Source organism: Ranitomeya imitator, chromosome 6, assembly GCF_032444005.1.
Source record: "Ranitomeya imitator isolate aRanImi1 chromosome 6, aRanImi1.pri, whole genome shotgun sequence".
NCBI lineage: Eukaryota > Metazoa > Chordata > Amphibia > Anura > Dendrobatidae > Ranitomeya > Ranitomeya imitator.
Window position 1 is genome coordinate 499,095,633 of NC_091287.1, and position 144,179 is coordinate 499,239,811.

Below are 144,179 nucleotides of genomic sequence, written 5' to 3' on the forward strand. Positions count from 1 at the left end.
CCCGGAAGAAGGTGCCTACAGCTGGGGGACTGAACCGGGAGATGCAGGAGGGTCCAGGGATACTGGAGGTACCAGGAGTGCTTGAGGACCCAATTTCTGATGTGCTAGATCATATCAGAGGAGAGCGAAATTAAATGGGAAATCGGGAAATCAGACTTCTTTTTTTTTGCGTTCGCCGTTATTCCGTGAATAATGGAGATCGCAACACTGGAGTCGGTAAAAACCAACCCGAATCATGTTCTCCGGGGTTTTGTCTGCCCACGGTAGCCGAGACCCCAGATAATTTCCAACACTGGGGGAAACTATATCCTTATTTCTCAGCGCCGTTAAAAAGCGGCTCTGAGGAATAAGTACCCTTAACTGCCGCCGTTAAAAGGCGTGTCAGCGGTCGTTAAGGGATTAAAGGGAATCTCTCCATAGGTCCAGCCCTCCTAAGCCGTCTATATGGGGAACCAGGTCATTGGAAGCTGAATAAAATGTTACCTCAATATCTGGGGAGCAAAAAACAAAAACTCGAAAACGGAGAAAACCCAAGGTGGTGAAGGGGTTAAAATAATCTCTGGGGGCAGATTCTCGGGGAGATCTATGTCCGGACCATAGATCTTCACAGCTCATTTACATATTAAGAAAAATGTGGATTTCTCTGGAATAACACATTGGATTGCAGAAATCAAGGTATCGTTTTTATCGACTTCCTATGACCTACATGCCCATATAGACGCTTTAGAACGATGGATCCTGCTGATAATTTCCCTTTAATGCATAATAAAGCAACCCAAATATATTCAGATGCCATAAATGCTGGCAGGAAAGAACCTGAGCATATCGGATCCTTTTCCTCAGTTAATCCCAGAATATGGCGCTCCTCTACCACACAAGAGGTTTATAAATGCTATATGGTAGGTGGCCCAGGGCATGGAACACATTTTGCATTAGGGCTGAAGAGCTTCAATTTTTTGTGCCGGGCCCCTTAGTAGCTGATGGACTGTGCACCAGGGGAAGTTACATAATGCAGGGAATCTCAGATTTGCAGCATCTGAGAGAGTCACTGTGCCCAGATCTGGAGTAGTTCACCCATGACAAACATGCCTCCGAGCCAAAACAGATAATTGTCCAGTAGCTGGATGTCTGCACGCTCTGAGTAGCACGTGGACTCTAACCTTACATGATATAAATAGCTTGTTTTGCTTTGCTTAGTGTTGAATCCTGGAAAACACCGAGAACGGTAATTTCTTTTTTTCAAGGGCAGTTTGTGTTTGTTTTGCTGTTTCCCTGTAAGAGATTGCAGGCAATATATAAAGCCTCATTCACAAATTTAGGCAGTGATGCAGCAAGGAACAGCAGCATTGCCGCAGAACGAGCTGCAGGAGTCCACATACTAACTTATGTGACATTGACATGAATATTTGTGATATCTGCTATATAAAAAGGCAACATAAAGCAACCTGCAGTATTATTATTATTAATTATTTATATAGCACCATTGATTCCAATATTCACAATATTTTCTTTGTAGATGCCACAAGAACACCAATGTGAGGTTCTTAAAGATTTCGTCTTCTTGTTGTTTAGTTTTTGGTATTCTGAACATACAAGATGACCAAATATTCAGGTGCTTCTCACATTTTTAGAATATCATCAAAAAGTGAATTTATTTCAGTCCTTCAATACAAAAAATACAAAAAATGAAACTCATATGTTATAGTCATTACAAACAGTGATCTATTTCACGTGTTTATTTCTGTTAATGTTAATTATGCAAATTGTCTCTTCAGAGAGGAAGAGAACTAGAACTCTAGTGTCACCTATTGGAAGTTGCGATCCTACAAGTCAATGTCGACCCTTTAACGAGCCTTGTCACATGACTTAGGATAATAGCCAAAGCAGATTCTCAATTTGCAGACACAGTGTTTCGGGGTACTGCCCCTCGTCAGTGCAAAGTGGAGATCTGGTTTGGCTGTGTGATGTCTGTTAATGTTGATGATTATGGCTTACAGGCAATGAAAACCCATAAGGCATTATCTCAGTAAATTAGAATGCTTTATAACACCAGCTTGAAAAATTATTTTAATATCCGAATTGTTGGCCTACTGAAATGTATGTTCAGTAAATGCACTCAATACTTGGTCGGGGCTCCTTTTGCATCAATTACTGCATCAATGCGGCGAGACATGGAAGCAATCAGCCTGTGGCACTGCTGAGGTGTTATGGAAGCCCAGGTTGCTTGATAGACTTATTGTGCCAAGAATTACAATTCAAGGTATGCAAGGTACAATATACCTAGGTATATATAGGTATACAAGGTATAATATAGCTAATCGAAGGCCACTTTGAGCAGCCTCAGGCTGCAGCCTCTAGTACTGAGGACAGGCCGTGCGGACTGTCACGTCCTTGAGCTCATCTGCATTGTTGGGTCTGGAGTCTCTCATCTTTCTCTATACAATACCCCAAAGATTCTCAATGGGGTTAAGGTCAGGTGAGTTTGCTGGCCAATCAAGCACAGTGATACTGTTGTTTTTAAACCAGGTATTGGTACTTTTGGCAGTGTGGACAGGTGGCAAGTCCTGCTGGAGAATAAAATTTCCATCTCCAAAAGGCTTGTCGGCAGAGGGAAGCATGAACTGCTCTAAAATTTCCTGGTAAACGGCTACGCTGACTTCGGTTTTGATAAAACACATTGGACCTACATCAGCAGATGACATGGCTTCCCAAACCATCATTGATTGTGGAAACTTCACACTAGACCTCAAGCAGCTTGGATTGTGGCCTCTCCACTCTTCCTTTTTTTGTTAATCTAATTTACTGATATAATGACTTTTGGGTTTTCATTGTCTGTAAGCCATAATCATCAACACTAACAGAAATAAACACTTGAAATAGATCACTCTGTTTGTAATGCTCTATATAATATATGAGTTTCACTTTTTGCATAGTAGAACTGAAATAAATTAACTTTTTGATGATATTCTAATTTTGTGAGAAGCACCTGTAGATATAATGGGAATCTACCAGTCTGGAAAGGGTTACAAGGCCACTGCTAAGAGCCACAGTAACAGTCATTACCTGCAAGTGGAGGAAACTTGAAATTGTGGTGAGTGACCAACCAAAATTTTGTCAAGAGCGCATCAATGACTTATCCAGGAGGTCCCGAAAAAGCACAGACAAATATCTAAGGACTGGCAGGCTTCACTTGATTAAGTTAAAGTGTTATTCTTAAAATATCAAATTAACCAGTAGCCATAACGAGTCATTCAATGATCCTTACACCGCAGCTCTGGCTCCCGGAGTATAGCACTCCGCTATTTCTGGCAGTCTTATAGACAATGGAGATGAGGTGCAGCATGTACACCTTCACTACCTTCACTACATTCAAGATGGGGCTGCAGAGCTCTGTTCTAAGTTCTTCTGAGCACCAGGCGATCAGGGGTCCCAGCAATTTGGATCTCCAGCCTATCAGGAAGTCATCCCCTATGCTATGGTTCAGGGATAGCGGTGATAAGCTGTTATTTTGGGAATCAGTTTTTTCAAATCAATGTTTATGATTCCAAAATGTGAAAGACACTGGTCAAAAATTGGCATCTAGAGAAGAGGAGAGGTGAAAACCACTGCTGACCAAAAAGAACACAAAGGCTCATCTTGCATTTGCCCCCCAAAAATCTGGATCACCTCTAAGACATGTGGTATATTATTCTGTGGACTGATGAGGGAAAAGTGGAACTTGTTTTCATCTGACATAAAGGTAACATTGTATTCCACCTTAAAAATATCATACCAACAGTCAGACATGGTGGTGGTCGTGTGAAGATGTGGGACTGCTTTGTTTTGACCTGGACGACTTGATATAATTGATGGAACCACCAATTCCTTCCAGGAATCCTGAAGGAGAATGTCCAACCATCAATTTGTGGACTAAAGCTCAAGAGAAGCTGGATTATACAGCAGGACAATGATCCAACGCACTCGAGCAAGCCCACCTTGAATATCTAGAAAGAATCATAATAGAGGTTTTGGCGTGGCCAAAACCATGATATGAATCTTTTGAGATGCTGTGGTGAGACGATAAGTGTATGATAAAAAAACACTCCTTTGTAACCACATTTTTTCATACCCAAGATGGACACAACAATCAACGCTTTTATACACTGTGTGTAGTAATCTAGTCCCCATAAAGTGCAACTTTTTCACATCCAGATGCATTGTACTGGCCTCATAAGAACTCAGGGAACAATCTCTGGATCATCTGGCCGGAAAGATTATCATGGGAGCAGCGCTTGTCACATACATCCCTCTGGAACTACTATAGGTATCGGGAATAAGAAGGTTGATGGTATGCCAGATACCTGGAGCAGGTCTAGAGCATCATATGTAATATACAATATTTACTGCTCCGGATCTTCACCTCTCCTCTTCTCCTGGTGCTATAATTGAGTCGCCCCTTCTGGGCAGTGGGGTACTCGGTACCGGGTAAGGTGTTCACAAGGGGATGTCACGGTGGCTGCGACCCGGTCCGTGGCCCTGGGCGCCCATGTAAAAGGGGAAAGGTCTTTAAAGGGATAAAGTTTATGTTCGTGATGCCACCTGTGGTATTCGGTCAGGGTGACTGACGCTGCTTTAAGGGGTCCGCTGGGGTGATGTTATGGCAGCTAGATGGTATACCTTCCCACAGGTGAAGTATATCCCCAGGTCTTCCCGGTGTATGGATGGTGAATGGTGAGTGGTGCCGAGAAGAACGAGGACACAGGGTTGCAGTCTCTTTACCTTTACTGAAGACTTCAGCATCCACAGTCCTGAGCACCAGACCACAGGGCAGGCAGAGTCTGGCCGGTTTGGAGGCAAGTCCAGAGTCCGCTTGTCTAGGTGGAGAATAAAAGTCTTTCCTCTAGCGCCATGGTGGTGTAGTCCCTTATTGCTAAGCTTCTCATAAAGTCCTCACATATGTTATCTCTCTCTGTTCCCCGGATTGGATAGGACATACCCATATAACTGGTGACTTGAGGCGGTTTATAGGGACTCTAGCATGCCCAAGCCTCTGAGGTTGTCACTATGCCTCCTGGATGCTAGGTCGGACAGGTAACGTGCAATTAGCTGTCCTGCCAGTCTCTGATGTAAGTCATAGAGGTCCTTACAACCTCGGTGTTCCGGCTACCGGTCTCTGTGCCTCAGAAGGAGGCAGCCTGCTCGGGGTTGGTTCCCTTCTGATATCCTCTCCTGTGCTCCTTCTCCTGCACGCTCGCTGCAAACAATTCAGCCTTCAAAATGTCTCTTTCTGGGAGCTGCAGCTCTGTGGGCATGCACAGTTCCGTGGACCCTCTGTCCTCCTCAGACAGCTGTCTGGAACTTTCTAACTTTCTCTACAGACTACCAGTTATATATATATATGGGGAGTCACTTAGTAAATAGGGTCAGAAGCTCCCTCTGGTTGCCTGGAGTGTGAAGTGTTGCATGTTTGTGGTACCTGGATGCAGTTCTCCTTCCTTGCCTCCAAACGTAGCATCACTCTCCCCGGGAGGAAAGCGATACTACTGCGACGACCAGGACCCTGGGGCGCCACACTCCCCTCGTTAAATCCAGTACTCACGGACTGGGAAAAGAAAAACAATAGTTACAGGTTAGCAAAAAGACATACAATTTTTTTCAAAATGCTATAAAACAAATTAATATGAACTGGTGTTTCCCTTTATGGGAGGTGAGGACACTTGAACATTGCAAAACATATTTACATTGTAGGCCTACTTTTAAGAACAATTTAATAAAACAGTGCAACAACTAACTAGCTATGAAGTGCTATGACCCTCATGGGTATACTATCTCTTAAGTGCAAAGTCTTTGTCCAACCCCTGCGGGTTACTTTATTTTCTCCATTTTATCAAAAGTGCATCATCTACTTCTTTCATATAATACTATTTAACTTCAACTCTCAATTTTATTATCTACCATATTAACTTTGTAATATATTAACCTTCTACCTTGCATCATGCAATTCTAACTGGCAAGGTGCAACAAGTAAACATTCCCTTTAAAGGCTCAAACAATATTCAAGTCTTTTTCTTTTAATACTGAGGTAGTGCTGTCAATACGCAAGTCAATCAATACTTTAGAACAGCAGCAACGATGCGAGGGACCCGCCATTAACCCTCAACGGTGGCTTGGCCGGGCTACAAGGTGTGTATCCAGACCTGGAATCCTGCAGCGCCAGACGGGTTTTTCTTCAGGTCTCTGGGAAACAAAGCAGTTCTCACAACAATGCTTGAAGCAGTCTCTTGTCTTTAATAGCTTCTTTCGTAAAACCAGTAGGAAGCACCTTTAAGAAGGTGCAAACTATTTACAGTGGAAAGTTTTTGATCATGCACAGTTCATGATTCACAGTTCTTTAAGGCAACTTGTGCAAAACATAGGATCCCTTTAAATGTGGGACCCCTTTAAGAAGAAACCCTGGTAGGATTTAACAAACTTTTGAATGGTAGCAGAAGATGAACATGCAACTATTTACAGTCATTTTCAGATTCTTCTTTTACTTTCTCTTATGCTGGGAGCGGGCCTACGAGTGACTCGTCGGCCTGCAGTATGGCACAGTCGGTGGCCGCGCTAACATCAGTCACTGGAATGGGGTGAGTAGCTGTGGCACGAGCAGTTGCTGGATTGGGGTCGGTCACCGGGGCAAGGTCGTTCCTCATACCTGCTTCAGATACGGTCCCTCCGGTGGCGGTCTGCTCCGCCTCCGCTGGGGTCTGGAACGCTGGTTGCAGGGCCTTGTGCTGCAGTGTCATCTTTGTTTGCAGCATCTTGCTTTCCAGCAGGGCCTTCCTTTCTGGCTTCGGAGCGCCGGAACTTCTTTCTTGCTCCGGACCAGACGAGGCTGCCGATGGACATCTGGTGAGGCTCCCGATGAAGGTCTTCTTCCACCCGGCCACAGCTTCCAGCTCCTGGCGCACGAGCTGACAGATGCGTTCTTCCCCTTCTTTCCACAGGATGTCCGGATTCATCGTCGGTGAAGGGTGCAGTTCTTGCAGGCCCTGGCTGTGAGAGTCCTCGTGCTCCATCCCACACTCCGGGTCCGCTCACCTCCCTCCGCCATGTTGCTTTTCGGCACCTCCTCCTTCCTCACATCACAGTCTTGGCATGGGGCGGGCATATTTTTCGCGCTGCTCTGCTTGACCCGTCCACGATGGCTGTTATGAACAGGTGATTCAGAACCACAATGGACCTAGTGGTTAAGAGCACACAAGTGACCTGATAGTTACTAACATAGGACGAGCTCTGAGACGTGGGAACTCTGCTGACCGCAATCCCTAATCCTATCATACCACACTAGAGGTAGCCGTGGATTGCGCCTAACGCTCCCTATGCAACTCGGCACAGCCTGAGAAACTAACTAGCCCTGAAGATAGAAAAATAAGCCTACCTTGCCTCAGAGAAATTCCCCAAAGGAAAAGGCAGCCCCCCACATATAATGACTGTGAGTTAAGATGAAAATACAAACACAGAGATGAAATAGACTTTAGCAAAGCGAGGCCCGACTTACTGAATAGACCGAGGATAGGAAAGATAGCTTTGCGGTCAGCACAAAAACCTACAAACAACCACGCAGAGGGGGGCAAAAAGACCCTCCGCACCGACTAACGGTACGGAGGTGCTCCCTCTGCGTCTCAGAGCTTCCAGCAAGCAAGAAAAACCAATATAGCAAGCTGGACAGAAAATATAGCAAACAAAAGTAACACAAGCAAAACTTAGCTTATGCAGGGCAGACAGGCCACAAGAACGATCCAGGAGAAAGCAAGACCAATACTGGAACATTGACTGGAGGCCAGGAACAAAGAACTAGGTGGAGTTAAATAGAGCAGCACCTAACGACTTAACCTCGTCACCTGAGGAAGGAAACTCAGAAGCCGCAGCCCCACTCACATCCACCAGAGGAAGCTCATAGACAGAACCAGCCGAAGTACCACTCATGACCACAGGAGGGAGCTTGACCACAGAATTCACAACAGTACCCCCCCTTGAGGAGGGGTCACCGAACCCTCACCAGAGCCCCCAGGCCGACCAGGATGAGCCAAATGAAAGGCACGAACCAGATCGGCAGCATGAACATCAGAGGCAAAGACCCAGGAATTATCTTCCTGACCACAACCCTTCCACTTAACCAGGTACTGGAGTTTCCGTCTCGAAATACGAGAATCCAAAATCTTCTCCACTATATACTCCAACTCCCCCTCAACCAAAACCGGGGCAGGAGGATCAACGGATGGAACCACAGGTACCACGTATCTCCGCAACAATGACCTATGGAATACGTTATGGATGGAAAAAGAAGCTGGAAGGGTCAAACGAAAAGACACAGGATTAAGAACCTCAGAAATCCTATACGGACCAATAAAACGAGGCTTAAACTTAGGCGAGGAAACTTTCATAGGAATATAACGAGATGACAACCAAACCAAATCCCCAACACGGAGTCGGGGACCCACACAGCGCCTGCGGTTAGCGAAACGTTGAGCCTTCTCCTGAGACAATGTCAAATTGTCCACCACATGAGTCCAAATCTGCTGCAACCTATCCACCACAGTATCCACACCAGGACAGTCAGAAAACTCAACCTGCCCTGAAGAGAAACGAGGATGGAAACCAGAATTGCAGAAAAACGGCAAAACCAAAGTAGCCGAGCTGGCCCGATTATTAAGGGCGAACTCAGCCAAAGGCAAAAAGGACACCCAATCATCCTGATCGGCAGAAACAAAACATCTCAGATATGTTTCCAAGGTCTGATTGGTTCGTTCAGTCTGGCCATTTGTCTGAGGGTGGAAAGCCGAGGAAAAAGACAAATCAATGCCCATCCTAGCACAAAAGGCTCGCCAAAACCTCGAAACAAACTGGGAACTTCTGTCAGAAACGATGTTCTCCGGAATGCCATGTAAACGAACCACATGCTGGAAGAACAATGGCACCAAATCAGAGGAGGAAGGCAATTTAGACAAGGGTACCAAATGGACCATCTTCGAGAAGCGATCACAAACAACCCAAATGACCGACATCTTTTGAGAGACGGGGAGATCCGAAATAAAATCCATAGAGATATGTGTCCAGGGCCTCTTCGGGACTGGCAAGGGCAAAAGCAACCCACTGGCACGAGAACAGCAGGGCTTAGCCCGAGCACAAATCCCACAGGACTGCACAAACGAACGCACATCCCGCGACAGAGACGGCCACCAAAAGGATCTAGCCACCAAATCTCTGGTACCAAAGATTCCAGGATGACCAGCCAACACCGAACAATGAACCTCAGAGATAACTCTACTCGTCCATTTATCAGGGACAAACAGTTTCTCCGCTGGGCAACGGTCAGGTCTATTAGCCTGAAATTTTTGCAGCACCCGCCGCAAATTAGGGGAGATGGCAGACAAAATTACCCCCTCTTTGAGAATACCCGCCGGCTCAGACAAACCCGGAGAGTCGGGCACAAAACTCCTAGACAGGGCATCCGCCTTCACATTTTTAGAGCCCGGAAGGTACGAAACCACAAAGTCAAAACGGGAGAAAAACAGTGACCAACGAGCCTGTCTAGGATTCAACCGTTTGGCAGACTCGAGATAAGTCAAGTTCTTGTGATCAGTCAAGACCACCACGCGATGCTTGGCTCCTTCAAGCCAATGACGCCACTCCTCGAATGCCCACTTCATGGCCAGCAACTCTCGATTGCCAACATCATAATTACGCTCAGCAGGCGAAAACTTCCTGGAAAAGAAGGCGAATGGTTTCATCACCGAGCCATCAGAACTTCTTTGCGACAAAACAGCCCCTGCTCCAATCCCAGAATCATCAACCTCGACCTGGAACGGGAGCGAAACATCTGGTTGGCACAACACAGGGGCAGAAGAAAAACGACGCTTCAACTCTTAAAAAGCTTCCACAGCAGCAGAAGACCAATTGACCACATCAGCACCCTTCTTGGTTAACTCAGTCAATGGTTTAGCAATACTAGAAAAATTATTGATGAAGCGACGATAAAAATTAGCAAAGCCCAGGAACTTTTGCAGACTCTTCAGAGATGTCGGCTGAGTCCAATCATAAATGGCCTGAACTTTAACAGGGTCCATCTCGATAGTAGAAGGGGAAAAAATGTACCCCAAAAATGAAACCTTCTGAACACCAAAGAGACACTTTGACCCCTTCACAAACAAAGAATTCGCACGCAGAACCTGGAACACCATTCTGACCTGCTTCACGTGAGACTCCCAATCATCCGAGAAGACCAAAATATCATCCAAGTATACAATCAGGAATTTATCCAGGTACTCTCGGAAGATGTCATGCATAAAGGACTGAAACACTGATGGAGCATTAGAAAGCCCGAATGGCATAACCAGGTACTCAAAATGGCCCTCGGGCGTATTAAATGCTGTTTTCCATTCATCGCCCTGTTTAATACGCACAAGATTATACGCACCACGAAGATCTTTCTTGGTGAACCAACTAGCCCCCTTAATCCGAGCAAACAAATCAGACAGCAGCGGCAAGGGGTACTGAAATTTGACCGTGATTTTATTTAGAAGGCGGTAATCAATACAAGGTCTCAGCGAACCATCCTTCTTGGCCACAAAAAAGAACCCTGCTCCCAATGGCGACGACGACGGACGAATATGACCCTTCTCCAAGGATTCCTTTACGTAACTCCGCATAGCGGCGTGCTCAGGCACATACAAATTAAACAGTCGACCTTTAGGAAACTTACTACCAGGAATCAAATTGATAGCACAATGACAATCCCTATGCGGATGTAGGGCACTGGACTTGGGCTCATCAAATACATCTCGGTAATCCGACAAGAACCTTGGGACCTCAGAAGGGATGGATGATGAAATAGACAGAAAAGGAACATCACCATGTACCCCCTGACAACCCCAGCTGGACACAGACATTGATTTCCAATCCAATACTGGGTTATGGACTTGTAGCCATGGCAACCCCAACACGACCACATCATGCAGATTATGCAACACCAAAAAGCGAATATCCTCCTGATGCGCAGGAGCCATGCACATGGTCAGCTGGGTCCAGTACTGAGGCTTATTCTTGGCCAAAGGCGTAGCATCAATTCCTCTCAATGGAATAGGATACTGCAAGGGCTCCAAGAAAAACCCACAGCGCCTAGCATACTCCAAGTCCATCAAATTCAGGGCAGCGCCTGAATCCACAAATGCCATGACAGAATACGATGACAAAGAGCAGATCAAAGTAACGGACAAAAGTAATTTCGACTGTACCGTACCAATGGTGGCAGACCTAGCGAACCGCTTAGTGCGTTTAGGACAATCGGAGATAGCATGAGTGGAATCACCACAGTAGAAACACAGCCCATTCTGACGTCTGTGTTCTTGCCGTTCAGCTCTGGTCAAAGTCCTATCGCACTGCATAGGCTCAGGTCCATGCTCAGATAATACCGCCAAATGGTGCACAGTTTTACGCTCACGCAAGCGTCGACCGATCTGAATGGCCAAAGACATAGACTCACTCAGACCAGCAGGCATGGGAAATCCCACCATGACATCCTTAAGGGCTTCAGAGAGACCTTTTCTGAAAATTGCTGCCAGCGCTGTTATGATAAGGTAATTCAGTACCACAATGGACATAGAGGTCAGAGCACATACAGTGACCTGACAATAACCCAAAGACATAGAACGAGCTCTGAGACGTGGGAACTCTGCTGACCGCAATCCCTAATCCTCTCCAACCACACTAGAGGCAGCCGTGGATTGCACCTAACGCTCCCTATGCAACTCGGCACAGCCTGAGAAACTAGCTAGCCTGAAGATAGAAAATAAGCCTACCTTGCCTCAGAGAAATACCCCAAAGGAAAAGGCAGCCCCCACATATAATGACTGTGAGTTAAGATGAAAAGACAAACGTAGAGATGAAATAGATTTAGCAAAGTGAGGCCCGACTTTCTGAACAGAGCGAGGATAGGAAAGGTAACTTTGCGGTCAACACAAAACCCTACAAAAAAACACGCAAAGGGGGCAAAAAGACCCTCCGTACCAAACTAATGGCACGGAGGTACACCCTCTGCGTCCCAGAGCTTCCAGCAAGCAGGAAAAAACAAATAGACAAGCTGGACAGAAAAAACAGCAAACAAAATAGCAAAGCAGAACTTAGCTATGCAGAGCAGCAGGCCACAGGAACGATCCAGGAGGAAACAGGTCCAATACTAGAACATTGACTGGAGGCCAGGATCAAAGCACTAGGTGGAGTTAAATAGAGCAGCACCTAACGATTTCACCACATCACCTGAGGAAGGAAACTCAGAAGCCGCAGTACCACTTTCCTCCACCAACGGAAGCTCACAGAGAGAATCAGCCGAAGTACCACTTGTGACCACAGGAGGAAGCTCTGCCACAGAATTCACAACAGTACCCCCCCCTTGAGGAGGGGTCACTGAACCCTCACCAGAGCCCCCAGGACGACCAGGATGAGCCATATGAAAGGCACGAACAAGATCGGGAGCATGGACATCAGAGGCAAAGACCCAGGAATTATCTTCCTGAGCATAACCCTTCCACTTAACCAGATACTGGAGTTTCCGTCTTGAAACACGAGAATCCAAAATCTTCTCCACAATATACTCCAACTCCCCCTCCACCAAAAGCGGGGCAGGAGGATCAACAGATGGAACCATAGGTGCCACGTATCTCCGCAACAATGACTTATGGAATATGTTATGTATGGAAAAAGAATCTGGAAGGGTCAGACGAAAAGACACAGGATTAAGAACCTCAGAAATCCTATACGGACCAATGAAACGAGGTTTAAACTTAGGAGAGGAAACCTTCATAGGAATATGACGAGAAGATAACCAAACCAAATCCCCAACATGAAGTCGGGGACCCACACAGCGTCTGCGATTAGCGAAACGTTGAGCCTTCTCCTGGGACAAGGTCAAATTGTCCACTGCATGAGTCCAAATCTGCTGCAATCTGTCCACCACAGTATCCACACCAGGACAGTCCGAAGACTCAACCTGCCCTGAAGAGAAACGAGGATGGAACCCAGAGTTGCAGAAAAACGGCGAAACCAAGGTAGCCGAGCTGGCCCGATTATTAAGGGCGAACTCAGCCAAAGGCAAAAAGGACACCCAGTCATCCTGATCAGCAGAAACAAAGCATCTCAGATATGTTTCCAAGGTCTGATTGGTTCGTTCGATCTGGCCATTAGTCTGAGGATGGAAAGCCGAGGAAAAAGACAAGTCAATGCCCATCCTACCACAAAAGGCTCGCCAAAACCTCGAAACAAACTGGGAACCTCTGTCAGAAACGATATTCTCCGGAATGCCATGTAAACGAACCACATGCTGGAAGAACAATGGCACCAAATCAGAGGAGGAAGGTAATTTAGACAAGGGTACCAAATGGACCATCTTAGAGAAGCGATCACAGACCACCCAAATGACTGACATCTTTTGAGAGACGGGAAGATCTGAAATAAAATCCATAGAGATATGTGTCCAAGGCCTCTTCGGGACCGGCAAGGGCAAAAGCAACCCACTGGCACGAGAACAGCAGGGCTTAGCCCGAGCACAAATCCCACAGGACTGCACAAAAGTACGCACATCCCGCGACAGAGATGGCCACCAAAAGGATCTAGCCACTAACTCTCTGGTACCAAAGATTCCAGGATGACCAGCCAACACCGAACAATGAACCTCAGAGATAACTTTATTCGTCCACCTATCAGGGACAAACAGTTTCTCCGCTGGGCAACGATCAGGTTTATTAGCCTGAAATTTTTGCAGCACCCGCCGCAAATCAGGGGAGATGGCAGACACAATTACTCCCTCTTTGAGGATACCCGCCGGCTCAGACAAACCCGGAGAGTCGGGCACAAAACTCCTAGACAGAGCATCCGCCTTCACATTTTTAGAGCCCGGAAGGTACGAAATCACAAAGTCAAAACGGGCAAAAAACAGCGACCAACGAGCCTGTCTAGGATTCAACCGCTTGGCAGACTCGAGATAAGTCAAGTTCTTATGATCAGTCAAGACCACCACGCGATGCTTAGCTACTTCAAGCCAATGACGCCACTCCTCGAATGCCCACTTCATGGCCAGCAACTCTCGATTGCCCACATCATAATTTCGCTCAGCAGGCGAAAACTTCCTGGAAAAGAAGGCGCATGGTTTCATCACCGAGCAATCAGAACTTCTCAGCGACAAAACAGCCCCTGCTCCAATCTCAGAAGCATCAACCTCGACCTGGAACGGAAGCGAAACATCTGGTTGACACAACACAGGGGCAGAAGAAAAACGACGCTTCAACTCTTGAAAAGCTTCCACAGCAGCAGAAGACCAATTGACCACATCAGCACCCTTCTTGGTCAAATCGGTCAATGGTTTAGCAATACTAGAAAAATTGCAGATGAAGCGACGATAAAAATTACCAAAGCCCAAGAACTTTTGCAGACTTTTCAGAGATGTCGGCTGAGTCCAATCATGGATGGCTTGGACCTTAACAAGGTCCATCTCCATAGTAGAAGGGGAAAAGATGAACCCCAAAAATGAAACCTTCTGAACCCCAAAGAGACACTTTGATCCCTTCACAAACAAAGAATTAGCACGCAGGACCTGAAACACCGTTCTGACCTGCTTCACATGAGACTCCCAATCATCCGAAAAGATCAAAATGTCATCCAAGTACACAATCAGGAATTTATCCAGGTACTCTCGGAAGATGTCATGCATAAAGGACTGAAACACTGATGGAGCATTGGCAAGTCCGAATGGCATTACTAGATACTCAAAATGGCCCTCGGGCGTATTAAATGCAGTTTTCCATTCATCGCCTCGCTTAATACGCACAAGATTATACGCACCACGAAGATCTATCTTGGTGAACCAACTAGCCCCCTTAATCCGAGCAAACAAATCAGATAACAACGGCAAGGGGTACTGAAATTTAACCGTGATCTTATTAAGAAGGCGGTAATCTATACAAGGTCTCAGTGAACCATCCTTCTTGGCTACAAAAAAGAACCCTGCTCCTAATGGCGACGATGACGGGCGAATATGCCCCTTCTCCAAGGACTCCTTCACATAACTCCGCATAGCGGCGTGCTCAGGCACAGATAAATTAAACAGTCGACCTTTTGGGAATTTACTACCAGGAATCAAATCGATAGCACAATCACAATCCCTATGCGGAGGTAGGGTATCGGACTTGGGCTCATCAAATACATCCCGGTAATCAGACGAGAACTCTGGAACCTCAGAAGGGGTGGATGACGAAATAGTCAGAAATGGGACATCACCATGTACCCCCTGGCAACCCCAGCTGGACACAGACATGGATTTCCAATCTAATACTGGATTATGGACTTGTAGCCATGGCAACCCCAACACGACCACATCATGCAGATTATGCAACACCAGAAAGTGAATAACCTCCTGATGTGCAGGAGCCATGCACATGGTCAGCTGGGTCCAGTACTGAGGCTTATTCTTGGCCAAAGGCGTAGCATCAATTCCTCTCAATGGAATAGGACACTGCAAGGGCTCCAAGAAAAACCCACAACGCCTAGCATACTCCAAGTCCATCAAATTCAAGGCAGCGCCTGAATCCACAAATGCCATGACAGAATACGATGACAAAGAGCAGATCAAGGTAACGGACAGAAGAAATTTTGACTGTACCGTACCAATGGTGGCAGACCTAGCGAACCGCTTAGTGCGCTTAGGACAATCAGAGATAGCATGAGTGGAATCACCACAGTAGAAACACAGCCCATTCAGACGTCTGTGTTCTTGCCGTTCAACTCTGGTCAAAGTTCTATCGCACTGCATAGGCTCAGGTTTAAGCTCAGGTAATACCGCCAAATGGTGCACAGATTTACGCTCATGCAAGCGTCGACCGATCTGAATGGCCAAAGACATAGACTCATTCAGACCAGCAGGCATAGGAAATCCCACCATGACATCCTTAAGGGCTTCAGAGAGACCTTTTCTGAAAATAGCTGAGAGCGCACCTTCATTCCATTGAGTGAGTACGGACCACTTTCTAAATTTCTGACAATATACCTCTATCTCATCCTGACCCTGATACAGAGCCAGCAAATTTTTCTCTGCCTGATCCACTGAATTAGGTTCATCGTACAGCAATCCGAGCGCCAGGAAAAACGCATCGATATTACTTAATGCAGGATCTCCTGACGCAAGAGAAAATGCCCAGTCCTGAGGGTCGCCACGTAAAAAAGAAATAATGATCCTAACTTGTTGAACTGGGTCACCAGAGGAGCGAGGTTTCAAAGCCAGAAATAGTTTACAATTATTTTTGAAACTCAGAAATTTACTTCTATCTCCAAAAAACAAATCAGGAATAGGAATTCTCGGTTCTAACATAGAATTCTGAACCACAAAGTCTTGAATATTTTGTACTCTTGCCGTGAGCTGATCCACACATGAAGACAGACCTTTAATGTCCATCGCTACACCTGTGTCCTGAACCACCCAAATGTCTAGGGGAAAAAAAAGGCAAAATACAGTGCAGAGAAAAAAAAATGGTCTCAGAACTTCTTTTTTCCCTCTATTGAGAATCATTAGTACTTTGGGCCTCCAGTACTGTTATGATAAGGTAATTCAGTACCACAATGGACATAGAGGTCAGAGCACATACAGTGACCTGACAATAACCCAAAGACATAGAACGAGCTCTGAGACGTGGGAACTCTGCTGACCGCAATCCCTAATCGTCTCCAACCACACTAGAGGCAGCCGTGGATTGCGCCTAACGCTCCCTATGCAACTCGGCACAGCCTGAGAAACTAGCTAGCCTGAAGATAGAAAATAAGCCTACCTTGCCTCAGAGAAATACCCCAAAGGAAAAGGCAGCCCCCACATATAATGACTGTGAGTTAAGATGAAAAGACAAACGTAGAGATGAAATAGATTTAGCAAAGTGAGGCCCGACTTTCTGAACAGAGCGAGGATAGGAAAGGTAACTTTGCGGTCAACACAAAACCCTACAAAAACCACGCAAAGGGGGCAAAAAGACCCTCCGTACCGAACTAACGGCACGGAGGTACACCCTCTGCGTCCCAGAGCTTCCAGCAAGCAGGAAAAAACAAATAGACAAGCTGGACAGAAAAAACAGCAAACAAAATAGCAAAGCAGAACTTAGCTATGCAGAGCAGCAGGCCACAGGAACGATCCAGGAGGAAACAGGTCCAATACTAGAACATTGACTGGAGGCCAGGATCAAAGCACTAGGTGGAGTTAAATAGAGCAGCACCTAACGATTTCACCACATCACCTGAGGAAGGAAACTCAGAAGCCGCAGTACCACTTTCCTCCACCAACGGAAGCTCACAGAGAGAATCAGCTGAAGTACCACTTGTGACCACAGGAGGGAGCTCTGCCACAGAATTCACAACACAGCGCACATTCATTCCACTGAGTGAGCACAGACCACTTCCTAAACCTCTGACAATATATCTCTACCTCATCCTGACCCTGAGACAGAGCCAGCAAATTTTTCTCTGCCTGATCCACTGAATTAGGTTCATCATACAGCAATCCGAGCGCCAGATAAAACGCATCAACATTACATAATGCAGGATCTCCTGGCGCAAGGGAAAATGCCCAGTCTTGAGGGTCGCCACGTAATAAAGAAATAATGATCTTAACTTGTTGAACTGGGTCACCAGGGGAGCGGGGTTTCAAAGCCAGAAACAGTTTACAATTATTCTTAAAACTCAGAAACTTAGCTCTATCTCCAGAAAACAAATCAGGAATAGGAATTCTTGGCTCTAACATAGAATTCTGAACCACAAAGTCTTGAATATTTTGTACTCTTGCAGTGAGATGATCCACACAAGAAGACAGATCTTTAATGTCCATCACTACACCTGTGTCCTGAACCACCCAAATGTCTAGGGGAAAAGAAAGACAAAACACAGTACAGAGAAAAAAAAATGGTCTCAGCACTTCTCTTTTCCCTCTATTGAGAAGCATTAGTACTTTGGGCCTCCAGTACTGTTATGAACAGGTGATTCAGAACCACAATGGACCTAGTGGTTAAGAGCACACAAGTGACCTGATAGTTACTAACATAGGACGAGCTCTGAGACGTGGGAACTCTGCTGACCGCAATCCCTAATCCTATCATACCACACTAGAGGTAGCCGTGGATTGCGCCTATTGCTCCCTATACAACTCGGCACAGCCTGAGAAACTAACTAGCCCTGAAGATAGAAAAATAAGCCTACCTTGCCTCAGAGAAATTCCCCAAAGGAAAAGGCAGCCCCCCACATATAATGACTGTGAGTAAAGATGAAAATACAAACACAGAGATGAAATAGACTTTAGCAAAGCAAGGCCCGACTTACTGAATAGACCGAGGATAGGAAAGATAGCTTTGCGGTCAGCACAAAAACCTACAAACAACCACGCAGAGGGGGGCAAAAAGACCCTCCGCACCGACTAACGGTACAGAGGTGCTCCCTCTGCGTCTCAGAGCTTCCAGCAAGCAAGAAAAACCAATATAGCAAGCTGGACAGAAAATATAGCAAACAAAAGTAACACAAGCAAAACTTAGCTTATGCAGGGCAGACAGGCCACAAGAACGATCCAGGAGAAAGCAAGACCAATACTGGAACATTGACTGGAGGCCAGGAACAAAGAACTAGGTGGAGTTAAATAGAGCAGCACCTAACGACTTAACCTCGTCACCTGAGGAAGGAAACTCAGAAGCCGCAGCCCCACTCACATCCACCAGAGGAAGCTCATAGACAGAACCAGCCGAAGTACCACTCATGACCACAGGAGGGAGCTTGACCACAGAATTCACAACAGATGGCACGTCCTTCTTCAGCGCTCCTCGTGGTGCTGTAATGGCGGCGGTTTTGGAGGCAATTTTTTGGCGGCAATTTTGGCAGTCTTTTGCGATACACAGTCTCTGAGCACAAAACAGTTAGGCACAGTCCTTTAGGCGCACATGACCCGATTTGCTGGGTCTGTCCATCCTGTTCGAGTCGCCCCGTCTGGGCAGTGGGGTACCGAGTCCGGTGTTCACAGGGGAATGTCACGGTGGTTGCGACCCGGTCCGTGGCCCTGGGCGCCCATGTAAAAGGGGAAAGGTCTTTAAAGGGATAATGTTTATGTTCGTGACGCCACCTGTGGTATTCGGTCAGGGTGACCGACGCTGTTTAAGGGGTCTGCTGGGGTGATGTAATGCAGTTAGATGGCATACCTTCCCACAGGTGAAGTGAATGGTGAATGGTGAGTGGTGCCGCGAAGAACGAGGACACAGGGTTGCAGTCTCTTTACCTTTACTGAAGACTTCAGCATCCACAGTCCAGAGCACCAGACCACAGGGCAGGCAGAGTCTGGCCGGTGTGGAGGCAAGTCCAGAGTCCCCTTGTCCAGGTGGAGAATAAAAGCCTTTCCTCTAGTGCCGTGGTGGTGTAGTCCCTTATTGCTAAGCTTCTCATAAGGTCCTCACAGATGTTATCTCTCTCTGTTCCCTGGATTGGATAGGACATACCCATATGACTGGTGACTTGAGGCTTTTTATAGGGACTCTAGCATGCCCCAGCCTCTAAGGTTGTCACTATGCCTCCTGGGTGCTAGGTCGGACAGGTAACGTGCAATTAGCTGTCTTGCCGGTCTCTGATGTAAGTCATAGAGGTCCTTACAACCTCGGTGTTCCGGCTACCGGTCTCTGTGCCTCAGAAGGAGGCAGCCTGCTCGGGGTTGGTTCCCTTCTAATATCCTCTCCTGTGCTCCTTCTCCTGCACGCTCGCTGCGAACAATTCGGCCTTCAAAATGTCTCTTTCTGGGAGCTGCAGCTCTGTGGGCATGCACAGCTCCGTGGACCCTCTGTCCTCCTCAGATGGCTGTCTGGAACTTTCCACCTTTCCCTACAGACTACCAGTTATATATATATGGGGAGTCACCTAGTAAATAGGATCAGAAGCTCCCCCTGGTTGCCTGGAGTGTGAAGTGTTGCATGTTTGTGGTACCTGGATGCAGTTATCCTTCCTTGCCTCCAAATGTAGCATCACTCTCCCTGGGAGGAAAGCGACACTACTGTGATGACCAGAACCCTGGGGTGCCGCATAATGACATAAAGTCCTGGGATGGAGGACTCACCAGATCTCACTGATAATACCCACTTTGGCACTTTTAGCAGGCTTTTGCATTTTTACCCTTGTATGATTCTGGCTTCTTAATGATTGAGCAGTGTCATAGAGGGGAAAAAGAAAATGCTCCCAGAAAAGAATCTCTGTTACTGCCCATTTGGTTGAAGGGGAAATTTGCATATTGAGTGCAGTAAAATTCAGAAAGCCATATTTCCACAAACAAAAAGGAACACATTTTTCTCAGCACTTGGGCCCCTTTATGTTGAGGAAGGCAGCTACAAATAAAATAGTGAAAGTCCTCTCAAAAGAGTAAATAAACCATTTTTCTCAGAAAAATGTTGCTTTCTTCATTTATTTCTCATCCTCCTCTTCTTCTCTTTTTCAAAGGATTATCCAGCCATTTTTAAATATTTTTAAAGTAAGTACATCAATTTTGTAATGCAGTTTGAGTTGTGAAATGTGGTGGCAGATTCCATTTAAAAGGAGCTTACATAAAGATCCTAAGTCATGTCGCAAAGCTCGTTAAAGGGTCCATATTAACTTTTAGGACTGCTACATCTAACAGGTGCCATTAGAGTTTGGAGCGCCCCCAGACACAGGGCCACGAGTTCTCGGTACCGGGCCTCTCTGGTTCGGTTCTGAGGTTGTCACGGTGGCTAGACCCGGTCCGAGACCCTGCTAAGGGGCGTCCAATAAAGGTGGTACAGTCTGTCAGGGATTCGTGACGCCACCTGTGGTGTTCGGTCAGGGTGACCGACGCTGCTGTGGGGTCCGCTGGGGTGATGGAATGGCAGCTGGATGGTATGCCTTCCCACAGGTGAAGTATGTCCCCAGGGCTTCCCAGTAAGGTGGATGATGATGGTGTGAGGTGCAGTTAATAACGAGGACACAAGGTTGCAGTCTCTTTACCTCTTTACTGAAGACTTCAGGATCCTCAATCCAGAGCACGCTTAACAGGGCTATCTGAGACCAGTCGGTCCGATGGGCACATCCAGAGTTCCTTTTGCAGGTGGAAATCGTTGCCTACCACTAGCGCCTGTGTATTGTAGTGCTACCCTGCTGAGCATTCGGAATAGTCCTCACAACTGCTGTTCTCGTTCGTTCGTTCTCTACAGCTCTCTCTCTCTTTAGTTCCAGATGTTACTAGTTCAACGTCCCCCAGGTATGTTATGGCTAGGACGCACCCGTATGACGGGAAGGCCTGGAGTTCTTCCGGGACCCTAGAGACGCCCCTCTCCCACAGTTGCCCCCTATGTCTTCATAGGTGTTTAGGTGAGACAGCCAACCTATAATTAATTGTCCTGCGGAGTTCGAAGTAAGGTCTAGAGTCAGTTACTTCCGCGGTGTTCCGGCCACCGGCTACGCGCCTCAGTAGGATGTTGCCTCGGTCTCATGGCACGACTCCTACTGGCTCTCCTTTGTGCTTGATCTCGTTTCTCACTGTTCCACAATATCCTTCGCTTCGTGTCTCTTTCTTAGGATACCGCCGCGGGGTGTGCAGGCGCGGTTCCGTAACGTTCTGCTCTGTTCGCTAGGCACCTGCCAGGTTCCCACGCCTGACAGGGACCCCCGTGTGTCTTCTCCCTGCAACACCCCCTGCCACGGGATGTTGCCTGAATCCAACCCAGTCAGCTTCTAACTAACTTCCTATCCAACCCCTAGTTTTACTGCAGCGCCCCAGAGATCTGGTCGTTGCAGTATGACACACTGCCGCTAAGGGGAGTGATGGTACGTCTGATGGCACTGAAGGAATGCTCCTGACCAGGTATCACCAGAACACATTACACTTCACGCTCTGGCCACTAGGGGGAGAACAAGGCTTTATTTATTGGGCCACTTCTCACACTGGTAAAACTAGGGGCTGGGGAGGAAGTTGGTCAGAAGCTGACTGGGTTGGATTCAGGCAACATCCCGTGGCAGGGGGTGTTGCGGGGAGAAGACACAGGGGGGTCCCTGTCAGGCGTGGGAACCTGGCAGGTGCCTAGCGAACAGAACAGAACATTACGGAGCCGCATCTGCACCTCCTGCGGCGGCATCCTAAGAAAGAGATAAGAAGGGAAGGATATTGTGGAACAGTGTAAACGAGATCAAGAAAAAAGGAGTACCAGTTGGAGTCGTGCCGTGAGACCGAGGCAACATCCTACTGAGGCGTGTAGCCGGTGGCCGGAACACCACGGGAGTAACTGACTTCAGGCCTTACTTCAAACTCCGCAGGACAGTTAATTATAGGTTGGCTGTCAACCTTAAATTTCCTAAGAAGACATAGGGGGCAACATTGGGAGAGGGGCGTCTCTAGGGTCCCGGAAGACCTCCAAGCCTTCCCGTCATACGGGTGCGTCCTAGCCAAAACATACCTGGGGGACGAGAAACTAGTAACATCTGGAACAAAAGAGAGAGAGAGAGCTGTAGAGAACGGACGAACGAGAACAGCAGTTGTGAGGACTATACCGAATGCTCAGCAGGGTAGGACTACAACACACAGGCGCTAGTGGTGGGCAACGATTTCCATCTGCGAGGGAAACTCTGGAAGTGCCCATCAGACCGGCCTGTCTCTGATAGCCCTGTTAAACGTGCTCTGGATTGAGGATCCTGAAGTATTCAGTAAAGAGGTAAAGAGACTGCAACCTTGTGTCCTCGTTATTTCCTCACACTACGCACCATCACCCTTTATTGGACGCCCCTTAGCAGGGTCACGGACCGGGTCCAGCCACCGTGACAACCCCAGAACTGAGACAGAAAGGACCGGTACCAAGTAACCTGTGGCCCTGTGTCTGGGGGCGATCCAACTTGGCGTCACGAACAGGATTGTACTTAAGCCTGAAGAATTGGGTCATGTGTGCCTTGGAACTGTGATTGAAACGTGTTGGACTGTGATTTATTTCAAGGACTGTGTATTGCTATCTGCTGCAAGATTCCCGCCAAAACTGCCGCCATTGTAGCTCCACGAGGAGCGCAAGAGAAGAAGAAGGGCGTGGAAGTGGGCGTGAGTAAGCTGGAGAGCGCGAAAGATAATGGCCGCCCAGTCTAAGTATTGCTGTATCCTGAGGGCGGGTCCGTCAGCGGCTGAGGTCCGCCTTCTCATCTTTTGTGGCGGGCGGAGACCGAAGAAACGAAACTATGACTCAGACGGAGTGGAGCTGGAAAGCTGGGGAGGCTTGTGGAGAAAGATGGCCCAGTCTAGGTCCCCATCACCGGAGGATTATACCGGCATGCCGCCGCTGGAGAAGATTGAGTCCTGGGAGCTGTCCGCGGAGCCCCCGCTACCTGCACCAGACCAGGTGGCCGCCCCTGAGGAACGGCGTGGAGCTGCCAGAGCCCCCACCTACGAGCGAGCTCGGTACCCTGGCCGATCGGGGATCGGTGTTCCGCCAACGCATGACCCGACTACCAGCGCGGTTGGTGGAGTTCCGGAGTCTGCATCATTCGACCCGAAAACGCGTGAGTGGGACATGGGCTCCTTCCCCTGGGGGGATTATTGGAAGCACCTCATAGCTGAGCATGCCAGGGACGTGGAACGGGAGGCCCGTGGTGAGCTGCTGGATGGGTCACTGCCGAAGTGGGGAGTGGTGATCGTTTACCAGCCCCAGGGAGGAAGAGGCTTTGTCCAGGAAATCGGATAGACAATAAGGGTCCATATCACCCGGGAGGTGGTGGAGGCTGGCCTGCATGGCGACAGTAAGGGTTCTGTCCTGCTGCAGGGGGATGCAGTAAGCTACCGCAGATACCAGAAGGGCCACGGCTGGTGGGCTCGGGATATCCAGTGCTGTACCTCCGTCCTGGTTGCTGCCAAGTCCTTGGAGGAAGAATGGGCTGAAGCAGCGGCAGCCGCTGCTGTTGTTCCTCGGATCGCTCACTGGACTCCCGCACTGCCCGAAATAGGCCGGGATTTGAGGCTTCCCAGACCCTCGAGGTCTGCCTGCCCGGTTAGACCCTGGTAGAGGCCGCCAGAGCAGAAGTAAACCTCGAAAACACGGTTATGTAAATAGTTGACTATGGTCTGTTTCTTGCTGCTGCTTAAAACCCGTCCAGGGTTAACTCCTAGGGATCCCTTTGTTTACCCGGGATCCCTCTTCTGTTTGTTTGTTCATCAGTGTTCCAAAAGACTGCCGGATAATGGACGGTGAATGATTCAAAACTGTTTTTGTATATAGTTTGCACCTTCTTAAAGGGGCTCCCTACTGGTTTTACAAGTGAAAGAAGACTTTGCGAAGATAATGCTTCTGGACATGACGCAGAAGGTCTTGCTTTCAGTGGACTTGCAGACAGAGAGAGAATCTGCACTAGAGACTTGGGTCCCTCTTAAAGGGAATGATTACCTGCTGGCTCTAATAAAAGTTGAAACGTTAATAATGTTGAAGGTTAATAAAGTTTGATAATGTTAATAAAGATTGAGGACAGGAAAGCTTGAAGTGAACCCGTAGGGGTTAGAGAGAGAGTCCTCCCGAGAACTGTAGAAAGATGGTCGGTACAATGACAGTAGGCCCAGCCAAGGAGCTAGGCGGTCCTGCATTGGGGAAGTTGGAACGGAAAGAAAAGTTGAGTTATTTAGTATTTTATGGTAGGCCTTTAGTGGGTTCAGCGTATACGCCCTTAAAAGTTAACTTATTGTTCAGAGTTTGCACTTGGTAGAATACCCGGCTGGGTACTGAGAGTTATTTATAGTCAAAATATTATTTAAAAATATTTAACTTTTATTTTTTTTGTTTGTAACGTTCAAGTGTTCTTACCTCCCATAAAGGGAAGCACCTTTTCTATTTACTTGTTCTAAGCATTTCAAAATTTTGTATGTCTTTTGCTGTATTATATTGTTGTTCTTCTTCCCAGTCCAGGAGTACTGGATTTAACCGGGGGGAGTGCAGCGCTCCAGAGATCTGATCGTTGCAGTATGACACTCTGCGGCTAAGGGGAGTGATGGTGCGTCTGATGGCACTGAAGGAATGCTCCTGACCAGGTATCACCAGAACACATTACACTTCACACTCCGGCCACTAGGGGGAGAAAAAGGCTTTATTTATTGGGCCACTCCTCACACTGGTAAAACTAGGGGCTGGGGAGGAAGTTGGTCAGAAGCTGACTGGGTTGGATTCAGGCAACATCCCGTGGCAGGGGGTGTTGCGGGGAGAAGACACAGGGGGGTCCCTGTCAGGCGTGGGAACCTGGCAGGTGCCTAGCGAACAGAACAGAACGTTACGGAGCCGCGCCTGCACCTCCTGCGGCGGCATCCTAAGAAAGAGATAAGAAGGGAAGGATATTGTGGAACAGTGTAAACGAGATCAAGCAAAAAGGAGTACCAGTAGGAGTCGTGCCGTGAGACCGAGGCAACATCCTACTGAGGCGTGTAGCCGGTGGCCGGAACACCGCAGAAGTAACTGACTTCAGGCCTTACTTCAAACTCCGCAGGACAGTTAATTATAGGTTGGCTGTCTACCTTAAATTTCCTAAGAAGACATAGGGGGCAACATTGGGAGAGGGGCGTCTCTAGGGTCCCGGAAGACCTCCAACCCTTCCCGTCATACGGCTGCGTCCTAGCCAAAACATACCTGGGGGACGAGAAACTAGTAACATCTGGAACAAAAGAGAGAGAGAGAGAGCTGTAGAGAACGGACGAACGAGAACAGCAGTTGTGATGACTATACCGAATGCTCAGCAGGGTAGGACTACAACACACAGGCGCTAGTGGTAGGCAACGATTTCCATCTGCGAGGGAAACTCTGGATGTGCCCATCGGACCGGCCGGTCTCTGATAGCCCTGTTAAACGTGCTCTGGATTGAGGATCCTGAAGTCTTCAGTAAAGAGGTAAAGAGACTGCAACCTTGTGTCCTCGTTATTTCCTCGCACTACGCACCATCACCCTTTATTGGACGCCCCTTAGCAGGGTCACGGACCGGGTCCAGCCACCGTGACAACCCCAGAACTGAGACAGAAAGGACCGGTACCAAGTAACCTGTGGCCCTGTGTCTGGGGGCGATCCATTACCAGTGTGAGGAGTGGCCCAATAAATAAAGCCTTTCTCTCCCCCTAGTGGCCGGAGTGTGAAGTGTAATGTGTGCTGGTGATACCTGGTCAGTAGAATTCCTTCAGTGCCATCAGATGTACCATCACTCCTCTTAGTGGCAGAGTGTCATACTGCAACGACCAGATCTCTGGGGCGCTGCAAGTTCATTCACCAGCTGGACCTAGTACCCACCGGTCACACGGTTCACATATAACCAACAAATGTGGTGAGCTCCTTGTCGTCCTTACCTGGTGTTCCCATCCTCTTCCTCTCTGAAAATCCTATCTATATATATAATTGTCTAAGGGGTACTTCTGTCTTTCTGTCCTCAACTTCCGTAACGGAAATCCCACGTTGCTGATTGGTCTCGGCAGCTGCCTGTCATGGCTGCCGTGACCAATCAGCGATCGGCACAGTCCGATTAGTCCCTCCCCTACAGTCACAGTGCCTGCCGCCCGCTCCATACTCCCCGCTCCCCTCAGTATTTTCTGCGGTGCCAAATGATTTAGTGGGCAATATACTATGTGGCTGGGCAATATACTACGTGGCTGGGCAATATGCTACGTGACTGGGCAATATACTACGTGACTGGGCAATATACTACGTGGCTGGGCAATATGCTACGTGGCTGGGCAATATACTACGTGGCTGGACAATATACTACGTGACTGGGCAATATACTACGTGGCTGGGCAATATACTACGTGGCTGGGCAATATACTACGTGGCTGGGCAATATACTACGTGACTGGGCAATATGCTACGTGGCTGGGCAATATACTAAGTGGCTGGGCAATATACTACGTGACTGGGCAATATACTACGTGGCTGGGCAATATGCTACGTGGCTGGGCAATATACTACGTGGCTGGACAATATACTACGTGACTGGGCAATATACTACGTGGCTGGGCAATATACTATGTCACTGGACAATATACTTTTTCGCTGGGCAATATGCTACGTGGCTGGGCAATATACTACGTGGCTGGGCAATATACTACGTGGCTGGGCAATATGCTACGTGGCTGGGCAATATACTACGTGGCTGGGCAATATACTACGGGGCTGGGCAATATATTACGTGGCTGGGCAATATACTACGTGGCTGGGCAATATACTACGTGGCTGGGCGATATACTATGTGACTGGGCAATATACTACGTCACTGGGCAATATACTACGTGGCTGGGCAATATACTACGTGGACATGCATATTCTAGAATACCCGATGCGTTAGAATCGGGCCACCATCTAGTTTGCATATAAAGATACAAAAAATACACAGAAGCCAAATAACAGAATGGTGAATAATGGTAAAAGGGAGACCTCTTGTGGACAGAATAGTGCAGTGCATAATTCAAAATGCCATTTTGTGTTACGATACAGCACCTTTTACTGGTTAATTTAATACTAGTTATAAGCGGAGCGGTGGAAGTTTGGGCTCTGGTAAACAACCCAAACTTTAGTCCAAAGAACCAGAACATGAACTTTGACCCTATCTCTCTCTCATGTATGTCCCGAGTGTTCGGGACATACATGATCTTCTTCCCTCGTTACTAAAATGAGTGCACTTTTGTGTATTAAAAAATGTATTTCAAGTGCATAGAATATCACGGGCACTAATGTTAACATTAAAAATGTGCTTTGATAAAGTGTAATGTGTTATTGTATTAAGCATAGGGAAAGGATAAGAACTTAGGACATTGGTATAGAGAATGAGCTAGGATAGTGATAGATAGCAATGGGAAGGTGCAGTAGAGGGCACAGCAGAAGCAGGATATGGAGAAGACTAGTATAGGAGATGTGCTCAGCTAAACGGAACCGGTCACCAGGAATAACACTGTTATCATGCAGATATGGGGTTAATCTGCTGGTTAGTAGACGAGGTTATGCTGCCCGGCGCCTGCACACAGCCGAACACAGGACCAGGGGCTACTCTGTATACTCAGAGCGGTGACTGAACCGGAGCATAAAGATCACTTTCTCGCTGCTGCGTACAGGTGCCGGGCGGCATCATAACGCTGTTATCCTGCAGATTAACCTCATATCTACAGGTTAACAATATTAATATTGGTGACCGTTTCCCTTTAAAGTTTTCTGAAACAGCCCAGCATTTCCTGATTTTGGTCAGATAAAGATGGGAGATTAGGCTATTAGACTGAACTCGTGTAGTACCTGGTCCACCCCACGCTTTACCGGAAGATTCATCAGGATCCTGGATTTTATGAAAATAGGATGTTTTTTATTTCGGTAAAAACTTGTGGTTTAACTGTGGGGGCATCATAAAGTATGGTGGCCCCTCACACATTGTAGGAACTACTGTGGGGGCCCCTCATACATTGTGGCGGCAATCATACTGTGGGGCCATTATACAGTGAGGGAGCTAATATGGGAGCCATTATATAGTGTGAGAGCCAATGTGGGGCCATTATAGAGCAAGGGAGCTAATGTTGTGGCCATTATACAGTGTGGGAGAATTATACAGCGTGGGAGCCAATATGGGACTATTATACAGTGTGAAAGATAATATGGGGGCCATTATATAACGTGGGAGCTAATATTAGGGCCAATATACAGCGTGAAGTGTGGAGTCATTATACAGTTTGTGGGCTGATGTGGGGCCATTATACAGTGGGGAAGCTAATACTGGGGCCATTATATAGTGTGAGAGCCAAGGTGGGGCCATTATAAAGCAAGGGAGCTAATGTTGTGGCCGTGGCCATTATACAGTGTGGGAGATAATGTGGGAGAATTATACAGCGTGGGGGCCATTATACAGTGTGAAAGATGATATGGGGACCATTATGCAACGTGAGAGCTTATATTAGGGCCATTATACAGCGTGAAGTGTGGAGTCATTATACAGTTTGTGGGCTACTGTGGGGCCATTATACAGAGTGGGAGCTAATGTTGGAATCATTATACTGCTTGGGAGCCATTAAAAAGTTTGTGGACTACATTTGGGGGTGGCCTCATGCAGTGTGCAGACCATTATACTGTTTTGATGGAGCAGTGGGGACATCATACTGTATATAGGGAGCTGTACATGGGAGGGACTCGGGGACATTGCCCCGCAGGTGAGTATCATAAAAGTTATTTTTCTTCTCTTACAGGTCTGGTAGGGGGCAGATATACAGCATTATAGAATGCTGTATATGAGCCCTGAAAGGTGGTGGCCGTATCTCACATCGACCAAACTTGGGGACAGGTTCCCTTTAAGATGTTAATGGGGCCGAAAACTTGCGCACCCATGGTCAAAACCTCGCCTACTTAGCTAGCCAATTAAAAGTGATGAGTGGAGGTAGTTTGGTTCTGGTGGGCGAAGTTACATCCACCAAACACCGGAATTTTATGCCCAGTGAGAGACATTTAAGGAATTTGGCGGCTCTCACGGAGGTGTTGGCTCTCATCGTTCATAACAGGGAGCTGGCTTTTTGTCCTGGTTCATTCGCGAACGACCCACCACATGCTCCCTGCTCTCTTGAGCTCACTGCAGAGCTGTGTGTGATTATAACTGACACATATGCAGGTTCCTCGCAGCTTCAGCTTTCATCTCACAGGCAGACAGGGCTGCAATATTGTTGCAATACAGTAGAGCTCAAGCGCTGCAAAAATTTGTTTGCAAGAAGACAAATTTCATTTCTCCTGTTCTGTGTTAGTTACTTGTCTCACACTGGTAACTCTCTCTTCCTGTAAAATAAGCTCTGGAGGCAGAGTTATCTTCTGTGCATCGTCCTCCCAAAGCCTGAAAGAGGTCATTTATATAAAGTGGCAAAAGAGGATTTCTCAACAACACATCTGATATGAGGCATACAGGGAAGACTGCAGTATTATTAATGGTTTAGATTGGTGAAATATGGTGAGAGATTCCCTTTAAAGCTATGCTCACATCACATTTTTTCAGCGTTTCATGCTAATTTTCATCTGCGTTTCACTGTACAAGGAAAGTCTATGAGATTTCAGAGATCTCATGCACACACCTTGTTTTGTTTTGTTTTTTTGTCCTATTTTGCGCAAAACTTTGGCATTTGCAGAATGGAGCATGTCACTGCTCTCAGGTCTTTCACCCATTGAAAAGTAATGGGTGGTGCAAAAAATGCTGAAAAAAATACCCCACAGGTATCCGGTTTTGCTGTGTTTTGCTGAAACCTGATGAAGTAGAATCAGGATTTTTATTTCATGCACTAAACTAAAGTTTATCATGCACAAGAGACAAATGGGCCATGGCTAAACAGCAAGGGAAAAAAAGGAAAAAAAATGCAGCAAAAGCTAAGCAAAACCTGCTATTTTGCAGCAAGATTCTTACGGTCAAGAGAGTAGGTTTCACCTGCGGAAAAAAATGCATAAAAAATATAACGTGTAAACGTAGCCTAAATCTCATCTACCGTGTGTTTGCTCATGCAGATCATTCTGTAATATTATACTGTTAAGCTCAGTTTTAATATCCCATATAATTTGCTGTCATCAGCAAAGACTGCCACTTTATTAATGACATTGTGGATGGGATTGACAGAAAAGAGAATAAATGTAATGGTTTCTAATACACATCTTTGTGGTCCTCAATGCTCCCAGTACTGATACTTGCAGTTACATGGTAACATAGTTAGCAAGGCCGAAAAAAGACATTTGTCCATCCAGTTCAGCCTATATTCCATCATAATAAATCCCCAGATCTACGTCCTTCTACAGAACCTAATAATTGTATGATACAATATTGTTCTGCTCCAGGAAGACATCCAGGCCTCTCTTGAACCCCTCGACTGAGTTCGCCATCACCACCTCCTCAGGCAAGCAATTCCAGATTCTCACTGCCCTAACAGCAAAGAATCCTCTTCTATGTTGGTGGAAAAACCTCTCCTCCAGACGCAAAGAATGCCCCCCTCAGCGAGATATTTGTATTGTCCCCTTACATACTTATACGTGGTTATTAGATCGCCCCTCAGTCATCTTTTTTCTAGACTGAATAATCCTAATTTCGCTAATCTCTCTGGGTATTGTAGTTCACCCATCCCCTTTATTAATTTTGTTGCCCTCCTTTGTACAGAGGCAGTATAATGCTCTCATCATGTGTATCCAGACCTCTTTTAATGCACCCCATGATCCTGTTTGCCTTGGCAGCTGCTGCCTGGCACTGGCTGCTCCAGGTAAGTTTATCATTAACTAGGATCCCCAAATCCTTCTCCCTGTCAGATTTACCTAGTGGTTTCCCATTCAGTGTGTAATGCTGATATTGGTTCCTTCTTCTCATGTGTATAACCTTATATTTATCATTATAAAGGCACAGATGATTGGCCTCGGGGAGACCAAAACATCCAACACTGCGGACACACCATCACGTGTTTCTCAACGCAGTGATTCCAGAACACTGCCCCCATGCCTTATGGGAAATATGCAGATGCATGTAAAGAAGCTGCGGAGACACCATCACGTGTTTCTCGACGCAAGCATTGAATAGCCAGGCCTTTCCCCGGGAAGGAACAACCACGGGAAGGGCAGCATCCTATGAAGGAAAGCCACCTATGCCAAGCATGGTATCCATCCACAGACAGCTGTTTCGGGGATTTTGCCCCTCATCAGTGTGGAGTAGGAATCTAGCTATTAGGAGCAGTGCCTAGTAAAAAGGCTATAAAGGCACAGATGATTGGCCTCGGGGAGACCAAAACATCCAACACTGTTTCTCAACGCAGTGATTCCAGAACACTGCCACCATCCCTTATGGGAAATATGCACATGCATGTTTTGGTCTCCCCGAGGCCAATCATCTGTGCCTTTATAGCCTTTTTACTAGGCACTGCTCCTAATAGCCAGATTCCTACTCCACACTGATGAGGGGCAAAAACCCCGAAACAGCTGTCTGTGGATGGATACCATGCTTGGCATAGGTGGCTTTCCTTCATAGGATGCTGCCCTTCCCGTGGTTGTTCCTTCCCGGGGAAAGGCCTGGCTATTCACTGCTTGTGTCGAGAAACACGTGATGGTGTCTACGCAGCTTCTTTACATGCATCTGCATATTTCCCATAAGGGATGGGGGCAGTGTTCTGGAATCACTGCGTTGAGAAACACGTGATGGTGTCTCCGCAGTGTTGGATGTTTTGGTCTCGCCGAGGCCAATCATCTGTGCCTTTATAGCTTTTTTACTAGGCACTGCTCCTAATAGCCAGATTCCTACTCCACACTGATGAGGGGCAAAAACCCCGAAACAGCTGTCTGTGGATGGATACCATGCTTGGCATAGGTGGCTTTCCTTCATAGGATGCTGCCCTTCCCGTGGTTGTTCCTTTCAGGTGGAAAGGCCTGGCTATTCACTGCTTGCGTTGAGAAACACGTGATGGTGTCTCCGCAGCTTCTTTACATGCATCTGCATATTTCCCATAAGGGATGGGGGCAGTGTTCTGGAATCACTGCGTTGAGAAACACGTGATGGTGTCTCCGCAGTGTTGGATGTTTTGGTCTCCCCGAGGCCAATCATCTGTGCCTTTATAGCCTTTTTACTAGGCACTGCTCCTAATAGCCAGATTCCTATTCCACACTGATGAGGGGCAAAAACCCCAAAACAGCTGTCTGTGGATGGATACCATGCTTGGTATAGGTGGCTTTCCTTCATAGGATGCTGCCCTTCCCGTGGTTGTTCCTTCCCGGGAAAAGGCCTGGCTATTCACTGCTTGCGTCGAGAAACACGTGATGGCGTCTCCGCAGCTTCTTTACATGCATCTGCATATTTCCCATAAGGGATGGGGGCAGTGTTCTGGAATCACTGCGTTGAGAAACACGTGATGGTGTCTCCGCAGTGTTGGATGTTTTGGTCTCCCCAAGGCCAATCATCTGTGCCTTTATAGCCTTTTTACTAGGCACTGCTCCTAATAGCCAGATTCCTACTCCACACTGATGAGGGGCAAAAACCCCGAAACAGCTGTCTGTGGATGGATACCATGCTTGGCATAGGTGGCTTTCCTTCATAGGATGCTGCCCTTCCCGTGGTTGTTCCTTCCCGGGGAAAGGCCTGGCTATTCACTGCTTGCGTCGAGAAACACATGATGGTGTCTCCGCAGCTTCTTTACATGCACTTACATTTATCATTGTTAAACCTCATCTGCCACCTCTCGGCCCAAGTTTCCAACTTATTCAGATCCATCTGTAGCAGAATACTATCTTCTCTTGTATTAACTGCTTTACATAGTTTTGTATCATCTGCAAATATCGATATTTTACTGTGTAAGGCTATGTGCACACGTTCAGGAATTCATGCAAAAAATTCCTGTGGAAATCCGGACATTTCTGCCAGATTTCCGCATGAAATCCGCATGCTTTTTTTTGCGCGGTTTTGATGCATTTTTTGCGCGTTTTTCCCGGACATTTCCCAATGCATTAGTGGGAAATCTGCGAAAAAAAAACGCCAAATTAATGAACAGGTTCATTATTTTTCCGCAATGCCTTTTTCATGCGGAAAAACGCACATCATGTGCACAGAAATTGCGGATTCCATTATAAATGATGGGATTATTTGCGGTTTTATAGCGCAAAAACGCTAAAAAAACACAAATAATCCGCAACGTGTGCACATAGCCTAAACCTTCCACCAGATCGTTACTACGTTGAAGAGAATAGGTCCCAACACCGACCCTGCGGTACCCCACTGGTCACAGCGACCCAGTTAGAGAATACACCATTTATAACCACCCTCTGCTTTCTATCACTAAGCCAGTTATTTACTCATTTACACACATTTTCCCTCAGACCAAGCATTCCTACTGCTCCCACTATTAATCCCTGAGGTCTCCACTGCTGAATTTATCCCATTTAGTAAATGCACCATTTACAACTATTTTTTGTTTCCTGTCTCTTTTTTTAAGCACATGTGCATAGAAATGGCACCTAGTCCCTGCTTCTGAAGCTTCAGTTCAAGTCTGTTTGGTGATACAGTATTAAATGCACATTTGCAAAGTCCAGATATATCACATCAGCTGCATGGCCAATATCCCGATTTTGCACTCTTTGGTAGGCAGAGTCAGAGGTCGCAGGACATTGTACATCACTGGCTCTGCCATATATTGTGCCAGGTTATGAAAGGAAGCAGCAAAATGCGCCCCCACGTGTGGCAGTGATACAGTCAGGGCCAGTGTTGGGGAGGAAGGAGCTGGGCAATTGCTCAGGCCCCCATTCTCATAAGGGCCCACAGCAACTACTAGCAGAAACTGCACTGATAATAGCAATCCTGTGTTATTGACACAGCAGGAACTTTGGTAACACAATGGTCATGAAGAAAACAGGCTGGCAAGTGCTCTATAGTGTATGCGTGCGCTATGTAAACACATGTGGACACTGTGGTTTGTATACCGTCCGTGAAGTACACCCGTCTGAACCTGAACTTAAGACACTCAACACCTCAGTTATAATAATAAAAAAAGGTAGTGTGGCTTCACTAGAATGGCACAGAGGTAAAATTATGAAGCTTCCTGTGCCCTAAAATTTGCCAAAATTTCAGACCAAACTCATAACAGAAAGGAAGCCAAGTAATAGGATGTAGTCTAAGCTTACGCATCCCAAGACTGCACCAAAATCAGTAAATCCGAAATGCAAGGAAAAAAAATAAAATATATATACCGTATATACTTGAGTATAAGCCGAGATTTTCAGCCCAAATTTTTGGGCTGAAAGTGCCCATCTCGGCTTATACTCGAGTCACGGTGGGTGGCAGGATCAGCGGGTGAGGGGGAGAGGGCGCTGAGGCATACTTACCTGCTTCCGGCGCTCCTGGCGCTGTCCCTGCAGTCCCACAGTCTCCGGGTGCCGCAGCTCTTCCCCTGTCATCGCTCACGTGGGACCGCTTATTAAAGTAATGAATATGGACTCCACTCCCATAGGGGTGGAGCCGCATATTCATTTCTCTAATGAGCGGTAACGGTGACCGCTGACAGAGGAAGAGGCTGCGGCACCGAAGACCAGCTGTCCGGGAGGAGCCGGACGCCGGGAGCAGGTATTACATATTCACCTGTCCGCATTCCACACGCCGGGCACTGCTCTGTCTTCGCGTCCTCTTGCACTGACTGTTCAGGTCAGAGGGCGCGATGACATATAGTGTGTGCGCCGGGCGGGACCGGACGCTGGGAGCTGCAAGCAAGAGAGGTGAGTATGGCATTTTTTTATTTATTTTTTGCAGCAGCAATGGCACAGCTTTCTATGGTACATCTATGGGGCAATAATGAACGGTGCAGAGCACTATATGGCACAGCTATGGGGCAATAATGAATGGTGCAGAGCACTATATGGCACAGCTATGGGGCAATAATGAACGGTGCAGAGCACTATATGGCACAGCTATGGGGCAATAATGAACGGTGCAGAGCACTATATGGCACAGTTATGGGGCAATAATGAACGGTGCAGAGCACTATATGGCACAGCTATGGGGCAATAATGAACGGTGCAGAGCACTATATGGCACAGCTATGGGGCAATAATGAACGGTGCAGAGCATTATATGTGGCACAGCTTTATATGGAGCATCTTATAGGGCAATAATGAACGGTATGGCGCATCTATTTTTATTTTTGAAATTCACCAGTAGCTGCTGCATTTCCTACCCTAGGCTTATACTCGAGTCAATAAGTTTTCCCCGTTTTTTGTGGCAAAATTAGGGGGTTCAGCTTATACTCGAGTGTATACGGTATTTAGAATTTTTTTTTTAAGCTAATCATTATGTGATGTAGATGTATTTTTGTCATGTTTCCGCAGACATTAAAATTTGATATATAAATCAAAGTAAAGCAAACCCTTCAGTGGAAGCTGCAGAATTTTATAAGAATTTGTGTTTTTTTTTTTTAATCATTTTGCCATCCCAATACTGGAAAGGCCTGTACTTTGTCTATGGATAAGCAGTGGTCACTAGTTCTGCAGAGACTCATCCACTGTGATCACAAGGAGCGCTGAGGACCCAGGAGTATTTGGACAAGCAGAAAAAAAAGCATTTTATTATTATGTGCACATGTAAACAGTTTATTCACAGACAATTATTTTTTCCTATTTGTTTGCAGTTTGTGCAATACAGCATTAATTAAACAGTCATGGAATCGGTACAGAGTATAAACAAACAAAACTACTTTTTATAGCGCTAACTATGATAAACTTATCTAGACATGCAATGACACACAAATGTATATAGTCACATAGAATTGTTCAGCTTTTTTTTTGCCATGAAACCATTGGGTCAATGTTCTCACTGATGGTTTAAACACAAAAGCGGTGTAAATGTGACAAGAACATGCAAGTAGCTTCCAAGTCTACAAGACTATCGGTTCGGACCAGGAGTTGACACCGTTGGGTTCCTTTGGCTTCCCTCCATGCCTGGATGCCAGAAGAGGAAATCTGCTTCATGGTGTATCCATAAATTCCCCAAGTCTTGGTTTATATAGATATGAACAATCTCAGCATCCACTAAATCATCGCTCCATGCAAAGCCGAAGAGCTCAGGTAGTGTCGTGCGTAGGGGAATCTTTATATGAAGAACATCCACACAGTAATGTATATACACATCCGCCTTTCTTATGTTGCTGGACTATGTGGCTTCTCACCATGGATGTACGTGGAGCACAAACCAAGAGGAAAAAAAAAAATAAAAATATTCAGAGGAAGCACAAATGTTTGCTCCATGGATAGGACCGTCAGTACAGAATGATCCAAATATCTCATGGTCGTTAATAGGTGCACAAGGGAGGGTTTCTTTTGACGGAACCCAGAAAAAAAAAAAAAAAACCTTTTTTTTTAATTTTTTATTTAGAGAATTATATTAATAAAAAATGTAAGTGAATAATTAAAGCGCCAATTCATACTTAAGCAACTTTACTATAATATAATGTTCACAAGAGGTTCACAAAATATATACAAAATATTTAATATATAAATGTAACAAATAGTGTTTGACAAAAGCAAAAATAAATGACGGGAGTGCATCATGCGAGGGCATTTGCATTCACAGGAAAGTCTGCTTCATGTTGCCAGCACACAAATTCATAATTTTTTTTGTTTCTTATTTTTCTTAACTTTTTTTTTCCACCTTTATATTTTTTTTTTTTATTATCATAAACTAAAAAGGTTACATAGAATATTTCAAAGCTTTTTTTTTTTTTTTTCCGATATTTTAAATTCTGATCTAGGTGAAAAAAAAAAAAAAAATGTTGCATCATGTACAACACACAATGTATGCAGATATGGAAAAGCCAGTCTTCTCTGAGCAGAGCAAGTGGTCTTATTCTACAGAAAGTGAACCTCTGGTTTCCTAAATTGAACAAATAAAATATACATAAAAAAGATCACCCGCTGTATTAACACTTTTGGTGCAGCAGTGGAAAAAGACTAAACAGAAAGTTCAAAAATAAAGGGTTTTCTATTTTTTTTTAGGTGTAGAAATTCCTCATACTTGGTGGCTAGTGCCGCTTCTTAACATGTCAAAGAGGTCAAAAGAGAAGTTATCCCGCCTTAAAATGGAGCGATGAGGTCATCACTGAACGTCTGATCTCATCTCGGGGTTAAACCATCTTTACACATTGAATGATCTGTCCATCCACCCGGGTCTGCGTTACATACGACGACATCAAATCTCGCAAGTATCGGCTGATTTTTTTCCATAGAGTCATTCTGCCCAAAATTCTTTTCTGGCCGGGTTAAGAACTAGAAAAAAACAAAAACAAAACAAAACAAAAAAAAAAACAAATGGCCAGGTGCTTCCTGCTTAGCAAAGTGACAATGTAGGATTAATCTGGTTGAGGAAAACCTGTAGAAAAAAAAAGAAAAATGAAGATAAAACATGTCAGGACAAAGGAATGTTTATTGAGAACACCAACCTTGCCCCCTATGTGCTGTGACTTTGCTAATTATTAAAATAAGAAAATGAAAGCACATATAAATTAAATGGACTAGGAGAAGTTTGTGGAAAATAGAGCAAAATCTGTCAAATAGAACTTAAAAAAATAAACCCCCCAAAACAGGTTGCTCTCTAAAATGTCCTACTGGCAAACCTAGTTAACCACAAAAACTCTGGTAGACCGTTCTCCTGTGTAGCCTTCGTGGTTTATTATAAAGTCATACATATAAATTGTATTTCTACGATCAAAATCAATATTCCAATCGGGGATAACTTCTCAGCGACTCCTGTGATAACTTGGTGGCAGCCGGTACAATCGTACACTGCATTTATGTATTTTACTACGCAAGTGCTGAATCTTCTTGACAGGACATGAATATCACAGGTTAGGGGGAAGCACAATTTAACATACCACTTCATTATAAGCGCTGAAAAGACCTCTATATACAGACCCATTCTTTTGGGTGGGTGATCAAGGTCCTGGCTTGGTCAGTGACTGGGAGCAGACCTTCATCCGGTGAGTACTAGGGTAAAGCAATAAGTACAAGTGAATATACAGATTTATTGGCCTCACTTATCTTATGTGCTCTATGGGACTGTTACCTAGTCAGTCACATAGCAGGAACGTGCAGACTTTGTGGGCAGGAAAAACAGTTGAAACCAGAAGTTTACATGCGATATATAAAAAAATACACATGCCACGCAGGTTTTTCTCAATATCTGACATGAACTCAGAATAAACCTTTCCTGTTTTACGTCAATTAGGATTACCATAATTATTAATATTTGCCAAATGCCAGAACAATGAGAGAGATAATGTTTAAGGAATTTTTATCACTTACTGCAAAGTCAAAAATTTACATACACTAAGATTATTATGCCTTTAATCAATTCTGGACTGAAGAGGTCATGGGTTTGGAAGCTTCTGATTTTTGGAAAGATCTGAATTAGAGACACTTGCGGATGTATTTTAATGCACACCTGAAACACTGCTTCTTTGTGTAGCATCAAGGGAAAGTCTCGAGAAGTAAGCCAAGATATCAGGAAGAGAATTGTGGACTTGCACAAGTCTGGCTCATCCTTGGGTACAATTTCAAGATGCCTGAAGGTGCCTCGTTCATCTGTACAAACAATTATACGCAAGTACAAAGAAGATGGGAATGTCCAGCCATCATACTGCTCAGGATGGAGACGGGTTCTGTGTCCCAGAGATGAACGTGCTTTGGTCCGACAACATGTGCATATCAACCCAAGGATAAAAGCAAAAGACCTTGTGAAGATGATGGTGAAAGCTGGTGAGATATAGTCATCGTTTCACAGTGGATACTGACACTATCAACATGGGCTGAAAGGTCAATCTGCCATGGAGAAGCCATTACTCCAAGAAGAAACATAAAAAGACAGATTAATGTTTGCAAATGCACACAGGAACAATGACCTTAACTTTTTGGAGACATGTCCTGTGGTCTGATGAAACTCAAATTGAACTTTTTGGGCATAATGACCATCGGTACATTTGGAGGAAACCGGGAGAAGCTTGGAAGCATAAGAACACCATCCCAACTGTGAAACACGAGGGTGGCAGCATGATGTTGTGGGGTTGTTTAGCTGCAGGATGGACTGGTGCACTTCACAAAATAGATGGCATCATGAGAAAAGAAGATTATGTGGCAATGATGAAGCAACATCTTAAAACTTTAGCCAGGAAGTTAAAGCTTGGGCGGAAATGGATCTTCCAAATGGACAATGACCCAAAGCATACTGCCAAAATGGTAAAAAAGTGGCTTAAGGATAACAAAGTCAATGTTTTGGTGTGGCCATCACAATGATCTCAATTTTCAAATTGAAAATTTATGGGCAAATCTGAAAAGGCAGGTGCGAGCAAGGCGACCTACAAACCTGGATCAGTTTCACCAGTTTTGTCAGGAGGAATGGGCCCAAATTCCGACCAACTATTGTGAGAAGCTTGTGGAAGGATATCCCACACATTTGACCCAAGTCATTCGGTTTAACCCCTTGACCAGAGGTATTTTTGTTTTTGCATTTTCTTTTTTGCTCCCATTCTTCTCAGAGCCATAACTTTTATTTTTTGGTCAAAATAGGAGAGTTGACGTATTTATTGGTACCATTTTCGGGAACGTGACATTTTTTGATCGCTTTTTATTCCGATTTTTGTGAGGCAGAATGAACAAAAACCAGCAATTCGTGAATTTCTTTTGGGGGGCGTTTATACCGTTCCACGTTTGGTAAAATTGATAAAGCAGTTTTATTCTTCGGGTCAGTACAATTACAGCCATACCTCATTTATATCATTTTTTTTTATGTTTTGGCGCTTTTATACAATAAAATCTATTTTATAAACTTTTATTTTTCCGCTGACTATGTATGGCGGCTCTTCTTGCGGGACAAGATTACGTTTTTAGCGGTACCATGGTTATTTATATCTGTGTTTGATTGCGTGTTATTCCACTTTTTGTTCAGCGGTATGATAAAGCATTTTTTGCCTTTACGGTGATCACTGAAGGGGTTAACTAGTGGGGCAGTTTCATAGGTCGGGTCATTTCGGACACGGCAATACTAAATGTGTGTACTTTTTTTATATTTGGACAAAGAAATTTATTTATTTTTTTCTTTAATTTAGGATTTTTTTTTTTTATTTTTTATTTTTTTTTTTACACGTGTAAATATATATATTTTTTACTTTGCAACATTGCCCCAGGGGACATCATGTTACAGTGACAGATCGCTGATCTGACACTTTGCAGTGCACTGTGTCAGATCAGTGACCTGACAGGCACTGCAGGGAGGTGGCTTGCTGGCACCTGCTCTGAGCAGGCGCTTGCAAGCCACCTCCCTGTAGGACCCGGAAGGCCCCCCGTGGCCATTTTGGATCCGAAGCCTGCAGGAAAAAGTAGGTGGGAGACCCGCGGAGCAACGCGATCACATCGCGTTGCTCCGAGGGTCTCAGGGAAGCACACAGGGAGCCCCCTCCCTGTGCGATGCTTCCTTGTGCCCCTGGAACGCTCGATCATGTTTGATCGCAGTGTTCCGGGGGTTAATGTGCCAGGAGCGGTCCGTGACGCTCCTGGCACATAGTGCCGGATGTCAGCTGTAATAATCAGCTGACACCTGGCGGAGATCGGCCGTGCTCCCCCCGAGAGCACGGCCGATCGCCTATGACGTACTATTCCATCCATGGGAAGTAGGGCCCACCCCACATGGACGGAATAGTACGTCTAATGACAGAAAGGGGTTTTTTTTTTGTTGTTTTTTTTTAATTTTTGCATATTTCAATAGTCTCCATGGGAGACTAGAAGCTGCAGTACTTAGATTGGCTCTGCTAAATACAGGTAATGATCAGATCGCCTATATGTAGAATATTTACTTGGTATAAGCGCCGACCACTGGGCTGCGCTCATAGCAATCTGGCTATGACAACCATAGAGGTCTGCTGGAGAACTTTGGTTGTCATGCCAACCCATTGGTGACCCGTGATCACGTGATGGGGTCACCGATGGGCGGGATTTCTGGCACGCTTATCGGAAGCACGTATTAAATGCCACTGTCCAATTGACAATGGCATTTAAGTAATTTATAGCCACGGGTCGATCGCGATTCCACACGCAGCTGTTGTGGGCACGTCAGCTGTATATATCAGCTGACATGTGCCCGGAAAGGTGCAGGCTCAGTGCCAGAGCCCGCACCAAACAGGGGAAGTCCAACATCGGCTTACTTTTACGCCCGATGTCGGAAAGAGGTTAAGAGAAATGGTACCAAATACTGCAAAGTCAAACGTTTACATACATTTAATTAGTAAATAATATAATATAAATGTCTTACAAAAAAAAACACATTCTCTCTCATTATTCTGGCACTTAACAAATAATAATTATGGTAATCCTAACTGACCTAAAGTGGGAGAGGTTTATTCGGATTCCATGTCAGATATTGATAAAAACATGCATATGTGTCTTTTTATATAGTGTATGTAAACTTCTGGGTTCAACTGTAGATGGGGCTCTGTAGAGCCAGATTCCACAGCCAAGATCATGAGGTAGGTGGTTCCTTGCAATTGAACCCCCCGAGAGATCAGCAAATTATCTCCTTTCCTATAGATAGTATTTCAGGCATAACCCTTAGTACACAAATACTACTGCAACCTCCTGCTCTGTGGCCTCCCCTCTAAAGGTACCTTCACACATAACGATATTGTTAACAATATCGTTGCTTTTTGTGACGTAGCAACGATATCGTTAAGGAAATCGTTATGTGCGACAGCGACCAACAATCAGGCCCCTGCTGGGAGATCGTTGGTCGCTGAAGAAAGTCCAGAACTTTATTTCGTCACTGGATCTCCCGCGGACATCGCTGGATCGGCGTGTGTGACACCGATCCAGCGATGTCTTCACTGGTAACCAGGGTAAACATCGGGTTACTAAGCGCAGGGCCGCGCTTAGTAACCCGATGTTTACCATCCTAAAAGTAAAAAAAACAAACAGTACATACTTACCTACCGTTGTCTGTCCCCGGCGCTCAGCTGCTCTGCACTCCTCCTGCACTGACTGAGCACAGCGGCCGGAAAGCAAAGCGGTAACATCACCGCTCTGCTATCCGGCTGACCGACGCTCACAGCCAGTACAGGAGGAGTGCAGAGCAGCTGAGCGCTGGGGACAGACAGCGGTAGGTAAGTATGTACTGTTTGTTTTTTTTACTTTTAGGATGGTAACCAGGGTAAACATCGGGTTACTAAGCGCGGCCCTGCGCTTAGTAACCCGATGTTTACCCTGGTTACCGGCATCGTTGGTCGCTGGAGAGCGGTCTGTGTGACAGCTCTCCAGCGACCAAACAGCGACGCTGCAGCGATCCGGATCGTTGTCGGTATCGCTGCAGCGTCGCTTAATGTGAAGGGGCCTTAACACTCTCGCACCCCTCCAATCTATACTCAACTCTGCTGCCCAACTAATCCACCTATTTCGCCCGCTATTCCCCGGCCTCTCCCCTCTCAATCCCTTTACTAGCTCCTCAATACCCTGAGACTCCAGTACAAAACCCTAACCATGTGATACAAAGCCATCCACAACCTGTCTACTGTTTACATCTGTGACCTCGTCTCCCGCTACTTTCCTGCACACAACCTCCGATCCTCACAAGATCTTCTTCTCTACTCCCCTCTTATCTCCTCTTCCCACAATCGTATACAAGATTTCTCTCATAGATCACCCCTACTCTGGAACTCTCTATCACAACAAACTCTCACCTTCAAAAGGAACCTGAAGACCCAGCTCTCTCGACAAGCCTACAACCTGCAGTAACCACCAAACCGCTGCACGACCAGCTCTATCTTCACCTACTGTGTCCCCATCCATTCCTTGTAGATTGAGGGTCCTCTCCTCCTGAACCAGTCGGTGACTTATTGTTTAAGATTAATGTATTCATTATCATGTACACCCCTTGTCACATGTAAAGCACCTTGGAATAAATGGCGCCAATAATAAATAATAGTAAAGAAATAAAACAATCACAGTATAAAGAAAAATCTCTACAACTTTCGGGTCCTCAGCATTTTCAGCTTTGCGTGCTGTCTGGGAATGAAAGCATTACTTAGAAACGTCTGAACGTAAGCAGATTGTAGCAAACCCCCCTAGAGAAAGGTGAGCAGGTGCGGATATATTCCGCTCACAGAGCACTGCCCAGACTGTAGCCAGTCCTCAGCTCAGCGCAGGATGCCCTGTACATGAGGTCTGCAACCTCCGCATGGAAATATGACTGCTCTCATTCACAGACAGCAAAACACATCTTGAAAATAAAAACCTAAAATACAAAATATATTAAAATGTTATAGAACATTAACACAATGATTATACCAGAAGACTCCTTTAAGAAGAAAGGTGTTTATTGAGGTCAGAAAGCCACACTTATGGAATTATCAGCGGCTCTATGCACAGAGAAGGGCCAGAGGCACGGACACTGGAGCCCATGGAAGCTCCTGACCTTGGTTGTACCGATGCACAACAGTTACCACCACTCACACCAATACACGCTACAGTGGAAAACCGCCTAGTGACACACAAGGCCGCTTACCTGATAACCTTGGAAGAAATTCAAGATCTCTTTTACACCAGAGTTGTAGGCCAGTCCTTGCATGCGGACCACCGCACCGCCGTTGTGAGCGGGGATACTGCTGGCACCGGCTGTGGCTGGGAAGAACCCAAGATTGCTTGGAGAACCTGGGGGGCTGAAGAATGGAGAACACAACATGCGTGAGGAAAAAAAAAAGCCTTATTGGACATTTCATTCATATAAGTATCTGGCTGTGGTCGCTCCATGACCAGGGAATCCTAATGTTGACACATGTGGCTCATGAAGGGGTCAGCTTCAAGGAAAATCCCAATCCCTATTTCTAGAAGGCTGGCCTTTAACACCCTTGGTCATTCTGGAGATCTCAGTGGGACTTTATGCTCTTCATATGGCACTTTATGACTTGACACTGCAGGAAACTGCCGATGTGCCGCCGTCCTCTACCAGGTGCAACACTTATTATGGCCACCAGGGGGAGCACAGTTTACGGATTTACTATTACACTTAGGAGGAGCTTACTGCATAGGGGAGTATTCAGCCAGCTGGTGGAGGCATCTAAATTACTTTTATTTTGCAATTTTCAGGCTTCCACACATGTACATATTATAATGTATATGTATACAATTTCCAGCTGTGATTATGTTCGCCAGACAAGCATAAAAAATTTTTAAAAAAATTTGAATCAATGATATCAGTAATTAAAAAAAAGTCTGAGTGGTCTAGTGGTCATTTATTTACCCCAACATACTTGGAAACCCCATTTTAAAGACTTCTTTTGATGCCCCAATGGCTCCACATTACATATGGTGTCTACTTTTACAATTGCTTTTCTATCATGGCTACACAAAATTAAATTCTGGGGCAAGACGCAAAGTACCTACATAGGCTAAAAGCAAAGGGCGGGCTTCGTTAGGAAGACACATTCCAGAACACCAAAAAATTAAATACAAAAGTAAAAAAAAACCCTTAGGGACAATCCAACTTCAAAACCACAAATATTCATAAACCCGTCCACACCTTGCAGAGCGAAAAGTGTGAGAATGTTATTTTGCCTCTAGTCAAATGATCCACATTCATGAAAAAAAAAAAAAAAAGAAAGCGCAAAAGGAAACAAATCTAATTTGGTCAGTTAGTAAGGGTAACAACCCCTTATACAAATTAGAAAAAAAAAAAAAAAAGTTGTCAGGATCATCTGACCACCTGGTGTATGGGAGGGTGTATGGCGGGAAGAGGTACACTCCCAAAAATCTTTCAGGAAAGATGAGGATGGGCGGTTGCAGTAGATCTCAAGATACAGAATTTCTCATGTGTGGGGTATTGGCAGAGATCGCCATCGGCCCAACAATCGGACGGCAGATTTTCCCCAGCTCAGCATTTCATGGTGGAGATGGGAATAACTGCTGATCCCGTAATCCCACCTCCGGTGATAAGCGCAGAGATGGAAAAAGCCCTCTACTAAATTTTTAGTTCATCAGCATCTGCGTATTAATCAAAAAATACATTTAAATAAGGGGTATTACCGTTTCAGATAATAAATGTTGTGCATGGAATGTAAAAAAAAAAAAAAAAAAAAAAATTTCTATATACCGGTAGTTTTCCAGTATTTAAATTTTTTTTCTGCAAGTCCGACGCTTGCCGTGACCATGAATCTTCATATTCCATCTTTGTGACCAGTCAGAGATGCATCTTGTAAGGAGCCCCAGAAAGAAAAGTATATGACCCCCCCAAAACAAAAGATTGTTGCGTAAATGGAGAATTATCCATTTTTTGCTGACACTAATCTCTCTACAGAGCGCACCACCAAGTGAGAAGGTCTACTGCGTCCTAAGGTCTACCGCGCCCCAGGAGCTTTGGAAAGTCTCCTACATAGGTAACATTCTTCGCTCTGTACAGAAGCTGCAGACCTAAGACAAAGCCTGACCTTGCACACAACTATTTTAACTCCAGGGCAACAATTTGGCAGGTTGAAAGATTTCTACTCCTTACAGAAGCCTTTACTGCTGGAGATTTATTGCCGCTCGATCACCCATTAACCACCACTGCCGCCTTATGCCCTTGAATTTCAATCTCCAGGGTATGTCCCACTGCACACAGACCCGGGGTCCTTGGCTACTGTATGTGCACAGTTGTGGATTTATGCACTACAAGTCCCAGAATAGTGATCGCTTGAGGATATCCACATTGCATAGCTGTTCCTGGCCATTCGTACCTTGGGTAGTAAGCAGTGTAGTTCATGAAGAGCTGAGCGCCAGCTGGGTAATACGCTGCCGATGGCTGCAGGGCACGTGGATTGAGGAGTAAGGAAGGCTGGTAAAGGGCAGCTGCATCAGTAGGAATGACGGCGGTGGGTGCTGGAAAGGTGTACGATGGCGGAGACAAACCTAGAGGAAGAGTGAAACGCATCTATGAGAGAAGGATCCTGGTACAGGATATCTTTGTTTCTGTAGAGGAGGCCCGTGAAATATAACAGCCCAAGCAGATTAAGGGGAATCTGTCAGCAGGTTTTTGTTTTGTAATCTGATAGCAGCATAATGTAGCGGCTGAGACCCCGATTCCAGTGATATATCACTTGCTAGTCTGCATGCTGTCATTTTGATACAATTCCTTTTTTCCCTACTGCAGATACGTGGTTGGACCAGGAGGCACGACAACTAGTCCTCTAGTGATAATCTCCTGCTGATAAAACACTGACTTCATTGAAATAGTTAGGCTACTTTCACACTAGCGTCGGATTCGGCCCGTCGCATTGCATCAGGCCGAGATTCCGACGCTAGCGTTTGTTGTGCCGCACAACGGAGGTAGCGGATGCATTCCTCCGGTGCATCCGCTGCCCCATTGTAAGGTGCGGGGATGTGGGGGCGGAGTTCCGGCCGCGCATGCGCAGTCGTAAAAAGCGGTCTGTCGGCTGCAAAAAACGTTACATTTAACGTTTTTTGCTCCCGGCGGTCCGCCACAACGTCAATACGTTGGTAATGTAACTCTATGGGGCAAAAACGCATCCTGCAAACAACTTTGCAGGATGCGTTTTTTCCCCTAAACGACGCATTGCGACGTATTTAAAAAAACGCTAGTGTGAAAGTAGCCTAGACAGCCTAGTAAGTGACACATCGCTGGACTCAGGATAGCTCTGCCCCTACCTAGTGCTGCGCCTAGAATACATAGCAAAAGCCTACTGACGGATCACCTTTACATTTTTTTTTTTTTTCAGCCATCCACTCTGAATTGGCTGATGAATTCTCAGTTGCCCATCCCTGGCTGCAGAATTGGTTAATGTATCAAAAGTTTAATGACACAATTGCAAACATAATTTGTGGCCCATTTGCATGCATTTAAATTAAAGAAGGGAAAAAAAAAAAAAAAAAAACACGGGTTGCCCACCTTCGGGGCCCAATTTTTAACTACTACATTCACCCTTGTCCTTTTCACTTTTACATCCATAAAAACGTATAGTTTTCTCCAAATGGTCTTCAACTTTTGCATCTATTTTTTTCTCATCTATGGTTTTTTGTCAAACTGAAAAGCGGAAGGTTTAGGTTTTTTTTGGGCTGCAAACTGATGAGAGAAACAATATCTGTAAATGTATCTCTGGGGGATTGTCAGCTCTCCAGAAATGTCTGTTTTTAAATACTTGTATTCCCCATGAAAATAATAATTTTGGCTCATCTTTTCTTAAAGCCTTGCACCACTCCTCTTATTACTCCTGGAAAGGTATAAATAGTCAACTGGGCGTTACCATCCCCATTGTCACACTAATTCATCGACATGGGAAATTTAGTTGTCAATATAGTCACAAATTTCAGAGAACAAAAACAGAAATGACAAAAATTAAAAAATGTAACTGCAGGATGGATGGATGGATGGATGGGGTGATCTTTATCTGCTGTTGATCTTGCATGTTTAACCCCGATGCGCTCAACAGGTTGGGAGGCGACCGCATAAAAGCAGCGACTTGAGCTAGCTCCAGTAGCTGCTATTTAACCATTAAGTTGCCGATCATGGTGCACTCATGAAGCCCAACCATATTACAAGCTCCGATGGAGATCGGGTTTTTCCAATTCATAGCAAAAAAGTTAAGAACCCTGCAACATATGATCAAAATGATCCTGTTTTTGTGATTTTGTGTGGACCCCACTAGCAGCAAAACAATATCAAGAAAGGTTAACAGCCCCATAGATTATACAGGTACAAGCTCCTTCCATGAAAAACACAGACAGATCTTGTATCTTCAAAGAATGGGGGAGGAAAAAAAAAATGTGCAAAAAAAGTATGCATCCTTAAAAGGGTTTATTTTATGAGCAAAGTTAATTTTAATAAACATTTTAATCACTAGATCCTTGAATAATATTGAATACCACAATTGGATGTGTTTAAAAAAAAAAATATCCCTGTGCCGAGATAATCTTATAAATGTTCTCCTGCTGTGTACTGTGTAATGGCCGTGTCTGACCGTACAGGAACATGGACTGATGATACCACAGCTCCTGGTCAGGAAAGGAAGCAAAAAATAAACAAAAACAAAAGGAGGATACAGACAGGACAGCACATGATCACGACTGATTCTGTTAAGTAAAACAATGCTTAAAAATAGTCAGTGAAATGTTTTACCTCACAAAAAGAATCAGCCGTGCTGTCCTGTCTGTATACTGTTGCTTCCTCACCTGCCCTTGTGATGTGATCAGACCATGTCCCTGTACGGTCAGACACGGCCAATACACAAGACATATCAGGGACACATTTATAAGATTATCTCAGCACAGGAACATTTTTTTTTTTTAAACATCCAATTGTGGATTTTTTTGTTTATTCCAAGATCCATTAATTAAAAAATACTGTGTTAGTGGGAAAACCATTTAAAAAAGGGGCTAATACGAGACACTAATTTTATTTTACTGCTGTGTGGTTAGAATTTTTTTTTTACATTTCCAATTACATCTGCTGGAAGTTGGTTCCAAGCATTTAGTAAATCAGTTTCAAGATTCTTCAGAATTGGTATTTCATGGGGAATACTAGCAAATAAAAACAAAAAAAAACAAAAACACACCAGCTATGTGAGAGGCCATCACTGTGGAAGTGGAAGATGCTACCTCCCCTCCTCCTTTCACCCCTGAAATCTAATGCTATGAAGGTATGAGACCCACAGGGCACAGAGACCAGAACCTAAAACAGGAGTCAACTTGAAAAATAATATACAACTGGAGAGATCAGATATCCAAGACAGTCAGTCTTCCAGGTAACTTCCACCACTCGCTTTAAATTACAGCTCTACCATATAATTGTGGACTCTGCACACCGGAGCATAACTACAGGTGAATACAAGTCGCGGGGCCTGAGGGGGCCTATTGTGGCTGGAGCCCCCTATATCCTCCACGTCCATCAGGATATTGCATAGAACCAAATGCCTCAATTTACTTTTGTACAATACGGTTTTAAACTAGTAAATTAGTGACGTCTTATTTTTCATTGGCAAATCAGCAGGAATCAAGTGAGAATCTTACAAAATAGTTTACTAAAGATTTATTTAAATATTTTCAATTGTGTTGTGCATGAAAAAAATTATCGAGTGTCAGCGCTCCACACATGTTTATTTTAATAAATATGTCTAATCCTGGACACTTTTTCCTATAGCTCTGCATTGTGCCGCTCCGTTCCTCTGGTACTCCTAAAAACTCATGAACAAATGGGCGGAGTTTACATTCCTGTTGTCAAGGGGGTGTGTCTCTGCGCAGCAAATGTCAGCCCTGATTGGACAGTCAAGGTGCACAGGGACACACCCTCAACTGTTAAAACCCAGGTGTATATTCAGTGATAAACATTTCCAAGAGGAACAGAGGAAAGGCACAACACAAATTATTCCAGATATATTTCTTTGGAGCAAAAAAAAACAAACAAAAAAAAAACAGGCATTTACTAAAATAGACATGTCAGGATTAGCAGCAGGTCCTTATCTAATTGCAAAAAAATAATAGATATATACTTATATTGGTGGCGCAGCACTAGTCGCTCCCAAGACCGGAATTGAAGAGAAGTAGAAAAATGAAGTAATTTAAATAAGAAAAATCAAAAGATGCAGTTTTGCCTCTGCTCCGGGTGAAAGCTTCTAGACAACTAAAGACACTTAAAGGGGAACTAAATACATGCAAAAAAAAAAAAAAATAGAAAATTAAAAGATCCTTCTTAAAGGGCATCCCCTGTTTTTATTTAAACAAGGTACAAGGTCATAAAATGCAAGAAAATGAAGTTTACAGCCAGTGACTTACTGCCCATTAATAATCCACAGTCTATGATCCCTAGACAAAAACGAGGGTCAGGGATACACACCGATCGCTACTCCAATCTTAATGGACTTACAGGGAAAGGACAGCACGTGTTTTACCGCGAATCAATTCAATTTATGTTACACATGACAAATTTTACATACGGTATTTATAGATTATATTTTTCAGCGCATCATGGAGTTTAAAAAAAAAAAAAAAAAAAGTGTGTGTAATATGTATACATACATACATACAGTGCACTCCAAAAGTTTGGACACACCTTCTGATTTAAAGATTTCTCTATTTTTATGACTATGAAGATTGTACATTCACACTGAAGGCATCAAAACTATGAATTATCACATGTGGAATTATGTACTTAACAAAAAAGTGAAAAAACTGAAATTATGTCTTATGTTCTAGGTTCTTCAAAGTAGCCACCTTTTGCTTTGATGACTGCTTTGCACACTCTTGGCATTCTCTTGATGAGCTTCAAGAGGTAGTCATCGGGAGTTGTCTTCCAACAATCTTGAAGGAGTTCCCAGAGATGCTTAGCACTTGTTGGCCCTTTTGCCTTCACTCTGCGGTCCAGCTCACCCCAAACCATCTCTCTATTGGGTTCTGGTCTGCTGACTGGAGGCCAGGTCATCTGGCGTAGCACCCCATCACTCTCCTTCTTGGTCAAATAGCCCTTACACAGCCTGGAGGTGTGTTTGATGTCATTGTCCTGTTGAAAAATAAATGATGGTCCAACTAAACACAAACCAGATGGAATAGCATGCCGCTGCAAGATGCTGTGGTAGCCAGGCTTGTTCAGTAGGCCTTCAATTTTGAATAAATCCCCAACAGTGTCACCAGCAAAGCACCCCCACACCATCACACCTCCTCCTCCATGCTTCACGGTGGGAACCAGGCATGGTGAGTCCATTAGTTCACATTTTCTGTGTCGCACAAAGACACGGTGCTTGAAACCAAAAATCTCACATTTGGACTCATCAGACCAAAGCACAGATTTCCACTTTTCTAATGTCCATTCCTTGTGTTCTCTAACCCAAACAAGTCTCTTCTGCTTGTTGCCTGTGCTTAGCAATGGTTTCCTAGCGGACATTTTACCATGAAGGCCTGCTGCACAAAGTCTCCTCTTAAGGCCGGAATCACACTACAGCGAGATACAGCCGAGTCTCGCAGGTTAAAACCAAGCTCTGGCACCGGCACTCCGGAGCGGAGCGTGCAGCTTTATGTATTGCTGTGCAGCTGCACGCTCCGCTCTGGAGTGCCGGTGCCAGAGCTTGTTTTAAACCTGCGAGACTTGGCCGTATCTCGCTGTGTGTGATCCCGGCCTAACAGTTGTTGTAGAGATGTGTCTGCTGCTAGAACTCTGTATGGCATTGACCTGGTCTCTTATCTGAGCTCCTGCTAACCTGCGATTTCTGAGGCTGGTGACTCGGATAAACTTTTCCTCAGAAGCAGAGGTGACTCTTGGTCTTCCTTTCCTGGGGCGGTCTTCATGTGAGCCAGTTTCTTTGTAGCGCTTGGTTTTTGCAACTGCACTTGGGGACACTTTCAAAGTTTTCCCAATTTTTCGGACTGACTGACCTTCATTTCCTAAAGTAATGATGGCCACTCGTTTTTCTTTACTTAGAATTTGTATTATGGCAAGAAAAAAGCAGCCAACCGTCTACTCAGTAGGACTATCAGCTGTGTATCCACCAGACTTCTGCACAACACAACTGATGGTCCCAACCCCATTTATAAGGCAAGAAACCCCACTTATTAATCCTGACAGGGCACACCTGTGAAGTGAAAACCATTCCCGGTGACTACCTCTTGAAGCTCATCAAGAGAATGCCAAGAGTGTGCAAAGCAGTCATCAAAGCAAAAGGTGGCTACTTTGAAGAACCTAGAATATAATACTTAATTTCAGTTGTTTCACACTTTTTTGTTAAGTATATAATTCAACATGTGTTAATTCATAGTTTTTATGCCCTTAGTGTGAATGTACAATTTTCATAGTCCTGAAAATCCAGAAAAATCTTTAAATGAGAAGGTGTGTTCAAACTTTTGGTCTGTAATGTATGTATGTATGTATGTATGTATGTATGTATGTATGTATGTATGTATGTATGTATGTATGTATGTATGTATATATATATATATATATATATATATATATATATATATATATATATATATATATATATACATATACATACACACACATTTATTTATTTTTTTAAACACCATGATGCACTGAAAAATGGGGGAGGAAAATTTCCAAGGGGAGTGGTACTGGAGGGGGAGAATTTAAGAAAATCCAGATGTTCAGCCATTGTGTATTTTAATTTTAAAAACATTCATTTTGCTGAAAAATGGCAATTTTGTTTTTTAAGAGTCTGTATGATTGTGGTGGTAAATTATTATTATTTTTTTACTACAAAAAAAAAAAATAATATTGTCTTTAGTCTCATTTTGAGAACAATAACTTTAGTGTGTTTAGGTTGATAGAGCTGCATGGGGCTTTTTTTTGTGGAGTCTGCAGATTTTATCATTGCCACTTGTTAGTACATATAATACTGACCTTTTTATTAAATTTTTTGGGATAGGAGGTGTGAAAAACTAAATTCTGACAAATTAGTGGCACATTTCCGCCATACACCTATGCCGCACATTGCCAAGGACTTAAGGGGAGGGAATTATGGTTATGGCAAACAAAAGTTCATTGTTTAATGAAAAATAACACGATTATATCCAGTTTTCAAAATCTCCGCTTCAAGTCATTAAACAGGAACCCTCAGTTAACTTCACCGGAAAAACAAGCCTGTTACTGTCCAGCCATCAGAGGGTTAATCAGCAGTGTACCAGAATCTATAGATTTTTACAGCAGAAAAACAGTGAAGGTTCCAATTGAATGACAGCAAGTGGAGATCTTACACAAGCATCAAAGCTCCAGTTTTAGGATATGCGCTCGTTATCACACTGGCTGGTAATGAATGAGTGGAGACCCAACACTTGGTCTTCAAACTTCTCCCCGCAAAAAAATAATATAAATAATGTCTGTAGTACTTCTCTATCGAAGTGTTCATGGAGACTTCATTATTTGGTCAGTTTTGCTTTAGTTCCCCTTTAAGAAAAATACAAAAAGGATAAAAGGCTGCATAAACATTCCACTGATGCCCCAAAATCTCATTCACCACCAAAGGAATTGCAGATGTTGATTTGTTATCCCCCAACTTCATAAATAAGTACAACCGGCCAAATCCCCACAAAGAAGGAAGCAGTTCCAGCACCTACCAGCTCAAAGCGCAGAGAAGCGGCAAGACCCTCAGCCCAAACTTACATGGTAACTTACATGGCGGTGGGGACAAGCCATTGCGATTTAAAGTTCCCCCCATTAAGACAAAGTTCATCTCCTCTGCAGAACACTGAAACACCTCCACATATCTGTCCTTCATGGTCTTCTTGTGGCACTTCTGTGAGGCGAGATAAGCCCTCTCTGCCGACTTCATCTGAATGAATGAGTCTCCCGATGGCCGCCCCTGGAGAAAAGAAAAGAAATTACAAATGGCATCAACTTATCGGATGATCACCTTTTGCTAAGGGGAATCAAAAATATAAGGTGGAAAGAAGCACGGTAGCTCAGTGTTTAGCTGTTGCTTTGAAGCCCTGGAGTCATGGGTTTAAGACCCACCAAGGAGAACATCTACAAGGAGTTTATATGTTCTTCCAGTGTTTGCATGGGTTTCATCCAGGCTCTCCGATTTCCTCCCACACTCCAATGACATACTGATAAGGAATTTAGATTGCTGTCCCCATTGGGGCACAGAATGTGGAATACGGCTGCTCTACACAGGGGCATACATAGAAATCATGGAGCCCCATAGTAGAAGTTCTATTTGACACTCTCCATAGTCCTCCATACAGCACTCCCCATAGTCTTCCAGATTGTATAATACACTCCCCATAGTCCTTCATATAGCTCCCAGTGGCATGTAAGTATGTAGATCCGCTAGTAGAAACCAGATAGCAAAGCGGTATTTGGTCTTCACACAAATCAGGGGGCCTGCCGGTTCCGATGATGCCAAAACCGCCAATTAAAGGGACACGGTCACCTGAATTTGGAGGGAACAATCTTCAGCCATGGAGGCACAGCGCAGGTGTGTACTATGGAGGACAGAGAATGAACTTCAATCCAATATTGCAGCCAGCATGCAGCCAGCATGCAGCCAGCGGGTAAGGAAAGGGTGAAACAAAAACCCCAAAACCCCGCCTCCGTGGCTGAAGATTGTTCCCTCCAAATCCAGGTGACAGTGTCCCTTTAAGGAATTATGATCCATGTTAGGTTTTGGCGTTTTTAGCTGCAGAGGCAAAGGAAGGGGATTTAGGTTTAAAAAAAAAAAAAAAAGGGGCAGGAGGGCAGTGACCTAAAGGGGTAAAGGCTAGTGTAAGGCCATGTAGTCTCTCTCTTTGGTATGGTTGCTGGTCAGGGAACCGTGTCAAGTAACATACTGAGAAGGGGCCAAGGAACAACTGGCAGCCCATGCTCCTTGCAGCCCAGCACACACACACACGGTCGAACAACAACCCAGTAATTAACATTCTGCTTATATCGTTTGTCCTACCACTATTTGTATTTGCATAACTGAGCATTGTATATGTGTAACCATTGAGAATATGGTGTATTGTCTACTGTGCCCTTAAGGCGATTAAATCTATAATTTAACCTTGGGCTGCTCTTATGTTGATCCACACGTCCGTTTCTCGGTTTAACTTTCTATGCTATCGAGGCCTGTTTCTGGCCGCATATATAATGTAGTTAACGGACCAGGCTTATCTAACGAGGAACTGGTGGCAGTCCTACCGGGCTGGCAGAGCTCGGTTTCACTGGTGATAGTGAAAGTGGCCTCTCAGCCTGTCAGGGTAATGAGCGAGTGTGGTGCCAAATCAGTAACTGTTTGGGCCACATCCTCTCACTCCCCGTGCCTCCCTGGGCCCGTGTGGACATGGTGCGTCTGTGTAAACCTGTATCAAGCTGACCTTATTTGTCCTCGGCACTGCGGAACTTCACAATGATGAAACTGGGGAGACCACACTACGTGATCAGTCTGACGTTATAGTGACGTCAGGCAGGGTGGCAAGGTGCGGGTTCCTCACATTTTGGCAGCAGTAGGATTCTGCGTGATCTCTTCAGTGTCATACTTCACAACCCACCTCTCCTCCTCCGGCCTCTGCAGCGCCGCACAATTTCAGCACAGCAGGCGCCACGTAGTGATGTCATTACACCCGCTGCACTGAGAAGCGAGATGCCGGAGGAGAGAAGATGGAAGAAGTGGCAGATCACGGGCGTACACAGAAACTTTTGGGCTGCAAAGGGCCCTTTTCTGTCTAACAATGCAAAATTGAATTTGCTTTGGAAGTAGAAATGTACCCCCTTACCTCTTGGGCTCCTGTGCAGCAGCACAGATTGCACCAATGATATGTCTGCCCAGGCTTCAGCTGACTCTACCTCTTTCAGCTTTACTTTCAACTGTATTGGTGCTGGCACCGGGACTCCCTCGGCTCATGGGCTACATAGCAACTTTGTGGCCTGCCACCATTACAGGCTATATAAGTAAGCATAACAAATTAGAGAAGCTGGCTTCCAGTAAACACACTATAATCCCACCCTCTGCTCCTTGACTCACAGCCCGCGCTGTACACATGCTGCAGACTAGAATGTCCATAAGGTGCAGAGGGAGATTATTTTGTGGCCCTTATTAATACTGTGGTGAGTAAAAGTTTGTGAAACCTGCATAAATTCAACCTAAAACGATAACACATTCTGACAAATCCCACAAGTAGATCGAGATAAACCAAATCAAGTAAATTAGTCAAAATTAGATCTTCATTTTGTTAAATAAGGAAAATGACCCAATGTCACATCTGTGAATGGCAAAAGTATGTGAACCTTTAGGATTAGCATATAATGTGAAGTAGAATTCAGAGTCTGGTGTTTTTAGTCAATGGGGTAACAATCAGTTGTGAGTGGGTGACCTGTTTTTATGTAATGAACAGGGATCGGAGTCTGGTCTTCACAAGGTTCTCCTCCTGCAATCATTAGCACAGCCTTTGTCAAAGACTGCACAACTTTCAAGGTTCTAAAAATGGCTACTGATGGAGGAGCAATAGAAAAACCGCTAAAGAAGGCCAAATTGGCAGCAAACAGTGATCCAGGCTACTTCAGATCAGTGCTTGCAAGCTCTTTTGGAACATGCTTGTAAGCACTGAGCATGTTCAACCAACGCTGCTACAGCACAGCAATGGCCAGTTGTAAGAAAAAAGCAGCAAACATTAAAAAAACTCCCGGGTCCTAAGAACGGAGCGTTTTTTAATTAGTACATGGAAAAGTTGATTGTTAATGAGTAAAAATGCAAAGTGCTTGTAAAAATCAATAACGTTAAAAAAAAAAAAAAAAAGGTGAAAGGACTGTCTTATTGCACACTTATTGATTTTTACATAAAATATACATGTTTCTTTCCTGTAAACTGGGATGAGAGCTTGCAGTCCTGGGTTGCTTGGATTGGTGGGTCACAAGGTGCGGTGCCGCCGTCATGACCGATTACAGAAGCGACCAGCGAGAATGCTAGTTTCATAGCGGTCAGCCAACAGGAGGTGGTTCCAGACAAGTCAGGGAGCAAGTTATTTTTCTAAATCGGAGTACAGCGAGAGGCACTTTTGCTTCTCATGATGGCATTTCTCCTCTTTGCATATTTTTCAGTTAATGAATAGGAGTTTATTACAAAGAATCAAGGCTGCTTTGAATGACTAGCATGCTTTGTAGGTCAAGCCGCTATAAAAACCTCAATAAAACCTATATTTTACACAGGGCACTGTAGACAGTCTGCAGTTACAACTACGCCACCGTTCATATGAGTGAGCGGCGGCCACATTTCCTATAAGAAGCGGTTACAGTCACCCAAGAGGCACTACAGAATACTGTACAGTGTGCAGATCATTCTCTCCAGGATTTCCTATTGTCACCGCTCCTTGGCGTTCAGCCAACAGGAAATCTAATAATGCATCTATGCCACAATCTACACCTTACATAACATCATCAGTTTCTGCAGCGGCTGTCACTTAAGTGAGGGAGTGTGCGGAAGTACGGTAATCATTAAAGCTTTGTCATTAAGTAATTGGGAGGTGCCCGATGCCAAGCATGGTATTTGCTTGGTGACCTTGGATAAGTCATTACACAGTGCAGCGTCTAGACTCCCTGTATATAATGGACGCTGCTGCCATATATTAATAATGGAGGAATGCTCTATACCACACACTGCCCGTGATCAAGTAAAAACACACACAGTATATAACTAAAGTGACAATCAATAGTGATGAGTGAACGTGCTTGGAAAATGTGTTATCTGAGCATGCTCGGGTGCTAACTGAGTGACTTCAGCGTGCTTGAAAATTATGTTCGAGTCCCCACGACTGCATGTCTAAGAAACAGGCAATCCCTGCATGTGTTGCGGCTGTCAAACAGTCGACAGACATGCAGCCGCAAGGACTTGAACATAGTATTCGAGCATGCCGAAAACAGTCGGTTAGCACACAAGCATGGTCCAATAACACCTTATGATCATCACTAGACCGGACCGCTTTAGATTGCGCACACAATTTCTACAATGAAGCAGTCTTGACTCCCACGACAGCTATACCACATCACTGTAACTTGCAGGAGTTGATCTATAGCACGAATAAGTGGCATCATTCATACAATTTGCTCTTTAGAGACGCCGAGCAGTACAATGCAAGAGCAGAATGAAGCCATATAATGTCCATATACGCAAATAATAACAGGAAACAAAAGGAAACTGGTTTACTTGAAATCATTTGACATGATCTGGCGTGTAGAAGTGGTTGTACTGGTTTTACGTCCTCGTTTGAGCAAACACCAAACATATCACAAATCCTGCATTCAGATAAATATTTCCTGGAAATGTTTTATTATAAATTTTTAACTCTGCCAATGAAAATCAAGCCATTGCCTACTTAATGTCACCCTGCAATTATTAAGGAAGTCACAAACATCAGCCAGGACCTGCGCTATGTAGCAGAGGAAAGGTTAGAGTTACTTAAAAAAAACAAACAAACAAAAAAAAAACAGCTTTATAGGCGTCAGTTCTCATCTATTTACTGCATGCGCCTCTAAATTCGGAGTGTGCACGGTCTCACTCGACTACGTCATGCTCTATAAAATCCTGACTGCGTACACAAATGAGAAATCTCACAGGATTAGATAAAAGAGCGATGTGAAGAGCAAATACACATTAAATGGACAAACGATCTAACAGCTCTCTCCCCCATACACTCAACTATTCTGTCAGCTGCGCTCTCCTTAGGATTCTATTTTGACAGTAAGGGTGATCAATGAGTGGAACAGGCTGCCACGAGAGGTGGCGAGTTCTCCTTCAAGTCTTCAAACAGAGGCTGGGCAGACATCTGTCTGAGATGGTTTAGTGAGATAGATAACCGTGCGCCCAACTAAAAGAGGTGCCTGAGTAGGTTCCCAAACAGTCAGTGTGTGTTAAGAAACTCGGCATTCAACTTAAACAAACAAGTGGTGGTTTATTGTTGTCCACTGTAGTAGTAAAACGTTTCGGTCTTGCTTCAGACCTTCAGTTACAGATAATGGTGCATCCGATGATGTAAATGGACCAATAGGTTCAGAATGAGAACGCTTGATCAGTCAAACTATCCGTCAAGCTGAGTATTGGTGAGAATATGCAGCCTGTATTACGATGGAAACAGGTGCGAGGTGCCCCAGTGGCGTCTCTGGACGCAGCGTCAACCGCTCGTCCTCGGACACGCCGCGCCCAGACATGCCACTGGGGCACCTCGCACCTGTTTCCATCGTAATACAGGCTGCATATTCTCACCAATACTCAGCTTGACGGATAATCTGACTGATCAAGCATTCTCACTATTATCTGTAACTGAAGAAGGTCTGAAGCAAGACCGAAACGTTTTACTACTACAGTGGACAACAATAAACCACCACTTGTTTGTTTAAGTTGAGGGCCGAGTTTCTTAACACACCGAGATGGCTTAGTGAGCAAGGGGTTGGACACGATGACCCTGGAGGTCCCGTCCAACATTCTATGATTCCTAGAGAATGATCCGGTTGCAGCTCATCTCCAGGCAAAGCAACGAGGAGCAGCCATTGACATTCCTAGGTTGGAATCCTTCATAAAATCAGAAGATATTTGGGAGCCCCTTTTCCTCCCCCCCCCCCCCCCCCGCACACAGACAGCGACCCCCGTTATTTAACTCTTCACTCACCACTATTTTTGGTCTAAGTGTTAAGATAATGGCCTGAAAACATGACAGAAGAAATCCCTTGACAGTCCCTTATTTTAGTAACTGGGACCCGCCAGATGTTATGTTCTCAACCTGCAACAAGGATATCTGCTAAAACAGTCTTCATAGTAAACAAATTGGAAATGAAAATGGATGTAAACCTGCGCTGCCGAGTATCCAATATACAATAGGTGACCAGTTGCGGTATAGATGTGGCTTTTTGTCAACGTGTTTCGAGGTGATCATACCTCTTCATGAGAGCAAACCACAATGATATGCCATCATTGTTGTTTGTACTGATGAAGAGGTATTATCACTTCGAAATACGTTGACAAAAAGCCACATCCATACCGCAACTGGTCACCTATTGCATATTGGATTCTCGGCAGCGCAGTTTTATAGCCACTTTAATCTCCAAGTTAGCTTACTACCGGTTTAGTGGCTCTGCAGCATCAGTCTTTGCTTACAAGCCAACAAAGTGGTTGTGTCACAACTCCCCCCAGGTGAGAAAATCCCATTTTACGCCTTTGTAATCCAGATAAGATCCTATTGCGCTTATTGTCATTCCAGTTTTTTATCTACACACAAAACAGTCTTCATGGCACAACTCATGATACATACAGGAGAGCTTTCACTTTTTTTTTTTAACCAAACTTCTTGAACATTGCTTTTTGCCAATCTAGCCTTAGAAATGGAGTTTCTTCAGGTTCACAGAATTTACCTGGTGATTGAGTACCATGTGGACTCCATGTGTCCTGATGTCAACTGAGAATTCACCAAGAAATTCCAAGATGTCCTCTATGGTTGCAGCATATGGAAGCCCTCGAAGACGTATGCAGTCTCTGACATTGACTGGAGGAATGAACGGCTGAGGTAGTACAGGGATAATTGGGGGTGTCGGGAGTGGGATTAGAGGTGTAGAGGAGTATCTGTTCAGAACCTGTGGGAATATGAAGCGTATCTAATCAGTTTCAGCCTGCAAATAAAACCTAAGAAAAAAAAACACTTGCTGAAATGTAGGACAACATAAAACTGCTGACAATGGATTGGTTTTAGCATCAAAGAGAAACAAAAAAAATGTCACGTTACTGGACTATTGTTCTATTCCATCTAGTAATATTACTTTTTTTCATACCTCGAAAACAATTGTTGGGTTGGGTTGAAGGGCGTGAAAGGTTTCACAAAGCTATCAGTGACAGGTTTTGTGGTGGATGAAGACGCAACATGTTGCATCCCTAGTCTAATAGATGTACGGCACATGGGTGGAACAATGGTGCGTGCGGAGGTAGAAGTCGCACATGAATGGTGGTGGTTGGAGATGCCCCCATAGCTCCACACCCGTATTACAAAAGGCAATGCTACGTGACTGGGCTGAGAAGCTGCAGATTACACATATGATGACAGACATTGTTTGGTACCTTGTTTATAAGGCGATTGTCATATATAAAATTGCCCATGATCTATTATATGCCCTAAAAAAAACAGAAGTTAAACTGGTGCACAGAATAGGTACCCGGTTCTGCAATTGGCGGACCCTAGATCTTGGTGCACCCACAGCTCACATATCAAATGTATAGTAAATTTCCTCCCATATCAACCCAGTAGAAGCTTCAAATGCAATAAGTCCTAGAAATAAAAGCCAACAAACCTGCTGCACCTCCGCTGCCGTGCTCCTGAACAGCTCAATATATCGCTTGCCCAGCAAGTCCTTGTGCTTCTTTAATGCATTTTGTGCATATTCCTCACAGGCAAATAACACAAATGCGTCTCCTGTCGGCCGGCCGTCAGGGTAAGTAACAAACAAAATCCCTTCTTTGCCTCCAGTTACGGGGCAGTGTTGGCCAAAGAACGTCAGCACTTCCTCGGCAGTGGCAGTGAACGGCAGCCCCCTCATGCGTACAATCACCTGGTTCTCTTTAGACAGAAACTGAGCAACTTCATTGGATGTGCCTAAAGAAAAAAAAGGCAGGAGAGATCATGAAGGAGCACTCGCCGGAGGAATACATCCATGGTTGTAGACGACCAGAAATATTAATGTTCTGCTGGAAGAAAAACCAGTATAATACATTACTAATCCCATACTGATCCCATACTGGCAACAGCTGATCTTGGAGGACCCAAGCCAGAAGCCCGGTCATGGTCCGCTTATGGACTAACAACTGAGGAGCGGAGAGAGACATCTTAAGGGGGGAATCTCCAACAAAAAAGGGTCCATTTCTACAAAGAAACGACTTTCATGGGTCTTGTCAGACACTGCATCTTTATAAAAAAGGGGCCAGTATAAATTTGAGAAAACTTGCTTGAGTTGGAAAATTTCCGCAGGATAGGCAACAAAAAAAAAAAAAAAAAACACTAAAAAAATTACCATAAATGAAGAAAAAAAAAAAAAAGGCATTTATACTTTGATATTTGGTTTCATTAACCTTTACAGAGTTTAAGGCTGCTTTTTTGCCCCTGAATATTGCTGGCTGCAGAAGGAGATTAACTAAAATGTTAGAAAACAGTTAAGATTTACAAACCCAATGAGAATAAGCTCAATGATAGATTCTCAGTTAACTCACTCTGCAACCAGGACAGTGAAGGGAGACAAACAACCTTAAAACCCAAATTATTTAAAGAAACCCAATTTGATTTAATTTTTATTTTTTTAAAGCCCAAAATACATGCATTTGTGTGTATGGAGGGCGCCAGAGTCCAACCCAAAAGATGATGCAGTGTATAAATGAATACAGGATCTGACATAGAAAGGCTGGAGAGCCCCATAGGGCATACAGGCCACATATTACAGTGGATGGGGAGTAAAAAGTTAAATAATTTGAATGGGAAATGTAGGGATACGTGTGGGGGGCTTGTGACTGGAGGAGGGGGTTCGGGGCATAATTAGGAGGAGATAAAAGGAGGTGAATGGGATGGAGGTGAATGGGATGGTTACCTCTTTCTGCCTGGGACACAGCTGCTCAGCCACCCGCCCAACTTAATTAATCAAATAAATATATAAAAATACATATATCTGTCACCGTGGAAGGGGATAGGTCTGATGCAGAAGCTGATTATTGGTAAGGTCAGTTTTGGTGGGAAGTCACTTGTGGGGTATATCGTTGCGACCAGGGATATCCATTGGGGGCTGCTTCTGGACAAGACGGATCTGTTATTATATGTAATGTTTACATGGTTGGTTGTAATGTTCTGAGGTGCCATTGTTGTGGTTGCCTCATAGGGTGCGTAATATTTAATAAAAGGCTGCTGTGGACAATTAGCCAAAGTCGCAAGAAGTCGTGTATTTTATATAAAGGGGTCAATAAGAAAGTGGTTGGTGGGAATGGCAAGACTAAAATCCCCTCTTGGATTGTCAAATTTTTAATGACCCCAACCAACCCTTCCCTCAAAAAAAAAAAAAGAAAGGATCGCAACGCTGTTTTCTGAAGGGTCTTCCTCTTGCCTGAAAAAGATCGTGTGCACATACCCTTACAGTGAATATTTACCTCCAGCTATTTTCAGGAAATCCTCTCCAGTTGCTTTGTACACCTAAGATAATAGAAATTTTAGTTAACGTTTCTACAGAAGTTTAAAAAAAAAAATAAGTCAATCACTACATTCCTGGAAGCGTACCTCAATGTATCTGTTGCCCATGTGATGTTTGTGTCTCTGCAGCGCCAAATCTCTGTGTTCCTCGCTGACAAATCGCACCAAAGCTTCACCGTTTCTTCTTCCCTGGGCATTGAGACACAGGGCAGCTCCACCCCTATACATGCATTACACAGGAATTATACACGGGACACACAAATTACAAAGACCCCTTACTGAACCGTGCAAATATGTCAACCCATATGAGAAGTGGATGAGAATGTGGAACAATGAGCTCAATTTGAAGACCACAGTTCACATCGTCATGAAGGAGAATAGGCACCCCCTAAATCAAAAAGATCCAACCAGCAAAAATAGGTTCACAGCAAACTAAAAAAAAATTATATATATAAAAAAGTTATGACATGCAGAGATCAAATAGATCATAGTACCGTCTACAAAATTACGCCAAAAAGGAACAAGAATAGAATTTAAAACCATACTAAACACTGCGACCAGAAAAAGTGGAGAAGGGGGGGTGGAAAAACGCACACACGCCGCTGAAAAACCAGTAAGGCATCCTGTTTAGCGGAGACCATAACCTGCCTTGTAACCTGCGCTAATCTTACCTTCTGTAATGCAGGGTGTATACAAACCACCCCTTTAAGATATGGGAATTTCCCAACTGGGAAAAACAAACAAAAAAAAGAAACAAAAAACAGAAAAATAACTAAGTCACATACACACAGCATAAAATGCAAAAGGAATTTAGGACAGAAGTAAAAAAATAAATAAATAAATAAAAGGAGGGAATGGAAGGTGCAAAAACTCACTTTGCAATATTTAAGCCCTTGAAAAACCGGGCAATGTCCTGGTCCGATGACTGCCATGGTAAACCTCGTGCTCGGATTATGGTGTTATCGTCAATTATTTCCAGCTTGCTGCTAAAAAATAAAAAATAGGCAGAGTGAAAAGTGTATCAAGAAGGAAGAAACAGAAGCGAGCCTCCATTATCAACACAAACTTAAAAACGATCCTTGTTGGCAATACCAACCAGAGTAGATTCCCCTTAAAACCCTATGGGCTTAAAGGGAATCAGTCACAAGGTTTTTGCTATGTATTCTGGCATGATGTAGGGGTTAAGACCCGGATTCCAGTTATGTGTCACTTACTGGGCTGCATGCTGTAATTCTGATTAAAAAAAACAAAAAAACAAAACAGTTTTCTCTACTGCAGATCTAGCGGTGCTCAGAACGCTGAGCTGTGTATAAACCAGCCCAAACCACTGATTGGTAGCTTTTTGCCTATGCACAGTGTACACTGAAAACTTCCAATCACTGGTGGGGGCAGAGTTACACAGAGCAAATGACTAGGAGCAACAAGACACCTCGTCCTGTAGTGAATACCCTGCTAATAAAACACCGATTTTGTTGAAAACGGCAACATGTATAAAAAAAAAAAAACAAAAAAACAAAAAACAAAAAAAAAACGACATTACTGGAAACAGATCTGTCCCCACATCATGCTGATCTCAGACTTCCTAGCTTTTCCACCTTTATATATATATATATATATATATATATTAAAAAAAAAATGTATATAGTCTTGTTAGTCAAGGGGCTGTGGTCCTCAAGAAGAGATCTACAGAAGAGGAGAATATGCGCTCACTTGCCTAGCTAGATTAATAGACGCAAGAAAAAAAAGGCGCCATATTCAGGAGAATAACAGCATTTACAACATGTTGAAAAAAAATATAAATAACTTCTAGCAAGAGACGGGTTCTATTTAAAAGAGATTTAGTGCCTCACACGTGAGAGGAGAAATGTAAGGTGCTACTGACATTGTGTCAGCTGCCACCTGACCGGCATTGTGCGCCTGTCCTGCTAGAATAGGATGCGTGCACAATACCTGGCAAGTGTCCATGCATTCAATATTAGAAGCATCTCATTTCACCACGCGCTGGTAAGAGGCGCAGGTAAGAGGCGCAGGTAAGAGGCGCAGGTAAGAGGCGCAGGTAAGAGGCGCAGGTAAGAGGCGCAGGTAAGAGGCGCAGGTAAGAGGCGCAGGTAAGAGGCGCAGGTAAGAGGCGCAGGTAAGAGGCGCAGGTATGAGGCGCAGGTATGAGGCGCAGGTAAGAGGCGCAGGTAAGAGGCGCAGGTAAGCCCCTTTGAGGATCCCACCTAAAGCCAAGTTTATGTAAGGCAATTGTGCATTAGGCGAATAGCAAGGTAAGGAATTTGTGTAACCCATTATGTGACTGTGGCGCTATGAGCCAACACATCATCCCATGTGATTTAGACGTAGCAGATGGTTTCCTTCGCTTCTTTAAAATAAAAGTTTAGTAATAATTAACATTATGACTAGCAATTAAAACAGAAAAATAGAATGAGGACTCACCAGGTACCAGACTCAAATTTGTAGTTTACTCGTTCAGGGCCTGAAAATTTGTGACCTTAAAAAAAAAAAAAAAAAAAAAAAAATTTGTAAAAAACCACAACTCTGAATTAGAGAAATCATTAGCTTTATTAAACTACGAACCAAAAGAAAAAAAAAAATAAATAAAAAGATTCCCAAAACACACTTCAGCAAAGGGGTGGAATTACTTTAGTACCATAGGGATCTGCAAATTAAAGGAGACATGTCTGGTTTAGAAAGCTTGTTTTAGATTCCCCTTTTGGGAATCCTCAATAATTGTCCCCCCATTCAGGACCCTCTTATCCATGCACTGAAGTGATGTGAAGACCCAATATTTCACACAAAGCTCAATGATTTTCATAGGATCTCTATAGTCCTTAAAAGGATCAGTCACCAGACTACAAAATTCAAACTGCATGCATTATATTGATCTTAGACCTGATGGGGCTAGTGTACTCACTTTGCAAGATCAGTTCTAGCAGACCTTGAAATGCTCAGGATTAAAACAGCCAGGGGACTCTGACATGGATTTTCAAGTTGCATACACCAGCCTCATCAGGTCAGAGACCTTTTTAAGCATTGCATGCAGTTTGCATTGTGAAATCTTGTGACAGACCCACTTTAATTGTAAAAACAGGCAACTTTGCAATTTTAATCTCATGTAAAAATTCTCTGTTCAAGAATGGACGGATGTTTAAGATGTGATTGTTTAGGTTACCAACCACAGCTGTAGTCTGTCAGGATGGCCCAACAGGCGCAGTTTTCACAGGCTCTTTTCAATAGAGCTCTGTAAGCACTGATCTAAACTTGGCAGGCGCTCATGATCGATCCGGCCAGCTTTAGTGTCCCTGCCTTATTCCAATGCTCCTGCAGCATCAGGATAGCTCAAAGTACAAAGCAGAGGAGCAACTGTGCCGCTGGTCTGCACTGTTAATCTTCAAGAGCGCACCGCCACCAGCAATCAGGAAGCTAGGAGGCAGAGGAGCGGTGCGCTCCCAAAGACTAAACCTGAGCACAAACCTTTAAATAGTAGATGCAGTGCTCCTCAATTTGATTGTAGTTGCTAGCCGGGGCTTCAAACAGCAGGATATCCTGGTCTCCACTTATTGTTAAAGGGAATGTCTGCGCAGAATGACTTAAAACCAAGTACAGGTGCTCGGTCCGCCTTTGACATGATCAAATATTTAAGTGCTCCTTTCCATCCACTTGTTTTCCCTCCAACTCCAATCCCCTCTCTGAGGGCAGAGATCGAGGGAAAACAAGCAGGTCGGAAGGGGCACCGAAATGTTTGGCAACGCCAAGGGTGCACAGAGCGCCTGTGCTTGGTGTGAACAGTCATTATGTGTTGACAGAGTCCCAACTCAAATCACTAAACATTTTTAACTCTTATTACAATATTTTATGTCTTGGTTAACAGTTCTAACGCCACTATCCGAAAATTATCAGATCCTCAAAATTAGGGGAGCCAAGTCTACCGTGAAAAACAACATCATTGACAATTTATTTTATTTGCCTGGCATCTGATTTAGATGGTAATTTCAAACGCAAGGTAAACAAGGCATTTGCAAGATAAAATTTTAAAAAAATGTAAATTAAAAAACAAACAAACAAAAAAAAAAAAAACACAGTCTCCTGTTACAGAAGAACAATTCACTACAAATGTGCCGAAGGGGAAAATAAACTTCTGCCATTTAATCCCCAAAATTATTTTGGTTGCCCATGTAAGCAAGTTCACACGTGACAGATCTGCGGTAAACTTGTACGCAGGGTATGTAAAAAATAAGTGCACATGCTGTAGAAGCACCGTTGCTCATATGTATGGACCAGATCTAGAAATTGACAAATGTGAAGGCAACTTACTGTAAGGCTTGGAAGTCAGCGTTGCAATTATGTCTCCCATAGCATCCACTTCTGAGGCTCCATGGGGCATCAGCATGTCCTGTTCTTCCAGACCTAAGTCTGAAGATATCGGCGGGTTAAGGAGAACCAAGCAGCGATTGTGATGGGAGAAGGTAAGTGACTGCAAGGTGACATCCATATCTGGAGCAAAAGGCGTTAATCTTTGGCTACTTTAAATATCCAAGCACAAATACTAAAGCATAAGTGAACATTTAATAGAAGAGTCTATAGGAGTAACATTTCTCCTTGTGGAGAGTGACATGCCATGCAAGGAGACTTCTAGGCCCTGCAATATTCCTCTGCAAAATTAAATATGCAAATTGCCTCTTGAGAGGAAGACGACGAACTCTAGTGCCACTTACTAGAAATAGAAACCCTAAAAGTTAATATTGACCATTGCCAGAACTTCAGATTAAAGCCAAACCAGAATCTTAAATTTGCAGATCTGTGTTTCGTGGGTATTGACCCTCCTCAGTGCAAAGCATGAGATCTGATCTGGGTGTATGAAGGGCCTCAGAATGTTTGGCTCTTTATGACAAACTTGTATTATGTGCAGAGCTGTAAGAAAGGCCCTATGCACAATTCCTAACATGACCCCCAAATAAAGTAGCATTTATAAAACTCATGTGGCGGAAAGACCTTTGAGCTCCTTAAGACACTGGGGCACTGATGCAACAACACCCCCTGTACAGAGCTCTCCTCCAGAAAAGCGAACATAACAATTCTTCTGAAATGTTATCTCGTGTGGATCTCTAATTCATGGAGGTGGTTCTCAGTCCTTTCTCAAGTCACAGAATAGAGAAGTCATAAATTTGCTTATTGTGTTTGGGGGGAAAAAAAAACGGTAGCAAGGAATTTAAACCACTATCATGCCAAACTAATCTCCTCCAACTTTCTTAAGGCTCTGCTCATGGCATGGTTTATTTTATTAAAGGAGCCATGACAGACTGACAAATCTTGGGATGGAACCCATCCCTAGAAGGGTCCGACGTTCCTCCACCGCTCACATCTATAGTGAGGAGTGTTTATGTGAAGCAGTGCCACTCCATTCACAGCCAAACACAATGCTCGGCAGCTCTGCCAGCCTGGCTTTAAACAGATCTGCAGAAATGCATGCACCATTCAAACTCTATGGAGCAAGATTGTGGGATCTCAGATACACCTTTTTTAACCCTGCTGTTGTCTTCGGTCTGGGGAGACCTATTTTGAACTTTGGTATTTTTTTGGGGTGTTCAAGATGCGGTTCTGAAACTTGTGGTTGATTGACTTAAATGAGGATGGGTCGGTCGGCCACGGGTTTCAGAGCCGCATCTTGAATATTTTAAAGAATATTGAAGTTCAAGGTCGGTCGTTTTTGACCAAAGACAACAGCAGGGTTAAATGAGTGGTGGGAGTTCTGTTGATGGGAAATTGTGTTTTGGGTAGGGTATCCCTTGAACAGTGGTTTTACATAAGACTGCAGGTAAGCCTACTACAGAATCCAAGCAGAGTTCACAACAAATTATTTTCCGCTACATCGAAGAATAAAACTCAGTACTCAGTCATCAGGAATGTTATTTATTAATCTTTCATTATTTTTAGACTTTCTTCATAGGTTTATGACTCGCCTTTAAATTCATCGTTCTGATTGAAAAATATTAAAAAATTTAAAAAAGTACAAGATGTGGTGGGAGTGGAGCGCCCAGGACGAGCTCTACCCAGACATGTTCTCGGCATAACACATTAGCATGTACCGAGACCCAGCCCTTCCCATTATTACCACCAAGTATCTTGTCGCTGCCTGTACAAGTCAAACACATCAATTGGGTTTTCACGATATTTGTTGTGCAATGATGCAGAGAAACAAGTTTTTTTTTCCTTCATCATTATCATCATCTGGCAGCTTAACTAGTAGCTAAAATGTTAATCTTGGCTGTGAGAATAAAAACCAAGTGCACCTTGACATGCAACCAAGTCACCACTAACAATACTCTGAAGACCTTTGTACGTACATATGTATATACACACACGCACCTCACAAAATTAGGATATCATCGAAAAGTTAATTTACTTCTGTTCTTCAAGACAACAAGTGAAACTCATTATATAGAGTCATTACAAACAGAGTGATCTATTTCAAGTGTTTATTTCGGTTAGTGTTTGCGATTATGGCTTACAGCCAATGAAAACCCAAAAGTCATTATCTCAGTAAATTAGATTAATTAACAAAAAACGGTCCCTTAGTCTATTTCGGTAGCTGCACAATAATGGGGAAGACTGCCGACTTGACAGATGTCCAGAAGGCAGTCATTGACACACTCCACAAGGAAAGTAAATTTAGTATATCATTTGGAAATCAAGGTCCCAGAGTCTGGAGGAAGAGTGGAGAGGCCACAATCCAGGCTGCTTGAGGACTAATGTGAAGTTTCCACAATCAATGATGGTTTGGGGAGCCATGTCATCTGCTGGTGTGGGTCCACTGTGTTTTAATCAAGACCAAAGTCAGAGCAGCCGTCAAAAGCAACCTGGGCTTCCATAACACCTCAGCAATGCCACAGGCTGATCGCCTCCATGCCACGCAACATTGATGCAGTAATTGATGCAAAAGGAGCCCCAACCATGTATTGAGTGCATTTACTGAACATACATTTCAGGATTTTAAAGTCATTTTTCAAGCTGGCGTAATAAAGTATTCTAATTTACGGAGATAATAACTTTTGGGTTTTCATTGGCTGTAAGCCATAATCATCAAAATTAACAGAAATAAACACTTCAAATACATCACTCTGTTTGTAATGACTTAATATACGAGTTTCACTTTTTGTATTGAAAAACTGAAATAAATTAACTTTTTGAGGATATCCTAATTTTGAGAAGCACCTGTATATACACACACACACACACACACAGTGCATATACATTTTAGTGCAAACCTTCATTACAGTAATTCACATGTTACAGATGTTTCAGCCAAGTCAGTTCTGTTCTCATGAACATGGTGGTTTTGTGGTTGTTTTGGTGACACACAGATTTATAGTTGTAGAACTTTCTGCCATGTGTGAACACACCTTATGGTGGCTGCTCCTTGGATATGAAAAACTATAGGGACTATTTGCATACATGCATTTTGTGCTAAAAAAATATAAACTATATTTTGTGCATTATTTGGCTTTTAAAAGACTGAACTATTTAAAACGAACTACAAACTCACCCAAAAGAAGGAGCTCAGGTGGCTCATTCGGTAGCCAGTAAATAGATAGGACAATGGAGGAGAAAGCTTAATGAAACGATTGCAAAAATTACGTTAAAAAAATAAATCCTACATATAAAGATGTCCCTCTCCTTTAAATTTCTTAGGTTATTGCATTCTTTAGAGAGTCACCAACAGACCTAGCTGAAGTAGCAGTCAAACCATGGTCCTGAAGTTTGTTGTGGAACAGAGGGCTCCTCTACCACAAAGGACACCACTACTATCTACTATATAATTGTCTAAGGGTCACTTCCGTCTGTCATGGTTATTCATTCGCTGATTGGTCTCGGCAGCTGCCTGTCATGGCTGCCGCGACCAATCAGCGACGGGCACAGTCCGGAACAAAATGGCCGCTCCTTACTCCCCGCAGTCAGTGCCTGTCGCCCGCATACTCCCCTCTGGTCACTGCTAACACAGGGTTAATGCCAGTGGTAATGGACAGCGTTATGCCACGGGTAACGCACTCCGTTACCGCTGCTATTAACCCTGTGTGTCCCCAACTCTTTACTATTGATGCTGCGTATGCATGTTAAAAATAATAAAAAAAACAAAACCTTATTCTCACCTTCCGCCGTCGCCTCTTCTCCTCGGCACTGCAAGCGGCAGGTTCCGCTTCCAAAGATGCTATGGGCGAAGGACCTTCCATGACGTCGGGGTCATGAACCAAATTTAGCCAAATCTGCTGACCATCTAATATGTATGGTGGGGCTCCCGACTCTCCTACTCCACAGCAGGGAGAACAGAATCGGAGAGTTGGATTTCAACATGCCCAATACTTGTGTCCTCAGATACATTAGTGACTTTCTCCCTTCTTTCTGTTGAGAACATATGTAGGTTGGATTGCACTGAGCATGTAGACACGTGGTCAAAATTGTTGGTACCTCTTGTTTAATGACAAAAACCCACAATGTTCACAGAAATAACTTGAATCTGACAAAAGTAATCACAAATTTAAAAAAATTATTACAATGAACAAATGTAATATATTCACAAATTAGGCTCAATAGTATCTATAATGTCCCTCCCACTGGGGGACGAAGTACCATTAGACTAAACTATCTCACACCGGCGTGATCAGTAATTGAATTGACCCCGACCATGGTACACACTAAAAACAATCTTTATTAAATGATGTTAAAAACAACAAGTTTCTACTAATAAGGAAGGTGCTGGAACCAAAAACGAGGGATGGATCTGCCATGGGCTAATCTCTAAACATATGAACTGACCTACTTATAATAATAATAATAAAACATCATACACAGCCTTGTAAACATATAGACGGTATGGTACCTAAGAAGAACTAGTTTGTCATAATGTATACATATCAGAGAGGCTAAAATGCTCGATCTCCTAATAGCATGACAAAACAAAGGGAAATAACCCTACAAAGGCATGTAGATGTTAATGCCAGAAGTGTACCTGATAGTCAGTCCTAAGGGGATAAGCCGCGGCGTCCCTCTGCCCTTCATTTACTGATCACGCCGGTGTGAGATAATGAACAAATGTAAGTCAGACATTGCTTTTCAACCAAGCTTCCACAGAATTTAAAAAAAAAAAAAAAAAAAAAAAAAAAAAAAAACTCATGAAATAGGCCCGGACAGAAATGATGGTACCCCTGAAAAGAATGTCACAAAACGGACATGTTAATTCAAGATGTGTCCATTAATTAGCAGTTATAAGAGCTTCTCCTAGCAGCTTGATGTTCCTGTGACTACAGTTGCACATATTCCGAAATTTACGATCCATGAGACTGTAGCCATCCTCCCTGGAGGTGGCCGCAGGAGGAAAATCGATGACAAATCAAAGACCGATAATACGAATGGTAACAAAAGAGCCCACAAAAACGTCTGAATAGATTAAAGGTGAACTTCAATCATAGTTACAATGTAGTTGTGCGTCCTAGGTGCCGTGGATGAGAAGATGTGGGTCCACCATGCTAGACTATTTCTTCGGGAAGTTCTATTTATGGCTAGGAAAGCGGTAGCGTTGAGGTGGATGGGGGGAAAATCTCCTTAGAATAATCAGTGGAAGAAACTAGTGAATTATATAATTCCTTATGAAAACATTATATAGAAACAGAGGATGTCCCCAGAAGTTCCATAAGATTTGGGAAAGGTGGTGTAACTCACCATTGACGCACTTGGCTCCTAATGCTATAGTCTCTTCAATCTCGTGATACAGTCCCTGATGTATATCTCTTCTAGACCATGAAAGTGATGATTTGTGTAGGCTTAATAATATGTGTCTATTATAATCTGACCGGGTACGAGCTTAAAACTTTTATAAAGAATCTGTTGGTTAGGAGGAGCAATGCCTGTACAGTACATTGCGCTGAATGCTATGTTTTCATTTGTTTTGTTTGTTTACTTTATTATTGAAAGTGTGATGTTATATCTATGTCAATGTGAACGATGATTATACAGATTTTGACTTTATACTACATTGTCATATGTTTGTTATCTTATTCTATGGAATCTTTCAATAAGAGTTTAATAAAAAAAAAAAAAAAAGGTGAACTTTAAGCTCAAGGAACATCAGTGTTAGATCGCACCATCCATCGTTGTCTGAGCCAAAGTGGACTTCATGGGAGATGACCAAGAAGGACACCATTGTTAGAAGAAAAAAAAAAAAAAAATCATAAAAAAAGCCAGACTGGAATTTGCCAAACTACATGTTGACAAGCCACAAAGCCTCTGGGAGAGTCCTATGGACAGATGAGACAAAAATGGAACTTTTTTTTTTTTTTAAAAGGCACATCAGCTCTATGTTCACAGATTGAAAAATAAGGCATATTAAGAAAAAGAAAACAGTCCCTACTGTGAAACATGGAGGAGGCGCTTATGTTCTAGGGCTGCTTTGCTGCATCTGGCACAGGGGGTCTAGAATCTGTGCAGGATACAATGAAATCTCAAGACCATCAAGGATTCTGGAGAGAAATGTGCTGCCCAGTGTCAGAAAGCTTGGTCTCAGTCGCAGGTTATGCAACAGGATAATGACCCAAAACACACAGCTAAAAACACCCAGGAATGGCTAAGAGGAAAACATTGGACTATTCTGAAGTGGCCTTCTATGAGCCCTGACCTAAATCCTACTGAGCATCTTTGGAAAGAGCTGAAACATGCCGTCTGGAAGAGGCAACCTTCAAACATGAGACAACTGGAGCAGTTTGCTCTTGAGGAGTGGGCCAAAATACCTGTCGAGAGGTGCAGAAGTCTCAAGGACAGTTACAGGAATCGTTGTGCAACAAAATTAAGTTATGGGTATCATTTTTTTTTATTTTTTTTTTAATTCTGTAGAAGCATGGTTGAAAAGCAATGCCTGACTTTCATTTGTTCATTTTTATAGATTTTTTTTTTTAATTATTACTTTTGTCAGATTCAAGTTATTTCTGTGAGCACTGTGGGTTTTTCCTGTCATTAAACGAGGGGTACCAACAATTTTGACCATGTCGATATGTGTATGGAGGGGGGAGGGAAAAAAAATAGCCGCCATCAGAAAGCGTCCAGCCCAAGGTCTTCTGAAGCATATTGTCACCTTTAGTCTTGGAACAAAAAGCTTCAAATGTGACACCAAAAGGAGAGAAAAATAATTCTCACATCTGCTGACGCTGTGAATAAATTGGGTGGATCACAGGGATCCAATTACGCACTTAAACAACATTTTTTTTCTTCAGGGAAAGGCGGTTGCAAGCTAGGTGGAGTGACTCACAGGAACAGCCAAGAAAACTGTACTCACCCCGCCACAAGGCAGCTATAAACAAACCAAACTTGCTCAGCAGGCTTGACATATATAGGACCTGTCATGTCGAACGATGCGCTGTCCCTACCTAAATGTCTACGGTAACCCATCAGACATAAGAGTACCTGAAGGATGTGCAAGACATTATTCACCTCCACTTTCACATAGAAAATAATACTGCCAGCGCATTATAGTACCATAAGGAGATGGAGCTTCAAATCCCATCTAGAATAGATGACCAATCAGGGCTCTATTTAAAACCTAAAATGCAACAGATGAATATATACCCCACTCCGTAGCCCGTGCTCTACATACTAGTACCCTGTTCACTGCAGAGCAAATCAACAGAAATGGTTTTCTTCCCTGCTTGTCAGAAGAGGAGCAGAGCCTTTGCTGTAAAAGAGGGAAACTAAGCAACGACTATATTGCCAGCTGCCAGAGGGTGGAGGAGACCTTCTATCCAGAAGCCTCAAAAAAGTGGCAGATTTACAGATTTTACCAAGATCACCACATGACTTATGAAGATTCATTTTTGCTGTCATCTTAAAAACAGCAATAAAATATTTTCAATTTTTAAGATAATTTTACATGTGTCCCTCTTGGTGGTGCTGCTGCTTATCTGCGCTGCTTTGGGAAGTTTCCGGATAGAATCAGTCTCTTTAGCCCTCTGGCAGCTAATATTAGAATGTATAAATATATGATATATTTTTTTTTTTTTGTTCTGTTACTGGAACCAAAAATTATAACCGTAGTGCTGGACACAATACATGAAAATACGGATTATATTCGAAAGACCATTTACCAAAGTTTGTCTTTTTATTTTATTTTTTTTTAAAACATGCTGTGCTATTTTCTGCCAGAATTTGCTCTCAGCGCGTCCTATACAAACGGTTCAATCATTTATGAATCAGGAATGAATGCAAATATCTCCATAATCATTATCCCTGGTTCACGGACACCTCCTTCAAGCCGCAAATGTTCTTTACCAGGCACAACAAATATTAGGATAAATATTCATCTTCCTTACTGTGCACAACGAAGACCTAGTAGTGATTACTTTTTCACACCTGGGGATTAAGATATGTGGGAAGGTAACGTTCCAGGACTTCTCTAGAGTTTTTGCTTTAAAATTTTTTTTTTTTTTTTTTTTTTTTATCTTGTAACAAGCCGAAACTAAAACCCAAGGTGGAAACTCAAACTGGAAAAAAAAACCGTAGAACATTAGGCAGGGATGGCAAACATGAAAAAAAAACGAGATTTACTCGAAGATTAAATCCAAAAAGTCAAGAACCAAAATCAAGACTGCAGCATTTTTTTTCCTTCTTTGCCTCGAGGAAGCCACCCGAAACATTTCTTAGCAAGAACACTCACTGTGCAAACAAAGAACCAAACACATCCGGGATGTGACAACTGAAAGCATTTAAACAAAAAGATACCAATAGAAATTGGCATTAACTCCTAGGATTATAGTCATAAGAACATTGATTCACTAATCTACCCTATAGTGATTAAAAAACAAACAAAAACAAAACAAAAAGGAAAAGGCTCAGCCAATATGAAGTTGAGGACATGCAATTGGTAATGCAGAATTACTTTGCTGGAATTATAACAAATTTTCTATGAAATATCTGTATATGAAAGACAGGCCCGATTGTCTGTACAGAGGCGTGAAACGCCAATTGGCTCCAGAGTAAATAGCTTCTGCAGTAAGCGGCTCTGCCAAGAGATAATGCAATAGAGGTAAAGCAAATATAATCTCAAGGTGTGGATTTTCCTGCACATTGAGAATATCCACCCAAACGTTTTTCCTCCAGAAGCTCAAAGTTCCTTATTGCATGGGAAGACAGATCTTATTAGTCTTTACCATTAAACACCGACTCCCAAGCTCCATTCTGTGTGTGGATAATCATGCTGTGGGCACAGAAGTGCGGCCGGCCAGTCCAAAAATAACACTAAATGACCAATTGACGATCGTTCAACAGCTGCAATTCTTCAATATAGCCCATTTTATGGCTAAAATGATTCTAAAATAAGTTACACCCTTTAAGGATCTAAGCCTTCACCATTTCTCAGGTGAGGAGTATGATCCAAATAATTAGGCATTCCCAGATTTAATCTGCACCCATGAATAAAAGATGAACTTCAGTAATTGGCCGATGCTCAATGAGAATTATTGCTGCAGCGTTACTAGATTTTTTTTTTTTTAAATTTTAATAAAGGGAGAAACCTTTCCTCTAATTATTTTAAGAACACAATGTACACTGCAAACAATCCCATTTTTGTTAATATTAATTGACGCATATACAAAAAAAAATTGAAATGTTCAAGATCCTTAGGCAATACTTAAAAGAAAAAAAAAATTTCAAGTTCTCACAAAATCCTTAAATACCCATTTATAAATTAGATAAAAAGTTGACCGAAATGTCAAATTTCAACCAACACTAGCGGTAGTCAGGTGGTTCGGTGACACGAACAATGTTTCATCTGATGCCCGATCACTGAGTTCATTATTGAAACACTGGTCAGCCATGTTGAACATTTTCCCTAAATACTAAGCCCTGGCCAAACAAAACCCAATACGGTCGAATCAGTACGAGATGATGTGTTTTTGCCGCTGACAAATGCTAATTCATTGACCTATTCTTTTGTCTACGATATAGGGGAGCTTTTACAAAAATAAAAAATAAAAAAATCTAGATATAGGCAGGATTTTATTGATACAGGCAAAACTAGATACTTCGGGTGGCCAGCAACTTTGCCAATATGTAACTACAATCGACCTATATAACACTGCTAGCCCCGATGATTCAAGCCGTGACCAACATTGGAGAAACACGTAGGGGCAGCTAGTTAGCTTGCAATGGAGTTATTTAGCGTGAGCCTTTCTTACAGATGGGCCACAGAGCAGTAACGTCAATTCAACCATGCTAGGTGAATCTATAAGGACACCATAACCAAAGTTTAGTGAGCCAATAACCAGATTTTACTTTTAGCAACTGGGTACTGCCGGGGGATCACACCTCTCCCCATCGGCAAGAACAGCGCGGCTGACCCCAATCTATGCAAGCCTAACCCCACTTCAAAGCAGACATGTGACCACTATAGGGTCTGGAGGGTGTAATACAGATATATTACAGGTATATGAAACTGGTCTTAAGATTTCAAGGATATATAGCTTGCTTGGCACATGTTAGCACATGGTTACATGTAAGGACATTATGTGGAGGATTCTTAGATTCTGTATTCGCAGCCGAAAGTCGCAGTAAAAACAAGTGGTATGTGAAGAAGCAGGACAAGATTCTTGTGTGACAGTGAACTTATTAGTGACATTTTAATGAAAAAAAAATCTCCCAGATGTGACAGCATTTTAAATCACCCGATGTCAGAAATTAAGTACGGTAATTTTTTTTTTTGCTGCAAGCCAATGGCTTACATACCATAGATGCTGCAATTGGGAGCTTAAAGATGGAAAGCCCAGCACTAGCGAGTCTTAACCACCTTTCTTATTGGGTGGAGAGAACCTTCGCAAGGTCCTAGAAAAAAAACTAAATATATATTTCACGAAAGGATGCAGCAAAAGACCCCTTTTCTCCGTACACCCCTGGAATAAAATATTTAGTCTCTACAAATTATCTTTTATCAAGTTAACATAAGTTAGGGAACGGTTCTTAAAGAAAAAAAAAAAAAATTTAATTTTACATTTTTAAATTTAAAGTGAATTTTTTTGTGTAGTATATAAAACTGAGCTGTGGCATACTTCTCAGCGTTCTATGTAGCCCAGCATTGTGACAATTCCTGCCGTGATAGGGATTTATGGCATTATCTCCACCTTTAGGCAATTGTCAGTTCAGAAATTTCTTCATTTATCAGTTCTGGCTTACTAATGTGAAACATTTCAAGAAAAAAAAAAACACAAGAAGGAAAAAATAAGCAGTGCACCTTTGCAGGACAAAGAACACGGATATAGCACATGACAAAAATCAACAGAGGAGTGTCGGAGCTGAACTATTACAGGCTGCGAACACGACAGTAACACTTTCCAGATATTCACTAAATTAGAGATTAAATTATGAGCGCAAATAAAATATTTGATAAAGACACTTATCTTTCAACATTTTTTTTTTAAACACATACATAAGGCCAAATCCTGACAACTTAAAGCTTAAGAGTCATTGTGAAAAATTGATCTGTGCCAGAGCCCCTTGATTGTCCCATGCGCACCGTGCTCAGACGTACGCAGCATATCAAATTCGCAAGTTGGCCATTTCCAAGGTTGTAACGGTTTAGGAATCGCCCACTTAAGACATTGAGGTTCTCTTCTCTGGCACCTGAGCCGTCTCAGAGATTGACTCGTGTCCACCAAAGCAAGAATCTACACTAGTCAATGGCTCTCAGCTCTGGTTCCAAGAATTGACCTGATGAGCGAGCCCTGTGGCATTTGTGGCTGTAAATTCTGCTTCACCTACAGGAGCTCTGCTGTCGTCAAGCAAATTTCGTCCTTCCCTAGCCATTATCAAAGTGAAATCCACCATTTTTTAGTTAGGACTCTTACATACAAAAAGGATACAACTTGCCATTGCGGTGACATCGAGTTCACCCGTTTCATCGGCTCCCGGGCAGCATTTCATGAATTCTTTCCTCAAGTCAAAGAAGGAGTAAAAACATTCAGGAAGAAGGATATTCTGCAAGGAAAAAAAAAAAAGGCTTAACGTTATCGGAGTTTAATTTTTTATTTTTTTTTAATAATCAAGGCCTTAACATCCTTAAGGCCAAGTTTAGACATGCTGCAAACTTGTGGACCAGTCACATCTGCAATTATTGGCTGCAACTTCCTCCTTGTGCAGCTCCATGTGCTCAACCGAATAGCAGAGAGGTATCGGAGCAGACAGCCATCTACATGCATTAGTTTGGTCTGTAAATGGGACCTGCCTAGCACATACTGTAATTAATCTAATTGGACCTGAGGTTTATGGGGAAATTAGAGTATAGGCCACAATTGCACGCATGTACACAAAAAAAAAAAAACCACACCTCACGTTTGTGCGAATTTAGCCTTAGGCTATAGTCTTGGTGACAACTGTGGAAAAAACTTAATGTAGTTTTATATTAAAAAAAAAAAACAAAAAAAAAAAACAACCACGCCAGACACCACAGTAATTACGTTTTTTTTTCTTCATGCCCTGCCTGTGGAAAACGGTCAGAGGTCAATGTGGCCTCTATTATAGGACCTCAATTTCTTGCAGAGGTTTTTTGTCATAGTCCACGTGAATTTCTGCTCGCAGAATCCATATGGCCAGAGGTTTTCCTGTCCATAGAGTCCAATGGATCCTATACGCAAGTGAATGGCACCGTTCACACTACTAACAGTTTCAAATACGACAGATCAGTTAGGAAATGCCAGGTCTTAAAAACATTTAAAATAGGATCCTAATTATGGAAGTTATTAAAATACTTACTGGCTTTCCAGTGCTGCTCTGCTCCTCTTCTGGCCCACATGACTAAAAAGCTGACTAACTGGCTGTGTGGAGCAAAGTTGCTTTCTTGATTAAAGTCTATGGAGCCCAGTATGGGGTCTTATATTTGCCTAGTATAAGATAACACTAAGCCACAGTGTGAGCTGTCAAAGCTTAAAAAGCAGTCATGTGGGTGAGAAGAGGACCAGAGCGGCTCTGGAAACCTAGGAAGATGGCGATCGGTAAATATTTTTATATATATATCACATACACAATTAGAAGGAATTATGGGGAGAGAAAAAAAAAATGGATTAATGAGACTACTTTAACATGCGACTCACATGTTTACATCAGGTTCCCAATCATTTTGCCTGCAGATATTGGGACTCTGAACGGAACCCGGCCCAGATAAGAAAGAAACCAGAGGACCACTAACAACTCTACAACTGCTTGGAAAATCACATTCAATGGGCAAATCCTTCTACACACATTGTGTAACAATAGACCATGTGCTAGATAAACTTGTCTTACATTTACACAAGCATCACAAAGACAAGGCAAGGTTATTGGACTACTGGAGAACAGAGAACCCAATGGAAAAGAGCAGGGAGCAACCACTTGTTTAATTTTCCATACTTCACGGAGAAGGAAAACATACAAAATGGCAACGTATTACGGAGAGGATGTCCGTCAGAAGCAATATTCACAAAAAGAGAATCTCTTATACAAAGTAAAACAGAACAATGAATGTTTCTTCTGTCAGATTCATTGAATTTAACAGAATAAAATTCTTAAAAATAAAATTGGGATGTGCAAGTTCTAAATAGAGTTGTTGTCAGTGGAGTAGAACAACTAGAGTTGTTCGTGTGTATGTGCAACTCATTCACAAGAGCATTGAAATGAGGAAGGGATCTATAGCAGCTCAAGTGAAAGCCATCGTATTACCAAGGACAGGTGTCCTGAGGAACAATTCTATCCATTCCCAAGTACTTGACAACATAAATCTGCAAATAGATATATTTTTTCATAGAAATACATGAAAATGTCACGCTCTGGAAACTCACCGGCCAGTCCATGCCTTGCGGACCAATTTATACAGTCATCTGACAATTGTCACTCAATTCACCATGGTCATCCATCATGGTTACCTTGCGTTCACACATTGCAGCCGAAGGGTGATTTGCCATGGTTTTCCAAAATGGACCGCAATAAGATGGCAGCCGCAGCATGTAGACATGCACACAGTGTACTTGAGATTTTATGCTGTGGATTATCCATGTGGAAATCTGCACAGAAAATTCTCATCTACGTGGCTGGTACTGTAACTTGGGCAATTTTGCAGATGATTGGCTTTGCAAAATCTGCAAGCATGTGAAAAGTTGGTTCAGACCAAAGCCATCTGTCCCCCACTCCACTGTAGTGGGGGTCAGCCCTTGCTATGCACTGAATGACACTGACTATAAGAGACCATGCTGCCCTCTGATTTGTGTGCACTTTAACTAGTACTTTCTCTCCTGCAGTTTGCCATGTGCTAGTTTTGGACAAGAAGGAAGTGAGAAGCCTAGTGTCTGAGGGATACTGGGAGGACTGTATTCTGTGTCCTAACAATGAGAGACTGACAAATGAACTAACAGCTTCAAGGTATAAGATTGTGCCCGACTACTGCAGTATTGCTCACCAGGACAGTGTCCAAAAGGAAAGAAACGCATCGCACAGCCAGGATAATTGTCCCTGAACACCTGTGACCCGAGAGAGAAAAGAAGAGTGATTACGGTCATCTCTCAACATTGAAAGTGGGAATGAGACTTGTTTGGATTTGGAAGAAGAGAATTCAGTTAATCTGAAGGTAAAGCTCAACACAATAAACTCTGTTCCAGTACATCAGGATCAAGCAGCAGCTATCAGACCTAAGCGCTACAGAACTGAGCGAGACACCGATGTTTACTGTGTTAGGGTGTAGAGCAGGCATCTTTAGCTAGGGCGCTGTAGCAGCATGGCTCGATTATCAGAAGCCAGGTAGGAAGTTAGAAGAGAAGTTTGTGAAACTTGTTTATACTGTTTGTATTGAACTTTGCATTGCCACAGCTGGAGAGCAGCTTGTGTGACACGCTCCAGCTATCGCTGCTTGCATACATTATTGCAGTTCTCATTACAATAACTGTTAGTCTTATTTTTCCAGCATCTTGTTTTTCAATAAAGCAGGCGTTTTGTTTCTGCCTCGTCTACTGTACGATATTTTGAGTCCTGCCCAGCGGTGTCATTCAGGAACCGCTACACCACCACACATGAATGTTGGGTTTGGCTAATCGTTCATCTGTTTTCAATGAGGAGAGAGGAGAAAAGTTACCCAATTCAAATACCTAACTCTTCGTTCTTCGAGAAGTCGCTGGCAAAGGTGTCAAAGACTTCTACAAGAATAAAAAGAAAAAAAAAAAGAAAAAAAAAAAGAAGATAGGCATTTGCATTAAACATCTGTGATGCTCATAGCCTTAAAGTCATCCATCAGGGGAGAGTCTGGTCTTCCCCATACAACTATGAACCAGACCTAATAAATTCATCTTCAGGCGTATGTCGTATGAGTTGGGAGGCATGTCAAAAATGCATGCAAGAGTGTGCCATAAATAAAGCTTTTTTTCCAAAAAGAAGTCAGATTTATTAAAACTGGCACTGATGAGGGCACTGTTGAAATTAGATGCCCCCAATTCAATGAGTTTCCACCAAAGATTTAATTTAGTCTGGGACTCTAGTACATTTCTTGCGTAAGTTTACAACACTTTAGTGGCGCAAATTTTTGAAGAATTTTTCAGGACACGTTTGACACACCCCATCCAAGCTCTGCTCAATTTGGCAGAGCCGTCGTAAAAAATTGTTGCCAAACTTTGAAATGTCAAACATTTAATCAATGTGCTTTTACACAAGCAAAAAGACCCTGATTAATCGGACTTCGTGCATTTAGTATTTTCTAAACTAACTTTTAGGGTATGTGCACACGATGCAGATTTAGTGCAGATTTAGTGCAGAACTGCAGCAGATTTTTCTGCAGCAGAAACGCTGCAGAACTGCACTGTGATTTAAAGTACAATGTAAATCAATGTGAAAAAAAAAAGCTGTGCACATGGTGCAGAAAAATCTGCGCAGAAACGCTGCAGATTTCAAAGAAGTGCATGTCACTTCTTTTGTGCAGTTCTGCAGCGTTTCTGCACCCCTCTATATAGAAATCCACAGTGGTAAAAACTGCACAAAAACTGCACAAAAACTGCACAAAAATAATGCACCTGCGGATTCTGCCAGTAGATGCAGATTTAGTCCAGAAAATTCTGCACCACATTTCCTGCGTGTGCACACAGCCTTAAAAACGGTACAGACTAACGTGTACGTTTTCCTGACATATTGAAGTGTACTGCTATATGTCTCATTAAAACTAGTGGAACGGGAGAGAAAAAAAAAAGTGCCATTAATTCCACAGCGCTTTAAAGACATCACTGTTCCCCTTGAGGCTCCATCTAGATCCCCTATTAGTATGCCTTTATAGTGTGGGAAGGAACCAGAGAACTCCGAGGAAACCCACAAACTTCTTGCAGATGTTGCCCTTTATGGGATTTGAACAAAGGACCCCAGCGCTGCAAAGTAACCGTGCTAACCACTGAGCCACCAATGTAGTCAATAGAATATTTGACTATGGGTTATATGTAGTGATGAGCGAATATACTCGTTACTCGAGATTTCTCGAGCATGCTCGGGTCTCCTCCGAGTATTTAGTGCTCGGAGATTTAGTTTTTAGCGCCGCAGCTGAATGATTTACATCTGTTAGCCAGCATAAGTACATGTGGGGGTTGCCTGGTTGCTAGGGAACCCCAGGGGCGGATTATCAGAGGGTCAATATGGGCGGTAGCCCAGGGCCCAGTGGTCTGGGGGGGCCCTGGGCTACCGCAGAGATTGACCCTCTGCTAATCATCTGTGACTGCCCGCCGCCATGTATGTGCCGCCGGCATGTATGTGCCCCCGGACCCGGTGGGCAGAGAGGGGGCCTGCATCGGGCCCCTTCTCATCTGCTCACCGGGCCCCTTCCGGCGCTGCGGCGGTTTCCTATTGACGTGCGGGCGCGCACCCGCACGTCAATAGTTAACAACAGCCGCCAGCCAATTGGAGGCTGGCGGCTGATGTCGGCCGCAGGCGCACACGTCGCCGGCGTCTGACGTCATTGTCAGTCGCCGGCGAGTGTGCTCTGTTGGAGGGAGCTCGTCACTGGAGCGCGGACAGGTGAGGAGACTGTTTGTTTTTTTTTTGTTTTTTTTGATAACGGTGGACAATGTTGGAGGACACTGGGGGCAGATTGCTGGAGGACGCTGGGGCAGATTGCTGGAGGACGCTGGGGCAGATTGCTGGAGGACGCTGGGGCAGATTGCTGGAGGACGCTGGGGCAGATTGCTGGAGGACGCTGGGGCAGATTGCTGGAGGACGCTGGGGCAGATTGCTGGAGGACGCTGGGGCAGATTGCTGGAGGACCCTGGGGCAGATTGCTGGAGGACCCTGGGGCAGATTGCTGGAGGACCCTGGGGCAGATTGCTGGAGGACCCTGGGGCAGATTGCTGGAGGACCCTGGGGCAGATTGCTGGAGGACCCTGGGGCAGATTGCTGGAGGACGCTGGGGCAGATTGCTGGAGGACGCTGGGGCAGATTGCTGGAGGACGCTGGGGCAGATTGCTGGAGACCCTGGGGCAGATTGCTGGAGACACTGGGGCAGATTGCTGGAAGACACTGGGGCAGATTGCTGGAAGACACTGGGGCAGATTGCTGGAAGACACTGGGGCAGATTGCTGGAAGACACTGGGGCAGATTGCTGGAAGACACTGGGGCAGATTGCTGGAAGACACTGGGGCAGATTGCTGGAAGACACTGGGGCAGATTGCTGGAAGACACTGGGGCAGATTGCTGGAGACACTGGGGCAGATTGCTGGAAGACACTGGGGCAGATTGCTGGAAGACACTGGGGCAGATTGCTGGAAGACACTGGGGCAGATTGCTGGAAGACACTGGGGCAGATTGCTGGAGACACTGGGGCAGATTGCTGGAGACACTGGGGCAGATTGCTGGAGACACTGGGGCAGATTGCTGGAGACACTGGGGCAGATTGCTGGAGACACTGGGGCAGATTGCTGGACACACTGGTGGTAATATGCTGGACACACTGGGGCAATATACTGGACATACTGGGGCAGATTGCTGGACACACTGGGGGTAATATGCTGAAGACACTGGGGCAGATTGCTGGACACACTTTCTGGGGGCAAGGCTGGACACACTGGGGCAATATGCTGGACATACTGGGGCAGATTGCTCAACACACTGGGGGCAGGACTGGTGGCATGGGCAGAATGTAGACACGGGGCATGATTGGAGACACGGGGCAGAATGAAAGACATGGGGCAGGATGGATACGATGGAGACATATGGGGCAGGATGTGGAGATCATATGGGGTAGAATGGATACTCATGAGGGCAGGATGGGAGAACATATGGCTGGAGCCAGGAATGAGACACACGGGGCCAGGGTGGGGAATAGTATTACCATAGGGGCTAATTAAGGGATATTATTACTGCAGTGATGTATTTATTTTATTTTTTGAGTGTACTGTTTTAAATGGGGGGGGGGAGGGTCGGTCCTGTTACTGTGCAGAGTGACACTATCGCCTTTTTTTCTTCATGTGGTGTAATGTAGAAGTTGTAAAAAATTAAGTAATGTGTTCTACAAGCGGAGCTCGAGCTAACTGTGTTATTTCCTGCAGAAACGAGTCCTGGCTGGAAGAAATGATGGCGGTCTGTGCTGGATGAAAGATGAAGGACTTCACCTAGAGACGTCACTGGTGAGTCAGTGTTACCTATACACTGACACTATACACTGTATACTATATACAGCGGTCCTGTGTACTATGTCACCAGTGATCACTGTATTATCTATACATTATATACAGAGCTCCTGTGTATAATACCACCAGTGATCTCTGTATTACCTCTACACAGACACTGCATACTAAGTACAGATCTCCTGTGAATACTGGCACTTATGGTGATAGTATTGTGTTTTGTTTTGTTACTGATCAGTATTGTAGTATTCAGTCACTATATGGTGGGGATATGTGGTCTGGAAATGGTGTTGTGGTATTTGTCCCTTGTATGTGCTATTTGGTCACCAAGTGGTAATATGTGGTCTTCACATGGTGCGATGGTATTTGTTCCTTGTATGTGATATTATTCGATCACTGTGGTTGTAATTTGTGGTCTGGTCATGGTGCGGTGGTATTTGTTCCTTGTATGTGATATTGGTCAAAATATACCTAAATTGTATTGCAGATTTTAACAAATATTTAATAGGTTACAGTAGGGTAGGGCCCGGCCATTTTTCTGGAATAATCTGGTTCGGGTATATCATGACCCCCGTCACATGACCCCCGTCACATGACCGGGGGGGCCCACAGTGTCTGAACAGCCCGGGGCCCTGGCTACCCTTAATCCACCCCTGGGGAACCCCCACATGTCCTTTGGCTATCAGATGTAAATCATTCAGCTGCAGCAACAAAAAATTAAATCTCCGAGCACTAAAGAAAAAAATAAATAAATAAATAAAAATACTCGGAAGACCCCCGAGCGTGCTCGAGAAATCTCGAGTAACGAGTAGATTTGCTCATCACTAGTAATATGCTTCTATATACACCTGAATTTAAAAGTATAACTATTCAGATGAATACACAGAGCAGAATACCTTGCCCTGTACAAATATAGCTTTAGTTTGTCAGTCGATTGTACCCATCTTAATCTAATGTGCATGTGGGACTTTAAGATGGCTACACCTTAGGCAAAACATGCAACGTAAGATCCCTGGAGGTTTACCACCATCAAAACACACATTTACCATCCATCCTTTGAATAGGTAATAAAGCTTGTGTATTGGTCTACCCCTGTCAGGCTTCGTTCCCACAATGAGCTTTTGGCAAGTTCTTGAGGTTGCAGAATTTCTGCACCCATTATGTAAATTAGGCTACTTGGGTTTATGTGGATGCCACAGAGCAGAGGAGGAGGACAAATTGTTAACTTAATCAACAAATATTTGGTTAAGGCAAGTGTAAGTGGTGAAGCAAATGGTGGAAGGACCGCAAGTTATTGATGAGTCACCACACACCCGTTACACTGGCTGCCTTCCTGTCCTGAAGCAAGGAACCATGTACTGCAAGTCTACACTGGAAGTCATAGCCGACGTGAAAGGCCCTCTTCAATGGCCTGGTCGTCTCTCAGCTCTGTTCCCTCATCTCGGATCTCTTAGCTCTAGTCTCCGGTAAAGACTACACAGCTCCGGTCACTCCCCAAATTTTGGTTACTCAATGCTTTAATTTGCTGGTCTGCTACAGGTTCAGGTGCTGACGCATCCCCTTTAAAAGCGCAACATATGTTGCTTGGCCTAGGGTCTCCTCCAGTCTCTTCCTCTCAGGAACTGGGCCCTTCATCAGGCTGTTTTCTGCTGATGCATTTTTTCCCCACTTTTTCTTGTCCTATAATCTTCAGCCAGTAGATAGTGGTGCTGCATTGTGGACCTTCTGTCATACATTAACTGTGGAAATCTTCCATTTATCCATCTCCTTACATATGATAACTGCAGGTTTACCACAATCAAGACCCCAAAATACACATTTACCATCAATCCTTTGATTAGGTGAAACGTTCTCACAATGAGCTTTTGGTGAATTTTTGATGCAGAATTTCTGCATCCATTACGTAAATTAGGTTGTTTTTTTTTTTAATACTTCCTGGTGTTTGGCTTTGACAAAACTTTATTAACAGTTAGGCTGGTTTCACATTTGCGTTTTAAACGCAAACGCATGTGGTGAAAAAAAACGCACGTAAACGCGTGCAAACGCTGCATTCTTTTGATGCATGCGTTTTTGCATGTGAAAAAAACTTTTGACGCGTTTTTGCCTGCGTTTGCGTTTTTAAAACGCATGCTGAGAAGTGTGTGACAGCTGCCAATCATCAAAATCAAGTAAAAACCCACTATAAACAGAAATAGCTAGGGTTAAGGTTAGGGGTTGGATCCCTATGGATCCTAACCCTAAAGGGATCCTAACCCTAACGGAATCCTAACCCTAAAGGGATCCTAACCCTAACCCTAAACCTAAAGGGATCCTAACCCTAAACCTAAAGGGATCCTAACCCTAAACCTAAAGGGATCCTAACCCTTAGGGTTAGGGTCCCTTTAGGCTTAGGATCCCTAGGGTTAGGGTTAGGATCCCTTTAGGGTTAGGATCCCTTTATCACCTTTATGGTTTTTAACGCAACCAAACGCATGTGCTTAAAAACGCATGCATTTACATAGACAGCAATGCGTTTTTTTTTTGCGGCAAAAAAACGCCGCTAGAAATTACTACATGATGCATTTCTGCAACACAACGCATGCATGCATAGAAAAGACACATGTGGCGGGAAAACGTGGCAAAAAAAAACATTAAAAACGCATGCTTTTTTTGCATGCGTTTTTAATGTTAAGTACAGAAAAAAGATGCATGCTTTTTTTGCGCTAAAACGCAGCGGCAAAAAACGCAAGTGTGAAACCAGCCTTAGGTGTTTTAGAGGAGGCTCAGATGTGGAAATGCACTAAAAACACATGTGCACTTTTTACCTGTGGATTCTCAGTAACTAATGCAAGTCTATGTGAAAAATCTACACAGTACACTCTGCCTACCTGCCAGAGAAGGTGACCAGTTGTGCATTTATAATAATAATAAAAAAAAAAAAAAAACACAGGCACCGCAGGTTAGTTTACACTGAGTAAAAAAAACAAGTTCAATGAGCACGAGACGTCTAAAAATCTCATCCTGTTCGCTGTAACTGTAAAGATGCTGCATTTTTGACGTAGCAAAAAAAAAAGTCAGAAACTCATCAAAAACTCATCTTGGAAATGCAACCCGAGTCTGTCCTATGTACCACCCCACATCTGATTTGCTTCTAAACATCCGCCACAACAAAATGTCCACCAACGCTGGTAACATGCCCTCGTCTCAGAATTCAATCTCATCAACCTGAAAGGAACAGTAATATCTTTACATATATTCCAGTAACTACTATACATTGACAGATCAGTGAATTTGACTCATCATTTATTCCACCACACCCAAGAGATTCCATAAAAGTTAGATAAAAGCTTTCCGCTCCTACACTGTACATTATGTGTGCATAATAAAAAAGAATAATTAAAAAAAAAAAAGCACCAAGATCACCGTAAGCATAGTATTAGACAATGTGCACATGGAATCTATTTTGTTGAGTTTTTGCATCAGAAACTCAAAAGTTTTAGAGGAGTTTTGAGATTTGGAGAGTTTCCACTCAGGTGTCTGCTCCAAAAACTGTATGTACATAGCTTTCATATAAAAAGACACAAACACAAACATTTAGCCTGCCTGGTCTTCATCCTTTACCGAGCAAAGTCGTAGAGGTTTCTAAAACAGTAAGAAGCTTCATCCCCAAATTTTTATCACATGCATAATAGTTGAAGAAAGTAGAAACCAAATGGATACCAGGGACTGCACTGTGGCTCAGTGGTTAACACTGCATGGTGGCTCAGTGGTTAATGCTGGGGTCCAGGGTTCAAATCCCCCCATGTTTGTGTGGGTTTCATCCGGGCTCTCCTGTTTCCCCCCGCCCCCACACTCCAAAGACATGGTAGGGTAGGGAATGTAGATTATGAGCCCCGATGGGGACAATGCTGATAATGTCTGTAAAGTGCTGTAGAATTAAAGGTGCTATATAAGTAACTAAAATGAAACCTGGGAATCGGTGATGGAGTGGGTTCCGCGGTTATCTTTGAGTGAACCATACAGGCTCTCGCAGCTATACATTTTGCACAGAGTATATAAATCTCCGGAAGTTCTACACAAAGCGGGGTTACGTGCTAACTCTGAGTGTCCGAGGTGTGCGAGTGAGAATGCAGGAATATATCACATGATGTGGACGTGTCCTAGGCTGGCTGCTTTTTTGGGTGGTGGTTTTGAGCCGGGTAGAAGGTGCGTATAAGTGCAGAGTTCCTAGAGATCCGATAATATGCTTGTTGGGATATGTGGAGGAAATTGGAGTAGACAATTCCTGGAAGATTGCAATCGCTAGATTACTATATATGGCTAGGAAAGTGATAGCACGAAATTTGATAAAGGCAGAACCACCTGTGAGGAGGGAATTTCTCCAATATGTACAACATGGTTTAAAATTGGAAAAAGGGGTGTACAAAAAAAAGGGGGAAAATAGAAACGTTTAACAAAATGTGGTCTCCATGGCTTGAGATGGATTGAGCAATAATTAAAGTCGGGAATCTTAAGACTCGGTTAGGGGTAAATTACTTGAGACAGGGATGGTCTCAGGGGAGTATTGATTGGGGATGAGCTGTCTTATGGGGGGGGGGGGGGTTGTTGGGGACATGTTGGGGTTTATTAAAATAAAGAAAATGTGTATGCAACATATTGCAATGTAAATGGTAATCTGATGTTCTTCTTTTGTATGTTGTTAATAAAAATCTATTTAAATAAAAAAAAAAAATAACTAAAATGAATAGCTCCTAAAAAAAAAAAAAATCCTCCCTCCATGAGGTAACAGGCATACAGGTCTTTCAAGTTGTCATGAAGGGATATTCCAACAAGACTACTGTTTAAAAGTTTAAAAACCATGTTGTTTTCCTCCTTTATTCAGATGTCCTAGAAGGACAATAAAAAACAACCAAATGAACAGGTTTGCTGGAGTCGCCTCTGCATAACGCTGGCATCAGCTACAGATAAAAGAACAGTCCTCTTTTGTGTTAGAATGAGTTTTACGTTCTGAAAACGCGACTAACACTACGCCAAGCAAAGAAACCAGTCATGCTTGTCAAACCCGCTCTGACCAGCTCACTTTTTGATGCACCTGCCTGAACGGCCAGAGCCAGGGAAATAGAGCTGTGGTGTATTTCTCCACGTGGCGGTCTCTGGTTACACGACAATTCTCTCTAGATATACCTAGAGCGGATATTTACCAGGAGGAGAAGGGGCACAGCTATAAGCAGAGTCTGCAGACGCGTCAGGTCGCTGGTACCTGAGTGGGCCTAAAATATATAATACCGTATATATGTGTATGGGTTACAGATTCTGCATTTATGTCCAGGACCAAAATAGTACTTTTCACCAAGTCTGGGTTCTGAGACCCTCGTGGAAGACCCCAGACTCAAGACACTGATGTGATGCACTCACTCTTTCAGAAGCCTGTGCAAAGATTGAGGAATGAGCATATATTATATTATATACACACACACACATATATACACAACCCCATTTTTAGGACCATTCATGGAACTGACAAGGGGAACCAGTCAGTATGATTTTACTACTGAGACTTTATTCCCCCTGATCAAGTGAGGCGAAACGCTAATCAGGCGCTTCACCATTACAGGGTTTGTGTGAATAGGTTTACCTATTTTGTCATTCTGATTTTTTTTTTATAGCAATATCCTATATAATAATCCTATAGAACCCTTTAATGGCTTCCTTCGTGACATTCTCACAATTTTTCTACACATTTCGAAGTGTAAGCCACTTCAAGAAACTAACACAAAATTGCAAAATTGGGAGCAAAAAAGGCTCTCCGGCAAAACCAAACTATATACATTAGTCCCAATTATTTATTTTTTTTGTATAGTGTAATGGTTTTTTGTAAAGTGCAATAGTCCTGAATCGGACACCACAATCATTGGCTCTCCTATAGGTGCTTGTTTGTTCATAGCTTGGCACCCTGAAACATGTCTGGATAGCTACTATATAATTGTCTAAGGGTCACTTCCGTCTTTCTGTCTGCCTGTCACAAGATATTCATTGGTCGCGGCCTCTGTCTGTCATGGAATTCCAAGTCGCTGATTTTTGCCGCGACCAATCAGCGACAGGCACAGTCTGGAAGAAAATGGCCGCTCCTTACTCCCCGCAGTGAGTGCCCGGTGCCCGCATACTCCCCTCCAGTCACCGCTCACATAGGGTTAATGCCAGCGGTAACAGACCGCGTTATGCCGCGGGTAACGCACTCCGTAACCGCTGCTATTAACCCTGTGTGTCCCCAACTTTTTACTGTTGATGCTGCCTATGCAACATAATAATAGTAATTAATGTAAATGTTAAAAATAACAAAAAAACAAAAAGCCTGCTATTCTCACCCTCCATAGTCTGCCGAGCCGCTCGCGCCGGCCGCCATCTTCCGTTCCCGGCGATGCATTGCGAAGTTACCCAGAAGACTTAGCGGTCTCGCGAGACCGCTAAGTTCATCTGGGTAATTTCGCAATGCATCCTGGGAATGGAAGATGGCAGCAGCCGCACGCCTATCGCCGGAGCTTCGGTGGATCCCAGGGGGTGAGTATATAACTATTTTTTATTTTAATTATTTATTTATTTTTAATAGGGATATGGTGCCCACACTGCTGTATACTATGTGGGCTGTGTTAGATACCATGTGGCTGCTATATACTACATAGGTAGTGTTATATACTATGTGGGCTATGTTATGTACTGCGTGGGCCGTGCTACATATTACGTGGCCACTGTTATATACTGCGCGGGCAGTGTTATATACTGCGTGGCCAGTGTTATGTACTGCGTGGCCTGTGTTATGTACTGCGTGGCTGCTACATACTGTGTGGGCTGTGTTATATAGTACGTGGCTGTGTTATATACTGCGTGGCCACTGTTATATATTGTGTGGCCTGTATTAACGCATCGGGTATTCTACAATATGTATGTATATAGCAGCCACATTGTATGTAGCACAAACCACGTAGTATTTGTCTGCTATATACTACATGTCTCCTATATACTACGTGGCCTGTGCTATATACACTATGTGGCTGCTATATACATTCTAGAATACCCGCTGCGTTAGAATCGGGCCACCATCTAGTAGTAGTAAAACTACAAGACAGATCTTAGGCTGCCGTCACACTAGCAGTATTTGGTCAGTATTTTACATCAGTATTTGTAAGCCAAAACCAGGAGTGGGTGATAAACGCAGAAGTGGTGCATATGTTTCTATTATACTTTTCCTCTAATTGTTCCACTCCTGGTTTTGGCTTACAAATACTGATGTAAAATACTGACCAGATACTGCTAGTGTGACGGCAGCCTTATTGTGAGTCAGTGCTGAGAAATTGTGCTTTGAAGTCACATGCAAATCATCTCAGAAGCACATATGGGGAGTGTCTGTGCCGTCTGTAGTGCGCTGACAACCCCAATGCAATTTCAGGTTAATCTGCATGTGGCTTCAAAGCACAATTTCTCAGCGATGGCACAACAGGGAACTAGAAGTCTGATATCAGTTTTACTCTTGTACTATGACCTATGCAGTCATACGATTAATTTCAGGAGAAAAAAAAAATTCTCCTGACAGGTTTCCTCTGAATGCATTTTCTAGGTCTTTGCTATTGAAAGCCTATGCATCTTACTTTACATGGAACACCCCTGTAATGTGATTTTTTTTTAGCACAAAAAAAGTGAAAATTTGTAAAAAGTTGCCAGAATAAGGTACCGTAAATAGTTTTGCAAGGAATGTGTAAAAGTATAGACTGTTCAGACATGAAATCAGTTCTGCTGGCTATAAAGCGTACATTACATATCAGAAAGGACCTAAGGGTGAGATCTGAGAAGGGCAGAAAGTGGAAGTAATTGACATATGAGCAATGCTATAATAAAGTCTAGAAAGACTGTCGACAACATGATAAGACAACACAATGACAACAAGGATCTGTTCATTGTGGGGTCAATATCACCGTCAGGAATACTATAAATAATTCAAATAGGGATGTATAAAGAAGAAAACTAGTTAACCCAGTCATGGGCATAAAGATAGTAGCTGAAGAAGCCCCCACCATAAAGAGAAACAAAAAAATAAAAAAACGCCACTATGAGATATCCAAGAACAGGTATACAGTCTACTCTGGGGTCTGAAATTATTACATGGAATGGAATATCATAAATATTCCCACCTTCAAGCGAGTGTCCCCCAAGACACGCAGTAAGCGCCATGATATAGATATATATCTATAAAACTAAAATCCCACATCCTAGATATCACTGAATTAAATATTCCAGTTGTAAATCTTTATTCATTACATAGTGGAATGTGTTGAGAACAATAAAACCTAAAAATGATCAATGTAAATCAGTGGTCTGGCATTGCCCTGCATTAGAAGAAACCCAGGGCCAACCACACCAGCATTTGGTGTCACAAGGGGTCTGAGGATCTCATCTCGGTGCCTAATGGCAGTTAGGCTACCTCTGGGAGCACATGGAGGGCTGTGCGGCCCTCCAAAGAAATGCCACCACACACCATTACTGACCCACTGCCAAACCAGTCATGCTAAAGTATGTTTCAGGCAGCAGGTCGCTCTCTACGACGTCTCCAGACTCTGTCATGTCTGTCACATGTGCTCAGTGTGAACCTGCTTTCATCTGTGAAGAGCACAGGGTGCCAGTGGCGAATTTGCCAATCCTGGTGTTCTGTGGCAAATGCCAAGCGTCCTGCACTGTGTTGGGCTGTGAGCACAACCCCTATCTGTGGACGTTGGGCACTCAGACCATCCTCATTGAGTCGGTTTCTAACCGTTTGAGCAGACACATGCACATTTGTGGCCCGCTGGAGGTCATTTTGCAGGGCTCTGGCAGTGCTACTCCTTGCACAAAGGCTGAGGTAGCGGTTCTGCTGCTGGGTTGGTGCCCTCATACGGCCCCCTCCACGTCTCCTGGTGTACTGGCCTGTCTCCTGGTAGCGCCTCCAGCCTCTGGACACTATGCTGACACATAGCAAACCTTCTTGCCACAGCTCGCATTGATGTGCCATCCTGGATGAGCTGCACTACCTGAGCCACTTGTGTGGGTTGTAGAGTCCATCTCATGCTACCACGAGTGTGAAAGTACAGCCAACATTCAAAAGTGACCAAAACATCAGCCAGAAAGCATTGGTACTGAGATGTGGTCTGTGGTCCCCACCTGCAGAACCACTCCTTTATTGAGGGTGTCTTGATAATTGCCAATAATTTCCATCTGTTGTCTATTCCATTTGCACAACAGCAACTGAAACTGATTGTCAATCAGTGTTGCTTCCTAAGGGGACAGTTTGATTTCACAGAAGTTTGATTTACTTGGAGTTATATTCTGTTGTTTAAGTGTTCCCTTTATTTTTTGAGAAGTATATATTAAAAAAAAGTGTATGTGAGTGTGTATCGATGATGTCAATGGTTGCCATGGTGACGATGATCTCATAAAGGTTGCCATGGCGAAGATGTGATCATAATGGGTATATCGGCACAGAACTATGAGATGGAGGATACCCATCATACCCATCCTCCATCCCATAGTCCCGTGCCCATATACCCATCCTCCATCCCATAGTTCCGTGCCCATATACCCATTATGACATCTTCGCCATGGTAACCATTCTGACATAAGTCGCCATGGCAACCATTATGACAACATACATATACACAATATATATATATATATATATATATATATATATATATATATATATATATATATATATATATATATTTTACACATCTCTTTAGGCTTTGCTTTATGTACAGGGCAGTTATCGCTACAAGAATCTCAATAGTCAAGATCTGAAAGCTTAACAGCTTCTTGTGAAATGTGGTCACTGGACATTTAAATGGGGGTGGTGGAATAAAATTGTCAGATAAAAGGATTAGACAATAATGAATTATTGAGAGACTGTAAACAAAGATCATCTCGCATCTCTCGGTCCTCAGGGACTGCTGCCTTGTAATAAATTATAATTAGAGATTCTATTTTAAGCATTTCATGTTGTCAAACACCTAAAAATGCCGGATTTATCCAGCACAATGTTTTTTTCTAATTAAACTAATCTACTGGTTCCAATGAGGAAAAAAATAAATAAATAAATAAATAAATAAATAAAATGTGGGAATATCTTCAATAATTGAGAGACCCTGGAGAGTGAGAAAATCCAGTTAAGGTACCTTCACACTGACCAACTTCACAACGATATCGCCAGCGATCCGTGACGTTGCAGCGTCCTGGATAGCGATATCGTTGTGTTTGACACGCAGCAGTGATCTGGATCCTGCTGTGACATCGTTGGTCGGAGCTAGAAGGCCAGAACTTTATTTCGTCGCTGGACCTCCCGCAGACATCGCTGAATCGGTGGCCGATTCAGCGGTCTTCACTGGTAACCAGGGTAAACATTGGGTTACTAAGCGCAGGGCCACGCTTAGTAACCCGATGTTTACACTGGTTACCAGTGTAAATGTAAAAAAAACCCGAACACTTCATACTTACATTCCGGTGTCTGTCGCGTCCCTAGGCGTTCTGCTTCCCTGCACTGTCAGCGCCGGCCAGCCGTAAAGCAGATTACAGCGGTGACGTCACCGCTGTGCTTTACGGCCAGCCGGTGCTCACAGTCAGTGAAGGAAAGCACTGGTTTTTTTACATTAGCACTGGTAACCAGGGTAAACATCGGGTTACTAAGCGCGGCCCTGCGCTTAGTAACCCGATGTTTACCCTGGTTACCAGGGGACTTTGCAAAGTTGGTTGCTGGAGAGCGGTCTGTGTGACAGCTCTCCAGCGACCACACAGCGACGCTGCAGCGATCGGGATCGTTGTCTAGATCGCTGCAGTGTCGCCAAATGTGACGGTACCTTTAGTGTTAAATAATCAGGGATTAAATCCCCCCTAATTAGTACACGCCACAATTATGTAGATTTCAACAAGATTTCACATTTGGAGTTTTCGGTCATATATCAAGAACCTAGGAGGAGTCTTTAAAGCCCATGTTCAAAATTGTTAATTTGCTTCTGATCCCCAGCTCCTGGCTTTGACTACTCACTCTCTCCATTCTCAGTGTAAGGCCGGGGTCACACTTGCGAGTGTGATGAGGGGAAACTCGCGCAAGTCTCTTGCATTAATACCCGGCACTGGGGACCGGAGTGTGCAGCTGTATGCATTTCTATGCAGCCGCACACTCCGGTCCCAAGTGACGGGTGCTGATGCGAGAGACTCGCACAAGTTTCTCGCATTACACTCGCAGGTGTGACCCCGGTCTAAGGTTGCAGTCTGACAGCCATATAGCATGGAGGACGATCGCATTGCAATGCTCGGACTGGCCGGCAGCTCTCTTGACCCGAGCGTGGCAGCATGATTTCTATGCAGGAGTCACGCCAGGAGAGCTGCCGGCAAGCCCACGCAATTGTGATGCCATAGTCATCCGTGTTACAGGGCCGTCGGTTTGCAGCCTTAGACATCGCAGCAGGAAGGAGTGGATTGGAACACAGAGGAAAGCATTTATGGAGAACAGAGAAACACACACCGTCTATAGCAGTGGTCCCCAACTCCAGGCCTCGAGGGCCGCCAACAGTGCAGGTTTTCAGGATTTCCTTAGTATTGCACAGGGGTTGGAATCATCACCTGTGCAGATGATCACATTACCACCGATGCAATAGTAAAGAAATCCTGAAAACCTGCACTGTTGGCGGCCCTCGAGGCCTGGAGTTGGGGACCCCTGGTCTATAGTCAGGGAGGAAAGCCAATTGAAAGAAAATAAGAGCAGGTTAGATGCTGTGTTAATATATAAAAGCACATGAAGATAGCAGCTTACATACAACCTATATTACAGGAAGGGATACTCCCACAACTCAGATCAAGAAGCAAACTATATAGCAGAGTCTGAAGATGAATGAAGAATGGCAGGCACTGTACTAAATAAGGAAAGTGAATCCGACTGTGGTGCCCCTCCCCCTGCTGTTTCATGGTGTGCCCTGGTGCCTTCCCACCCACCCCTGTATTAAGGGGTGGTTAGAACATTGGTGGGCCAATGGAAAGTGGAAGGAGCTAGTACAGCCCCCTTCCTATTAAAAGCAAGCACCGAGTCACCCATCAGATGGTTGTTTACCCTGTTAAAATTACTTAATCGTTAGAGGAAGCAGTCGTTTTCTCTTGTCCCATTTGGATGGTTCCCCATTAACGAGGTACCAGTTTCAAGCATTATTCCGTAAATGTCTGACAACAGCAGGAGCGCCGCCAAAGGGGTATGGCACACTCGTTTCACATAGGAGCAACCGCAGAGACCGCCAAGGCAGGTTTACCTGAATCAGTATTTCAGAGGTTAGGCTGATGGTGCTCTGCATATTTTGCAGGATATACGAGACCGGACTTGCTAACTTCCATCATCAGAGGACTTCAATGGCCACAAGTTTTCTCCGAAGTGGTGGACATTGCAAGAGGAAATGGGTCCGGAAATGTTGGTATTACACGCAGAGGGCAACGACCTGTGTTCATACAAAGGTACCTGAATTGTCCCTAGGGAAGTTTGGCAAGGAGTCAGACGGCATGGCCATTGAGCTCACTAGGAGGACCATCAATACTCGAATATCAAAATTTTTAAAAGAGATTTGGCGTGGTCATACGTCCAACAACTGGAGGGAGATAATGCTACATTGCTAAGGCCTGACGATGTTCGTTTAACAGACATCGGCCTAGACATATTCCTGTCAGGGTTCCAGGATGGTGTTGGCATTGCTTTTGATGGGTGGGGGTCAGAGTCCTACGTAAGTACACATGATCCTCCGTGGCAGCAAGTTAAAGAAAGGACACATGGATACGTTAAGGCTCGTTGGGTGGCTTGCCTGTGAACATACAACAGGGCATTTGGCGATGAGCACGGTTTAAGAAACTTAAGTGCCTTGATTATTGTTAAAGCAAAATAAATTAACCCATCACTTTGTGTACTTGTTTTATTTGTTATGATGCAGTAGTTGTGGGTGGGAAGGCGCACCAGTGGGTTAAGTTTGGGTCACCGCAGTCATGAAGATGGCATATTGAAGCTTAGTGCAATTTTATTAGGACTTTCATAGAAAAAAAACCCATGTGTCAAAAGGTGGTGTCCTGAGCCTTTAAAGTTATACAAAACCCAATACAGATATTTGGTTAACTTGTCTCCCAAGTGCCACAATTTAAGGTGCTGTCTGTGTCTGGCGCACCGACATCCAACACCCCCCTTGACATATACCAACCTTCCCATATATATTGCCTTCTTCTAAATGGTGCCTTGACAAATCAGTATTGGATAAGCTAATCACCACCATGCACCATTTACATCTTCACTCAGATATGTACTCCTGAGCTTAATTTTCTTAGAGAGCAATGCGATTTTAAACAACGTAAAAACTTCACCCCATGTGCCTGCCCCAAGCTAATGGCTTATAGCGAGAACTTCCAATAGGCCGTATTGGAGACGTGGCTTGCCATTCATTAAAGGTTAGGAGACATGCTTGTACAGAGAGTGGACCAGGTTAGGTTCTCATACTATAGAGGAGAAAGGATGAGCTGAACATACAAAACAATTAAAACATATGCATGTAGAGAAAGAGTGCCCAATACCTTTTTGGAGGCTTCGGGGTGCAACACTTGTCTGACGTGGAGCTGTCCATCAGTGCACAAGCAGAAAGAGGTCCCCATACCGATGTTGATCTCATTTCCTACTGACTGGTTGAACTGTAAGGCAAGATGAGTGAACGTTACATCCAGTAATTAGAAACTACGTGTAATGAGCACATTGTGCTAAACACAAAAATAGCTACACCTAGTCCTCAACACAATCAACGTAGTCCAAGGTGTTGTGCATGCTCTACAATGGTGGTCCACAACCTAAAACCGTTGCAAAACTGCAACTTCTGAATGCCCTGGTGGCCCATGAGTGGGGTTGTAGTTTCGCAGCTGGAAAGCCACGTTACGAAAAGACACATTGTTGGTCTATAATGAGTAGTAGCGTGTGTAGGATCAGACTCCTACAGAATTTTCACAATCAAAACCAAAGAACAAACAATATGTGCATATACCCTAATGAAAAACAAATGGAGTAAAACAAGCAAGTACTTCAATAATTAACATAGGGTACTTAGTAAACACTTTTTGATAAAAAAAAAAAAAAAAAAAGAAAAAGCAAAGCTGTCCCACTGAGGCAGCATGTACCCAATTGGGACAGTAACTACACTCTAATGTTAAAACCCATGTAGTGTGAATAGTGGCAGAGAGACTAGGTAGGTTTTAACATTAGACAGCATAGTTACTGTCTCAATTGGGTACACCTTGCTGCGGTGGGACAGATTTATGGTTTTCTTGATCAAAAACAGTGTTTACTAAGTACCCTATGTTTTTAACACACTTGCTTTTTTACTTATTTATCTTTATTAGGGTATATGCACTTTTTTCCATGGCCAGGTGAACATGCTCTTACATCATGCATGTTTTCATGTCATACTTCGGCTCAGTTTTTTGTTTTTCTTCAGAATTTTCACAATGTATCACCTAACTTTGAAAATTCACAATTGAATGAAATTTGTTTTGTTTTTTTTTTTTACATATTTTACTGTGCTTAGAAGATGTAATGCAATGTTTTTAAAAGGTCCATGGCCACCTTGAAAAGCTCTCAGACGACCGCTGACCTTCACATGCATCTCTATATATATATATATATATATATATATATATATATATATATATATATATATATATATATATATATATATATATATATATATATATATATATATATATATATATACACACACACACACACACACAGTTTGGCCATGTAACGATGTGTTCTTAATGCGTTTTACCTTGAAATTTAAGTAATCAGATATTGAAATTTAACATTCCCGATCCTTCATTCCAAAATCAGATGTGGGAGGACTTCACCCACATAAAATAGGCGACCTGGGTCAGGAGTCGTTGCTCATATTTATGAACAAGATATTGTCAAGGAAGCCCTCCTATAACATTGGGTGACCAAATCCATTGATATGTATCCTAGGCATTCTGAGGATCCCCAAATGTGTAGCTGTAGATGTAAAATGATCACAAATATACAGTCACATTGGTCTGAATTCACATGCAGATTTGTTGCAGAATGTTCTGCGGAAAACCGATGTGCTTAAGGTTAAAACCATCCTTCTCACACTTTTGAAAGCTCATTTTGGTGCCAAAACTTCTGCCACATTTGCTGCCTGTGAACACAACAACTCCAGAATATTACTATTGATCGCCACATCTAAATGCAGCTTCGATTAGTGTCCTCAAACATATTCACCTCGGTTGATTGGCAAAAGCTCCATATTTATGGTAATCTTCTAGTCAGAAGAATGGAACTAATACATTTAGGGATTGGCGGTCAATTTTTGCATATAGGGATTGGAGGTCAATTTTTTGCATAAAGACAGACTTAACCTTCAAATAGAAAACGCAACTTATATAAAATACATTTACTCGCCGTATGCACCATAAAGGATTCCTCGCTCGCCCAACCGTAATAAGATTATCTGATAGTAATAATCAGAATAAATTGATTTTAAATTATCAATATGCATATTGTATTTATTCAATGCAAATACATTTGACCTAGACTCACAAAGCTAGAAATCCTCCTAAAAATGGGTGCAAATAAAAAAAAAGCACACTTTAAATGCCGTCGGTGACCAAGCCGCACTGGAGACTAGTCAGACAAGAGGGTCCCCAGTAGCTTCTCCTCCCTCGCTGCCCTGAAATGAAAGGTCTCTGCCTACCTGCCCAAATAGAGAGACACCCATGACTCCAGAGGGAAATGGGTCAGGGAGAAGCACGTCAGCCTAGTCTATAGCACGGCTCGGTCCTCAATGGCTTATAAAGTATGTTTTTCTCCAAAACGCCTTAGAATTTCAGATACCTGGCTGAGATCATACAACCATTGTCTGGTGGTTGACCTTGGATTGGGCAATGTATCAGTTGTCAGGTTTCCTCTAAACAACTTTTTAAATAGTTTTATTTAAAAGTAATTTAGCACTTTGCTGCTGCAAAGTATCCAAGTCCTTTATCTTTAAGACATCACTCAAGCACAGTCACTCCAGGAAAATAACAGAAGTTTTCCAGAAGCCAGTGGTCTTGCCATCGTTCTTTAGGTGGCTCCACCGCTGGAGTCTTTCACTCTACACTGAATTAGAGAGAACGGGTTGCTTATCATAAGCTGTCCGAAGAATGAGCATGTGTCATTTTTAAGGCTATGTGCACACGTTGCAGATTTGACTGTGGAATTTTCGGTGCAGATTCTACATTTCTTGGCAGAAAACGCAGGTCAGAATCTGCACCTTTTTTGGTATGGGCACACGTAGATTTTTGTGCGGATTTCTTCCTTTTTTTACCCCTGCAGATTTCTATTATGGAGTGGGTGCAGAAACGCAGCAGTTCTGCACAAAGAATGGACATGGTCCTTTTTTGAATCTGCTGTGTTTTCCGTGCAGATTTTTCTGCACTATTAGCATAGCATTTTTTTGCCATTGATTTACATTGTACTGTAAATCACTTGCAGAACTGCAGCGTTTCTGCGCGGAAAAAAAAGCTGCAGATCTGCAGGAAATCTGCAACGTGTGCACATAACAGAAATCCTGAAGCAGTTATTAGGGTATGTCCCATGAATTAGACATTTTACAGACTGTCCTGTACATTTGACATGCTGTATTGCAGTTCTCATATTGTTTATTGTTGCTATGTGTTCCTGGGTTTTGCATAGCTGAAATCCCCCCTTTCCATGAAGTTTGTCCCTTCTGTCTCCCTCTGCTGGGTGCCATGTCACTTCCTCCTTCTCCCAGTGTCTCAGTCTCCATCTTGGCTTCACTAGAGGCTTCATCAGCTTGTCTCAAAGCCTTTTTTACCTTCTGCTGCTGCTGCTGTTTATGCATTCAACAAGAATTCTTAAAGAAATCAAAGTGTCTTCTGGATTCTTCATAACGTGTGCCGGCAGCTGAGTTAAGCTATCTGCGAACGTCGCCAATTGTAAGTAAGGTGAAGAGATTCAGCATCTCACAGAGCCATATTTGCAGCCACCGGCCCAGAGGACAGAATAATTTCCAACCCTGTAAAACTGTTAAAAGCAACATAAGACTAGGTTATTGGGGCACTTTTTCAGCAGGATTCTTAGCAAAAATCACTTTAAAAAGACACCATGTACACATAGCCACAGAGCTCTTGCTCAGTTCTGATGGATTTCGACTTCCCCAATCCCTATTTTTCTCAGTGTTAAAGATAGCAGCAGGGAGAGGGAGGTGGCAAATGTAGTAATTCTATTAACTAAGGGAAAGCCAAGCACAATGTCAAGAGAAGTGCACCCACATCTCCAGAGTCCAATGATGCCGATACTTGGCATGGAGATCTCAGGCTTGTGTTCCACTGCCTGTCATAGGAAACCTGATCCATGAACCTCTTGATAAAGCTCTGCGGTAGGCATAAAGCTGTATTCACGGGCCAGCCGTGGGGCTCCTAACCCAAACACAATAAGTTAGCATATACCTATGGCTCAGTTGCATTCAGGTCAGAAAAGTAATTCCTTTTTCAGCTTTTGTTTTGGCCTACTGTCCTGCAATTGAACTGTTCCTAGAAGTTTTCACCTTATCTGGCCATCACTTTTTGCAGATGGGGCTTCAACAGCAGGTTAGAAATATGAAAGAATCATCCTATGATCAGTCCATTCTTATATACAGTAGACCAAAAGTTTGGACACACCTCATTTAAAGATTTTTCTGTATTTTCATGACTATGAAAATTGTAAATTCACACTGAAGGCATCAAAACTATGAATTAACACATGTGGAATTATATACTTAACAAAAAAGTGTGAAACAACTGAAATTATGTCTTATATTATAGGTTCTTCAAAGTAGCCACCTTTTGCTTTGATGACTGCTTTGCACACTCTTGGCATTCTCTTGATGAGCTTCAAGAGCTAGTCACCGGGAATGGTCTTCCAACAATCTTGAAGAAGTTCCCAGAGATGCTTAGCACTTGTTGGCCCTTTTGACCCACTCTGTGGTCCAGCTCACCCCAAACCATCTCGATTGGGTTCAGGTCTGGTGACTGGAGGCCAGGTCATCTGGCGTAGCACCCCCATCACTCTCCTTCTTGGTCAAATACCCTTACACAGCCTTGAAGTGTGTTTGGGGTCATTGTCCTGTTGAAAAATAAAAGATGGTCCAACTAAACACAAACCGGATGGAATAGCATGCCGCTGCAAGATGCTGTGGTAGCCATGCTGGTTCAGTATGCCTTCAATTTTGAATAAATCCCCAACAGAGTCATCAGCAAAGCACCCCCACACCATCACACCTTCTCCTCCATGATTCACGGTGGGAACCAGGCTTGTAGAGTCCATCCGTTCACCTTTTCTGCGTCGCACAAAGACACGGTGGTTGGAACCAAAGATCTCAAATTTGGACTCAGACCAAAGCACAGATTTCCACTGCTCTAATGTCCATTGCTTGTGTTCTTTAGCCCAAACAAGTCTCTTCTGCTTGTTGCCTGTCCTTAGCAGTGGTATCCTAGCAGCTATTTTACCATGAAGGGTTGATGCGCAAAGTCTCCTCTTAACAGTTGTTGTGTCTAGAACTGTGTGGCATTGACCTGGTCTCTAATCTGAGCTGCTGTTAACCTGCGATTTCTGAGGCTGGTGACTCGGATAAACTTATCCTCAGAAGCAGAGGTGACTCTTGGTCTTCCTTTCCTGAGGCGGTCCTCATGTGAGCCAGTTTCTTTGCAACTGCACTTGGGGACACTTTCAAAGTTTTCCCAATTTTTCGGACTGACTGACCTTCATTTATTAAAGAAATGATTGCCAATCGTTTTTCTTTACTTAGCTGCTTTTTTCTTGCCATAATACAAATTCTAGTAGTCTATTCAGTAGGACTATCGGCTGATGGTCCCAACCCCATTTATAAGGCAAAAAAATCCCACTTATTAAACCTGACAGGGCACACCTGTGAAGTGAAAACCATTCCTGATGACTACCTCTTGAAGCTCATCAAGAGAATCCCAAGAGTGTGCAAAGCAGTCATCAAAGCAAAAAGTGGCTACTTTGAAGAACCTAGAATATAAGACAAATTTTCGGTTGTTTCACACCGTTTTGTTAAGTATATAATTCCACATGTGTTAATTCATAGTTTTTATGCCTTCAGTGTGAGTGTACAATTTTCATAGTCATGAAAATACTGAAAAATCGTTAAATGAGAAGGTGTGTCCAAACTTTTGGTCTGTACTGTACATCTACGTAGATCACGTGGCTTTGTGTGTGGACAAATAAGCCAAAATCCACTAACTATAGGACGAGACCATGTACACGAATTGCTGCGTACACAATATACTTAAGTTGGTTAAAAACTTGTTTGTGCTCCTACTAAACAAAAACTCTTGGAGCAGCTTTCCCTCCTTTTCCCAATGAAATAGTGTATAATATGTATAGAGAATTCGGGAGAGAAAGCCATTTACCAAATAAGGGTCCCACGGAGAGCTGAGCTCTTAACCCTTCAATGTATGTTGGATTGCAGTCTGCCAAACAATGGTTTGGCCAATCGTTCATAAGGTAGCCATTTTGCCCAACTCTGCCATACACAGGAGTGCTCACCCCGCCAAGTACTCCTGTATTCTCTATGTGAGAGCTACTGCCAGATATTTCTGCCGTTGACTCCTCATACTATTGATATTAAAAAAAATAAAACATTTTTTACCAAGTATGGGACTGACAAGGCCTAACCTAACCGTAAGGTGGATTCGTAAGTGGCCAAGTGATTGTACTCAGAGTGGTAATAAATGCACATCCAATTGGATGAGTGTTTCATGTGGGGTAATATAAGAATCTGTCCGGGCCCCAGTGTTGTTCAACATTTTAATAAATGATGTAGATAAGGGGAACCGAAGGTAAACTAATCAAATTTGAAGACGATGCAAAGCTAGGAGGAATAACTAACACTAGAGAAAACTGAAAGGTTTCAAAAAGATCTAGAAAGTTTGAGCAATGGGCAGCGACTAACGGAATGGTATTTAACAGGGAGAAATGCAAGATTCTACATCTGGATAAGAAAAACAAAAATTACATCTACAGAATGGGAAGAACAGAACTAAGAAACAGCTAGTGGGAAAAAGACTGCTATATTAATAGATCACAGACTGCATATGAGTCAGTGTTATGCTGCAGCAAAAAAAAAAAAACGCAAACTGTTCTGGAATGTATAAAGAGAAGCATAGAGTCTAGATTATGTGTAGTGATTATCTCGCTCTACTTCTCCTTGGTCTGGCCTCATCTGGAATATGGTGTCCAGTTCTGGTCACCACATTTATAACAAAAAATAACACAATATTGAAAAACTGAGCAAGTTTGGAGAAGAGTTACCAGGATAGTGACTGGACTGCAAACTACGGTATATGCTACAAGGAACGGTTAAAGAATGTGGGACTGTTTAGCTTGCAAAAAAGAAGGCCAAGAGTGGACTTAATAGCGATCTACAAACATCTGAAGTGCTGTCACAGTGTAGAGGGATTATCACTCATTTGCACATGGAAACACTTGAAGCAGTGGAATTAAACTGAAAGGGAGAAGATACAGATTAAATATTAGAAAAAACGTGTTGACAGTGAGGGTGATCAATGAGTGGAACAGGCTGCCATGAGAGGTGATGAGTTCTTCAATGGAAGTCTTCAAACAGGCTGGACAGACACCTGTCAGATGGCTTAGTGAATCTTGCATTGAGCAGGGTGTTAGACAGGATGACTCTAGAGGGCCAGACCTAAGGCTGCATTTACAAATGCATCATACACGTCAGTGTGCCGTCCCTTTTTCAAAAGGATGGTACAGGTACCCATAGGAGGTCATTGATTTATACATACTCATGCATTTTAAGAACTGATTCTTGTGGCTAGACCAGTGGTGGACACCTTTTCTCCAGCCCACGGGCCTTTAACTCCTTCTTGCTCTACTGAACGTTGTGACGCATGTGCAGCGCCCCAGATATCTGGTCGTTGCAGTGGTGTCGCTCTGCCACTAAGGGGAGTGATGGTACGTCTGATGGCACCAAAGGAGTTCTACTGACCAGGTATCACCAAGCACACACTACACTTCACACTCCGGCCACTAGGGGGAGCAAAAGGCTTATTTATTGGGCCACTTCTCACATTGGTAAAACTAGGGGTCGGACAGGAAGTTAGGCAGAACGAAACCTGGGAGAGCTCCAGGGAGGACCTGTCAGAACTGGGAAATCTGGCAAGTACCTAGCGAAAGGACAGATTGTTACGGAACCGCGCCTGCACTACCTTGCGGCGGTATTCTAAGAAAGAGACAAGAAAGGAAGGATATTGTGGAACAGTGAGAAACGAGATCAGCACAAAGGAGATCCAGTATGAGTCGTGCCCCGAGAACGGCAACATCTTACTGAGGCGCATAGCCGGTGGCCGGAGCACCGAAGTAGTAACAGTCTCCACGCATTACTTCAAACAGCGGCAGGACAGTTAATTACAGGTTGGCTGTCTACCATACAACACCTAAGAAGGACATAGGGGGCAATCGTGGGAGAGGGGCGACACTAGGGTTCCAGAATAACTCCAGGCCTACCTGTCATAAAGGTGCGTCCTAGCCATAACATACCTGGGGGACGGAGAAGAGAAAGATCTAGAACGAACGAGAACAGAAGTTGTGAGGACTATCCTGAATGCTCAGCACGGAAGCACTACAACACACAGGCACTAGTGGGTAGACACTGATTTCCACCTGCAAAGGGAACTCTGGATGTGCCTTCGGACCGGCTGGTCTCAGACAGCCCTGTTGAAAGTGCCCTGGATTGAGGATCCTGAAATCTTCAGTAAAAGGTAAAGAAACTGAACCCTGTGTCCTCGTTATTCCTCGCACTATCATCCTTTATTGGACGCCCCTTAGCAGGGTCACGGACCGGGGCCAGCTACCGTGACAACCCCAGAACTGAGACAGAAAGGACCGGTACCAAGTAACCTGTGGCCCTGTGTCTGGGGGCGATCCACATGCAATGAAGGATTTTGTCTCGACACTGGCTAGCGCGTTGTTTTGGGGAGGAGATAGCACGCAACATGCTCCCGTATCACGGTTGAAAACAGCAGTGGCAGCCTCAGCGTCTCCTGTGCGAGGCCTATGCTCCAGCCTCAGCGTCTCTTGTGCGAGGCCTATGCTCCAGCCTCAGCGTCTCTTGTGCGAGGCCTATGCTCCAGCCTCAGCGTCTCCTGTGCGAGGCCTATGCTCCAGCCTCAGCGTCTCCTGTGCGAGGCCTATGCTCCAGCCTCAGCGTCTCCTGTGCGAGGCCTATGCTCCAGCCTCAGCGTCTCCTGTGCGAGGCCTATGCTCCAGCCTCAGCGTCTCCTGTGCGAGGCCTATGCTCCAGCCTCAGCGTCTCCTGTGCGAGGCCTATGCTCCAGCCTCAGCGTCTCCTGTGCGAGGCCTATGCTCCAGCCTCAGCGTCTCCTGTGCGAGGCCTATGCTCCAGCCTCAGCGTCTCCTGTGCGAGGCCTATGCTCCAGCCTCAGCGTCTCCTGTGCGAGGCCTATGCTCCAGCCTCAGCGTCTCCTGTGCGAGGCCTATGCTCCAGCCTCAGCGTCTCCTGTGCGAGGCCTATGCTCCAGCCTCAGCGTCTCCTGTGCGAGGCCTATGCTCCAGCCTCAGCGTCTCCTGTGCGAGGCCTATGCTCCAGCCTCAGCGTCTCCTGTGTGAGGCCTATACAGCAGTCTCTGACTCTTATGTGATGTATTTAGAAGACCTCCCACTGCTTGAGTTCCATATTATGTGAACAGTGACTAATTTCACACCTTGAGGAGACATGCAGTGTAATATACATCTGTATTTGGTGCAAGTTACTGCTGCAAGTTCTTTACAAACATTGACTGTGCTCCAGACCAATGTAAACCTGGAAAAGCAGTTGCGAGTAGCATCACTATACCCAATATCAGGACCTCAAAGAGAAGCATTTCCAGCTATCATATTAGGGGTGAGTTAATTACGGTAAATGTTTGACCAAACATAGCAAGGTAATTTTATACGGCCCCCGAATGACAGTATAAATATCCAGAAGGGCCCTTCGGAAAGAATAAAAAGAAAGTTCCCCACCCATGGTCTAAACTCAGACTTCAAGTATGTCCTATTCATCCGTTTTGCGGCTCAGACTGCCATAAAAAAAAAAGTCACTGGAAAGCCTTCATTAGAGGGGGAAAAAAAAAAAAAAAAAGTTTAAAAATGGATGTAAAAACAGACAAATGGATGATGATATGAGCAATCAAATGGTTTATTTTTTGATGTATGCAAAAAACAAACAGATGTATGACTGCAGGTCGAGGTCTATGAACATCTTATGGCCTAAAATTATCTATGGGTCTTTTATGTGTGGACCCACAAAATCATCATCTAGTACACAAGACGGCTAGACAAAAAACTCCATCTCCATGCAATTTTCTTTAGTGCTTACGTTAAAAAAAATAGTTTAAGTCCAAATCAGATTTCATTTTTTCGTGTTTCATGTACAAGTGCTATTAAAGTTTCACAATCATATGCCAAATATAGGCCTGTACCATACGCGACACTAATCAACTGCACCTTTAGAGGCTTTCTAAAAATATTCAACAAAAAGGTCATTCCTAAGCTTTCATAGGTTTGTCATTGCGCTTTCCTATAATCCCACAAAGAGTTAACATATTAGAAGTATTGAATACAATGAGGCCGGGCAGAGTTACATGTTGGGTGCCAGGTAGTTGCTCAGCACAACATACAATGTACCAAACAAAATACTGCGCACGTGCCCCAAACCCTTTCCTATGACTGCAATGTAACCCTTTATACACATTCCACATAGTAAATACTCCAGGCTCATCTGACCATGCACTCTACACAGTCATATCAGAATAAAATTAATCTAAGCAAGCGTGAAGACAACACCAAATGCAAAAAAAAAAAAAAAAAAAAAGTTACGGCATATCAGTTCACACTTACGGTAAGCTTTATTCTGGCTATAGAAATACAGTGCAGAAATACTCAAATAAGCATTTATTAGAAAGTAAATTCCATTTGCGTAATACTAATCACATACATACATACTATAGTACAATGCAAAAATAGGAGCTACAATAAGTAGCAGAGAACAGGCCCTCCCTTCATTGTATAGAAGGGCATTCACCTATAGCCATGTATAGCAAAAGAGGATTATCAGTGCTATCTGTATGAAGGGGGCTGGCTGACTGCTTGCTTCAATATCTTAACCATGCCATTTCTCTGTCTGCCCATTCCCTGTGACAGAAGGTGGCTTGCATGGCTACTGTATACGTTAGTCAGCACCCTCCTCCGTCACTCTAATGCATAGACATAAGGAGAGTCTAATCAAGCTATGATCAAAACTCATCAATTTATATTTAATTTATTAAAAGAAAACTAGAAAGAGAGAAAGTGGCCAAAATGAATGGTCCTGGCTGTTAAAGCACCTGTGCCAAAACCATTTATATATGGATTTAAATCGGTGGTTTTATGTTGGAAAGTTTAGGCACGGTCAGAGCTGCAGTGACAATTTATACACCAGGAGTCGATAGCTGGTCACAAGCGTAGTGGGGATTTTAAATCAAGGGGACATATATTCAAAATGATTTTCTGGCAAGTCACAGATACATCCTTGAAGACCAATGCCGGACCACAAATTAATTCCAAAATAAACGTGCCTTATAGGATGTGCAAAAATATGAAACATACAATACAGACCAAAAGTTTGGACACACCTCATTTAAAGATTTTTCTGTATTTTTATGACTATGAAAATTGTAAATTCACATTGAAGGCATCAAAACTATGAGTTAACAAATGTGGAATTTTATACTTAACAAAAAAGTGCGAAACAACTGAAATTATGTCTTATATTCTAGGTTCTTCAAAGTAGCCACCTTTTGCTTTGATGACTGTTTTGCACACTCTTGGCATTCTCTTGATGAGCTTCAAGAGGTAGCCACCGGGAATGGTCTTCCAACAATCTTGAAGGAGTTCCCAGAGATGCTTAGCACTTGTTGGCCCTTTGCCTTCACTCTGCGGTCCAGCTCACCCCAAACCATCTCGATTGGTTCAGGTCTGGTGACTGGAGGCGAGGTCATCTGGCGTAGCACCCCATCACTCTCCTTCTTGGTCAAATAGTCTTTACACAGCCTGGAGGTGTCTTTGGGGTCATGGTCCTATTGAAAAATAAATGATGGTCCAACTAAACGCAAACCGGATGGAATAGCATGCCGCTGCAAGATGCTGTGGTAGCCATGCTGGTTCAGTATGCCTTCAATTTTGAATAAATCCCCAACAGTGTCACCAGCAAAGCACCCCCACACCATCACACCACCTCCTCCATGCTTCATGGTGGGAGCCAGGCATGTAGAGTCCATCTGTTCACCTTTTCTGCGTCGCACAAAGACACTGGTTGGAACTGAAGATCTCAAATTTGGACTCATGAGACCAAAGCACAGATTTCCACTTGTCTAATGTCCATTCCTTGTGTTCTTTAACCCAAACAAGTCTCTGCTTGTTGCCTGTCCTTAGCAGTGGTTTCCTAGCAGCTATTTTACCATGAAGGCTTGCTGCACAAAGTCTCCTCTTAACAGTTGTTGTCGAGATGTGTCTGCTGCTGGAACTCTGTGTGGCATTGACCTGGTCTCTAATCTGAGCTGCTGTTAACCTGCGATTTCTCAGGCTGGTGACTTGGATAAACTTATCCTCAGAAGCAGAGGTGACTCTTGGTCTTCCTTTTCTGGGGCGGTCCTCATGTGAGCCAGTTTCTTTGTAGCGCTTGATGGTTTTTGCAACTGCACTTGGGGACACTTTCAAAGTTTTCACAATTTTTCGGACTGACCTTTATTTCCTAAAGTAATGATGGCCACTCATTTTTCTTTACTTAGCTGCTTTTTTCTTGTTATAATACAAATTCTAACAGTCTATTTAATAGGACTATCAGCTGTGTATCCACCAGACTTCTGCTCAACACAACTGATGGTCCCAACCCCATTTATAAGGCAAGAAATCCCACTTATTAAACCTGACAGGGCACACCCTTGAAGTGAAAACCATTCCGGTGACTACCTCTTGAAGCTCATCAAGAGAATGCCAAGAGTGTGCAAAGCAGTCAAAGCAAAAAGGTGGCTACTTTGAAGAACCTAGATTTCTGAAACTTAATATGGACAAAACAATTCATCATCTTTCCCCCCATCTCACGTGACCCCCCTCAACGAACCTATCCAATACAGTAAATGGCTGCCCACTCTCCCCAGTCCCACAAGCTTGCTGCCTCGGGGTAATCCTTGACGCTGATCTCTCCTTCAAACCACATATCCAAGCCCTTTCCACTTCCTGCAGACTTCAACTCAAAAATATTTCACAAATCTGTTCATTCCTCAACCAAGAATCTGCAAAAACCCTAGTCCATGCCCTCATCTCTCGCCTTGACTACTGCAACCTCCTGCTCTGTGCCCTCCCCTCTAACACTCTCGCACCCCTCCAATCTATTCTAAACTCTGCTGCCCGACTAATCCACCTGTCCCCCTGCCATTCCCCAGCTTCTCTCCTCTATCAATCCCTTCACTGGCTCCCCATTGCCCAGAGACTCCAGTACAAAACCTTAACCATGACGTACAAAGCCATCCACAACCTTTCCCCTCCATACATCTGTGACCTCGTCTCCCAGTACTTTCCTGCACGCAACCTCCGATCCTCACAAGATCTTCTCTACTCCCCTCTTATTTATCTTGCGCTTCACCCCTACTCTGGAACCCTCTACCACAACATATCAGACTCTCGTCTACCATCGAAACCATCAAAAAGAGCCTGAAGACCCACCTCTTCCGACAAGATTATAACTTGCAGTAACCACCGATCAACCAAACCGCTGCACGACCAGCTCTACCCTCGCCTACTGTATTCTCACCCATCCCTTGTAGATTGTGAGCCCTCGCGGGCAGGGTCCTCTCTCCTCCTGTACCAGTTATGACTTGTATTGTTTAAGATTATTGTACTTGTTTTTATTATGTATACCCCTCCTCACATGTAAAGCGCCATGGAATAAATGGCGCTATAACAATATTAATAAAAATAAGACATTTTTAGTTTCACACTTTTTTGTTAAGTATATAATTCCACATGTGTTAATTCATAATTTTGATGCCTTCAGTGTGAATGTACAATTGTCATAGTCATGAAAATACAGAAAAATCTTTAAATGAGAAGGTGTGTCCAAACTTTTAGTCTGTACTGACCAAAAAAAAAAAAAATCTGCTTATCACTGCATAGGATTTCACAAAAACTCATGGCCATTGTGAGTTTTAATACGCAGTTTTTTTTCCCCTCAAGGACATCTATGGGAAACCTGAAAGAGTAAACGCAAAAGATAGATCTATCTATATCTATATAATTTTATTATTTATTTATTTTGGAGCAAGCACTTGCAGTAAACGTGGGGTGAAAAGCAGCATTCATATTATTCAAACTCAATGTGTGAATATACCCGTATACCGGACCTGCAAACTGAATATTGCACAGAGATTATTTGTATGGTGGTGCTCTATATCCAATTCCCTTGGAAAAATCTCATGTTAAAAACAACAAATGACATGGTAGCGAAAAAGATAGGGAGAAGAAACATTAGCGCATGCATTAAAAACACTGAAAATAGTGGGTAAACTATATACATTTTATAGACACCGATACATATATTCTGCAAACTGGGCTGTATTACAGTACATAGGATAACGATGACGTGCCATGGTGCCCACTACCAGAGAATAAAACCTCTGGAGACGTCACAGAGGTGTGAAATAATCATCCAGAATAATCCGTCCCACCTCCAGGAAAGGCGGCACCACCCGGATCTCTGCCCTTGTGCGATTACGAGCTACCAACAGACGGATTATGGGCGGACAACGCCACAGCTGTAGTTGTGCAAAGCCACCTGTTTAGTTAATGACTTTCTGTGGGCGGAATGACACTCCACACAAGATTAAAAAAAAAAAAAAAAATCCCAAAATCGTGGTCAATTGTGTATGAAAAAAAAAAAAAAAAAAAAAATGTGGGTGGGTGGGAGAGAGCTTACGGAGGTAAACTCCACAGCTGGGGGTATCCAGGACATAACCTTACCATACATATCTATTCAGCAGGCAAAGGGTTAAACACAAAGCACGAGCGTGGCAGACAGCACTGACAGCCGCCATGTTCACAACCTGCGCGTCAGGAAAGGCTGTCAGCAGTGAAAGCGTTAATGTGAGCACACTTCTCTTACTAACAAGGAAGTCCTCACAACCGCCATGACCATTACTACCCCAGAATAACCAGCATGTAACCATACAAATAATGGGGGATTGCAAAAAAAAAATGGACGCATTTGTTGGTTGCTCTAACGAGGGAGGGGGCCAGGGGTTCTGAATATGATGACGCCAAATATGGCACATACTTTAATTTTTCTCTCAAAAAAAACAAAAACAAACTGTTGCACCAAGGAAGATGTTCGGGGACGAGAACTGCAGCCAGGAAAACACCGAATTGAACGATACGCGTTACCCATGTGACTGAATTTTCACTTCTTCCACCACCCCTTTCTAAAAAGCAGACGGAAAACCGCAGCCAAAGCTTGGCGCAATGCTACAATAATCATATCATTTCACGTGCGAGGACAACATGACAGGCCCGACCCGTCTGCCATCCATGGAGAATTTACCTCAGGCAGAACCCTTCCCTGACTGCAGGGGGGCCTGATATTCGGTCCATCTCTGAACGCTCCTCAGGTGGAAGGAGCGGACATTTCACCTCAAACAACAAAAGGACTAAGGCTTCCTTGACATAGTTTAATTACAGCTTTAAAAAAAAAAAAAAAAAAGCTCCATAAATGTAATAGTTTTTGGGTGCGTTTTTCAAGTCCTACATAAAAGCACCTGTTACACGCCAACACACGATTTTTGGACACTAAAGGTCTCCTACAGATGTCAGGTTTTTCCTCCATTTTTCGGTCAGTGTGTCCATTTCTAATGTGGGGTGGGGGAAATAAAAAACAAAACAAGATTCTCCTTCCCATTACTCCCCCCCAAAAAAATTAAAAACGAACAGCACCCTGAATGGGCGAGTTTGACCCATGTGTTTTTTGGGAGGTCATACCGAAGACCTCCACCATACTGATAAACAGCCCATAGACTATAATGGGTACATTATCCATGTGTGGAAGAAACACGTACATGATAAATGGGTCTACGCGGTAATGAATTAGCATCTCCTCCCAATCACATTCATTTTATGGGCGCTGCAGCAGGTTGACACTTGTGGAACAATTATATGTATACATTTTACACACATGTCGTATACACAGGAAGCACTTTGGTATCAGGATATAGTCCTGACAAGCGCCATGCTGTCACAATACCCCGCTCCTCAGGTAGGAGGGGGCTGTCTGGAGGCTCAGGGGGCTTCTCACCTGCTGCAGGGCTTGCTCCAGCTGTGGGGCCAGGTACAGGCTCTCGGCCTCGATCTTGGTGGCTTCTTTGCATTCTTCTGTCAGGTCCAGGTGGTCGGGTCTGACCTTCACGTCGTGCAGCTCCCCCACCTGCAACAGAAAGCAGCACAGAGGGGCTTCAGCAATGGCTCTGCCCTCACCAATTATGGGCACTCTTGCCAAGGACTGGTGCATGGTGTCTCCAGGGCCCAGGTGCAGCTCTCCAGACTCCATTTTGCAGATGCTGTGCCCCCTCTCAGGTGTCCTTGCTGCTCCCCTCCCCTCACCAGCAGCAGGTATAAGAATAGGGGGGCTCCTGGGTGGGCACTCACCTTCCTGTTGGCCAAATCTATCACTTTCCACAAGAGCTGGATGACTTCTTTCTCGTCAGAGCCCAGCTTAGCACAGTTTGCACCCGCAGTGCTTGTGAACAGAATCACCAGGTAATCCGGGGAAGCCGCAGTCATGATGATTAACAAGTGGCAAAACAATTATTTACAAAACTATATAGAGGAAAAAAAACATAAACTTTCACCTTCCCCCAAAAAAGTGAAAGAAAAGCCCCCCAAATGCAGCACCACCCTACACCTTGAATCACCTCCACCTATAGATATGGAAGAGGACACCCTGGGGACCTGCACTCACTCTGCAGGAGGATCCAGGCTGGGGGGAGGGGAGGGAGAGGCCGGTTTTGCCTCTTTTTTGTTTTGTACTCCTGGAAGTGAACCAATACAATGCAGGCTGCGCCCCTAGCAGGCGCCCAGCACTGGCTGCTGACTTGTCATTGGGATGGGCAGGCGCCGCCCCCTTCCCACGTGGTCTCCAGGTAAGAGATACCTGGCCAGGTCGCTTCGGCTATTTCCGTACGATCCATTCGGCTGTTCTCGGCTACAGTCTCTCTGGCTCCCCCTACAGGCACTGATGAAAATGTTTCTGCTACCAATCTGCATAGTACACGTAAGATTAATGTCATTGCGCAAAGGATGAAGAAGAAGTGCTATATACGAGGTCATATATTTCATCAAGAAGTGCTATATACGAGGTCATATATTTCATCAAGAAGTGCTATATACGAGGTCATATATTTCATCAAGAAGTGCTATATACGAGGTCATATATTTCATCAAGAAGTGCTATATACGAGGTCATATATTTCATTAAGAAGTGCTATATACGAGGTCATATATTTCATTAAGAAGTGCTATATACGAGGTCATATATTTCATCAAGAAGTGCTATATACGAGGTCATATATTTCATCAAGAAGTGCTATATACGAGGTCATATATTTCATTAAGAAGTGCTATATACGAGGTCATATATTTCATCAAGAAGTGCTATATACGAGGTCATATATTTCATTAAGAAGTGCTATATACGAGGTCATATATTTCATCAAGAAGTGCTATATACGAGGTCATATATTTCATCAAGAAGTGCTATATACGAGGTCATATATTTCATTAAGAAGTGCTATATACGAGGTCATATATTTCATCAAGAAGTGCTATATACGAGGTCATATATTTCATTAAGAAGTGCTATATACGAGGTCATATATTTCATCAAGAAGTGCTATATACGAGGTCATATATTTCATTAAGAAGTGCTATATACGAGGTCATATATTTCATCAAGAAGTGCTATATACGAGGTCATATATTTCATTAAGAAGTGCTATATACGAGGTCATATATTTCATCAAGAAGTGCTATATACGAGGTCATATATTTCATCAAGAAGTGCTATATACGAGGTCATATATTTCATCTGATGACTGCAACCATCACAAGGTATAATGACCAAAAGCAAAGTAAAAAAAAAATATATGATTGGTCACAGGAAAAGTGACATTTTTTTTTTGTTATTCTCTTTATTGGAAAATTATAATTATTATTTAAAGAATCACTACATTTTTGCACATGGTCTCATGCAGATCAGACGTGTGGTATGTGATTTTTTTTATCAGACAGCACATTGACCCATGTTATTCCATAGGACTGTTCAGACTAATGACTTTTTTTCTTCGGGATCCGATTTGTATGGATAGGCCGGGGTCACACTTGCGAGTGCAATGCGAGAGACTCGCGGGAATCTCTTGTATTTCTATGCAGCTGAACGCTCCGGTCCTGAGAGCCGGCGGCAGTGCCGGGTATTGATGTGAGAGACTCGTGTGAGTTTCTCGCATTACATTCGCAAGTGTGACCCCGGCCTAGGTGAAATATCTGTCTTCATATATAAATATTATGGCCGATAGGCAAATATCACTTATCATCTCTCAGTCCAAAGAAAGACAATGCGTTCACCTATCTTCGAGGAAAAAAATCGGACGTGTGAGTGGCCCCCTAGACTATCACAGGTAGGATTGTGATCCCTGAATAGCACTCGTACACAAACGTATGAATGAACTCAATGGTCTCGTTCAGACAAGTGTATAATAAGGACATTAGACAGCACACTGAGTAATATAAATTAGTAGAGCTGATCAGATGTCAGTTTTTGCACATGGACCGAGTGTCATTGTGAAAAAAAAATCGCAGCATGCACTATTCTCTCGGATGAGATTCGCCCATTCAAGTCTGTGGGTGCGAAAAAAAAATAAGTATCCCATACACATTATCCGTGTTACAACTCCTATAATTAATAACCAGCAAAGGCTAGGCAGACAGCCGCAGGCTGATATTAATAGCCTAGGAAGGGGCCATATAAATTGTCCCACTCCCAGAGTAAAAACATCAGCTCTCAGCCACCACAAAAAAGGCGCATCCATAACACGTGACAGCTCTGCCACTTAGCCTCACTCTTCCCACTTGCTCTAGTGCGGTGGGAAGTGGGGAGATAGTCAGGTAGAGGTTAGTAATGGAGAGGTGTCAATAAGACGCCCCCATTACTAACCCAATAGTGATATAATATTAAAAAAACACACACCCAGAATAAAGTCCTTTAACTAAAATTATGACACAGACTCATTTAATGAATCTAAATTAAACCAAACCAGCTATACTCACGTCAATGCCCAGTTTACTGAAACCAATGTCTCCTGTAACAGAATTAAAATAATAAACAACCGTATTCCTCACCTTTCCACAGAGATGATAATCCATTTGTCCAGCGACAAATCTAGCTCTGCGCATCTAGATGGCAGGCTGTATGGTTGCTTGATGCAACTATACAGCCTGCCATCCAACAGAGACCATAAGCTGTGCGTGCTTGCTCAGCTCAGTGCCTCATGGTGAACTCCTTTCACCTCACTGACATCACCACGAGCGTGAGAAAGTTCTCATGCTCACGGTGCCATCAGAAAGGTCCTGGGAGTTCATAGCCAATGAACTCAATTTAACTCACTGACGTCAGCTCGAGCACCATTAGAACTTTCCCACGGCGTTCACCCGTGTGTCCTTTTTTACCATCAGTGTGTCACCTGTGTGTCCTTTTTTACCATCAGTGTGTCACCCGTGTGTTTATTTTTTACCATAAGTGTGTCACCCATGTCTCAGTTTTTGTCATCAGTGTGTCACCAGTGTGTCGTTTCTTACCATCAGTATGTCACACGTGTGTCCTTTTTTTTACCATCAATGTGTGATTCATATGTCCTTTCTTGCCATCAGTGTGCCTTCCGTTTCTCCTTTTTTACCATCAGTGTGTTGCCCGTGTGTCCTTTTTTACCATCAATATGTCGATCGTGTGTCCTTTTTTTACCATCAGTGTGTCCTTTTTTACCATCAGTGTGTCCTTTTTTACCATCAGTGTGTCACCCGTGTTTTTCACGGCTGGATAAAGAAATAAATAAATGACAACACTTCTTCTATTCTTTCCAGTGTTAAACACGGACCGCACACGGATGGCACACGGACCACACACGGATGGCACACAGACCGCACACGGATGGCACATGGATGTCACCTGTGTGCTGTACGTATTTTTCAAGACATGTGAACAGCACCATAGATTATGATGGGTACGTGTTGTATCCATGAAAAAATGGATACCACATGTACGTGCACTGAGGACGTGTGAATGAGGCCTTAGTAGAAGTGATCTGTACAGGAGGCATCCATTACCCCGGGGATTGGTCGCATGGACCCATCACTTCTCTACAGTTGGGTGTGGACATTCTCCATGAATTGTAGTGAGATGTCTCTGACACAACTTTCGTTCTCGCTTTCGCTGGGCTCATTATGTGCTTATGCCGATGAGCGGTATGGCTGCTTTGAAAGGCATTGTAGTCTCACAATGTCCTGATAGAGGATGATGCTAATCACAGGGCTGGGCCCCATTACATTACCATTTTATTAAAGCAAGCATTGTACTGTATATAACTGACGTGTCACCAGCACTAGATTAGAAGGGATCCAGTTGCCTGTGCCTCATTGATCAAGACCAACAGGTTCCTGTCCCTAATTTGCCCTGTAGAGTTTAGGAATATGAAGCTCCTCTATAATAAATATGATGCCCTAGTTTTGGGTGTGGGTTACCGTTTCCAGACTAGAACTAATTGGACAAATTTACCAAAGCTTATTGTAAGAATTTTTACCGGGTCCATAAACTAAGGGTGTCCTCATATGTAAAAGTAGAATGGATGAATTTTATAAAAAAAATGCTGCCAAGCAATAGTAATAAACATATTTGCTTAACACGACAAATCAGAATTCACCTTTCATTTTTAACAGGCTCTTTGGACAATTTAAGAAGAAATTTGATTGGTTCCCATAGCTCCACTTTGGGAGTTCTCCCTTATGTGGAATATCTAATTTATGTCTTTATTAGCCATATCTGTTTGATTGCTTCCCTAGTGAAGTAAAAAGTATTTATACTGCTGTTACATTACTACTCCTCAATTTACTGTGTCTAAAGTGGAGGAAAGGCCATTGCTGACTTTGCTATGTGGCCACAGATGTAGCTTGAAGCTCTTGTGCCCCAATGGCTAATCTATAGCAGGGCCCCATCTGGGTGCAACTGCTACCTCTGCTCCCATTACACCTTTGGGATAGGTCTATTATTCTTAAATTGGATGACAACCCTAGTGAAATTTTAAAAGCACGATGTTGACTTTCATTCAGCTTTAGACCTTATTCAGACATCCATTTTTTGGATCAGACTTTGATCAGAGTTTGATCAGAGTGTGAGCCAAGTGCCATCAGTTTTTCTCTATGGTGGAGGAAAAGAAAAAGTTTCTCCATCTTCTCCTTTCTGACAGTCCGTGGAAAAAATTGGACCTCACTGAGTGCGGCCTGATTTTTTCATCGACCTATAGACTTGCATTGCCGATTTTGATCTGACCCTCGTATCAAAATCGGACATATTGGTTTTTTTTCAACAGACCACTCAGTCCGAGGAAAAAATTGGATAAATCAGCTGCCCCATAATATATAATACGTATGAATGCTATCCGTGAAAACCATAGGTAACACTCGTACAAGAAAAACTGATGTCGGAATGAATCCTTAGGGAACAACACCAAGCATGGGGTAATTTATTGCTTGATGGGGTTTAGACAGCTGGGACCACCTACGATCGCAAGAACGGGCCACTTTTATCCCCGTAAGAGCACAGTCAGACGTCAGTATAAATCGGGCCAAGATCGGACCTCAATACTCTTACTTGCCCTATTCTAGATCGGAGGGCATCCCCACAGTTGGAATCTATCCTGTGGATAGGTGATCATGATGTCCTTCCAAATATCCCCTTTAAGGACATGTTCACTTCAAATTATGGACCTATGCTTTTTGAATACACCAGGAAAAGATCCCTGTGTGTATACAAAGGGCATCATTCCCCCTTCGAAGCCCAACCGTGTCCTTTCAGCCTCTATCAGGCTGGTACATCTTTGTCTTTTGCAGAATGGAATTATATAGAAGACTGTGCTCTCCCACCACGTGGTAAATTTTCACTTTTACCTTTGTTTTTTTTTTCATCCTAACCGTCTTCCAAAAGCCATAACTTTATGTTTTTTGCTCCTACATAGCCATGAGTTCCATATTTGTAATATCATGTGTATTTGTTGGTGAAATACATTATAGCCATATGAGTTGTATTTGTTAATGACCACTGTTCATTTTACCAAATAATGTACTGAAAAACAGGAAAAAAATTTCCAAGCGCAGTGAAATGATAAAAAATAGCAACAATTCCTCCATTTTTTAAAAAAAAATTTTGTTCAATGTGAGGCACAAATTACCTAGCTACATGATTTTTTACGAACAATTATGGTGATACTAAACTTGTACATTTATTTTTATATTTTAATAGTTAAAAAAAATCACACATTTTCTGAGAGCCATAACTCGACCAATGGAGCTGTGTGATTGCTTGATTTTTGCCATGTTGAGCTGTCGTTTTCATTGGTATCATTTTGGGGTACATAAATGGTTTAAATTTCTTTTTATTGTATTTTTTTAGGGAGTTGCCCAGAAAAAAAGCAAACTCTGGCATATTGATTTGTAGCAATTTGGCCCAGGGATGTCATGGTTATAACATTGTGTTCTTATTGCTTGACAGCAAAATTGCTCAGTAAACCTTTATCATACAAATGTAAAGTTTTTGCAACAACCAACTAATTAGCTGTCAGTCAGGTCTATTTGAGGTGAGGGGAACAAGGATTCTAACCTTCAAGGTGAGAAGTCATTGTGCTGAGTGACTTGACCCCTGAATAGCTTACTGTGGCTTGTACTGTATATGCTACTGCGTTCACCCTGGAATATTGTCATGTTTACTCTTAGGCTATGTGCACACGTTCAGGATTTCATGCAGAAATTTCCTGAGCAAAGCAGGACATTTTGTGAAAGAAATCCGCATGTGTTTTTTTCACGTTTTTACCGCATTTTTGGTGCGTTTTTTTGCGGATTTTTCTGGAGGTTCCCAATGCAATAATATAGTGGGAAATCCGCAAAAAATCCGCAAAATTAATGAACATGCCGCACTTTTTACCGCAATGCGTTTTTTAACTGAAAAAAACGCATCATGTGTACAAAAATTGCGGAATGCATTCTAAATGATGGGATGCATAATGTATGTGTGGCACCCCTAGGGGTATTTGCCACAAAAATAGTTACTGACAGTAAATACAAATACTAAAATAGCAAGACTGCACTACCACCTCCGGCCAGAAGGGGGAGCTCCAGAGACTCCCCTTGATCCATTCTGGTCTGAGAGAAGAAATGGCAGTTGGGCAGTTGGGCTAAGGAGCTGAAAGTGAGAGGTCATACAGCTGAATTTCTAACAGCCATATGACGGTTTCCAGGCCCAAATCACCGGCCTGAGGAGAAAAGGGACAGAGAAAAAGGACATTGTGAGAATCGGGTAGCATTAATCACTACCCAGAACAGGCGCAAAGACGGATACCGGATCCGTGGCTGTATTCATTATATATAATACAGCAACCTGAAAAACGTGAGGTGATATCAGCTTCACTAGGGCCGGACGCAGCAACAGACACAGAGTTCAGCGGTACTATTGTGAATTCTGTGGCAGAGCTCCCTCCTGTGGTCACAAGTGGTACTTCGGCTGATTCTCTCTGGGAGCTTCCGTTTGTGGACGAAACTGGTACTGCTGCTTCTGAGTTTCCTTCCTCAGGTGATCTGGTGAGGTCGTTAGGTGCTTCTCTACTTAACCCCACCTAATGCTTTGATTCATGCTTCCTGTCAATGTTCCAGTGTTGGACTTGTGTTTCTCTGGATCATTCCTGTGGCCTGCTGCTCTGCATAGCTAAGTGCTTCTTTGCTATTTGTTGCTATTTTTTCTGTCCAGCTTGTCTTTTTGTTTTGCTGGAAGCTCTGGGACGCAAAGGGTGTACCTCCGTGCCGTTAGTTCGGTACGGAGGGTCTTTTTGCCCCTTTGCGTGGTTTTCTTTAGGGTTTTGTGTAGACCGCAAAGTTATCTTTCCTATCCTCGTTCTGTCTAGAATATCGGGCCTCGCTTTGCTCAATCTATTTCATCCCTACGTTTGTCTTTTCATCTTACTCACAGTCATTATATGTGGGGGGCTGCCTTTTCCTTTGGGGTATTTCTCTGAGGCAAGGTAGGCTTATTTTTTCTATCTTCAGGCTGGTTAGTTTCTCAGGCTGTGCCGAGTTGCATAGGTAGCGTTAGGCGCAATCCACGGCTGCCTCTAGTTGTGTTTGGAGAGGATCAGGGATTGCGGTCTGCAGAGTTCCCACGTCTCAGAGCTCGTTCTATTATTTTGGGTTATTGTCAGATCACTGTATGTGCTCTGACCTCCATGTCCATTGTGATACTGAATTGCCTCTCACAACAGTACAGGAAGCCTAAAGTACTAATGATTCTCAATAGAGGGAAAAAAGAAGTTCTGAGACCATTTTTTTTTTCTCTGCACTGTGTTTTGTCTTTTTTTTCCCCTAGACATTTGGGTGGTTCAGTACACAGGTGTAGCGATGGACATTAGAAGTCTGTCTTCATTTGTGGATCAGCTCTCGGCAAGAGTACAAAAGATTCAAGACACTATTGATCAGAAATCTATGTTAGAACCAAGAATTCCTATTCCTGATTTGTTTTTTGGAGATAGAACTAAGTTTCTGAGTTTCAAAAATAATTGTAAGTTATTTCTGGCCTTGAAACCTCGTTCCTCTGGTGATCCAGTTCAACAGGTTTTGATTATTATTTCTTTTTTGCGCGGCGACCCTCAGGACTGGGCATTTTCTCTTGCACCAGGAGATCCTGCATTGAGTAATATCAATGCGTTTTTCCTGGCGCTCGGATTGCTGTACGATGAGCCTAATTCAGTGGATCAGGCAGAAAAGAATTTGCTGGCTCTTTGTCAGGGTCAGGATGAGATAGAGGTATATTGCCAGAAATTTAGAAAATGGTCAGTGCTCACTCAATGGAATGAATCTGCGCTGGCAGCTATGTTCAGAAAGGGTCTCTCTGAAGCCCTTAAGGATGTCATGGTGGGATTTCCTATGCCTGCTGGTTTGAATGAGTCTATGTCTTTGGCTATTCAGATCGGTCGACGCTTGCGTGAGCGTAAATCTGTGCACCATTTGGCGGTATTACCTGAGCTTAAACCTGAGCCTATGCAGTGCGATAGGACTTTGACCAGAGTTGAACGGCAAGAACACAAACTTCTGAATGGGCTGTGTTTCTACTGTGGTGATTCCACTCATGCCATCTCTGATTGTGCTAAGCGCACTAAGCGGTTCGCTAGGTCTGCCACCATTGGTACGGTACAGTCAAAATTTCTTCTGTCCGTTACCTTGATCTGCTCTTTGTCATCATATTCTGTCATGGCGTTTGTGGATTCAGGCGCTGCTTTGAATTTGATGGACTTGGAATATGCTAAGCGTTGTGGGTTTTTCTTGGAGCCCTTGCAGTGTCCTATTCCATTGAGAGGTATTGATGCTACGCCTTTGGCCAAGAATAAGCCTCAATACTGGACCCAGCTGACCATGTGCATGGCTCCTGCACATCAGGAGGATATTCGCTTTCTGGTCTTGCATAATCTGCATGATGTGGTCGTGTTGGGCTTGCCATGGCTACAAGCCCATAATCCAGTATTGGATTGGAAATCCATGTCGGTGTCCAGCTGGGGTTGTCAGGGGGTACATGGTGATGTTCCATTTTTGTCAATTTCGTCATCCACCCCTTCTGAGGTTCCAGAGTTCTTGTCTGATTACCGGGATGTATTTGATGAGCCCAAGTCCGATGCCCTACCTCCGCATAGGGATTGTGATTGTGCTATCAATTTGATTCCTGGTGGTAAATTCCCAAAAGGTCGACTGTTTAATTTATCCGTGCCTGAGCACACCGCTATGCGCAGTTATGTGAAGGAATCCCTGGAGAAGGGGCATATTCGCCCGTCATCGTCGCCATTAGGAGCAGGGTTCTTTTTTGTAGCCAAAAAGGATGGTTCGCTGAGACCTTGTATAGATTATCGCCTTCTTAATAAGATCACTGTTAAATTTCAGTACCCCTTGCCTTTGTTATCTGATTTGTTTGCTCGGATTAAGGGGGCTAGTTGGTTCACCAAGATTGATCTTCGTGGTGCGTATAATCTGGTGCGAATCAGGCGAGGCGATGAATGGAAAACTGCATTTAATACGCCCGAGGGTCATTTTGAGTATCTAGTGATGCCATTCGGACTTGCCAATGCTCCATCAGTGTTTCAGTCCTTTATGCATGACATCTTCCGAGAGTACCTGGATAAATTCCTGATTGTGTACTTGGATGACATTTTGATCTTCTCGGATGATTGGGAGTCTCATGTGAAACAGGTCAGAACGGTTTTTCAGGTCCTGCGTGCTAACTCTTTGTTTGTGAAGGGATCAAAGTGTCTCTTTGGTGTGCAGAAGGTTTCATTTTTGGGGTTCATCTTTTCCCCTTCTACTATCGAGATGGATCCTGTTAAGGTCCAAGCCATCCATGATTGGACTCAGCCGACATCTCTGAAAAGTCTGCAAAAGTTCCTGGGCTTTGCTAATTTTTATCGTCGCTTCATCTGCAATTTTTCTAGTATTGCCAAACCATTGACCGATTTGACCAAGAAGGGTGCTGATTTGGTCAATTGGTCTTCTGCTGCTGTGGAAGCTTTTCAAGAGTTGAAGCGTCGTTTTTCTTCTGCCCCTGTGTTGTGTCAACCTGATGTTTCTCTTCCGTTCCAGGTCGAGGTTGATGCTTCTGAGATTGGAGCAGGGGCTGTTTTGTCGCAGAGAGGTTCTGATTGTTCAGTGATGAAACCATGCGCTTTTTTTTCCAGGAAGTTTTCGCCTGCTGAGCGGAATTATGATGTGGGCAACCGAGAGTTGCTGGCCATGAAGTGGGCATTCGAGGAGTGGCGTCATTGGCTTGAAGGAGCTAAGCATCGCGTGGTGGTATTGACTGATCATAAGAACCTGACTTATCTCGAGTCTGCTAAGCGTTTGAATCCTAGACAGGCTCGTTGGTCGCTGTTTTTCGCCCGTTTTGACTTTGTGATTTCGTACCTTCCGGGCTCTAAAAATGTGAAGGCGGATGCTCTGTCTAGGAGTTTTGTGCCCGACTCTCCGGGTTTATCTGAGCCGGCGGGCATCCTCAAGGAAGGAGTAATTGTGTCTGCCATCTCCCCTGATTTGCGGCGGGTGCTGCAAAAATTTCAGGCTAATAAACCTGATCGTTGTCCAGCGGAGAAACTGTTTGTCCCGGATAGGTGGACAAATAAAGTGATCTCTGAGGTTCATTGTTCGGTGTTGGCTGGTCATCCTGGAATCTTTGGTACCAGAGAGTTGGTGGCTAGATCCTTTTGGTGGCCGTCTCTGTCGTGGGATGTGCGTTCTTTTGTGCAGTCCTGTGGGATTTGTGCTCGGGCTAAGCCCTGCTGTTCTCGTGCCAGTGGGTTGCTTTTGCCCTTGCCGGTCCCGAAGAGACCTTGGACACATATCTCTATGGATTTTATTTCAGATCTTCCCGTCTCTCAAAAGATGTCAGTCATTTGGGTGGTCTGTGATCGTTTTTCTAAGATGGTCCATCTGGTACCCTTGTCCAAGTTGCCTTCCTCCTCTGATTTGGTGCCATTGTTCTTCCAGCATGTGGTTCGTTTGCATGGCATTCCAGAGAATATAGTTTCTGACAGAGGTTCCCAGTTTGTTTCGAGGTTTTGGCGAGCCTTTTGTGGTAGGATGGGCATTGACTTGTCTTTTTCCTCGGCTTTTCATCCTCAGACTAATGGCCAGACCGAACGAACCAATCAGACCTTGGAAACCTATCTGAGATGCTTTGTTTCTGCCGATCAGGATGACTGGGTGTCCTTTTTGCCTTTGGCTGAGTTCGCCCTTAATAATCGGGCCAGCTCGGCTACCTTGGTTTCGCCATTTTTCTGCAATTCTGGGTTCCATCCTCGTTTCTCTTCAGGACAGGTTGAGTCTTCGGACTGTCCTGGTGTGGATACTGCGGTGGACAGGTTGCAGCAGATTTGGACTCATGTAGTGGACAATTTGACCTTATCCCAGGAGAAGGCTCAACGTTTCGCTAATCGCAGACGCCGTGTGGGTCCCCGACTTCGTGTTGGGGATCTGGTTTGGTTATCTTCTTGTCATATTCCTATGAAGGTTTCCTCTCCTAAGTTTAAACCTCGTTTCATTGGTCCTTATAGGATTTCTGAGGTTATTAATCCTGTGTCTTTTCGTCTGACCCTCCCAGATTCTTTTTTCATACATAACGTCTTCCATAGGTCATTGTTGCGGAGATACGTGGCACCTATGGTTCCATCTGTTGACCCTCCTGCCCCGGTTTTGGTGGAGGGGGAATTGGAGTATATTGTGGAGAAGATTTTGGATTCTCGTGTTTCAAGACGGAAACTCCAGTATCTGGTTAAATGGAAGGGTTATGCTCAGGAGGATAATTCCTGGGTTTTTGCCTCTGATGTCCATGCTCCCGATCTTGTTCGTGCCTTTCATGTGGCTCATCCTGGTCGGCCTGGGGGCTCTGGTGAGGGTTCGGTGACCCCTCCTCAAGGGGGGGGTACTGTTGTGAATTCTGTGGCAGAGCTCCCTCCTGTGGTCACAAGTGGTACTTCGGCTGATTCTCTCTGGGAGCTTCAGTTTGTGGACGAAACTGGTACTGCTGCTTCTGAGTTTCCTTCCTCAGGTGATCTGGTGAGGTCGTTAGGTGCTTCTCTACTTAACCCCACCTAATGCTTTGATTCATGCTTCCTGTCAATGTTCCAGTGTTGGACTTGTGTTTCTCTGGATCATTCCTGTGGCCTGCTGCTCTGCATAGCTAAGTGCTTCTTTGCTATTTGTTGCTATTTTTTCTGTCCAGCTTGTCTTTTTGTTTTGCTGGAAGCTCTGGGACGCAAAGGGTGTACCTCCGTGCCGTTAGTTCGGTACGGAGGGTCTTTTTGCCCCTTTGCGTGGTTTTCTTTAGGGTTTTGTGTAGACCGCAAAGTTATCTTTCCTATCCTCGTTCTGTCTAGAATATCGGGCCTCGCTTTGCTCAATCTATTTCATCCCTACGTTTGTCTTTTCATCTTACTCACAGTCATTATATGTGGGAGGCTGCCTTTTCCTTTGGGGTATTTCTCTGAGGCAAGGTAGGCTTATTTTTTCTATCTTCAGGCTAGTTAGTTTCTCAGGCTGTGCCGAGTTGCATAGGTAGCGTTAGGCGCAATCCACGGCTGCCTCTAGTTGTGTTTGGCGAGGATCAGGGATTGCGGTCTGCAGAGTTCCCACATCTCAGAGCTCGTTCTATTATTTTGGGTTATTGTCAGATCACTGTATGTGCTCTGACCTCCATGTCCATTGTGATACTGAATTGCCTCTCACAACACGGTACTCCCGGAGGGGGTAAGCCGATAAAAGGACTCGGGTTGCCCGTCGAACCAGGACCCAGAGGGGACAGATTGGGCAGCCAGTTCACATACAGCAGCAGGGCCACACAGAAACTGCGTACAATAAGAGGCGAAGACCCCGGCAGGGTCAAAGTAACTCAGAGTTCCCATACAGACTCCGGTGACAGGACTGGTTGTAAATCCCTTTATGTTGAAGTCTTTCATTTGGACAATAGCCATCTATCCAGGATCGGGATCATCACCGCTGGGAGAACCTGTTGCTGATCAAGTAAGTGCCTGTTCCCTCACGATACCCCTTACACTGTGCATTGCCTGAGACCACAGCACCGGGTCAAGCCACCCGTGACATCCCCCTCAAGAGACAGACCCCATTGGTCCGGTGCTGGGTACCCCGGTCTCCTGGGCGTCACAATTGGCGTCACGAACAGGATTCAGCCAGCCCGTATACCGGGTATTGTGTGCCGTGATTGGAGCCCAAAACTGTGAAAACTTGGATGAAAAATCTTGAAAATTGACTTTATTAAAGAAAATTCCATTTCCCATTTAAAACTATTGAAAGTGACTTTTCCCCATTGGTTATAATGGAGTAAAGATGGCCGCCATCACCTCATAACCGTTAGGCACGAGACTGTTAATTGAGCTACGCCATTACATGAGCCCCAGTCTGACTGAAAAGCTTCAGAATCCGCCATTACAGAGCGCGCGGCGGGCGGGAGCAGCAGGGGGCGTGTCATTGTGGGCGGCACCAAGCTGAGCGCTCTGACGTCAGAGCAAGGGGAAAACCAATCCTGCTGCACAGCGGAACGAATCTACACTATCCCGACGGAAGCGGAGGACCGGAAGGGTTCGGATTAACTAAGGGGGCACAGTATGTCGCAGCACGGAGACGCCGCAGCACCCGGCGATGCTAATGCAGCTGAAAGACAGAGTGTCGATAGAGAGTCCGGTAGCGCAGCGGTGCAAGGAGTGGCGCCCATCATGCCTGTGCTGATGCCATATACCCCGGGTGGCCCGTGGCTTCCAATGTATGAAGGTGAGCCTAATACCCTTGACGATTTCAGAGAAAAGATGCTGGCTCCATTTTAACATGTTCCCCGTGGGTGAAGTTCAGCGTGTTAGTCTCCTGATGATGCAGTTAAGTGGCCATGCTAAGCGAGAAGTCACAGCATGGGCAGCTGATCTAAAAGGCACTGTTGAACGCATATTTGCTGGATTAAAAGCTACATTTGAAACCACTGCCAGCAGCAAAGCTAAAGTACGATTCTTTAATTGCAAACAAAAAGTTAATGAGGGCGTGAGAGACTTTGCCTTAAACCTGCAGGAAGCCCTTAAATCACTTACACTGGCTGAACCCATTTTTAACACCGGAGCGGATAAACTGCTAAGAGATCAATTTATTGAGGGACTCTACACCCCTTCTCACCGGGGGCATGTGAGCATGCTTGTTTTTAAGAACCCTGAATTGACTTTTGCCCAATTAAAGGAGAGCGCTATACGTCTCCAGCTGGCAGAGGCACCTCGGGATCAGGAGCCTGTGCAACCCATGGCAGAGGTTCCTCAACAACAGGGAGTGCCAGTGACATCAGCTATGTCCGGGGCCATTGCTAAGCCCCTGGGGCGCAGTACTAATGAGGCTCTTCAACAAAAGCTTGACTCTTTAGCTGATGTTGTTGCTTCAATGGCTAAAATCATGCAGGAGATGAGAGGACCCAAGATGGAGTTGGCAAACTGTAGAGAAGATGTTCCATGGATGAGACCCCGGAGATACCCGACATGGAGAGGACGACCCCGCGACCGCTACCAACCGGGTGGACAGCCCATTTGCCACCGTTGCCAGCAGCCAGGCCACTTTGCACGAGATTGTGATTTAAACGGGAATCCCCTGGGAATGCGGGCCGCTTCGCAGGAATGAACTTTCAAGGCCCAACACCCTGGCACGACAGGTACATCGGAGGACGACCCATTATCCCTATCATGCTGGACGGAATTCCCCTCAACGCTTTGCTGGACACAGGTTCCCAGATTTCATCTATACCGTATATCCTTTATAAGAGGTACTGGGCTGATGCAGATATTGATAAAGGGCCCTCTGATGTTGAACTAGATATATGGGCCAGTAATGGTAAGTTGGTACCGAAACTAGGATTCAGGGAGATGACCATAAAGATTGGTAAAGTAGAATTGAAGAAACAGGGTATAATTGTTGTTGATGTTGACCGGCGGAACTGTGAACCAACTGTATTGATAGGAATGAATGTGTTAGAGAACTGCTTTGCCGAAGTTATTTCTGTCTTACAGCAAATTGCTGAAACTGCCCAATCCTGCCAGCAGAGAGTTCTCCGGAGGGAAATAAAAGTATTGATGTTAAGGCAACAGGTAGAAGTTGCAGGTGGAGAAATCGGCAGTGTGAGGGTAAGTGATCCGACATCTATTGTAATCCCACCAAAAACAGAAATGCTGGTATGGTGTAGAGCAGCCATTGGTACTAAGGGACGAGATTATCAAGCCTTAATAGAACCAGTGTACACCGACAGCAGGCCCACTATACTCACAGCACAAGGGGTAGTCGAGGTACACCGGGGACGAGTGCCGGTACGACTTTTGAACTGTGGAGAGGAAGAGGTCACTTTGCCAAGGTATGCTACAGTGGCAAAGCTATATACTGTTGACAACAATGCCATCACAACCATTGAGCCCTTAGAACCAACCTGTCAGGTGGAAATCAACGGCTCAGATGGAGAATTGGAGGATTGGTGCCAACAGCTACACGTGGGCATAAATTCAACACCTACCCATCAAAAACAAGGAGTGTATAGGCTAGTGACGGAATATGAACAAGTCTTCAGTAAACACCCATTGGACTTCGGACGGATAGAAGGGGTAGAACACACAATCCCCACCGGTGACCATCCCCCAATAAAAGAAAGATATAGACCCATACCGCCTGCTCACTATCAGTGTGCAAATGATATGCTGCGGGAGATGAAACAGGCCGGGGTAATAAGAGACAGCTGTAGCCCCTGGGCGGCCCCTCTAGTGATTGTCAAAAAAAAGGACGGAACCATGAGAATGTGCGTAGACTACCGGAAGATTAATAACATCACCCATAAAGACGCCTACCCCTTGCCTAGGATAGAAGAGTCCTTAACTGCTTTGAAATCTGCTAATTATTTTTCCACCTTAGACTTAACAAGCGGGTATTGGCAAGTCCCTGTGGCTGAGAGAGATAAGGAAAAGACGGCATTCACCACACCAATGGGTCTATGTGAATTTAATCGCATGCCGTTCGGACTCTGCAATGCATCCGGTACCTTCCAGCGGCTGATGGAATGCTGCCTCGGACACAAGAACTTCGAGACCGTCCTCCTGTACCTAGATGATGTGATCGTCTACTCAAAGACTTACGAACACTTAATAGACCTGGCAGAAGTGTTCGAAGCCTTATCCAGGTATGGCATGAAAGTCAAGCCATCCAAATGTCACCTTCTCAAGCCAAAGGTACAGTACCTGGGACACATCGTGAGTTCGGAGGGAGTAGCACCAGATCCCGAGAAAATAAGCGCCATAAGGGATTGGCCAAGACCTACCAGCGCAAAAGAAGTGAGACAATTCCTGGGATTGGTGGGTTACTATCGCAGATTTATAAAAGGATTTACCAAGTTGGCAGCACCCTTGCAAGACACCTTGGTAGGGCAGACGAAGAAACCTTCAAACCGAAACCCTCCTTTTCAGTGGAACGACGAAAGGGAAGACTCCTTTGAACAACTAAAGAAGGCACTAACCGGAGAAGAGGTTCTGGCATACCCAGATTACCATCAACCTTTCATCCTCTACACCGATGCCAGTAATGTGGGACTAGGAGCGGTGCTGTCACAAAAGCAAGAAGGTCGGGAGAAAGTCATCGCCTTTGCAAGTAGAAAGCTCCGGCCTACTGAAAGAAATTCAGAAAATTACAGCTCCTTCAAATTGGAACTACTGGCAGTAGTTTGGGCTGTGACTGAACGTTTCAAACACTATTTGGCCGCTGCAGAATTTATTGTCTATACTGACAACAATCCGTTGACCCACCTGGACACAGCCAAATTAGGTGCGTTAGAACAGCGATGGATAGCCCGGTTATCTAATTACAACTTCATAATCAAGTATCGAGCAGGTCGCAAGAATGGAAATGCTGATGCCCTATCCCGGATGCCACACTTGAGAGATGTAGAAGAAGAAACGGGGGAGCTTGAAGAAATTGAACTACCAGCCTTCCATCATCCCAATGCAAAGCATCATCAGTCAAGTACCTATCAGAAACAACAATAGGTGAATTTTAATCCGTTAGCACACCATAGATGGGCTGACACCCAAGACAGCAATCCGGCTGTGAAGTTGGTGAAGGAACTGCTGACTGAGCAAAGTGCATATCCCGATGAGGATGCCCCAGAAGAGACGCATAAACTCTGGAAAGAGAGAGGCAAAATGTTCCTGTATCAAGGGAAGCTCTGTAGAAGGTACACCAATCCGAAAACACATGAATTGGTTTGGCAGATTATAGTGCCTAAACAAGATGTCAAGATGGTCCTCGAAGCTTACCATAATGGTGCTGGTCACTTCGGTTGGAAAAAGTTAGAAGTACTTCTAAGAGAAAGATTTTATTGGGTTGGGATGAGAAAATCAATCGAACAGTGGTGCAGAAATTGTGGCCCGTGCAACCTCAGAAGAAACGATCAAAAGAACCAAAGAGCACCACTGCAGCCCATAATCACCAAACAACCACTTGAACTTGTAGCCATGGACCACGTGAAGTTGACACCAAGCCGGTCCGGCTATGTCTATGCCTTGACCATCGTGGACCATTATTCACGCTTCTTGGTAGTAGTACCCGTAAAAGATCTGACAGCAAAAACAGCAGCCAAAGCGTTCCAAACGTACTTTTGTAGACCCCATGGATATCCAGAACAGGTTCTCACCAACCAAGGTACAGCCTTTGAATCAGAGATCTTCAGAGAATTCTGTAATATGTATGGTTGCAAAAAGATCCGGACGACTGCCTATCATCCACAAACAAACGGCTTATGCGAGAAGATGAACCATATTGTAATAGAACTACTAAAGACTTTACCTGAGGCAGAAAGGAATCAATGGCCAGAGAAATTGCCTGACTTGGTGGATCTGTATAATCATGTCCCGGTGAGTTCCACCAATTGCACCCCAGCTTACCTTATGCGTGCAAGACCCGGCCAATTACCAATCGATCTAGAAATGGGAATTCTGAAACCAGACGCAGAAGTCCAAGACTCCAATTGGGATATCATACGGCAAAAGCAGTATCGCCAAGTGCAAGAGAGTGTGGAAAGAAGCCTTCAGCAAACTAGAGAAAGACAAGAGCGATCTTTCAACCAGAATGCTCTAGCGACCCCATTAAGGCCGGGTGACCAAGTGCTCAAGAGAAATCGTCGAACCAATAAACTAGACAATCAGTGGGAAGCCGTACCCTACACAGTTTTACCAACAAGAATGGATAATCCTAAAATGTGTCTCATTAGCAAAAACGGAGGCTTAACATCTGTAGTAGTGTCAAGAGACAATCTTAAATTATGTCCGGAAGCATTGAAAGAGCCAGAAGTTGTCCAGCCAGAACCAGAAGTTATTTAACCCATACAGATTCAACCAGTAAAGGAAAAAGAAGAGGAAATGTATCACACCTGTATAGGAGACTTTCCCAAAACCCTACTAACATACCATGGTGCAGTAGTGGTTCCCATGGTGGCCTTTTACCCAACACCAAACCCAATACCAGAAGTCCCAAGACAGGAAGAGGCTGACCCCGTACTACGGGAGGTTCCAGGCCAGGAAGAACAGATTCCTGATCAGAGTAATCCCATTCACGGTGGACTTGCCAACTCCATAGTCGTGGAATTATCTTTAGCAGAGAGGGCAGATACTACATCCGCAGTAGACAGTAGTACACCACATGAAGAGACACCGTTATTACGTAGATCACAGCGTAGTACCCAGGGTCAATTACCGGCCAGGTATGCGGATTACCAACTATAAAACTATAGTCATTGTTATCATTCTGCAACGTTTAAGCCCAGTACCTACAGAGACTTGTCTGTATGAACTTATTGCATATTCTTGAACTTTTTATCAGCCCGGAGGCACTAAATCAAAGCTCCGGAAAGACTGCTTTTTGAACTTTGCTTTTTGCTCTTTTTGAACTTTCTTTAGACTTTATATTGGTAACTCCGTTGGAAAAATGGAACTAAATTCCTGGACACAAAGTGCAGTGCCTTTCCTAGTACCTTCAAGGATAGAACTGTATTAATGGACGCTATTTGAAGTGACTTTTTACAGAACTCTATTTTTGTTTACTTGAGTGGTTTTTGTAACTTTTCATTTTTAAGACTCTGTACATATTAATTGTTATTTCAAAATGTTATCGTCCCACAGTCCCGGAGTACTGTTCTTAACTAAGGGGGAATGTGGCACCCCTAGGGGTATTTGCCACAAAAATAGTTACTGACAGTAAATACAAATACTAAAATAGCAAGACTGCACTACCACCTCCGGCCAGAAGGGGGAGCTCCAGAGACTCCCCTTGATCCAATCTGGTCTGAGAGAAGAAATGGCAGTTGGGCTAAGGAGCTGAAAGTGAGAGGTCATACAGCTGAATTTCTAACAGCCCTATGATGGTTTCCAGGCCCAAATCACCGGCCTGAGGAGAAAAGGGACAGAGAAAAAGGACATTGTGAGAATCGGGTAGCATTAATCACTACCCAGAACAGGCGCAAAGACGGATACCGGATCCGTGGCTGTATTCATTATATATAATACAGCAACCGGAAAAACGTGAGGTGATATCAGCTTCACTAGGGCCGGACGCAGCAACAGACACAGAGTTCAGCGGTACTCCCGGAGGGGGTAAGCCGATAAAAGAACTCGGGTTGCCCGTCGAACCAGGACCCGGAGGGGACAGATTGGGCCGGCAGCCAGTTCACATACAGCAGCAGGGCCACACAGAAACTGCGTACAATAAGAGGCGAAGACCCCGGCAGGGTCAAAGTAACTCAGAGTTCCCATACAGACTCCGGTGACAGGACTGGTTGTAAATCCCTTTATGTTGAAGTAAACTGGTTAAACGTTTCAGTGCCTCAGTCTTTCATTTGGACAATAGCCATCTATCCAGGATCGGGATCATCACCGCTGGGAGAACCTGCTGCTGATCAAGTAAGTGCCTGTTCCCTCACGATACCCCTTACACTGTGCATTGCCTGAGACCACAGCACCGGGTCAAGCCACCCGTGACATCCCCCTTAAGAGACAGACCCCATTGGTCCGGTGCTGGGTACCCCGGTCTCCTGGGCGTCACATATGCGTTTTTTGTGCTTTTATAGGGAAAAAACTCGAAAAATCTGCAACGTGTGCACACAGCCTTCTTCCATTAAAGGGAGCCTGTCACCCCCAAAATCGAAGGTGAGCTAAGCCCACCAGCATCAGGGGCTTATCTACAGCATTCTGTAATGCTGTAGATAAGCCCCCAATGTATCCTGAAAGATGAGAAAAAGAGGTTAGATTATACTCACCCAGGGGCTGTCCCGGTCCGGTTCTGGTCCGATGGGTGTCGCGGTCCGGTCCGGGGCCTCCCATATTCTTACGATGACGTCCTCTTCTGGTCTTCACGCTGCGGCTCTGGTGCAGGCGTACTTTGTCTGTCCTGTTGAGGGCAGAGCAAAGTACTGGAGTGCACAGGCGCCGGGAAAGGTCAGAGAGGCCAAGTGCCTGCGCACTGCAGTACTTTGCTCTGCCCTCAATAGGGCAAAGTACGCCTGCACCAGAGCCGCAGCGTGAATACAAGAACAGGACGTCATCGTAAGAAGATGGGAGGCGCTGGACCATGACGCCCATCGGACCAGAACCGGACTGGGACCGCCCCTGGGTGAGTATAATCTAACCTCTTTTTCTCACCTTTCAGGATTCATCGGGGGGAGGGGGGGGGGGCTTATCTACAGCATCACAGATTGCTGTAGATAAGCCCCTGATGCTGGTGGGCTTAGTTCACCTTCGATTTTGGGGGTGACAGATTCCCTTTAAAATTCTATTGGCATCAAATAATGATGATTTTTTTTCCCAAACACCCATTATAACACAGTACATACTGATCATTGACAGAGCAAGAAGTAACAGGGTTGTCCAAACCTGGGCTTACTGTACATAAAGTCTTAATACCCCAGGGGCTCACTCTGAGAAGTTGGAGTGGACAGCTACAAAATTTGTTTGGGAATAGGAAACATTGATCCTAAAGATCCCCCCCCCCCCATACATGTTAGATGGCTGTCAGCCGAAAGATGGCCCAGACGACTGTTTGGCCTGCAGCTCTCCCATACAAAGGAGCACTAGCTCAGGCAGGTGCTCCTGTATTCTCTATAAGAGAGCCACTGGTAGACTCCTTTGCAGTGGCTTATCTCTTAGAGAACAAAAGAATCAACAGGCCAAAATCAGGTATGCTGGAACCTTATGTCACCGACAATCAATTGTCAGGGGCCCCATACAGATTAGGCTTTCAAGCCAAGCTATCAATACAGTTGTTGACATTAGTCTATTGTCTTTAAGGACCTTAGCATTAAACTTTATCTACCAGTCAAAGAAGTGTTCTGGCATCAAGTAGGTTTTAATGCCTACTATGAATACCAAAATATTCATATACTATGGACCTGTCCAGGGCCTACACCGCTCTTCATCAGATTAGTAGAGATAAGTGGTTTAAACACTGGAGCTTAAAACCAAAGAGCTGGGGCTACAGAGTAATGATGCCATAAAAGTCCATTTACATCAGAAAGCTTGTTTCTGATTATTGCCCCTTTGTATAGATTCTGCAGATCAACCGAGAAGAGAGCAAAACTTTCTCATCAGCTGTTCAAAACGTTTCTGTAGGCCATTGCATCATCTTTGTGAGGAACAGATCACCCCAGGGTAAAAAGGAATGGGCTGTTGATAATGTGCATGTTTTGGTGGGACAAAAAGAAAATATTAACAATCACTGTCTCTGTACAGTTTGTAATGGCCTTCGAATGTTTATCGACTTAGATAAAGGAGATTGGTCCTAGTTTATCTCTCTAAATCAGTGTTTTCCAAACTCCAGTCCTCACGGCCTCCAACAGGTCATGTTTTCAGGATTTCCTAAGTATTGCATAGGTGACGGAATTATCATCAAGACATCAGGAATTCTCTCACCTGTGCAATACCATGGAAATCCTGAAAACATGACCTGTGGGGGCTGTGAGGACCGGAGTTTGAAAAAAACTGGTCTAAATTAACTTTTAGGGCTCGTTCAGACGAGCATATAACTGGTCTGTGTGTAGTTCATGTATGCCACAGACCGCACACAGAACCTTTATAAACAGTGTGCCAGCGCACACTGCAGATTTTCCATGAAAAATTAGCAGAATGCATTACTTTGGCCTGTTTTACAGACCAGAAAAATTTATGCAATGTGAATGTAACTCATGCACCTGTCTGCAATGCGGATGAGCACACGGAGCCATCCAATTTTTAAAAGACTGGTGGAACCGTTGGTTGTAGTTGAATTGCCAGACAAATGTGATCAAAATACATCTTTTACTACATGGTTCCTACCGGGAAAAAGTTACCTTGTGATCATAGCATTGGCACGGTTTCTTTTCTTCATAGGAAGATTTGCAAACTGCTTAAAAAGGTCAAACCAAAAGATCCCCATGATCAGCATTAGTCTGTTTAGACAGGCCGAAAGCACTTACAATACACACAGTACGAGGATGTCACGGGGTTACCGCGACAGTGTGCAGCCAAAAGACAGCAGCGTCTGATTGCTCCTACTCTGGCTCTGAGAAGATGCACTTCTCCTTCATTTTAAATGTGTTTATTCCTTCTGGCAGAACAGGGCTTAATCGGCCATGTTGGAAATCCCTGTGCTCACAGCTGTGCAAGGTTAGCCACTCCTTTTTCCTTTATAATCTTGTCTCTGATACTAATCCTTGTCAGACCTAGCTTTATTGCTGCATGGCTGAGGGAGAAGAGTTTGTATGAGAAGGAGAGTTGAAGGAGTTATTAGTGACTGTTGCTTCGTTTGTATGTGTGATGCCCCAGTGTCCTGGTCATCACAGTGGCATCGCTTTCCCCTTGGGGAGAGTGATGCCACGCTTGGAAGCAATGAAGGATAACTTTCATCAGGTAATCACTTACATGCAACACATTCATACTCCAGGCCAGAAGGGGGAGCTCTAAACCTGCTTTAAGGTGAACTCCCCTATAAATACATTCTGGTCTGGAAGGAAAGAGAGAGTTCAGTCAGACTGTCAGAGGACAGAGAAGAAAGCAGACAGACATTGAGTGTCAGAAGGTCTGAAGGGGCCCTGTAGTCTGAGGTACTACAGCCCCATGGAGAAAGAGAAACGGAGAAGGAAAGAAAAACTTGTAGAAAGTGTGCAGGAGAGAAAAAGCACAGGAGTGACACCAGGGGAGCAGAGCAGTGATTTGTCTACCTCCTTGGCTGGCGCAGATTCCGGTAGCCGGAAGACCATGGCTGTGCTGAACTCTAAGTGGCATAGCTAAAACCGGACAGCTGAACTTCAAGCTACCTGTCCGCCTTTACACCCAGGAGGCACAGTGATATATAGTGCCCAGGTCGTGATAGAGAGATAGAGACCCTACAAAAAGGCTTGAGTCACCTGTCATACGGGTTTGTGTCCTAACCTATATTGGGGACAGAGAGAAACTGTGAGGACCCTATAAGATGCCATAGGCAGTAAGGGACTACAACACCACCCCGCTTTGAGAAAGGCTTTCATCTCCACCTGGTGAAGGGGACTCTGGATTCGCTTCCTAGCCGGCTGGACCCTGCCTGCACCTGTAATCTGGTGCCCTAGACTGCGGTTGCCTGAAGCTTCAGTAAACCAGGTAAAAGACTGCAAACCTGTGTCCTCGTTCTTCACTGCATCATTTACCATCTCCATTTACACACACGGGAGCCCTGGGGACCTACTTCACCTGTGTGAAGTTATACGTCAGCGTCGGTCCCTACTGACCGAATACCAAAGGTGGTGTCATGAACAAACTTTATTCTCAAAACCCCTTTAAAGGCATTCCCCTTTATTTGGGTGCCCAGGGCCATGGACCGGTTCGCAGCCACCGTGACATCCCCTTTAAGTACCGGAGCTGGTACCGAGTACCCCACGGCCCTGGCAGGCGACTCATATGCGTGGTAATTCCTTATCCTTCTCTGTTTTGGTTTATTCCCCTACCTTCACACCCCAGTGCATTCCTCTGTTATATATGAGTATTTTGTATGCCTGGAGTTTTCTGTTAACCCTTGCTTGTGTTGCCTTGATTGTTGGGTTGGTGTATTACAGAGCACAGTAGTGCCCCCGCTTCCCTGGGTGGGGGAAGAGAACAGACAGAGGGCTAACTCAGCAGATAAGGCAAGGGCAGAGGCCCCGGCATCTCCACCATCTGAAGTATCTATTTCCATGTCCCTAAACACCTTACATAGTGGTCCCTGGGTGTGTGCATATGGTAATGTTTTGGTTGCGAACACCTTCAGGATCCGTTCTTGAAGGGATCACAGGGTTGGTTTGCTGTGGACCAGAACTGAGTTCTGGTTGCCCTGAAACCCCTTTTCTAAACAGGAGTCAGACAGGTGTGTGGGGTTTGTTCTTTACTCACTGTTTCTTGATGAGTTCTTCCTACCTCCCGGTCCATGCGATCGGCTTCAGACGAGACCTTGGGTCCAGGTTAACAGGTTCAGCTTTACTGTGCAATTCAGTTACACACGGCTGCAGCATACAGAATAAGACAGAGTTCCTGTTTAGTGATGTTCCCTTTGTATTCTGTCCTATCAAAATCCATTCTGCCTGACTTGTCCTTAGCCCAACTTTTCTTGCTGAGCAAAGCGATCCTCCTTCTGGCATAACAGCTTACCTGAGGACCACCATCTTTCTCTTTCTCTGCAACCCAGCTGACATCTTCCTCACTGGGGGGACAAAGATATGGCACTCAATACCTCTTCCGTATCTCAGGCTCAAGACTGTCCAGATGACTGTCCAAATGAAACTTTGGATGTGTCCTCATGTTGTGAGAGGATTTGAACTGATTGAACCTTCTCTTCTCTACAGCATCTACTTTTCTTAGAACCTGTTAGAACTGTAATGTCTAACCTTGCTTCTACTCACTCACACGTCACTGCTCTTTACTCCTTCAGAACTCAAACTTCATCCACACTAACCTGGAAAACACTTTGTGATACAGTGACGGGCGTCATTGTGTATGGCCGGTATGTGTTGCAGAGACAGAGGTTGTCCTCTGCGCTGTAAGCCTGAAATGTTGTTGTTCTGGGACTTGTAGTTCCACAAGTGCTTGTTTTGTTATAAGGGGGGCTTACAGGGTTAGTTGTAGAGCTGGGCGGGACTGACTAACCACACACACACCTCCCTCCTATGGCGGTGGTTACAGATACATAATGTGACCAAGGTTTGGGTCACATGTTCAGAGTGTATGGACCTGAATGGTCAGTGTGTAAGGTCCTGGGATGGCCTGTTTGTTGGAATATCCTGGAGTGGATTCCTGGAAGCACATGGTGAGGCCATGGACTGAAAGCCTGTGTGTTGGAAGTTCCTGGGACTGGTCTTCCTGAATAGCACATGGAGAGGCCGTATGTGCAGAGTCTGTGATGGCTCATTGGGGAAGCTACAGTTCCTACTGAGGGTCTGGACTGTCTGGAGTGCCCTGGCCACAAGGACAGTGGTTCCAGTTAGGCAGCTTCCCTGGGAACCAGGAATGACAGGAGTCAGTGTGTGGAGCAGGAGCTCCTGTAAGGTAGCTCCAGATAAAGGGGTTACAGCCAGAGAAGTATCTGCCATTGGAACAGACTGTCGGTGGTTCTTATGTTCCATGGATGTATATTATGAACTGTTCGTGGTGCGGTTTATGATGCCTAAATAAACCAAATAGACTGTTTTTGTGAGAAACCGTGCCTGAGTGCTTTAATCCCGTTGCCAAGTGCGTATCCCCTAACGCACTCAGGGAGCGCTATCTCACACTTATAAAACTCCTCTAACCCCTCCCAAAGTATGAGCTAATCCCAACACTATTAACTACCTAATGCCCTGTGTAGTGCAAACGACTTCAACATCCCCATTGACACTTCCCTCTCAGCTGTCATTAGACTTCTATCTCTCACTTCCTCCTTCGGCCTCGCCCAATGGTCTTCTGCAGCCACTCACAAAGATGGCCACATATTGGACCTCATCTTCACCCAACTCTGCTCCCTATCTAACCTCTCTAACTCACCTCTCCCTCTTTCTGACCACAACCTACTCACATTCTCTTCCCTTTCCTCTCCAGGGCCACAATCCCCACCCCACAAACTTGCACACCCTTGCAGAAATCTCAAACACCTTGATCTACACTCACTCTCTAAATCCCTCCTCCCTCTTACAGACATAAGTTCCCTACACAATGCGGATGCTGCTGTTGCTTTATATAACACCACAATAGCTGTAGCACTGGATTCGTTGCCCCTCTCACACATACCAAAGCTTGCAAAATCAATAGGCAGCCCTGGCACACCAGCCTGACTAAAGAACTGAGACGCGCTACCATGGTTGCTGAGCGGAGATGGAAAAGATCCCAATCCAACGAGCACTTCATCGCATTCAAACAGTCCTTCACTACTTTCAAGGCCACACTCGCTGCAGTAAACCTACTTCTCATCTCTCATATACTCCCTGTTTCTCAACCCTAAACAGTTTTTCAACACTTTCAATTCTCTCCTCCATCCTCCAGCACCCCCTCCCTCTCCACTCATCTCGGCCGAAGACTTTGCCTCATTTTTCAAGCAGAAGATTGACAACATCATAGACAGTTTTGGTCGACAACCCCCAGAGCCCTTCCTCCTAACTGCTCAGCCCTCCTCCTCCAAAACCAACTTCTCCACCATTACAGAAGATTGACTCTCCAGTCTACTCTCAAGATCACATCTCACCACCTGTGCACTTGACACGATCCCATCCGAACCTATCACTAACAACTGATATTTTCCCCTCAAGCTATATATATGCCTCAATCACACCTATACTCAAAAAGCCCTCTCTTGACTCATCATCTGCATCTAGCTATTGCCCCATATCACTTTTCCCCTATGCCTCAAAACTACTGGAACAACACATCCATCTTAATGGCAACACTAAATCCAACCAAAGCGCTTTGGTTGGATCTAGTGTTGCCATTAAGGTACAGGTACTCTTTTAATCATCTCCCCTTATCACCCCCTTTTTTACATATTGCTATTTTGCACATTGTTATTTCCTGGTTCTCTACCACATCGTTGATTGCGCATTGCACTTTTTTTATATGGTGGTTGGCCATGTGGCCTGATTATATGATATCATGGGTTGCTTTATCTAAAACCCCATAGATATTTTGGTGTTATACGCTCACTTTTGATATATTTTTTACTTTTTTAGCATTTGTGGTACACATTATTATTTTTTACCCCTGATTTTTATGAGAGTCCTGATATTAACCCCCCTTTTTTGGCATACCTTATATTTACTCAGATTGTTATCCATATTTTTGTGATTTTATCTCTGTGATTATATGTTTTTATATCCCTCCAATATGTGCATATTTATATATGTTATTACCATTACATATTGTGATTATATGTATATCCTTGCCATGTCTCTTTATTGGAATTAGGTCCCTAGCTCTGGTGGTTGGTTTTTCACTGCTTTCAAGTGGTTTCCACTCACTTTGATTGTTTTCACTGGGGTCCCTATAAGTAAAATTCAACATATATTTCACCAGATATATATATATATATTGCCCCTTTAGTGTAAACATTTTTCTGTCTTCTCCATCTATACCTTTGGCCTCGGACAGCTCATAGAGTCCCATGGCTTTCAGTATCATCTCTATGCCAACGACACACAGATCTACATCTCTGGACCAGATATCACCACCCTACTAACCAGAATCCCACAATGTCTGTCTGCTATTTCATCCTTCTTCTCTGCTAGATTTCTAAAACTTAATATGGACAAAACAGAATTCATCATCTTTCCCCCATCTCACTCGACTCCCCTAACAGACCTATACAGTAAAGTAAATGGCTGCTCACTCTCCCCAGTCCCACAAGCTCACTGCCTCGGGGTAATCCTTGACACTGATCTCTCCTTCAAACCACATATCCAAGCCTTTTCAACTTACTGCTGACTTCAACTCAAAAGTATTTCCCGGATCTGTACATTCCTAAACCAAGAAAAAAACCCTAGTCCATGCCTCATCATTGTCCACCTTGACTACTGCAACCTCCTGCTCTGTGGCCTCCCCTCTAACACTCTCACCCCCCTCCAATCTATTCTAAATTCTGCTGCCCGACTAATCCCCCTGTCCCCCCGCTATTCCCCAGCCTCTCCCCTCTGTCAATCCCTACTCGCAACCTCAGATCCTCACAAGATCTCCTTCTATACTCCCCTCTTGTCTCCTCTTCCCACAATCGCATACAAGATTTCTCCTGCGCATCCCCCATACTCTGGAACTCTCTACCCCAACACATCAGACTCTCGCCTACAGTGGA

The 144,179-nt window shown here is 44.1% G+C and overlaps 1 protein-coding gene across 5 annotated transcripts; it reads right to left on the minus strand.

Moving 5' to 3' along the window:
• Positions 1-36,055: 36,055 nt before the first annotated feature.
• Positions 36,056-116,073, minus strand: ESRP1 (epithelial splicing regulatory protein 1). Of its 5 annotated transcripts, none has more exons than XM_069731699.1 (16): positions 115,638-115,919; positions 115,288-115,416; positions 99,395-99,508; positions 79,055-79,169; positions 67,479-67,577; positions 65,601-65,655; positions 64,037-64,147; positions 63,249-63,381; positions 63,122-63,164; positions 61,288-61,589; positions 60,361-60,579; positions 53,656-53,842; positions 46,262-46,433; positions 44,056-44,209; positions 38,427-38,498; positions 36,056-37,884 (listed from the first exon to the last, which is right to left on the minus strand). In XM_069731699.1, the coding sequence occupies exons 1-16, from the start codon at positions 115,770-115,772 to the stop codon at positions 37,843-37,845; spliced, it is 2,082 nt and encodes a 693-aa protein (XP_069587800.1). In that variant the 5' UTR covers positions 115,773-115,919; the 3' UTR covers positions 36,056-37,842. The 5 variants fall into 5 exon arrangements, with proteins under 5 accessions (XP_069587800.1, XP_069587798.1, XP_069587801.1 ...); XM_069731697.1 differs by having other exon boundaries at positions 36,953-37,884; positions 53,644-53,842; positions 115,638-116,073; XM_069731700.1 differs by having other exon boundaries at positions 37,199-37,884; positions 38,387-38,498; positions 53,644-53,842; positions 115,638-115,970.
• Between the last annotated feature and the right edge of the window lie 28,106 nt (positions 116,074-144,179).

Bases quoted from the DNA above. Each gene is read 5' to 3' on its own strand.
- ESRP1 (XM_069731697.1), bottom strand. From the start codon at position 115,772: ATGACTGCGGCTTCCCCGGATTACCTGGTGATTCTGTTCACAAGCACT. The intron at 63,382-64,036 runs GTGAGTTTTTGC...ATGCATGTATAG, and splicing joins AAGGGCTTAAATATTGCAAA to GGGTGGAGCTGCCCTGTGTC. The intron at 60,580-61,287 runs GTTTGTTGGCTT...ATATTCCCACAG, and splicing joins CGGCAGCGGAGGTGCAGCAG to GTTCTGAACAGATACTCCTC.